We start from the raw sequence: 144179 nt of genomic DNA, 5'->3' as shown, positions 1-144179 counted from the left end.
CACACACACACACACACACACACACACACACACACACACACACGCACGCATACGCACACGCACGCATACGCACACGCACGCATGCACACACACACACAGACACGCACACGCACACGCACACACACACACAGACACGCACACGCACACGCACACACACACACACACACACACACACACACACACACACACACACGCACGCGCACTCACACTCACACACACACACACACACACACACACACACACACACACACACACACACACACACACACACACACAGAGAGATGGTGGGGAGCGAGGACAGTGAAAACACAGCTCAGTGTCCCTGCCCTCGTCCTTCCTCCACCCGTCCACCAACAGCCGTTCCCACGGGGCCGTTAACATCCTATTGACCCTGCTCACTCATTATCAGATCAGCATGGAGCACACTGGGGCACTTTAACCCTGTGTGTGTACACACACACTCACCCTGACACTCAGTGCTCCAACGTATTGTAGTACATTTACTCAAGTATCTGCTTGAGTACTATTTTGACACACTTGTTTTTGTATTATTATTATTATTTTAATTTTTTTAACTGCAATTATTTTTCACACTTGTAGAATGTAAAGTGTATGCTATGTTTCCATTTTGTTGGTAGGTTGGTCTACTAACTTATTCTGTGTATTTATATTGTGTATTCAATAGAGATACTCTACCGTTACAGATATTTCACTGTTGATATGCATATATTTACTGTTTATGTTTACTTTATTTTTTAATATTGTGCAATGCTTATGTATAAGATATGTTGGAGTACTGTACAACTAATCTTTCCAGTATTTTAAAATGTAACTAAAAGTGTTCAACATTGACGAAGTAAAACATTAAAATAACAGAAGATGTATTTGTTAGCAGTGAAAACAGAACAATAAGATTTAATAATACTACTACTTTTACAGTTAATACTTGAAGTGCATTTTGCCGATAATGCTCTTTACTTGTACTTGAGTTACATTTTCAATTCAGGACTTCAAGACCATAATATCTTTACTTTTACTTAAGTAAAGGATCTGAGTACTTCCTCCAACCCTGCTGACACTCACCCACATGCTTTAACCCTTAGATGCATAAGTGGGTATTTTCTGACCCGGTGAGGTGGTTTTCTTAGAGTATCTTTGTAATTACATTTTTTTATCATTTCATATTCCAGCTATTCCTCAAAAAACATGTTTTGGATATCATGCCATTCACATTTTAAATTTACATTTTAAGAAATTGTAGTTTTTGTATTACTACCCCAAGCTTCCATAAGTGGGTCAAAAATGACCCGCATGCATTTTCTATGGAATTTTTTTTTTTTTCAATATGTAAAAAAAATGTCTAAAATTATAAATAGTGGAAAATTAAATATAGAATATTTCTAGTGTGAACCAAAATATAATACTAAATATTATACAAGTGATTTTTCTTCACCAAAATGACAACAATGGCATAAAAACACATATTATTTTAATACGGGTCCTTTTTGACCCACTTATGGAAGAGTGTAGGGTCCAGTCACTCGGGCATCTAAGGGTTAATCAACAACATGTATTAAACAGTTATACTTATTAGCTACTTTGTACATAAAAAACATACTAAGACTTACTGTACTGTACAAATACTATTTCCAGTATTTTTACATTTTAACATCGATAAACTACAACATTCAAATGATATAACATGTATTTGTTAGTGACAAAAACAGAATATCATTTTATATAATCCTGTAAAAATCTTGCTTTAACAAAACCTTTATATTATACATCACTAAAGATGAAACCTGTATAATAACTGTTACAAAAAGGTAAACAATATCCAAACTATTACAAACAGTTAAGAAAGAAAGTCCTGCAGCATACATGAATAGTTTTATCTACTTCTACTATCTTGTAACAGAACAAGGTTTACAACAGTTAAATCTACCTGATGCATTAATATTAACAATATCATATCATATATTATAATATTTCACAAATGGAGGTAATTTTATAGCAGTTTGAGTACCTTTACTTTGAAGTACATTTAGTTAATAACACTTCTTAATTACATACATTTTCAATTCAGGACTTTACCTTGTTATGGAGTATTTTAAGACCCTAATATTTCAACTTTTACTTAAAGGTAGGGTAGGTAAGTTTGAGAAACCGGCTCGAGATCGCTAGAATTTGAAAATACACAACTGGAGAAAATCTGCCACTTCCTTACAAAGCCCCTCCTCCAACACACACGAATGCGCACATGACCAATGAGGGCACGAGATAAGTTTGTGCACAGATGGAAGGCTGACAGGCAGGTAGGCCATCCAGTTATTTTAGCCGGGCCGGCTAAAATGATTGGTCGTACTTTTTACAGTATTACGGCTTCCACAGATGACATTTTTTAATGGATTTTTTGTCAAAGCACTTAAGATATTCATTGCTATCGGGATGTTAAGAGCATTCCATGGAATATAACAAAAAGTGTATCTCGAGCCGGTTTCTCAAACTTACCTACCCCACCTTTAAGTTAAAAAGTGCTTTTTCCACCACTGCTGAGTGCTGACACCCAACATCGCACAGTAGGGCGCTAAGCTACCTCCCTCATCAGTGTTGTTGTGCCCACTGCTATGTCTCCTCCACAGATGCTGGGGGGTCCCGTGGGACAGCCTCGGCTTCCCAGCATCCCCCGCTGATAGTCAGTAAACGTGTTGACATAAATGTATGGTGGCCACTAATGAGCTGCCAGCCAACAACCAGCGTCAGACCTGTCAATACGACAAGGAGGACGGTTTTAGCTCATTACAGATGTCTAACAATAGACATTAAAGAATAAAGATCACAGTATTTTATTCATATGAAGGCCGAATCATCTGGGGGGGGGGGGGGGGGGAACGTCACAGACATTAGAATGCAGCGTGGACATGTGTAGCGTGTGACAGCCCCTTCCAGCAATTGAAATTCATGACAGGTTCCGAGGTAGTGTGATCCTCATGTAGGCATAAAGCCTGTACATCTAATGTTTATTGATAGCAAAGCCTACATAGGATGTTATTATTTCAATGCAGTGTGAGAAGGCTTAGTTTCAGTGTCTGCAGATGTCTGTGTGCGTGTGCTGCCAGGGTGTGTGTGTATACACGGCCTCAGTGTTTGTTTGTGTCAGTCACACAAAAAGCAGATTAGTGAAAACACTGAGGTAAAATAAGCAGCCTGACCTTGCTCTGAAACTGAAAGGCAATCCTCTGAATGATCCGCGGGTCAGTAGCTTTGTCCTTCAGACAGTTCAAGTCTATCCTTCAACCCTCCCCCCCCCCTTCCTCTCCCCAGCCTGTCTCACTGTTTCCTCCTCTTTCTCTCTGCTTTTCATCAGTTGCATTCACATTAAAGAGCTCTTTTCATGCACTTTATTGAATAATTATTCTCCTCTTTTCTTCCCTTCTGTCTTAATGTGACACACACACACATTCTGACAACTCTTGATGTGCATGTCATCTTTTTATGTCTGCTCTTTGAACACGGCTGTTTGTGTTATTTTCGAGGCGTGATTGTTCCTCTTGTCACGCCGTGATGGCACTGATGTGTAAGATCTGCCGCTGCACCTCAAAGGGAGACGAGCAAGACGAAAAAAGGCGGCAGCAGATACTAGCAGCCATATTAAAGACTTCCCCCGCAAACTCTTTGGAGTGTTTGACGCTTTGAGAACATAGTCAAAGCGGGTTGCCAGGCGGGCACTGGCTACCCCCCCCATCCCGTCATGTAAAGGACGCCTCAAGAGTTGCCACATTCACTGGAAATTGCAATTGTGTCAGCAAGTTCCAGATGTCAGTTATGCAATGCCTAATTACAGCAGGAAGCGTGGCATGTTGTGTTACTAACAAAGGTGTGTGTCTTTATGCATGTTTAGATGACATCTCATTAGAGTTTATGTTGGAATGGACAGGCTTGTAATATAAAATGTATTTGAACAATGGTGACACATTTTTTACAGTTAGGTTGGAATTTGTTTGAATCAGTCTGACACTCATTTTATTTGTCACATGAAATCGTAATGTGTTCTGTTTAGTTCATTCAATGTGTGTATTGAGAAAGAGTTATAATAAGTATATAAAAGTAGTAATAGATATACATATATGTGTATAATTTGGGAAGGCATAAAGAGGTAAAGACATTCTTTAGGGCCTTAGTGGTCTGAGGGTAGGAGTTCTTCCTGATGTATCCGGTACTTTGTTCCCAACATCAACAGGGAGAGAATGCTGTTATCGAGCTGGTGGTCAGAATCCTTAATGATTCTCATAGCCGTTTCTTGCAGCAACAATTATAAATATTATTTAGGCAGGTTAGAGAACAGCGTGTCGTACGTCATTGCTGACTTTAAAGCAAAGTGCCAATGTTTTACAGATTACATCCTAAAAACAGCACGAGTTGTTTTTTTCACAAGCTGGAACAAAAACCCAGCGTATACAGTCCAGGAAGGGTTACGCAGCATTTGGTGTCAACACAGATGAACAGATCATGGAGAGGTAGATCTCCGGACCATGAAGGACCAATAGCATGGATTCCTTTAGCTTATCTGTGACCTGCTAGAGATGGACAGATAGATGGATAAACATCAGCATCATGTTCTTTTTCAAAGTAAGATCATCTTTAGATACGCCATTTATTTGATGTACTATGCTGTACAGGTCGTCTTGGGCCATCCAAACCCTAGGACCTTAGACCTGACCTGGGAACTGTTAGTGGTGGATCTAAGTTGTAAACAGTATGTTACCTTGGGTTCCAGCTCTGTAAAATGAAGCGTGATACCCGAGTGGATCTGAGGAGACCATGAAAAGCAAACACTGATCATGACTGAAGTGCTGTGTTGATCAGAGGTTTGACTGAAATTAGCAATGCTAGCAGCTGTGTCAACGAGCAATTGTTATTATACTGTAGTCAGTTGAAGATATCTTTATCATGCTAAATGTAACAAAACATAAAAACTGATTCTAAATGACTTGTGTTTGTCGTCCATCATCTTGGCAGCAAGTGGATGTTTTAGCCGAGATGACGAGTTAAAAGGCTGTGGCAGGAATAGAGAGGAATAACAGCTTTTGTCTTTTAAAACATCATACCGATTCGTTTTTCTCTTTGTGGTGTGGCAGCAATAAGCTGCTGCTGCATGGCTCTGGAAAAAGTGTACACGCTGCTGAAATCCTCCGCTGGATCCTGTCTGCAATATAAATCAATCTGATTGGCTGTTCAGCTTAATTGAATCAGTTAACGAGAAAAGAAAAGGATTCGAGGAAAACCAAAGTAAATGACTCAAATCAAGAGGGTACATACGAGTCTGTTTTCATCTCCTCTGATCATTCTAAGACTTGCATATTTTACATTAACTAGGTGAATGAGAGTGGTGTGAAATTCATTTTATATTTGCATAATAACAACGGCTTGTATTTCTACATTCATACGTTTTCTGGTTTTCCTTCTCTGAATGACGCACAACAATTTGCTCCTTCTTTCCACCGAAACGAGTTCTTTGATGTTGGTTTGGTGCCTCTATAGTGACCTTTAGATGTGTCGGTCTGCCTCCTGTCCACACGGACAGCCGTGCATTGACTATCACAAACAGAATCCATCCATCACTTGAAATGGAAAAAAACACCTTGCAGAGCAGGCATGTGTTACTTCATGAGGCACTATAGGAGGAATTTATATTCTATGTAGACACAGAGCCTTTTCCCTGTAGGCTTCCACAGATACAGTAAAGTGATGGGTTGATCTACTAGGTTGTCAGTGTGGTTATAAATACAGCTGCGTGTGCTGATTGTTAAAAAAGGCCATCGTGTTATTAGAGCACACTGACCCCCCCTCCCCTGGCTAACCCCCACCACCTCTACCACTGCCTCAGAATGACGGATCGATGGAAGAGTGACAGCAGTGAGGAAATAGAGAGATTCAGGATTTACATCGTCCTCTGACACGCTCATATAAACGCCCCCCAATGATAAAGAGACTACACTCTGACAAGGACACCAGTGCTCGTTTAGATGCTCACAAGTTAAAAGATTTGCCATCTCCCCTCCCTCTTTCACTCTCCCTCTCTCTGTCTCGCTGTCTTTTAGCAGATTTCAGTGCAAAGCATATAACCTTTGTGAATTATTTAGTTTATTGACCTCTGCAGGGATTTAATATGAAGGTCGTTTCCGGCTGGCAGAGCGAGCGCCGGCGGGGTCCTCAGGTGACACGGCCAAGGTCGCCCGTCTCCCTCCAGTTAATAATATATTTGTCACACGCAGTGTGTTAGCCCCCGCCACAGCGCTACTGCCTTCCACTTGATTAGTGCAACCAATAAGGGCTGCCAAAGATAATAAACTAGACATTGGCTTAAGGAGATGTGTCAAATGTCCACAGCATCTCTCTCTATCTCCCCCCCACACACACCGAAATTCACACCCTCTCTTCTCCGCCTCCTCCTCCTCCTCCTCCTCCTCCTGCTCTCTGTTCTTGTTTTATTGTTTCCTAGATGAAGGTTAAAGGGAGATGCTGAACAGACAGAACCGCCTGAGGGCCTGGCTGCGGCAGGCGGTGTGTGGGCACCAGCAGCAGCCAACCTCTGCACCCCCGCCCCTCCCTCCACACAGCCATGCAGCGCTCTGGTGTGTCAGAGGGGCAAGAGGGTGGGTCGGCCGGAGCCACAGGGTCAAATGGGTTACAGCATCTGATGTACAGGGGGGGCAGTAGAGAGCCGCTGGCCGCTGACCGGGCCTGTCACTGATAATAATCACAGAGAGCTATGGAGCCTTATTAGCACTGCCGTTTGGCTGAGACAAAATGGCGCCCCCGAGGTGAAACCCAGGTGAATTATGGCAAGGGGAAGGAAAGCATTATAGTGAGGGTGGAAAATATATTCTGGCTCAGTACTGTAATGAAGTTGGTGTCCGTGAGGATATGGAGAGGGTGTTTAAATCTTTAGGGGTGCAGCATTATTGATCTGAATGAATGAGTGCAGGTGATGGGCTCAGCAATGACTGGCATATGAAGGTGGTGCAAAAGGTGCTGCAGGCTGTCTCCTGATTTCCCTTTTCCTGGAAGAGTTTGCAGCTGGAGGTCAGTGGAAGGTGAGTCTGGCATGTAGGGCGACAGACAGCTGGAGATAACAGCAGACAATGTTATCAGCAGGTATTACAGACATGCAGGTATGCATACAGACACATGCAGTCTGTCCTTTGGAAAGCTTAAAGATTTTGTAAGACCCATTGTGCAATAAAGTATATATTTCTAAGAAAGTGGAAGCTAGTTAGCTTAGCATGCTAGCTGTAGCACTAGTTACTTTTTGTTATGTTATTTCATCCACACATCCTGTTTAAAATAAAGGAAGGGCTCTAACTAGCATTAACTAGTCATTAAAACACCATCATTGCAATATACTGTCCAAATACAAACTTTTAAGTTTTGATGGTCTTGTTCTGCTTTCAAGAGTTCGATTGGTATTCAGGATCATTTACAATGCTACAACACCACCATTGAGGAGCTTTTTTTCAGCTTCGCCGTGAGCAGAGTTGCAGAAACTCAAGATCTGCACTAAATGCAGATATAACCGTCCCTCTGAGCCTTTGCACAATCTGCATTTTCATTTACGGCCATCAAACACTGGAATATTCTTCCAGTTGAAGTTAAAACCTGTACTGACTTTAACTCATTCTCTTATGGTGCAAAAAAATTGATATTAAGCAACCAGTCATGCCAACATTAATTCACTGTAATCTGAATTTTCCAATTTTAACTGTATTGTAATATTATATTTTAACTGTAGGCCTACTATGTATTATTTTATTGACCTGTACTTAAATCATGTTTTATAATTGTTTGTGTGATAGAGATGAGAGGTCCTTAAGCATACAGTCATAAACGTGCACACAAAAATAAGGCAATTGGGTGCTGCAGAATTGGAGATTAGCCGTGGACAAGAGATGAGATGTGATCACACACATGCATGATCCCAGGGACCAAATAACAAGGCAGGACCAATTGAGTCAAGACAAATACATGCTGATTCCTATTTATTCAAATTTCTCTTCAGTTTAATACATTTGTTAGTTACTGATATAAATAATAATGTTTCGAAACTGTAGTGATGCCAACAGAAAGAACCCTCCCCCAGTTGTTATGCTTAACTGCAGGTGGTGAAATTCAACAACAAAGCCTCTTTGAAACCATCATATGTAAGTGCGTCCGTGGGAGTTGATTAAACGTGTGTCATCCCAAATTAAGGAGTGGAGAGCAAGTCAAGATCGGAGGTGAAATCTGCCATAGCACTAGTATGATCTATGATACGACTGGTGAAAGGACACAGTACATTTCCACAGAATGAAGAGATTTGTCTAGTCTATTAATGACCTTCTATTCTCGACCTTTTACTCTATTATACACTGCACAGAGCAATCCATAACTCGGCCGATTCCTATCTTATAAATCATTGTTCCTGTCCCCATCTTTGCTTTATCAGGTCAATTAGGCTCAATGCTAGGATTCGTGTTTGCTAAATCCAGATGAACTCCTGTATCTACAGAACATATGAGAAGGACTAATGGATACAATGCGTTCCATTATATTTGAGACTGTCTTGTGTCAGAAGGACTAACCATTTAAGAGACCTTTAACATGAATTATGAAAAATTAGCTTCCCTTTGTACACAAAAAAACTGAAACATTGACTTAGATTAAATGTATTATGTCAACACATTTCTCATAACTGTATTAGGTTAGTTGAAAGCAATAATGTTAAGTTTCAATAGGTTCAACATATTATTGCTTTCAATCTAAGTATGACCCTAGGCAGTATAATATAGGTGTGCATGTAAAGATAATAGCAACCTGCTGTGAGCATCTCCTGCACCCCCCAGGCATCCAAATGGAGAGGTCACCAGTGCAGACACGTATTGGCCTATTCATTAAGGCAGGTGGGGGCAGAAGGCTAGGCTAAGGTCTCCACTTCCAAAGTAACTGTGCGGCTCAGACCTCATTTGCAACCAGACAAGCCTATTGTAACAGCAAATAAAACAATATTGATTTTGCAAGTGGCAACAGGGCTGTGCATCTTATTGATCAGGATCAAGCACTTATCACTCTCCAGACCCAGAGTGTGCCAATGTTAAGCGCAGGTCTCAGGTCTTAATTAGGACTGTGGCCTTTACATGTTTCCTCACCTAATGATGCTCCAATAACACTGCTGCGTTTGACCTTCCTATCAGCCAGCCACACAAAGGTGCTGTTCCTCTTTCACAGGATAAAAGGTAACTGTTCAATCATTTTATAAACAGAACGGACCTGTGTTTGACCTTAGTGTTGCATGCTCTTGTTATTTCATCTTTTATGTCTCTCCTTGGTGTCGTATCTACTTACAGTGTTTAGCTCTCTCTCTCCCCGTCAGTGGAGATCCACAGATAGCTGAGAGCCGGAGAGGTGTCAGGGCGACCTCGTGGACAAAGTGACTCCTGTGTCAGAGGAAGGTTGCAGTCACATGTTTGACCCCTGAGCGGAAGAGGCATATTCTGCTGAAGTGCTCAAGAGCAAGGCATTTAACCCTTGTGATTTAAATAACTGAGTATTTACTCAAGTAGTGTTTCTATTTGTTCTCTACTTATATGACTCAAGTACATTTGGCTCCACCGTGGCTAGCTACAATGATAACATGCTACTTTTGTGTTAATGCATCAGTTAGGATATTTAAATGATAAGATATATGAAAATATAACATACACTACATACTTTGACTTTAAAACTTTGAGTTACTTTTAGATGATACAGTTTTACTTTAGCATAAGTGAAATCTTGAATGTAGGATGTTCTGCACAAATCCACGATGAAATCAAATGAATACCTGTTGTAACATCCATCACAGTTTACAGACAGACTTCCTGGTTTAGCTTAGACGTGCTGTACTTACTGTAGCTGTGTGAGGTTGAGTAGCTGAGGGGTGAACACAGAAGTTAGCGTCACAAGGGCTCCTTCAGCAGAAACAATAGGATTTTCCCACTGGATTTGGGAAAACTGCTGAAAATAAGATCCGTGGTATACACATGTTTATGATACTTACATGTATATGGTTTAGCTTGTTTAACACCACTTTTATGATTGATGCGTTAAAGTTATCGTCAGAAGTAAATATCTAACTTTAGGCTGTAAATTAACTACATCACAATCGTATTATTTGAAAATCGCCATCGCTAAGCTACAGGTGGCACATTTTTGGCGTGATGACGTTTAGTAGTCTCATTTAGCCACTTCTTAGCAACCGCTAATTGTTAAGACATAGAAGCTTCAGAAATTCCCCAGTGGACTATTTACTGACTGATTTGATCTCATAGAGCAAAACATAAAAACTCTTGAGCTTGTGTTAATCACAGATATTTGCTTATTCCTCTAACCAAAATATGCTCAAAAAAAATTAAGAAAATCAAATGCAGACTCATTTCCAGGTGTACTAATTTCAGGGGTTTAAACGTTGTTCTGTTTTCCAACTGACTCATTCTGTCTATTGACAAAAAGGTTGTATTTTGGTTGTATCTGAAATATCCCATGTTACTCAGAACCCAAACATTAGATAAATGCTTCAAAATCCAAGATTTTTCTTACTGCCAAAACATCCTACAAAAATTTAATTTTGGAATCGGTTAGAAGTGTGTACTTTCATTTCATAAGAGGTCTAGTCATCTCTTGGAATGGCAGACTACTGTAACTTTAGCTTATGTACTCAAAATGCAATAATTGTGTATTTGATGGGAACTTTTTTCAGCTGTTGATGAACACACATTTGGTGCTTTAGTAAGTATTAACAGCAGCAGGATAGTGTATGTGTAAAATAGTGTGCGTGTTCACATTAATATGGAGCACCCAGTGTAACAGTACTGACCATGGAGCTTTATGATAAGAGGAATAAGATATATCAGGCTTTGAGCAGACAATACTTTGTGGGAACATTAGGTCGTTTTTGTATTTCCATAGGATTGGGGTTGCTTGAAAATACTCAGGTATATTACCAGACATAAGCTTCAAAGTAACGTAAATGTCAGGGGGATTATGTGTCAGGCTGAACAGACTGCAGACACTCTTTCCCTGAGAGTGTTCTGCCTCTATAAAGGGCTGGAACTCGCTGCAGTGCCAACCCAACAGCGACTATTCATGATAAAGATTAAAAACGTTTTTTACATGCTGTGGTATGTGTTAGAGATGCTCTAAAAGAGGGCTCTGTAAGTCATCTCACTTAAGTTCATCTCTCAGTCTGACAGGCTGAAGCCTTGGCAGATGACCCCCCCCCCCCCCCCACACACACACACACATAATGATAAAATGCATTTTTCCTTGGGTAGACACATGCAAACTCACTCTAATTCATGGTAATAAAATTGTTTTTTTACATAGACATTTATGTTATCTGCATTCAAGCTAAAGAAGTTGTGTCACGATGCACTGCATTGTGGAATGAAATAAACCATTAAAAAACTCATGAATATATTTACTCAGCCATGGCAGGTCAACAAACGTTGATAAGACCATGAAAGAAACAAACATACTGCATGCACTGCCAACCATAATGTGCAGTAAGTAGAATATATTCAAAATAAGTCGATGTATTAGACCTGCTTAAGATATTCTTATCAGTGTATTCAATGTGACAGCGATGGGTTTTCTCAAGACTACAGCTTCGGAAAGGAAATGATTTGGCCTCTATCTGTAAGGATTTATTAAACAGAACTCCCTGCATGTACTGGGGATCTCAGTCATAGATTAGCAGGCTGAGAGGGAGTACCGCCACTCAGGGTTCTGCTGTCAATCGTTGAATCTCGGTACTAGGTCAATCAATGGTTCCTCTGCTCTTTTCTCCCTCTCTTTTTTTCCTCTCTCTTTCCAGTGATCTTCTCAGATCAGTGGAGGAAGGAGAAAAATCAATGGAGTAAAGTAATCACTTGGCGGAAGATACAGCGAAGGCCCGAGGCCCGCCCAGCTACCTGAGTTCCATTTCACGCATCAGCAGCTGCAACACAAACACACAGCGCAGGCCTGTACTCCCATCTTAAACAACAGCAGCAGCCCGACGCCCGCACCCCTGGTGACCTATTCCTCCCCAGAGGAAACTCCCAGATTGCACTGCAGCACACCGACACTGTCTATCCAATAGCCGGCTATTGATCCGCAGTCCTACACACTCTGCTCTGACAGCACTGGCAGTACCACGTTTCCAAAATGCCAAGTGGTAAAAATATATGCCTCCCTGCCTCTGACATCATCCGCTAATGTGTACGGAGACAATGTCATACGGCACCTGTCGATATTGCAATCATTTTACAGCTCGACGTCTACAAAATGGTGCAACGGGCAATTTCATAATTAAAAAATGGCTCCATTTAAATAAAGTAAATCACCATTAGGTTGAGGATTCCTGCATGGTGATGATGTGCAAAGCTAGTGAAACTTTTATCCCTTATATGGAGTTTTTTTATTCAAATTCTGACCCCACCCTCTCTGGCTAACATTTGGAGCAGCCCTCAGCGTATGACTGCTATTACCTCTGGCTTGCCTGAGAAGAGAGGGTGTGGAGGGTCACAGTGGGTGGCAGGGAGAAAGAGCCACAGGTGGGTATTTGTTAAACAATTCTAAAATGCAAATGATTGTATACGCTGAAGAGCTGCTGTACTAACAAAGGACCAAAGGGAGAGGGCGGCGGTGTTTCAGAAGGGTCAGGCAAAAGAGGGATGGCTTCTGCGTGAAATCCTCAGCAGACAGGTTTCAGCACGTCCCCAGGTCTCTGCAGCCATGCTGTTTATGTACGGGCCAATCTTTCCTGGTGGGGTTATCCATTACATTCACTTTGTTAGTTTGCATAGAAGCAGTGGTAAGGGTACTGCCTTCATCAACTTAGAAATATATGAGGTGATGTTTTTGGAAAAGGGTGTATATGAGACATGATAAAGTTGTGCTATGAGTGAAATAATAAATATTCAGTAGTTGGTCGAAGAGGTGCTGAAAAACTGAAACATTGACTTTAATGAAATGCTTTAAGTCAACACATTACACCTAACTATATTAGGTTAGTTAAAGCAATAGTATTACGTTTAACTACAAAATATATAGTTCAACTATATATGATTACCGAATACAACAATGTGTAGTTTGTTGACATTTTATTATAGTCAACGTTTCAGTTTTTTCAGTTTGTGAGGAAAAGAGCATTTAAGATAGTTCAGAAAAGGAATTTAAATGACATGTACACAAAAAAAAATCTAATCAAAGAGGAACTTAAGAATATTGGTTCTTGTTTGAGAATAATTAGTAACTTTATAGATTAAAATAGCATGCCAGGGTTCCACTTTCATTATTGGATTCATTTATTTCGGATAAGTCTGGTGAAATATGACCTTTGTATCCTGTAACCACCTGTTTTGTTTTCTGGCCCAGTTCAGTTATGGCATTAACATGTGTCTTGTGTCAGACTGTAGATAAAGTTGGAGAAGACGTGCGATTCAATCTGGCTTCCGAAGTTTGATAACAACATAAGAACAGTCCTAACGTAGTCCTCTATTGTTGTAACTGTCAGGGATGTTCACGATGGTGCTGCATGACGTGGCTCCTCTCAGGCTCTGGTTGGTGGAAAAGAAAAACTGGTTCTTAAGCGGTTCACAAGTTGAACAAAGTATGAACTCAAGCACTCAACTAAAACAACTGAGTTTAGTGGAAAATGGGAAATGATGGCATGGATCAATGTGCAACCTGTTTAACACACAAACATGCTATCTTGTAAAAGAAAACATGAAGAGATGTTCAATAGTGGCTAAAAGTGTACTAGCGCGCTGTTGTGGGGATTTTCATGTGAATCTATTTGCACTTTTATGGGTTAGCGCAGTCGCTAACCAAAGTCTTGCTAGGCAGACCTGGTTTTTTGCAGTTTATTACAGAACCTCTTAACCCTCTGGTATGCAACAGAACACATTGAGCGTAAAGTATATTGGTCCATGAGCTGGTGAGATGTCATTATGTTGCACCATCTCTTCTGTGGGTGCTCCAGTCACTGCTTGCAGGTTTTTTTCTTTTGGTTTGATGTATGATCATCTATTCAGGACATGCTGACATGCTGCCTTGCCATTTTTTTGCTTAGTGGTAATTCAGACGCTTGGTGTTACCCTTGTGTTTTGTTTAGCTAAAAATTGTTAATATTGTCTGACAGCTAAGTTATGACACATGAATAGGTTGTTAAATGTTAAGAAGCCCTGAGACACAGTTTCGTGCAATATTGTTGTGTTTGCCCCCGCCCGCGTTTTAAGGAGTTTGTTTTGCTTTGATGGTAGATGAAGGTAACTTAGACATATATCAAAGCAAGACACTTTCTGCTGTGATGTTTTTGTGACTGTGCTTCCTCAAATCCCACCGCTTACCTGCATGGAAAATATTTCCCTATTGTAAAATAAGATCTGAGGATTCTTCATCCTGTAGTCTCCAATCAAATCTTTCTGTATTCAATCTTACAGAGATGTATATTGTTCCCTGCTGTCTGCTCACAGAGACTTGGCTAAGCTCTTTGCTAAACCATGCTTTCCCATGTCAGGCAGTTAGAGAGCGCCGCGGCCCCTCAGCTGCAGCATGGTCTCTGCCAAGGCCGAGTCCCCAGGATGTTGACAGCAGAGAGATTACTCAGCGGCAAACTTTGGGCTTCTCCTTTAGCTTATAGGCAGAACATGTTCCTGAGTGGCGCAGGGTCACCCTGATCTTTGATGCCTCTCCTCCTCCTCTCTCTCCCTCCCCCTCCTCCCCCCTCCTTGTCTGTGTTTTTTTTTGTGATGTTATCTTTTCACTCTCCTCCCACTCACTGCTGTTCCCTGAAGCTGTCTCGGGGATGAACGCCTCATTGTTTTTGTCCTTGCACTGTTTTTCAAAAGTGTGTTTCTGGATGTTGAGCAGCTTCACGCTCAGTTTGACCTTTTGCATTTTTAAAGGGGGAGGGGGAGGTCATGTCTAGGCCAATAACACTTTGAATATGTCCAAATAAAGTATCCTTTAAGAGGTTTATTAGGTTTGTTTCATTTCTCTCTTTGTAAAATGAAGATATAACTATGTTTATTAAAGCAGTTCAGCTTCTTTTTTAAGTTTTATCAGCAACCGTACACATTAAAGTATGTCAATGCACTGTATGCTTACAGAGCACCATATTGTTTTTGACAACTGCCAAGTTTGCTAATCAGTTGCCTTCCAGTTGTTGCATGTTCTCTGAAGCTGTCTGGCGCCACATGTTGAGGTGCTATCCATCTGTTTACCCAGGTTGTGTCTGTTTTTCCTTTTTAATCTGATCATGCAGGGAACCGGGTTTCACACACATCAAATGCACCTTCACATGTCGTTTCTCCGCAGGGGGCTGAGTGATGGAGGAGGAGACGCGGCGCCGCCTCATGAGGGCTCTAAAATTGATGTGCCCTTTTGGTTCTAGTGGGGGTGACCTTAAAAAATCAGAAACACTCAGCAAGTGGCACTGCCGCCGCCTCACCACAGATCAATCTCAGTCCTCCACTCAGCTCTCCTCTATACTATTCAGACTCTGAAGCAGTCAAATACCAAGTGCTCACGGCTTAAAGTCTTGTTACGTGCAGGCAGGTTGACAGAATGCCACACAGCCGTGCAGGCAGATATTGTAGTATGCGCATGGATGAATATTCTGTGAATGTGTTCTGCAGAACTACATTATGTCAAATAGTAAGAAAGTCTGATGGAAGCTAAAAGACAGGGTGTATGAAGTAGCAGATGTTCAGAGTATTCAGATGTGGCAGGCACTGTCTGCGACTGACAATCTCCCAGCATCCTCCAACTTGGTGAAAACTTTGACTGGATTTGAATGTTAATTGAAAATAACTGTTGTCTCTGCTGAAGGTTTCTCATTATGGTGTTGACCTTGGGGAGGGGCACGCACCATCGTCATCTTAACTACAGACCGGAGCGCTTGCATAATGCACATGCAGGGACACTCTGATCGCATTGTCCACTGAGAGCCAACTGGAGCGGAAAGGCAGTGGAGGTTCAGGAAGCGTGGATACAAAACTGAATGTGATGAAGTGCTGCAAGGGCAAGACGTCTTCAACGACCCCCCCCCTCGCCTCCACAGACACACACACACGCACGCACGCACGCGCACACACACACACACACACACACACACACACACACACACACACACACACACACACACACACACACACACACACACACACACACACCAGGATTACCGGACACATGCATGCTCCCTATAGCCTTATACCTCAACCTGGCTCCGCGCCCCCCCCTGACCCTGTCATCCTCCTCGCTCCGACACATTCCTCCCTCACCTCCTATCTGCAGCCTCTCTCCAGCCCCCCACCTGTTCTCCCCCTGTCTCATTCTCCCTCGCTCCCGCAGGTCCGCTCTCTGCTGATGTCAGGAAGCATGGTGAGTAATTCTCCCAGTGATACCGGCCCCTGACCTCTCAATGCACCTTAAGGAAAGAGGGTTTTCTCTCCCTCCTCGCCGGCGTCACTCCTCATCGGCTGTGACGGGTCTCGGTGCATTCTGGGGCACGGCCCTGGATTGGGACAAGGTTTGTGGGGGTGGGGGGGATGTGCTTGTACTGTCAGGACACAAAGTGTCAGGCATAACCCCCCAGGTGGCCTACAGGCTGACAGCTGACATACCTGCTATTTGTTTCCTAAAACACCTCTGAGGAAGATATCAGGTGGCGTCACAGCTGCACATCAGTGACCCCCGAGGCCCCTCTATGAACTCCACCTTCACTTTATGAGCAACCTCAATGCAAACAATAAAAGTGACAAACATCACATCTACAGAGTGGTGCAGCCGTGCAGGAATGAGTTGTGAAACGAAAATAAGTTAGCATTTTACTACTTCTGGTTCTATTGTCTCAAAGTCTTTTTTGAAAGAAATATTTGGTTAGATGCCTGGAATAAGGTTTGTGGTTAACTCGAGCGGAAGAGTTTTCTTTTTTATCTACAAAATAAAGCAAGTCAGTAAATACCGGTGAATGGCTGAAGCTTCTACTATGTGTCTTGCAAATAGCGTCTAAATAAGACATCAACACGCCGAACATTAGCCGCCTTTAGCTTAGCGGTTGTAAAGTGCAGCCATGCAAAAGTGCTTATCGTTAGCTTTTTATTTTTGCCGATTGCATTTATGCTACAAAAATGTGGTGTTAATATGTGGAGATTATCCTGCTGAACAAACAAGTGAGTATCATAAACAATTAATCTTCTTTTTTTAATATTACGATAGCCAGGGAGCCCTTGCGATGCTAACTTCCATGTTGACTTTCAAAACAACAACATCACTGTACCACTCGTTGTGTCCGAGTGTCTGAGTAAGGCCTTTATTTGCTGCGTGATTAAATACATTTCCAACCCTTAACTGGAGCATCCTTGCCCTAAAGATGATGTCGATATGAAACTCCTTCTCAAATGGTACAATTATGGTTCACGCCACTTAACAGAACTCCCAATCATGTGAGTTTAATTGCCTCCCTGCCAGCAGCATGACCGCTTTAGAAAACACAATAACAACCAAGATGGCGCCTCAGATGGCGATTGCCTTGTTTTGTGCGTTAATTCAGTTTGAACCTTTTGGGTTGTTTTACTTACTTGTTATCTTCTTTAACTGTGGTTATGTATGCACCACCAAGGATAATTCATTTGATGTGTAAACCTACTTGGCAATAAACCTGTTTCAGATTCTGACAAAGCCAGCAAACACATTTGAAAACACAACATAACATGGGATGATGAGATGTGAGGAGAGAAGTTGAGTCAAAACATGGAGGTGTAGGGGGAGCATCAGTGACTGCAGTACAGTTCACACAGGGGTTAGGGCTGAAGGTTAAATAGAGAATGAACCATGAACCCCCCCCCCCCCCCCCCCCCCTCCTCCTTCAAAGCCTCTTTTCTGCAGCTTCTCCTAATTTACCCTGAAACAGAGGAATGGGTAATAGTGAGCAGAAAACAGGTTTATTTTGCTATCCTATTAAAAACACACATGGTGACAATGTCCTTCCTGTGCGATCACAGAGGCAGCACTAATGCTCTCGGCTTCACACACATGAATGCACAAGGTATGGGTGGGAATCTCAAAATTAGAAGTGGGATCACACCGGTGGTAAAACAGTTACTCTCTTCTCTTTTGGAGGAGGGCGTCTGGTTGTTGCACAAACCTCTTGTTGAGGAGTCCTAATGTCCTCATGGTCCCACAGTGACAGAGACTTCGTGGGGAAAGATTTTTTCATTTTTGTTATCATTCCCAACAATGGAGCTCACACAGGGACATAAATGGGTCGCAAATGGATTATGTAGTTTGTGTTTGTTTGTTCTTTGACACTTCTTTCATTGAGTTCTATATTTAGATGGTGTTGGGAAGTGTTTCATTATTGTCCCTTTGATAAAGTGGCTGAGTCGTGCAGACCGTGTGTCTGTCTGTCTCTGTGTCTGTCTCTGTGTGTGTCTTTGTGTGTGTGTGTGTGTGTGTGTGTGTGTGTGTGTGTCTTTGTGTGTGTGTGTGTGTGTGTGTGTGTGTGTGTGTGTGTGTGTGTGTGTGTGTGTGTGTGTGTGTGTGTGTGTGTGTGTGTGTGTGTGTGTGTGTGATCATAACATCTCTAGTTTCTTTACATAATCTGCTCATAAATAATTGTATTATGTTTAAGATGTTCATTCATATGATCTGTTTATTTAGTTGGATAAAAAACAACAACAATAATATTAATATTAAATCAGAATTAAAAAAAGATATGTATTTATATAAACAAAAGAAGATAGTAAGAGTGTAATGGATGAGTGTAAAAGAAAAATTGAATAAATATTAAAATGTAAAATAAAAATAAAATGGAATAAAAAATGTTTTGGCATTTACTTGGCTTATTATTATACACTTAAAGGTAGGGTAAGTAAGTTTGAGAAACCGGCTACACTTTTTGTTATATTCCATGGAATGCTCTTAACATCCCGATAGCAATGAATATCTTAAGTGCTTTGCCAAAAATCCATAAAAAATGTCATCTGTGGAAGCCGTAGTACTGTAAAAAGCACGACCAATCATTTTAGCTGGCTCGGCTAAAATAACTGGATGGCCTACCTGCCTGTCAGCCTTCCATCTGTGCACACACTTATCTCGTGCCCTCATTGGTCATGTGCGCGTTCGTGTGTGTTGGAGGAGGGGCTCTGTAAGGAAGTGGCAGATTTTCTCCGGTTGTGTATTTTCAAATTCTAGCGATCTCGATCCGGTTTCTCAAACTTACCTACCCCACCTTTAATACAAGCTATCAAATAATAATAGTAATATTATTATTATAAAAATAATGAATCAAATGAAATAATAATTATAAAATAGAAATGGACTTAGTGCTTTTAAAAAATGTAATCCCATGTGCATTCACTGTGGGCTCCTGGTCCCCTCCACCACCACCCACAGCCTTTCCATCAGCAGTATGCTCCACTGCAGCATTAGAGTGGTTTGTCATCCTGCTGCCATTACTCCTTTTATGGCTCACCGTGTGGTAATTAGCCCGGCTGTCACCACACCAGTGGGAATGTAAGGGCAGCTCGTGACCTCTGGGTCAGGCCAGATCAAAGGTCACTTCAGGGCCATCCTGAGAGGTGAGCACAAATCACATGTACGCTCACACAGGGAATCTCACACAGATCTGCCTCCCCTCATTATATTTCTGAGTGCATCTTTGAATTTAACGACATAGTGTTACTCGAATCAGTAAAGGACAAGTAAACAGCGGCTTCTGAGCAGCTCTCCTCTTTGCTACATTACTGTAAGGTTGAAGGGTGAATGTGGCCCCGGGGACACGAGCCAGTAGATGGTGATGGGCTTACTGAGAGTGACATTTAAGATAGAAATGACATCAAGTGTGGCTCCGCTGTGCCCTGTGGCAGGCCACCACATGGAGACAATGTCAGCATGATCTGACTTAGCCCCAAAATGCAGCAAATCCCCCCCCCTCACAGACACACAGACACACAGACACACACACACACACACACACACACACACACACACACACACACACACACACACACACACACACACACACACACACACAGACACACACACACACACACACACACACACACACACACACACACACACACATACACACAGAGAGAGATATCTCTTACACACGTCAACTGCATCTCATGTCAGTGACAGTAAACAAGATCTGCCACCTTCCAGATGTGGATGTACTGTGCCTCGGGGGGGATTTAGCTGCATGAGGTTTATTTGAAATACACTAAAACATTTATTTTTTCCTTTTTTTGTAGCATTGCCAGCATTAAAGATAAATCCACGTTGCTACATTTCAAATATAATCTATCTGTTCAGCCATATGCAACAGAAACAAAATGATTTTACAGTCGTTCGGATGAGTGACAGCTTCATGTAGCTTTCAGTATCAGCAAGCCTCAACATTCTTCATCTTATTCCCATATAATACAATAATGTGGCACCTTTAAGATAACATTTAGTTCATTTGTGTAGAACTCACTGCAAGAACTGTAATCTAAGAACAATACATAACATCTGATTTGAGTATATAGATTTGAAACAAGTGTATTCATCTGCCAGTACAGTGAGATACTTAAACCTAATAAGTATTCTTAAAATGAGAATATAAATAATTCTTGTAACAAGAAACATATCTGGATAAGTGACAAATGTCCTGTTATAAGCAGAATATTCTCACAACTATCTGTCAATTCTTCCTTATGATCTGAACACCAGATTTTTTTAAATTTTTTAATTACTAAAATATCTGGATGCCATAAAAATGACAAATGTCTTGAAATAACCTGATTCCAACCACAGTTATAAGCCAAATATACCCAACACATACTGCCTTTTACCGTTTGTTTATATCTTGATTGAAATAAAGTGATCTTATCCTCCTGGGACCCAGCCCATTGACAAATGGGCTGGGTCCATTTGTCCCCATTTTGTTAACATGCATCTCCTTTTACTCTTTTGAGCTACTCTATCAATCTCTGATGTACTGTACAGAGGACATCCTGGGCTTTGCAGTGATATGTCATTGGTTAAAATTGCATGCTGGGAAGTTCCTCTTTCTTTTCATCCAAAATGGCTGGCATACCAAAAACAAAATGTTATAGAAGCAAGAGGAGAAGTCAAATATTTTGATATTAATTTATATTAATAATTGTTATTTTTAACATGAAAATCATATATGTTCTTGTTTATTAACATGTGAGGAACTATATAATTAGTTCTGAAAGCAATTCAATAATTCAAGTTTTGAAATAACAGCTCTTTTCTAAATGTCCATTCTAGTGGACGTCAGGACTATCTTCATGGACTTAATGACTCAATATTGTTGCAGGAGACGGAACTGAAGCAGACATTTTCTGTACCAGATAGTTAAGGGAGATTCAGATGTTGAGCTCTCAGATGATGAGAGAGATGAGGATTTCACACCTGGGATAGAAGAGGGTCAAGAAGAAGGGGGGGAAAGATGCAGGAGGCTCCATGAGCGCACAGACACAGACAGAGAGACAGATAGGGACGAGCTGGAAAGACATGGCCCCCTGTGGGCCAAGAGTAGCACGTATGTCTTATTGTTGTTTTTATTTTAAGTGGAGCCATGAAAAATGAGAATTGCCTCAGGAATGCAAGCTTTGGTCAATGAGCATGGTCAAATGGAGACCACATCCATAAAACTAGTCAAGATGACCCTACAGCCCGTGCCGACTGGAGTCAATGAGGTACTTTTCCCACTACAATAGCCGTGTTCACACCGGAGTACTTTTCACCGTACTTTTCGCGTTTAGTTCCGGTAGTACCCCTTATGTCGCGTTCACACCAAAAAGAGCACTTAATCTCGGGAACTTTTACTCCCATTTTTAGTGCCTGCTGAGAGATGGTACTTTCCTGGGGGAAAAAAGTGCCCCAGTTCTGATTGGCTGGGCGAATTGCAAACCACGCCCCGTACAACTCTGAAATGTTTTGTAGAGCCGCCATTTTATTATCCTCGCATTAGCATTATTAGCATTAGCATTCGCCCAGCGCACAAACGCAGAGAGACTAACTTATGGCAACACAAAATAAAACATGAGAGCGGTGGAGATGAGGAGGTGTCGGCGTTCTGGCGATTTACTCGCAGCTTCTACTGAAGCCAGTCCCCAACTCCAACGCCGTGAAGTTGTTTGCGGCCTGCCAGTAAACCCAAAGCAGAAGAAGACGAAGTGACGTCAGCGGCTCATTTGCGTAATCTTCCCTCAGGGAATTTATTCCCTTGTGAACGCGATCTGTACTAAGTGCCCTGGGGTAATAAGTGCTGGGGCACTGAGTGCCGGCACTGAGTACGGCAAAGCACTTGGTGTGAACGCGGCTATTGACTACAAAGTCTTTGAAGATCTGGAAAGATTCACCAAAAACCAAAGTAGTTTTTTATTGACCAAATAAACAGCAATGTTCAGATCAATTACCTATTTATGTTTTAAATAAAGGTGAATGTATTATTGTATTAATATCACTCTATAACCATAATATGTTACAGTCTATCTGTTCATTAAGGCTGTCTTTTCAAACTAAAATGGTCCCGACGTCCTCTACAGTGGACATACTGTCATATTTTAAAATCAAATTAAATTAAAAAAGTCTAAATGTTTTTTTAACCCTAAATAGGTAGGAAATAAAAAATAAAGAAGATTGGAAAACTTTTTTTTTCCTCGGTTCCCAGGAGGTTATACATTGAAATTGATGAACATGTTGAATGAGCCTAGGAAGGTTATACTAGGGTATGTATAAATGTGATACAAACATTAAATGTGGACTTGAGTCAATATTTGTCATTATTTATTTTTTAAAATTACTTATAAGTGAAACGCGTTGACTTATACATCTCATAATCAAAGACTGAAAAGCAAAGAAATGTGCTCTCTATTTCCACGCCCTCCCTCACAGGAGCATGGGAAATAGTTTTCCCTTTAACTGAGAGCTTATCTTGTAGTGCACTTTAAAAGAGATCTGTTTTGTGTCCTACATAAGTCATCCGAACTACAACTCCCAAGGATAATAGCGATCAGATAGGGGGTCCGGCATCAAGGACAGGGAAGCCATTTAAAGGTGACATTTCAGTCAACGTAGCAGATGCTGCCAATCTGTCTTTCCTCGGCTCTATCTCCGGCTCCTTCCACATCCCTATCTCTTCCTCTCTTTTGACTTTCCTTTGCTTCCCTCCTCTCCCTCCTCCCGCCCCCCCTGCATGCAATCGCTAATGAAAGGTTGCGCGGGGTCAACACACTCACATACCTTTGCCGGACAAGGGGAAGAGAGGTCATTTAGTCCAAGGGGACAAACTGTTTCACTTTTTGACCGGGGGTGTCAAGGGTTCAACAGGTCGCAATGAAGGACACCAGGTCGTAGCCTCTGGGCTGCGATTCTGCACGTCCTGGGGTCAGGGGTCAGCGCAGGAATGCTGGGTGAATGATAGGTTAGGAGCAGGGTCAAAGGTGAGTTCTCCGCCCCCCCCCCCCCCATATGGACACATCAGAGTGAAAGAGAAATCAACCTGTGTTATTCATATAGAGGTCAAACTCTACCTGCAGCAGTACCCTTTGGTTTCATTCCATTTTTAATTTACATGTCAAAAGAAGAATTATGGCGTTTAATTAAATGCGACCAGGAATTACTGCATTGTATGAAATGTATGTACCTAATATAAAATCCTATTATACTCATTTTTCACAGACTAGAAATGTAGCGCTTTGAATGCAGAGCCTAACTTATAAAGAAACTGATGGATGTTCAATTACTTATAATACCATTACATATTTATCTATAGAAGTTTTTTAATTATATAAACAAGATCAAAAGCTAAACATCTTAGTTTGCAAACATTTCTCAGTGACATCACTGATTGGAAAATATTAACAGTTAGTTAGTAGAACTGAGCTGTGTGAGTCTCTAATAATTCAGGAGGTGTGACACTGCCACCTGCAGGAGACATGGAGACAGACAGCGCTGCTTTAGAAGATGTGTGTTAAGTCCCATGTCATGCTTTTATGGTTATTACCCGTCCCCTTGTGTGTTATGTAGCTTTGTCTGCATGTAAACGGTCTGCAGAGTCACAAACCCTCAAAGTACGCCCTGTAGCGAGTAAAACTCTAACACAGAAAAGACCTGTCTATGCTGCCCCAGAACGCCTCGTTGGAGATTTTCTTTTTTTTGCTGGGTACAGTGACGTGACCATACCCAAATGGACCAATCCGTGGAGCTCCTCACACACACACACTCTCTCAGCGGCGAAACTGTGACGCGCTGGGGGGGTGCTAGTGGAGCCTCGCAGCGGCGAAACTGTGGCGCGCTTACACTGTAGGTGCGCCGCGTTTGGGGGGTGCGCCTCGCAGATGGGGGTGCTGCAGCCCCCTCAGCACCCCCCCCTTCCCGCGTCCATGGTGCTCAGGCTGAGTTCAGGCTGAGTTTCGCGATGTCTCGCTGTCTCGCAGACCCCACGCAGCAACCAGGAAACCGCAGCATTCTCATCTGTTTGTCATTATTGGTGTAATGGCTAACGCCATTGTAACACATAATCACTGGTGTTCCGCTGTAACGGTGGTGGACTCATCAGAACAGAGTGGGCAAGCTGACCAATCAGAGCACAGTGGGCTCATAGGGAGGGGGGGGGGGCAGGAGCTCCAACAAGCCGTTTAGGACAGAGAGTGAATACACATACTATACAGAGATGCTGTATGAGAAACCAATGTGAGTTTGGAACATTGAACAATGTAAATCAATTCTAGTAGACCTCAACAATGGAACTATGATCAGTAGAAATGGCCATGACATGGGACCTTTAATGCAGTGATGAGAGTGGGATTGTGGGAAACAAAAGGGATGAATGGTCATATTTTGTAGATCTTGTCAATACATATATGGCAGAATACTGGATGAACTGAAGTCTGAAAAAGTGCATAGTATTTTATTACCACACTAGAGCATTGCATTCCCAGAATACATTGCACCTTACCTTGGAACAGCCCTTAATTTGAAGGTTTGGGGAGATACAAAATACATGTAACAGGATGACGTTATCAGGATACAAGAAATAAGTAACTGTGTTCCCTCACTATGACATCATCAAAGACTAATCCGATTACTGGAACACTGACTGGTTCTAGCAGGATTACAACGTTACAATACATTTTAATTAAAAAACCCAAAACAAATGCTTTCAGTGAAAACACAGCATGCTTTCAGTTCATTATTAAAATAATATTTTTAGTCAAAGTGTATACAGTACTTGATGATTTTTCTTTTCTCTTGTTTTTATTTGCATTGCATTTCATATTGAGGTAATCCAAAATGATTGGAAAGTAATGAGGTTACATTACTTTTATATTGTGATACTTACATTTTATACATTTTTTTTTACAGGTAATTAGTCATTGTAATGAAATACATTTAAAAAATGCTCCTCCCAACCCTGGTTATGCTGTGATGAACTCAGACTACACTGAGCCTCTTCCTCTCTATTGCTCTCTGTATACAGTTCTGTTTAATAAATGCAGGCTAATAACTCAGCATCCTGGGATGATTCCTACTAATCTATCTGGCAGCTTGCCATTTTGAATGGCTTAGTCTTACCTGAACACAAAATCCAACAACAGAGACTTTTTTTATTTCCTTTTCGCTGATTTAACGTTTGGAACATATGGATTAAAGTGAGGCCTGCTGAGTTTGTATAATGATGTATTTCTGTCCAACCGGTAGAGGGCAGTACAGGCGGCCACTGTTACAAGATGAAAATGGCTAAAATATTTCTATAGAGAGGCGAAGTCCCGCCCATCTACTTCCGACCCATGGGACCTTATTTCGGAAAAATGATGTATTGAAGTCAATGGAGAGAGAAAGATTATCTTTCGATCCCGTTTGATTGTGCCACGAATTACACATATGATGTTTGTCAATCTTAACAAATAATTTCCATGTCAAAAAAGTCACAGTTTGTCGTAAAACTGTTGAAATATAAGACTATGAAAAATACGCAACTAGAAAGACTACAAATCCCAGAATCCCAGTCCCGCATGCTGGCTCTTACGAACCGACTAACTCCCCTTGTGTGTATGTACAGCTCTCAACATGCCCAGACTTGGAGTGATTTTCACCTCTTTTAATACTTTTCGCCTCATTCTGAAAGAAAGAAGTGAAATGTGCCAACGTGACGGCCGTCTTGATGTGTGGTGCGAGATGGGAGATGTAGTTCATTGAGCGGTTTCACACAAAAAAAACAAACATCATATGTGTAATTCGTGGCACAATTCAAACGGGATCGAAAGATACGTTTTCTCTCCCCATTGACTTCAATACATCATTTTTCCGAAATAAGGTCCCATGGGACGGAAGTAGATGGGCGTGACTTCGCCTCTCTATATGATAAAACTTAACAATACTTGTTGCCATTTCAGATATAATGTAATACTCCCAGCCATAACAACAAATGAAAACTCTACCTTTTTTCGATGTCTTGGATTCTTTTGGCTATATCAACAACAAAAAACCTACATTTTTCAGAATCAGAATACCTTTATTCGTCCCACAAAGGGGACATTTAAATTGTTACAGAAAAGGTGAAGATAGAGACAAAAAAACAAAACCAAACATTATTAGATAAAATAAAAGGGCATGCACAACAAATATTATATATAGTTACATTCAAAATAGATTCTACTAATTTACAAATTGCACATAATTGTTACTGCACAACAGTGGTTTTGTAGTCTTGTTTGTTATTTTGTTTGTTAATTTTTCAACGTATCACAGAGTTTAAGGAAACAGTCAACTTCTGACAGTCAGTAGAAGTTGTTGGCTAAATGTCAAGGGAATTGTAGTTCTGGGTGTTACAAGTTAAAAACATATCTACAGAGACAGTCAAGAAACATAAAGCACATCAAATTAAAAAAAGGCTGAACACAATCAAATAACTGTTTCATTTGAGGTCTTTCTAACAAAAATGATTCTTATTATGAATGAATACATGTTACATTATATATGCAATATGCAATACAGATCATATTTTTTCTACAATAGGAATAATGGTCATGCCAATCTAATTTCAAGGAAAAGATTAACATTCACCCTCACATCTGTAATAATCATAATGATGTTAGTTTAAGTTAGGGAAAGAGTATTTGTGATGTATCAGTGAGAGACAGGTACATGTTTCTGTGGAAACACACATTGGTTCAAAAGAATCAGAAACAGATACTTAGGTTTAGTCTATTTTGTATTCATGTATTTATTGAATTAGGGACAGTGCACGTTAATCAACATTTCTGTAAATGTGCGAGAGTTAACCAAAAAGTAATTTTTCATCTGTAGTCCCTGGACAGATTTTGTAAGTCACCCTAAAGACAAATATCATTTTAAACAAGTAAATACAATCAATAAAAACATGCAACATACAGTACTGGAAATGTGATAGTTGCTCATTTTAGAATGTAATAAATAAAACATAAATAAAAAATACAAATATAATAAAATTGACATAAAAAGTGTAAGAAGGGAATACAAAAATAAAATAACAAAAAATAAAATAGAACAAATATTTATATACAGTACACATGAAGAGTAAAATCTCGAAACAGATACAAATGATATACTCATCATATAAATGATGTAATGCAATGCAATTTGCTCTAACTGTCAAATCCATATGTTTAGAGAACAATGGACAACCCAGGATTAAAATGATTCCCGGACAGATAACAAACTGTATTATGTAAACCTTGGCTTTAACACACAAAACACATTTGACAACACGTGACCGACCTGTTCCTCATGATTGATCAGTCAACAGAAGTCTAAAGCTCAGTGATGACTTAATCTCAGTCAGGTCATTATCATAATCATTTCAGACACACGGCAAACAAAGGCGGCCTGTTATTGTTGTTTGGGCTCTCTCTGAGGCTGGAGAGAGGGCTCTCTGCTTCTATTGGATTATGGGAGGGATTTGAAAAAAGGATTAGGCCATTGGACTGTGGACAGCATCAGGGCTGCATCACAGGGGTGTGTTAGGGAGTGTGTGTTAGGGAGTGTGTGTGACAGAGCCGGGGTGTGAAAGTGTGTTTCCAGAGGCCACAGACCATTGTCTTTGGCGCAGACCTTCAAACATGAACCTGTTCTGCTTCTCTCTGGTAAGATTCAGCTTCTTCACAACTAGTGTCAACTCTGGGTGTGTGTCCGGAGTGTTAGTTTAGTCCCTGCTGCCTTAAGGGAGCAGCAGGGAGGTCAGCGTCCCGCTGTGTGTGTTTTCTTGTTGACGGGGATCTGGAATGGTCTCTCTTTGTAGGATTTATTAAGCTCTTCCTCTGCTTTCATACTCTTTGTTGTATGGAGCTACTTACAACATTGTAATATATATGTATTAGTGTCTTATATAATGCTATAATACTCCTCAACTCCTCAACTCCTCAACATTACATGCAGTGTTTTGTTGGCAGTTTCTAACTCTGCCTAATCCAATCAAAGTCATGCATAAGTAATTATTTAGTTCCTTACGAGTAAAGGTATTAAAGAAAGGAAGAAAATACATCTGCTTTGTTGTAACGTACCAAACTCATTAACATTGTGAAAAGAACATAAGAAAAATATATGAAACGTGAATTCATGTTCATGGTGGAATGAAGATTTCTTTATTGGATCATTACAGAAGTAATGAGTGTTATTGGAAATGTTTTCCCATTTCCAGCTGTAACATGGCTGCACCTGTTCATTTGATAATACATGACATCCATTGGTCACTGTGACTCTGAGGTGTGGTCGTAAGGTTGTGGGTTTGATCCCAGCCTCTACAGTGCATGTTGATGTATCCTTGGTCAAAATACTTAACTCCAAATTGATGGAGTGTGTGTGTGTGTGTGTGTGTGTGTGTGTGTGTGTGTGTGTGTGTGTGTGTGTGTGTGTGTGTGTGTGTGTGTGTGTGTGTGTGTGTGTGTGTGTGTGTGTGTGTGTGTGTGTGTGTGTGTGTGTGTGTGTGTGTGTGTGTGTGTGTGTGTGTGTTTGTCTCCCTGAGCAGGTGGAAGCTTGCATGGTAACCTGAATGGGTGAAGGTTGACTCGTATATGTAAAGAGTTTTTAGTGGTCGTTCATTTTTGTGATCTTGATAGATCAGGTAAGATGAGGCCCCACGCAGTCTGCGTGATCTGAGTGTAAGGAGGGGCGGGCCTGCGCTGACTCCTCTTCCACTCAAAGCACGACTCAGGGCTTTACTGTCAGGTAAAATCCTGAATTTGGCAACACACACAGCACAGAATATAATCAGCCTCTTGGACTGAAATCTCTGATAACACAACAGCTTTACATAAACACACCATGACAGATTGGGTTTATAGATCACATTGGTGACAACTAAAAAACTCTATAAGTTAATGTTAATCTAAATGGTATGAGTAGTATATATCATGTTGATATTTTATGTTAAAAATAAGAAGACATTTAAAAAGGAGGGTATATTAAAAATATTTAAATTCCTTTTTTTATTATTAAGAATTAAGATGAATAAAATGCTTATGTGAAAATACATTAGCAAAAAATGGAAAATGGACTGCATTTATATGGCACTTTTCCAGTCTTTATGACCTCTCAAATTACGTTACATTTAAAAGTTAGAATTCAGATTCACATATGCACACAGAAGCAGGGGCTGCCATATAATGTGCCAGCATCTCAAGGAGACTGACATCTAGACACCGTTGGCCCAACCCTAACCCTAACCCTAACCCTAACCCTAACCCTAATCCCCCCATGCCATCGGGAGCAATGTGGTCTTCTTTAGACCCAATACATTAACATGTTGACTGCAGAGTCTGGGATCAAACCCACAGCTGATTGGAAGACAACTGCATACAGCCACAGTCACTCATTTTAAGAATTGAATTAAAAGTATTTACAGATTGTGATGTCTTCAGCTCTGCTGGTGGTCCATTCCAAAGGCGAGGAGCAAAGACACTCAATATGTTTTTGTCCTCACACTGGAAATCAAAGGCCAATGTCAGCATTCAGGTGCTAGTCCATGGAGTGATTTGAACACTAAAAAGGATCTTAAAATATTTTCTAAAACTGAAAGGCAGTATGTACACGTGTTGCTCCATTTTACACAATCTCCAGTTTATTTAAAGCTATTTCTTAAGAAGATCACAAAGTCAAGCATTGCAGTAAAGGAGCCTTCGAGTGATGAAGATGATTAGATGATTGGCTAACTGAGCTTCTTACCCATAAATCCCAGCCTGCTTTGTAAATAATATAGTGGCTGTTGAGACGTCACTGATCCCATAGATATGAGTCAAATGACAACAACAACCTTTACATCAGGATGTCCTCTATCAATGTAAACGATAAGTATGCATCTATCACAAAGGGTCATGAAATTATGACTTTCTAAAAGAAAATCGTCTTGTGGCTAACTTGCCCCATCTCAAGGGGTAAATTGATCCATCTTGGGGGGTTCAATTTACCCCACAGCACGTGGCTCACTTTTCCCCTGAGCCACTTTTTTGGGAAAAAACGGCCTAGCTTAGCCATTCATGCTAATCTTTAGCTGAATGATTCACATTGTTTTACAGCTTGTTAAATAACCAACATGTATGATACATATTTTTATACCTTGATCAATTTGCTTCAAATTATACCTGACATATTGAAAATGTACTTTGACAAGCACAACATGGGTTATTGTGAAAGAAAACACATTTACCACTTTACCATGTGCTTCTCTCCTTCACAGCCAAGTAGAAATGATGGGTGCTTCCTTTATTTAGGGTCACCTGACAACAAATATGTACAGTTCAATAGATAAAGGGCGTTGGTCAACGTACCCACCGGCTCATCTTACCCCACTCTCCCCTACACGTGAAAACATTTAACACTCCACGCCAAATGGTGCCTCGTTCTTTGTTTGATTCTATTACGTTTTAAAAAACATAATTTTATCTGAGCATATTTTGGTTTTAAACCTGCACTACCATAAGGCTGAGGAATACAAAAACAAAAAGTAAACGTGTGTGTGATGAGTTTTGATTGTAGGCTTATGTGTTTTAGTGAGAAGCTAACAAGCTGAATGATTACTGCAGTGTAAATGCCAGACCATTATTTGACAGGACACATCTCTCCCTGGTGTAAAGCTTTTCATTGATTTTGTATTATTCAGTCAGACTGATGATTGATTCCTGACAATTCCTCTTTGATGAGCCTCAACATCTGGATTATCCTTAGTCTCTCTTCAAACGTAACCATTCAGTGTGCTTTAGTAATTCAACCTGGCTGCTGTCACCATGCCGACTGTTTTTATTTCCCAGGAGGGCTCGTCAGATAGCATATATGAAGCACCCTACAGGCAGACACGTAAGGAAGTGCTCCCAAAGCACCAGTGCAGCCCCTCTCTCCAGAGGCCTGAGTGGGGGGGCTCAGATCCATCCGTCAGTTCTGTGAGTTATCATCTTTATGTTTTATTCACACCATGACCTGATCAAACACAAATGGGTCACAGAGTGGACATTTTCTGAACATTCAAACCAATTAAAAACCAGTAAAGAGACTTAAGTTCACTGACTGCTACACAAACAAAGAGCGACAGTGATACAGTACAGCCATGGTAATCTTCTGGAACCCCAAAGAGCCGCTGGTGATCGGGCATGCTCACTGTTGCACAGCTGATGCAGGGTATTGTAAACGGAAGAATATTAAGAGTCTTAAGGCACTTCCTTATTAGCACTAAATACACAAATCAGTTGACAGCGATGAAAATATCATGAGTATTGTACTATTTGGTCATAATCAAAGTATCAGACTTATCTAATAAATCTAGGTTTTACCCTGATGATGTTACTGGATGAAAAGGGTTTAACCCTAACCCTAACCCTAACCCTAAATCATCTTAACTGAGACGTTGCGATGTAATGGTTATCGATCCAACAAAGTCCCAAATGTGAACCTTGGGGTGTCCCTTAAGGACAGAGAATTACTAAAGTCTTTAGGATTCATTGTCTTGTATTAGTTGAGATATTTCGCAGCATAATTGAAAGTGTTTACCTGCTGGTGATGTCTTGTAAAAATTCAGGTGATCACCAAATGCTTCCTGTCAATTTCTGTACTAAATGTCATGCCAATGCATCCAATAGTTTATGAGACATTTCAGTGTGGACCAAAGTGTTGCAGTTGGCTGAATACCAGTACATCCTATATGTTATTTCTACATATTTTTTGTCTTTCTGATTTACCTAATGTTTTGTCTGTCTGTATTCCACCCCAAGGACCGACCACAGAGTACAGTCAAAGTAAAGAGGAATAATAGAAGGTACGTGAGTTTTGTAAGCTCTTTTTGCATTTGTATTGTCATTATTTTTAAAGGGCATTGCTTGAAAACTAATCCATGATTCCATTGCATTTTCTATAGTTTCATTTTCTATTTAACTCATTTAAATAACCTAGGAAAATAAAATCATTATCATTTGTCATTTCAGGTCACATGTGCCAACATCACACTTGGACCATGAAACATTAGGTTGGTACAAATTAACCACTGATGTGCTTGGTTGTCTTTTTCTTTAGAATGAATATAAAATGAAGTTACATTTTATATTTACAATGTCCTCTTTTCCCTGCACCTTGTCTACAGACATTGACCGTGCCTGCCGGATGTCATCAGGCCACAGACAGGACTTATGTCATCAAAGCAAAGGTAAAGACATGCTTTACCTGGGCAACTTAAAAGTACTCATACTATTAGATGAAAGACAAATGTGTAGAACATCAGAGAACTTATCAGTGCATGTCAGCTCAAGGACACCAGATGCAACAAATATAATGTTTACAGTAAGACTAGCTGGCGTTATCTACCTCATATCATAGATTCATGCTAATGACATTGCATATTTGACAGTACAGTGTGTGAATAAGTAAGATCTTAATCATTGTGTGCCCTGTGTGCATTGATCCTGCAGAGATGTGTAAAGCTCCGTGTCAGAGCAGCAGGCTGACGAGAGATGACAGGACACGGACAGATCTACCAGCTCAGGTGAAACCACATGACTTTCTCCTAAGAGCGGCTTTAACCCTCCAGTAGAGCCCATTATGGGGAACACATAGGCCACAGACTCCATGTTATAGGTAGACCTCCAAGAGCTTCACTTTGTGTTGGAAAGTGTTGGGGGTGTAGGGGGTTCAGACATGTTTTTATGGTTTTCAACATATACACTTTTAGACAATTGAAAGGGGGGGCAGAGATGATAATTACAGAGATTGGGGGAAAAAATAAACTATTTAAAGAAATGCTAAATGTTACTGTTCAGTAAATGCATGATGTTTTGGTCATTAAGTAATGAGTAACCTCAGGGGGATTTTTCTTTGATGACAATGCACAGTCGTATATTCTATATTTACATTGCATTTGATGTTTTTTCACTTTGCAAATAAACCTAATTAACATTTCTTGGTGCAAGCTTTTATTTAGGCAAATTATTATTAATTGTATTGTAAAAAAGTTAAAAAAAAATCTGCATCTTCCATAAAGTGGTATAGAGAGGCGAGGTCCCGCCCATCTACTTCCGACCCATGGGACCTTATTTCGGAAAAATTATGTATTGAAGTCAATGGGGAGAGAAAACTTATCTTTCGATCCCGTTTGAATTGTGCCACGAATTACACATATGATGTTTGTCAATCTTAAAAAAGTATTTCCATGTCAAAAAAGTCACAGTTTGTCGTAAAACTGTTGAAATATAAGACTATGAAAAATACGCAACTAGAAAGACTACAAATCCCGGTCCCGCATGCTGGCTCTTACGGAACCGACTAACTCCCCTTGTGTGTATGTACAGCTCTCAACATGCCCAGACTTGTAGTGATTTTCACCTCTTTTAACCTGTTACGCACGGCCCCCCCGGTACCGGGCGGATAAACGCGTCATTTGCAGGAAACAACGTCTAAGGAATCTTAATATTTAATAAACTATGAATGTTTTATATCCATGTAACGGGAAGAAACTCAGCTAACTGATCTTTTTAATTTTTTTTCTCCAAAAAAAACCCCACAATGCTAACACTCAGCCTCTGAATTAGCCACGAGCGAAAAAATGTAAACTTAAACTCACAATAACTCCCTTATTACTTATCCTAGATGCACAGCCAACCAGTGGCGTTTTCTCCCGGAGGCCAAGGGAAGCCAGGCTTCCCCTGTTTTTTCGGATTGTAGTTACAATTTAAATAAATAAATAAAAACACTTTGGGGGGGGGTGTCTGCATAAATTAATAAGAAAATGCTTAAATTAATAAGACGAGATAGTTTCGGCTGGAGAGTGCGTGCGGACCTGTCGGTTAGATAACAGGCGTGTGCAAATCCTGCATCTGTGTGATACAAATGTGTGTAAAATGATACCGGGCGCTGTAATCACTCATCTGGTTACGTTATTGACCACCCCCCCCCCCCCCCCCCCCCCCCCCCCGCCCCAACCCAAAAAAATGGGCTTCCCCTACATTTTTCCCCACGCCACGCTACTGCAGCCAACCACTCGTTTTTGGTCTCCTGGAGACACAGAATCTGTGTAAAAAACCTCAACACTCAGTGAACATTTGCGACGCTATAAACGAAAGCGTACATCATAACATGTGGAGCTAGGTAGCTAGAAACGCTAACGTGGCTTACCTTGGTCAAAACTGGTCTTCAATGGCATTAAAACGATAAAAAAATGATGCTGCAGTTAATCCATAGGTTCATCCAATGTATCTGTGCCCTCTTTGAAATTATTTCTGATAATCCATAAGCAATAAAACTGCTTTTTCGTTTCCAAATGCCAGAGCTAGAGATCGCTTCACTCTGCTGCACATTTACATGCGCGCAGCCCCCACCTTTTCTCTTCACAATGTGTGTGTGTGTGAGCCTCCCCCTTCGATTCTATTGGCTCTAACGGTCAGAAAGAGGTGTCAACCATCCAAATCGACCAAGGGGGGCCAGAGATATGGAAAAAAAAACATTTTCACCCAAATCACCTCAGAGGTGGAGTGGTTTTGGCTAAACCTCTCTAAAAAGGTCAAATGTCACTTGTTTTGCATCAATCTTGATACAGGGTACTTATTATATGTTGTACTTTGGATTCTTAAAGCTTTTAGTCTACTAACCCATCATCCAAGGGTAGTTTTCACTATCTGTAAAATATTATTTTTGGACGGACACTATAATTTACAGTTTTTTACTATGTAAAATCTGAATTCTCTTTAAAATAAAAAACATTTATATTGATTCTGACACTTCTACATCCAACTCACAGATGTAACCTTGCTTTGATAAAAGAAATTATTCATATAACCCTTTTAGAAGTTAAGTTGTAGTCATTTGTTTTGGGCATGTCATTTTCGAGCCTGAAACATGAAAAACAGGCTTTGCTTAACAGGTTAATACTTTCCGCCTCATTCTGAAAGAAAGAAGTGAAATGTGCCAACGTGACGGCCGTCTTGGTGTGTGGTGCGAGATGGGAGATGTAGTTCATAGTTCACACAAACAAAGTGTTACTTCACAGTTTTACGACACATTTTTATTTTCTTGACTTGCAAAATTATCTTTTAAATTGACAAACATCATATGTGTAATTCGTGGCACAATTCAAACAGGATCGAAAGATAATCTTTCTCTCCCCATTGACTTCAATAAATAATTTTTCCGAAATAAGGTCCCATGGAGGTCCCCCGGAAAGGGAGGGACTTCACCTCTCTATTGACATGTCCGCAGCGTAATGTAACCCTCTATATATTTCTTTAAATAATAATCACTTTAAGATTGGTGTCACTGCATAAAGAATATATTATATATATAAGTACAAAATGATCACCAGCCAAACAAACTTCAAGTGTCTTAAAAGTGCTCACTCAGCATTAAAATATCCTTTGTGGATTATGTAATAGTATATAATACAATTAGATTGTTATACAGGCTGTTGTTAAGGTGGAGCTAGTTTGAACTCATATAGGCCCTGAGGATCTTTATAACATTCCTCTAATATATTCCTGCACTTTATTACAGGGCGCTGAAACTGCTGACACAGCAGAATCAATACGCTCCACAGGGAGCCTAAAGAGGCTGAAGAACCTCCACCTGCTGCACACAAAAAAGGGACATCAGAAGGGAGCTGCAGCAGAGAAGAGGACCTCTGAGAACAATGGTGAGTGTTTGTGGATGACAACCTGTTCAAGAAGCTGTTATCATTAACAATCATTTCTGTTCATCTGCAGAGGTGGGAAGTAACTAAGTGTGAGCATTGAGAAAGTATTTACTCAAGTACTGTACTTGTAACCCGACTTTTTACTTCTACTCCACTACATTTAAAAGGGAAATAATGTAATTTTACTCCATTACATTTATTAAACAGCTATAGCTCCTTCTAACCAAATGCATCTCTAAAGATGTAACTATTGTCCTGACTCAAGTCACAAAAGAGTCCCATTATTTGCATATTTTACAAAAAGTTGGTCAGAACTTTTTTTGTCTACATCAGTAAAATGCTACTTGATGCAACAATATTATCTAGGAATGTCACACATAAATATAATTATACACTGAAAGAACTAAAATGTTGACTTTAATTAAATGCATTATGTCAACACATTTCACATAACTGTATTAGTTAGTTGAAAGCCATAATATTAAGTTGCACCTAATGTTTTTTATTTAAACTTAATATTATTGCTTTCAACTAACCTAATACAGTTATGTGAAATTTGTTGACATAATACATTTAATTAAAGCCAACGTTTCAGCTTTTTATGCACATAAAGGCAAATGTTCTGCACTGTGATTACTTTTACTTTTTATACTTTAAGTACATTTTGCTGATGATACTTTTGTACTCTGACTTAAAGGGGACCTATCATGCAAAATGCACTTTGTGATGTCTTTTATACATACATATGTGTCCCCGGTGTGTCGGGGAACTCACGCAGCGTCAGAAAATAAAACCCTCTCTCTTTTCCTCCGTACCCAAATCTTTTAAAAACAAGGGTACAACGAGCGGATACAGATTTGCTGCCGATTTGACGTCAAATCGGCAGCGGACCCACAGAAAGTTGCTATCAGAAACAATGCCTGACGTGTTTTGGACGTAATCTCGTCTTTGTTTACATTAGCAAGCCTCGCTAACACTCAGAGCTAACCTGTACTGGAGAGCACATGTGTTTAAAAAGCAGGAAAAAAAGAACTCACCTTGTGATAAACCTGCAAGAGAAAAAGCATTTGAGCTCAATACTATTTCATAAATAATCCTTGACGTGGTTTAAACAGGATGGCGTTTTATCACAGCAGAATTTAACTTTATCTCCGGTAGAATTCTGATCAGGCATTAGCTCCGCCTCCTCTTCTTCTTTTTTTTCAATCTAAGGACCCAAGATCCGCGTTTCTCTAACAGGGCTTCAAAAGAGGGGTTTGAGCAGTATGAGGGATGGCTACAATGGGTGAACTGTTTGGTATTTTGAAAAAAAAACTTCACAGACATGTTTTGTTAGGTATGGCCCTACAATATATTTTTCAAATATAGCATGATAGGTCCACTTTAAGTAAGATTTTGAATGCAGGACTTGTACTTTTAATGAAGTATTTTTGACATAATGTATTGGTACTTTTACTCAAGTAAAGCATCTGAATACTTGTTCCACCACTGTCAGTTCATTTAGCAGCTGAGTTTGGTAACAACAATCCAGTGCTGAGCTGCATCGGCCTGGGGAAGAGAACAGAGAAGAAGCCTCCTCCTGCTCCATCACCACAGCACAACCACCAGGCCAAAGACTACCATGTAGATTCAGAGGAGGAAGGAGGTTGGAGCCCACAAACTGGGAATGATCTGTGGAACCCCTTTGAGTGTTCTCAGCCCTGGACCCCCCTCCACCACACATGCCACCAACCAGGACATGAGCAGCCGGTCTGCGGGGGCACCCTGACGCCACACGGCTCCACAGAATGGGATCGTTTTGAAAGTTTGATACAGGAACTGGACAGCAAACAGTCTGATCTGTGTCCTCCAGAAATGACCCTCTCCATCACAGACCTGCAGCTCTCACAGGACACAGTAAGAGAAACCATGGTGTTATCATCGTCAGAGAATAAGATGGGCTTAATGTAACTTTATGTCTAGTGGCAGAGAGTAAGATGAAAACATTGACTCTCATATATGTCTCTCAAAAATGTAGGTTAAGGATACACTAAAGTACATATAGATATATAAGTGACGTAGTGCAATGAGTAACGACCAGAGCAAGTGACTTAGTATATTGAAGGAACGTTAGTGAGAGAGATGTGGGAGTCAAAAAACCCAAACATTAGTTAGCAATTTAGCACTTCCTGTTCCCTTGTCTTAAAGTCGTGCTTTATTTGTGTGTTTTGGGTATATGCCTGAAATAAGGTCTGTGGTTAACACAAGTTTATGGCAAGTTATAGAGAACAGCAGACTGGACCTAAACATTGAGAAAAAAGAAACACTAGGAATAAGGGCTGAAATGTTAGAAACCAGGAACGAAAGAGCGTCCGCTTTGGTTTCTGACCTGACGTTAACCATTTTCTGCCTTCTTGTCTACTCGCTATTCTGGCTTGTGACAAGGATAGCGAGTGCTCAATCTAGTTATTTGTCCAAAATTCTAAAATGCCTTTCAAGGAGCGTAGAGTGAAGAGGTTTGCTACTGAAGCTAAAAGGAAGCAAACACCACTGTTTCAAAGTGTTTTTTGGCACCCAATATTTGAAAGACGTGTAAAAAAAGAGCTGGATTAATCTTAAACCACAAGTTATGGACCCTTTTAAAATGATAAAGCCCTCTGCTTTAGTTTCATTATGAAAAAGAGCTGATTCCAAGCTTTCTTAACCAGGGTGGAGATGTATGATGACCCTGTCATCACATGAGTATCTCGGCTTGCAAGAGTGCACCATTTTGTTTCTATTTCTCTAGTACTTGTAGTGAAAATATCAAAAATACAAAAGTGAATTGCTGAAGCACAATATTGAATGTTTCACAGAGATACCCACAATTTGTATAAATATGAGTTTTTCACAATTGTCAATAGGAGAAAATACACTTCATAACATGTTTCTAAATTGTATCAAAGGGCAAAGGTAATTTATTTATGCTTATCCAACCTATTAGTGCGTGACAGTGAGGCGTCACTTCACTAACGGTCAGTGTTGGGAATGTGCCAAGAGTCAGTGTAACAGCTGTTCTGAGGACAGCGCTGAATGACCGCTAAACTGTTATAAAAACTAAGGTTGATACACAATAACAAAAACAACAGTGAACTTCTGCCCACATGATACTGAAATATTTTTTAACATTACAGATTAAACAGTACACGATCCACTCAATGTGATCAGTCAAATACAAGACCTCGGAAATAAAAAATACATATCTAGGAACTGTATGGCTGCCAGGGTTTAACCTAATTCAGAAAACAAATCAGAAACAGGGGATAAAAACAAACAGTTTTTTGTTGTGGGGTTACAGGGATAATACACACATGAACACACACTCAGATAATGTGCCCATCTGTCCCCAGAGAACACTCATTTTAATCTCTTTCACCCAAACAGTTGAGCAGGTTCGGGAGATTTAACGCCTTCAGACAGCCCTCTCCTGTAATGAAACCCCAGGATAATGAAAGTGCTTTGGTAAGAGAACCATCTTACGCAAAATCTGCCAGTTTGGTTATAAGTAAGATGTGAAGGATCTCTATTTACAGTGTTTTGTTTTAAAAGCAGGGGGAGACCTCATCAGACTGGAAGCACGTGAAGACCTCACCTGAGAAGAAGCTGGCAGCCGTCTCTGTATGTCATGCCATCTACAAAGCTTATGTTAATATAACCACTTTAGAGGCACCCTGCATTCACTGCAGTTCACACCCAATAGAAAAACATCTGCAGGCAGACACAGCTGTCAGCACAACACCTGCTCTGCCAGACAGCAAATGATCACTCAAGCTATCGTTAGCCATTTTACAGACAGGGTGCTAAAATTAGCAAAGAAAAGTCCAGCAGCTAGTGACACATTCAATGTTGTGCCATCTTATGTGGTTGATAAACAGCTGCTGGAGTGATCGTCCACCAATCGCAGGGTTGGTGGTTCGATCCCCTTCAGACAACATGTCGAAGGATCCCTGAAACCCAAATGACTCCTTAAATCGGTGTGGATGTTTCCTTCTAATATAGTACCCTCTGCACCTGTATAATGTGTGTGAATGATGACTTGTGTAAAAGTCAAAGCACTTTGAGTGGGAGCAAAGACTGACAAGCTTTAAATATGTTAAAAACACAAGCACACAGCCTACAGGGCAACAAAAGAAGAGCCCAGGGACAGTTCAGTGATTCATTTAAAAAAGATACAAAAGCTCATGGTGATGGGTAGCTAGTCCAAACATGAATTGGTAGAATAGTAGAATAGCACGAAAAGAGCAGGGGAAAGTACAGACAGGCAGACAGACAGGTAGCATATGGTAACTTTGATTGTCTGGATCAGGGAATGAAGGAAATTGGGCCGTTATATGTGGGGTCGGGGATGAGATTGAGGAGGTGGGGTGTGCATGGGCAGCCAGGAAGAGCATATGAGGGTGGGGAAACAGTTGAGATTGGTGGCGCTGCAGGTGATGGGGAAAGGAGTGTGAGTTCGAGGGGCATCTTCTGGATGGATAACAATGGCAATTATGGGCCTAAAGAAAAGGGAACGATGCTGCAGAAGAGGGACAGAGACACGCACTGAGACAGTACAAACAAAGTTATATAACACCAAGGTATATTTTATTTGGATAACCTAATGCATATTCAACACTTTTAATGCAAATGTGAGATATTTTGCTTTTAAGATATGTCAATTTGATCCTGTCATCCATGCAATTTATGTATGCTGAAACACATGCTTAAGCGATCATAGCTTATACATGATGATGTAAGGATGTTATAGGAATTCTTGTCCCTCAACACAAAGTCCATACAGCACATGCATGCATACATGACATGGCAAGTTAACTGACCACAAGTACAGGTTGTGATGTTTGTAGGTTTGAAATACTTTTTTATGGTGGACATGCTGGCTAGAGATGGAATTTCCATAAATATGTTGCATGTTGTGGAAGTCCCTGTACAGGAAGAGGAAGTTAAAAGCTGAGTCCAGGTCGTTGGGGATTATGCTCGCTACACACCTCCTCAGCTATAAAAAGAAAGGAAACTCTTGCAGGATTAACTATTGTTGCTTGTCAGAGGAGCTGCTTGTCCCAGTGTAAACTGAATATAGAACTGTTCCGTCCCATGAGGAATCAAACCGCACATTAGGGTCTTAACTCTGGTTGGTTGCAGTTTCTTCTTTGATTATGGTGAAGTAAAACAAATGGCAAGGATCCAAAATGATATCAAGCAGAATAACAATGTGCTTTGGTGTTTTTACTGCACAGACTGGAAACAAACAGAGAGATGAAGTGGAGAAGAGGAAAGTTGGAGTTGGGCAATCCTCTCGTAAAGCACACAGGCGTTCCAGAAACTCTCTGGAGAGCCTGTACAGCCTCCACAGTGGACAAAGCTCCTCAAGTAAGAGCCTCAGGCACAGAGCGTAATGCACTTCACACTACAACCTGATGAATTATGCAACCCTTGCTTGCACTACCGGGTATCCTGTTACTTCTTTTGGACACACTAATTTGAGCTACACCTACCTAACAAATATAAAAACACAATCCTCGACTTGCCTGTTTTATCAATCAAATCTTTAAGAACTGGAGTATAAAACTGTTAAAGCGAATGCAGTGACTTTTGTTTTCCCTCTTGGTTTCCAGGTGGAGTCACCAGTGGGTCAGACTGCTCCAGTAACAGAGACAGTCTGAGGCTGGAGGACGATCTGTTGTGCACAAGACAGTTCTGTGGCCGAGCTAAAGTCCATACAGACTTTGTTCCAAGCCCATATGACACGGAATCTCTCAAACTCAAGGTAAAGAAGTCTAAAAAACAAATGAATGAATGAATATTAATTAAGTTAACCAACTATAGAACTGTATCACTACACTGTAACATTTTTGGCTGTACATTTACAGTAAATTACTGTAGATATTTTACAGTAAATTAGAATAAAAGTACAACTACATACTGTGACTTTACAGTTGCCATGCCCATGGAAGTACTGTGATATAGCAGTACAGAGCTGTGGTATTATGGTACCTTGCTGTACATAAATTACAGTAATTACCTGTATTTCCACACTTTTACTGTAGAAGTAATGCAACACACAGTAGCCAGTAATTTACTGTAAATATAAAAATGTAAATAATACTATAATATATTGTAAATTTGACTAGTTAACTGGGATTTTACCATACACAATTGAATCTGCTCAATCAACAAAGAAAAACAAAGAAAATACCCATTTTAACTTTGTATTCCTCCATTCAAGTGCAAAGTACATTTCACATGAAGCTTTCTACAGACTGTGAGTGTCTTACATTAGTCCTGGACATGTCTACAAAGACATCCACTCGAAGTCAAGGAGTTTTCTAAAGAATGTGCTGACATGGGGGTTTATAACGCCACGCTTCTTCTTGGCTTTCGAGCCCGTCTCAGGGTTAATGCCCAGGAAGCACCTGAAAACAATAAGCCAAGACAACAACTTTCAATTTACATAGATTTATATGTTGCATCGTTTATTTTAAGGCACATGCAGCCGTGCCCCTTTCAATTTAAGTAAAACCTGCACCTTTGTTCTAACAACGTTTACCTCTCTTCTTTGGACGGGGGCAGCCTTTGGTTTTGCATGCGTCTCAAATTGGTCGCAACACATTAACATATACACATTTCAAATGTTAGAAGAAAAAATATCAGGGACAATAATGTCGCAGTCAGTGCAACAGACAACACCAGCAGAGTTTCCGTTATAATTTTTTTTGCCTGTCAACATGTCCGTTAAAGTTTAAATCTTCCGGACAAAATGAGAAAAGTGCCTGTCAAAGGTCTTCTTAGTTATTTATTGAGCTTTAAAACAAATTGATAACGACTCTATATTAAACAAACTAATTAGCCTATAGTAGATTAACTAAATCTAATCGATAGATTTATCATTCGAAAATTATAAAAGTAGGGTAGACATGTGGAGATTATCCGACTGAACAAAACGTGATCCGTCTCTTAAATGTGTGTCAACCACAGACCTTATTTAGAGCTATTTTCCAAAATCCTATGGAGAAATTGCATTGCTTTTTTGTCGAGGGAACCGGAAGAAGCTTACTTCCGGGTTTTAGGACGCGTCACTGTGGCACTCTTACTAGTTCCAGAGGTAGATAAAATAGCTAAGTGTGTTAGTTCTAACTTAAAGTGTGTGTTTTGCTCCGCTCACCAGTCCGTCACAGCGGACAGAGCTGCATCACGTAGAGCTGCATCACGTAGAGCAGGGGTTCCCAAACTTTTCAGCCCGCGACCCCCAAAATAACAGTGCCAGAGACTGGCGACCCCTTTCAAATTAATTAATTTAAGTTTTCCGCACTCTCGCGGGAATATCTCCATAATGGAGCGAGTTTAAATTTCACTTTCGATTGCATGATATAGCCCAGCGCAACACCTTCGTCAAACATGTTGCCACTTGTTTGTACCATTTTCTGGCGATTTGTAATCTGTTCTAGAAAAACTATGTGTTTTTTAGGATTTCAAGAAGCATATTGAACAAACAATGGATGTATTTTATGAACATTTATCCATGCTGAAAGTAGATTTAGATGTTTTAGGAGTGAGATAGAGATTATTATCTAATATGCATCCAATGAAGCATTGCATGAAGTCTGTTGATGATCAGAGACTGTTGATGGGGCTGCATAAACGTTTTTTTATTTTTGTTTTGTAGGCAGACCATGCAGGCCAGCCCGATGGTCACCAAGGTTCATGTTTTAATAGCATTTTTACAAAAAAAGCCCAGGCGAGCCTAACATGTGAAAAAATGGCTTAGACCTCAGAGAGTTAAACTTGGGCCTGCGACCATAGTTTTACTGTAATGAAAATCCACAGCGGAGGTTTGTGTCGTACTACATACGGTGTATTTTGCATTTCTCTCAGTAGCCAACGATCAGTGTTGATCGTTGGCTCGGACATAAACTCCGTAATAAATGTAGTCTACATTTCATAAGAGGTGTAAAACTTATAAAATGCTTATATAATCTGTAGTTGCATTTGTATTGTTGATTTATTGTGTGAACGAGGCGATATAGAGAAGGTTAAGCTGTCATTATTAGGCTGTTATGTACTGTTGGAGTGGTAAGCAGGCCTTTTGTTTTTGGATATTTGTGGAGTTAGGTGGTCCGTGAGTGTTTTTTTATTGGTTAAGTGGTCCGTGGTATGAAACAGTTTGAGAAACACTGCGCTAGTGGATTATCAACGGGGGGAGCCTTGCTGTGGGGAAATTATACAGATGGCCAGTCCGCCCCTGAAAAATGTCTATGCACACGTTATTATTAATAATAATAATAATAAAAAAATGACTTTGGGAACCCCTGATGTAGAGCTACAGGTGATCATAGACCTGCATAATGTAGAGCTGCATCATGTAGAGCTGCAGGTGATCATGCAGAGCTGCGTGTCTCCGTCAGCAGCAGCTGATCTGATCTCTGATCTCTCTCTCCCGTCCGATTAGACTTCACTCACGTTTATGTCCATATCGATCAGATCTAGCTAGTTCTAGCTAATGATATGACTACCAAACAACACCAAACAACTAGAGAATGCAATTCCTGAAGAAATTGCTAGTGGTAATGCTTTATGCTGAAAAGCTGACGCTAAACTGCTATGCTGAAATGTAATGTGTAAGAAGAAAGTGAATAATTTAGATTGAAATGATACATGAACACTGGGGGCTTGAATGTGTGATGAGAGAAGAAAAGAAAGTAAAAAGGCTTGGAAAAGCAGCAGAATATTCTGTTGCCATGCCAATGGCATTTGATGACATTACATTACATTTATCCAAAGCGACTTACAATTACAGGGACATTCTCCCTGGAGTAACTAAGGGCTAAGTGCCTTACTCAAGGGCACACTAGTGGTGGTGTTCTAGGCGGGATTTGAACTCACAACCTTCCAATCTTCAGCCCACCTCACTATCCATTAGACCACCACTATCCCATAATATGCTTAGATGCGTTGATGGCTGCATCGTTAAGCCGCCTACACACGGCGGCGTGCGTTGCCGCTTCAACGCTTCTGCCCATTCACTTTGAATGGGGTGACGTCACGCTTCGCCGAACTGCATTGTGGGAGCAAAGCGACAGTGCTCGCTGCAAAAGTAGAGCAATGTTCTACTTTTGAAGCTTCGACGGAGGCGTCAGCCAATCAAATCCCGCTTATGCAAATCTGCCAGTACAAGCGCTAGCCAATCAAACCGCGTGTATGCTGGGAGAGCCAGACCGCCGTTCATTTCCTCATATGCCAAATTAAAAAAAGAAAAGAAAATAATCGTAGCTGTAGGGAATCACCCGGTGCTTTATGATCAGTTTCTGTTCACCTACCGGGATACAAACCGGAGGAGCCAGGCATGGAGGGAGGTGGCAGAGACAGTGGGTGAAACTGGTAGGTTTTCGCCTGTTTGGGGAGTTTATATCCAGTGTACTTCGTTTGAATGGACAGCTAGCAGGCATAGACAGTATTTAGCCAGCATGGAATGTTGTGTAAAATAGCACCATAGACATTAATGTCATAAATGTTCATCATATAAAGTGTGACATGTAAAACCTTTCATGCAATTGACAGGAGAGATTCATGTGATTGGTTGTTGGTCGCGTTGCTCGCGTAAACTCCCCAAGCTCAAGACACGCCCACTGCCAAGCGTCAACGCACGCCGCCGTGTATAGGGGCCGTTACCAAACCTGTGAAGTTTTGGGCCGTTTGGAGCATTTTCACTGAAGTTATGAGAAAACCGTGTTTCATGGTGAGCATTGTGTTGCCATGGCAACGGCAATTGAAGAAATCTCAAAATTGTCCCGTAGATGTCTTCACAGCTGGACTGTTAGCACACATGTGAAGTTTGAGCACTTTTTGAAAATTTTCATAGGAGTTATAGCGACATCGTCTTTTATGGCGAGGGATGCGTTTCCATGGAAAAGGCATATGATAACACCCCATAATTGACGTAGAGCTGTTGAGGGCTGGACCGTTAACCATTATCTGAAGTCTGGTGTTGCGACAACATCGTGTTTTATGGTGAGGGATGCGTTTCCATGGAAACGGCATATGGTGAGATCTCAGATTTGGCGTAATGCTGTTGAGGCATGGACCGGTGATATACAAGCGAAGTTTGGGGGACGATCGGACCGTGTCCATTGGAGTTACAGCGACATCGTGTTTTATGGCGAGGGATACGCCATGGAAACGGCATATGAAGACACCCCATAATTGACGTAGAGCTGTTGAGGGCAGGACCATTAACCATTATCTGAAGTCTGCTGCTGTTTTATGGCGAGGGATGCGTGCCATAGTAACACCACATTACGTAACATCAGATTTGATGTAGAGCTGTGTTAACCATTATCTGAAGTCTGCTGCTCTGAGCATGTCAGTTGGAGTTATGACATCATCGTGTTCCATGACACAGGTGTTTATATTTGAGCTAACGACGTGTCCAGAGATCAAAGGTTTCCATGGTGATGTGCAGTCATCAGTGAGAGGAGAGCATTTTCATTGTTCTGAATGAGAGATAAACCTCTTACATGTGAACGTTTTGTTGAAGAACCGTAACAGATATCGGTGAAATTTTAAAGCGTGAAGCATGTCAAGGAGCATCTGAAGTGTACTTTCGGGCTAATAATGTGGCCTTTTTGGCAGATTAACTAAAGGTGTGTGGCTGCTGTGGTGGGGAAAGATGAGGCTGAACTTACAATTGGGTTTAATGGAGACATGTTGAAAGTTTTTGTCACTTCATGCCCTCAAGAGGCATTTTGTTTAATTATTTTGCTTAATTTTTTTTTATTTGTCAAGCTACGAGATGTTTTCCTACGTTTCTCATGAAAAAGTATGTCTCAGGAATGTAGGGTTTGGGAATTATGGCAGGTTTAAAAGAAAATATGAAGGCAAAATTAAATATGTCCTCCACTCTAGCTGTGACATCACGCACTCTAAAATCTGAAGAAGGCCTCTTTACCAAGGTCTGAACAATGTTTAATATCTCTAAAAGTAAGAATCAGATTTAAAAGTTGTGTTACACGGATAATGTCAGAAAGATGTGTAACATTTTAAAGTCGGAATGAGGTTTCTGAGTGAAAGTATGAAGGAACAGTTAGCAGTTGAAGTCGCATGAAGATTTTTCAAGTCTGAAGAGTTTCTCCATTGACTTCCATGTTAAAAATGTGATGAATTATGGGATGTATCTCTGGAATTATGAAAGTTATGAATGAGAAAAGTAATAGCCATCGATTCCCGACCGAGCTGAACGTTTTGATGTTTGAACGGAGTTTCTGTGATGTGGAATGTGGGAGCAGAAGAGGCGCAAAATAACCCAACGGAATAATAAAGAATTTCGTGCGTCGAAGAACAGATAGTTGGAATGCTGTATCAGCATTCCCACTAAATAAGCGTTGCTTGGCAACCGGGTGTCGCGGCAAAGTATAGCGCAGCATTATGCATTTGTTTACATGAGGGGTCAAAATGTCCCCTTCAGGAGGATAAATCTCTTTCTCCACATTAAATGTTAGACATTAGAATTTACTGTTCTTGTCTGTCACATAAGTGGCGCAACTGATGCGATATTGCGGGGAAGGGGAAATTATTTTAACCGGAGAGATTTAGATTTGCCGGTCTTCAGCATATTTTACCGGACTATGACCGTTACCGGCTAACAGGAACTCTGAACACCAGGTATTTCAGACTGTCTGCAATCACATTAAACAAAACTGGAGCAAGTCTAAATAAAAGCACACATTTTCATTTAAGTAAAGGGGAACAAAATGCGTTGAATTACCTATCAGAGTAGTGACAGGTGCTTCTTCTCGTCTTTGCTTCGCGCAGAGTGACTCGTAGCAGTTACTTGCCGTTCGAAATCTTTTGCGATCCCACAATGCAGCGCGGTTCACGTAATTTGTTGTGTTATCACCTTTATATATACACTCTATGGTTATCACCTTATCACGGAGGATGGTCTGAATACAGTATTTTACTATGAAATAATACAATCATATAATCTGTAATAATTTATCCTGTACATTCACAGTAATTAACTGTGCCTGCATTGATTTAACTGTGAAATTCAAAATTACAGTATTATATTGTGAACATTACAGGTAAAGACTGTAAAGTGGTAAAACAATAATTTATTGTAAAATATTACAGCTAAATATTGTGAAATCATGGTAATATTTTACAGTGTATATACAATTTTGTATCCGGGCTATAGCTGCTGTTGTTAGAATTACAGTTAGGCTAAAACAAACACTGTATAATAGAACCACTGATTTTTAGATCGTCTAATGTAGCGAGCACCTTGGGCAACTAAATCATGCTCTATCTTGGTTTGCATGGTGCAGCTGTAATTCACCTTAAAGGTCCCATGACATGACCTTTTCTACTGATCATAATTCCATTGTTGAGGTCTACTAGAATAGATTAGAATAGAATTGTTCAATGTTCCAAAATCACATTGGTTTCTCATACAGCCTCTGTATAGTATGTGTATTCACTCTCTGTCCTAAATGGCTTGTTGGAGCTCCTGTGTCCACCACCGTTACAGCGGAACATCAGTCATTATGTGTTACAATGGCGTTAGCAACCAGAAAATGACACCAGTAATGACAAACAGATGAGAATGCTGCGTGAGGTCTGGGTGCCGTGTTGGCGGGACGTTGCGGGGCTCGCTGCTGTGGACAGTGTGAGCTGGATTACTGGGGTCGTTTCCTGGTTGCTGCGTGGGGTCTGCGAGACAGAGAGACACGCGAGACTCACCTGAACTCAGCCTGAGCACATACACACACTCGTAGCCTGGCTGTGAGTTTGTGTGTGTGCTCAGGCTGAGTTCAGGCTGAGTTTCACAGTGTCTCGCTGTCTCAGGCTGAGTTCAGGCTGAGAAATCCGCGGAGCTGCGGCTGAGAAAAGATAAGGCTGAGTGAGTGTGTGTGAGGAGCTCCACGCGGAGCCGTTACGTCACTACTTTTCTGTGTTAAGAGTTTTACTCGCTACAGGGTGTACTTTGAGGGTTTGTGACTTTGCAGACCGTTTACATGCAGAAAAAGCTACATAACACACAAGGGGACGGGTAATAACCAGAAAAGCATGACATGGGACCTTTAACTGTGATCTAAATTTGGATTCTAATTTTGAATAGCGATACCAGCCAACTTCCTTAAGTGTCTTTTAGTACAAGCAAATGCTGAATAACGCTGAGATAGCAATAGGCGCTTTCACACCGGAGTACTTTTCCCGTACTTTTCCAAGAAATAGTTCCGATAGTTCCTGGGATGTTGCGTTCAGACCAAAAATATGTTTTCTTTCACTTTGGGTTAAGTGCTTACAAGTAAATTGTAAGATGCTAATACACTGAACTACATGTAAGATGAACTTAGCTCATAGCACCACTGTGCCTCTGTGAGTCTGAATCTTAATAATTAATGGACATCTTCTTCATCATATCAGTTTTACTTAACTTTTTCCAAGTTGCTGCTATCTGCTCAGCAACTTAGCTGCTCATTGAACACATTTGGACAGTAGCTAATCTGGTACAAAGCATCTCTTCTCTGTCTATGTGATGTATGTATTTTGTACATGCTCCAAATCAAATAAATGTCATGAAACTAAATTACAATTTCATCTTTAGGAGGGAGATGTGATTGACATAATCGCCAAGCCCCCCATGGGAATATGGACAGGCATGCTGAATGGCAGAATCGGAAATTTCAAGTTCATTTATGTGGAAGTGCTAACAGAGGACAGTCCTGATGCATACAAGGAAACCCAAACCCACGAATTGAGACAGAACTCAACTGTCCAGGAAGTGTTAAAGTGCCTCAACATGGAGGTATTTGTCTTTTATCAACTTCCATTTAATAGGCAGATACTTCAGCTTCTGAGTGGTGTCTTCTCCTTTGCTTCCCCAGGTGTATTCCTCGTCTTTTCAGCAGCACGGTTACAAAACAGTGGATGACTTGTTGAGGTTGAGGGAGCATCACCTGACGGAGCTGAATGTGACGGATCCAGAGCTCAGGCATCGTCTGCTGGCTGCTGTCCGCTCCCTGCAGCAGCCATGCTGTGAGTAATGTGACACACAGAAAAGGTCATCCAAAAATGGTGTCATAACACACATTTTGTGACGTGATAATTCCAGAAAAATCTCACAGAGGTTTAAGATTCACAAAGTAAAAGGGACAGGTGACACTGCTCCTCGAGAGAACACTGGGAGTTATGCAGGCCACAGGTAAAGAGGTTAAAGATAACAGGATAACCCTAAAGAGTGTTACTGAGAATAGAGCAGGACACACAAGGATATTAGCTGCTGACAGATGAGCTGTTGAGCCTCAATGCAATGGAGTACTATAGTTGTGCAGGAATGAGTCCCAGACCTGGCAATGAGTTAGCATTTTAGCATTTCTGGGTTCCCTAATCAAGTCGATTGATTTTTGAGCATGTTTTTGGCTAGATCCATGTAGTAAGGTCTGTGGTTAACACAAGCTTACGAGATGTTCACATTTTCTTCTACCACGTGAAATATGTCAGTAAATACCCCACTAGTGAATTTCAAAGGCTTCTGCGTGTCTTAAAAAGATGGTCACTAACAAATGACTAGAAAGGAACATGACATTATGCCAAACATTAGCTACCTTTTAGACCAGAAGTCATGCGAACATGATATAGATCCTTTGGCATAATGTTTGCTATTTACTTCCAGCAATTGCATTTACTCTTTAACTATTATAAAAGTGGTAATTAGACAAAAGGTCTAAGTTTCATAAACATGTGTATGCCACAGACCTTGTTTTTTGCAATATTCCAAAATCCAATGCCAAATTCCATTGGTTTTTGTCAAGGTAGCCATTGCCATGCTAGCTTCCGGGTCAGACAAAAATATGTCAGCACAGCATCACTCTATAACTGCTCATCTATTAAACTATGGGACAGTTCATCCAACAAACCTGTCTTCTCTGCTTCACAGCTGATCATTTGGCGGATGAGTCCAATCATGAGGCTGGAACCTCCGGCGAGAACACGAAGGAAGATTTGAACAACTGCCCAAGAGATTCGGGCTGCCACATGCCCTCTGACAGCACCAACAACATCACCGAGGAGCCAGACCTGGAGTTTGTCTCTGACTCCGAGGACCCTCTACCAGCTGAGCAGACGGCTTCATAAAAATAATCTATAATGTCCCTGTTCTGTCTGTCTCACTTATAATGCTGCTTTTAAGATCACTTGAGAATAAAACACAGTTTTTTATTCACGCAATTGTGTCATTTCTCATTATGTAAAATAAATTGCCTAACCTTTACCACTGCTAATCCCAATAGAAATGTACATTTATATTTCATGTATTAGCCTGCTTAGCATACTGGGAGAATGCATGGAAACCAAAAGTTAGGGTATGAAGGTGTATGGAGCTCAGTTTTCTGACCTATTGTAGGAGAATGACATTGTAAGTATATTACAATATATGTAATTAAATAATCCTCCCATTTTTATAAATGTCACAAACCACATCACATTTTTTTAAGAAAAAAAGACAACTTTTATTGTACCGTCAACATGTCTGCCACTAAAGCTGTAGTTGTAACTTGAAATTTGTACCATTATTACTATTAAACCAAAACACGAAAAATATTCTACACTCTTCTACCAGTCCATTAATTCAACGAAAAGGCAGCCATGTGAAAGTTGTAATAGCTAATAGACTACACAGTAAACAATCATGGCATGACAGAGAAGAGGCAGAAGAAAAGATTAGAAAATGTTCCACAATATTCACATTCATATTTACATCAGTGTATAATACAGAGCACTACAGGGTCAAGTTCCTCAAATACAAAACAAAAGAGAGGAACATAATGTGGATCAATACAACATTACAGCCTTATGAGCTCAAATGTTACTTTTGAGAAGCTCATTCAAGCAAACAGACTGAATGTACTGTATGTCTGTATTACTTTCAATCAACACACCAATATTGGTTGGTACTGTTGTTGAATGAGTGGATGTCATGATTCTACATTACAATGTGACATGATGTTATTTCGAATGGTTAACCGCATCAGCAGGAACATTATTGGTCAGCTGACCACTCTTAACCGATGAACAGAATGTGTTCCCAGTAAAGCCTTTTTAAAACTTTTGTGCTCCCATTTATAACAAAAACAGCAAGAAACAAAAATTCTTACAGCAACTTCAAAGGAAAAAGGAGATTTCTTTTGAGAAATGTTGCAACAACTTGTCTGTATATTAAGGTAAAAATTCACAATCAAATTATATTCACACATATATTACACATAACTTGCACTCAAGTGTGTATACGTTAATTGTCCATATTTTAGAAACAATTTGATTTCCATGATGTGTTCTGGGGTTAGTTCACTGATATCAGTTCTGTAATCCAGGGCTGTAGCTGCAGTGTGGTTCAGTCCCCGAGGCCTCCATGAGAGTATATGGCATAACCGTTCTCAGGAAACAGAGAGATGTCCTCTGTGCTGCTCAGCCCGTTGTTGAGTTCTGAAAAAGATGAATGATGCCACTTTTACTTTAATAAAGACATTAAACGCAACACAACTGTTTTCTCTCCTGCACTGAATACGGAAATGTGGACCTTAATTACATTTATTATGTCAAAAGATTTCACATAACTGTATTAGGTTAGTTGAAAGCAATAATATTGAGTCAAACTTAATATTTCTTATTTAATCTTAATATTCTTGCTTTCAGCTAACTTAAAGGTCCCATGTCATGCTTCTCCGGTTATTACCCGTCCCCTTGTGTGTTATGAAGCTTTTTCTGCATGTAAATGGTCTGCAGAGTCACAAACCCTCAAAGTACACCCTGTAGGGAGTAAAACTCTAACACAGAAAAGACCTGTCTATGCTGCCCCAGAACGCCTCGTTGGAGATTTCTCATTTTCCATTGTTTTCTTCCTGGGTTCTGTGACGTGTGAACACCCAAATCAACAACAAATGACCGGATTGGTCCATTTGGCGGAGCACCTCACACACCAGGATCCCTTGGCTAACTAACAGGGAGTCCCATTGACTTGCATAGAGCTCCCTGAACGCTGGTAATAGACGAGTTGGGATGGCGGAGAAATGCTCTCCGCAGACCCATTCTCACAGCGTTATAAATCTTTTTCTTACTCAATATCAAGCCGCACTTATTGTTTTTACTTCGGCTGTGAGTGTTTGTGTGTGCTCAGGATGAGTTTCGCTTGTTCTCGCTGTATCACCGAACCGGAAACCTGTCCGCTCCTCGCAGCAGCTCGCAGCAGCTCGCAGCAGCGGCGAACAGCAGCGAGCCTCGCAACGTCCCGACCAATCAGAGCACACTGGGCTCACAGGGAGGGGGGGGCAGGAGCTCCAACAAGCCGTTTAGGACAGAGAGTGAATACACATACTATACAGAGATGCTGTATGAGAAACCAATGTGAGTTTGGAAAATTGCACAATATAAATCTATTCTAGTAGACCTCAACAATGGAATTATGATCAGTAGAAATGGCCATGACATGGGACCTTTAAAACAGTTATGTGAAATCTGTTGACATAATACATTTAATTAAAGTCCACATTTCCGTTTTTTCAGTGTGGCTTCAAACAGTGGAACAGGCTCCCCATGACATCAGGAGAGACTGCAAACCTGTTTCTATTGCACCTTGGTTTGGCTTATTAAAAGCTCTTGTTGTTGCAGGATACTTGCTGTTTGATTGCCCTTAGTGAAATGTAATGTTATGTTGAAACAGCTGTTCTCCAAAGTCCAAAGTTTATATGTGAAGAACATGTATCTCTGTCTGTTCTTTCCAAAGATGTATACAACTCTTAGTTTATTAAACATATACTTCTTTGTCACAAAAAATGATATTGACGCATCTTGATTTTTTTATAAACTTATTAAAGATCTTTTGGAAATATGATAATTTAGCTTTTGGGCATGGCCTTTTAATCAGAATCCAAATCAATAACTTTTAGAACTTTTAGAATAAAATAAAAGATTCATAAATAAAAAACGACTATATTAACGATTATACAAACATGACAAGTTTAAAGTGGACCTATCATGCTATATTTGAATAATATAGTGTAGGACCATACCTATATAAGGCATATTTATACTTTTTTTTTTTCAAAATACCAAACAGATCATGCATTTTAGCCATGCCTCATTTTGCTCAATTTGACATTTTTTAGATCTGTTTTAGCAAGGGCAGATTCTGTGAGCAACAGCACCATCTACTGGCCTGGCATATAGCGTCTCCGTGGCTGTCTCCTCCTGATTGGTGGAGTTGGCCCAATAGCCGTAGCGCTCACGTCCTGACGTCAGGACAGTGTTCAAATCTGGATCAGTTTTTATCAGATCCGTTGCAGCCCCTTTTTTAGAGATTTGGGTATGGAGGAAAATAGAGAGGGTTGTGTTTTCGGACACTTGGTGAGTTCCCTGGAACACCGGGGACACATATTCATTTATAAAAGACGTACAAAAGTGCATTTTGCATGATAGGTCCCCTTTAAGTAAGAATGTGCTGATAAAATAAAATAAGAAATCATAAGGAAAAAAAGGTAAATGTTGAATAAAAGATAAACTAAGTTAGAATAAAATGTAAATAATAATGTGAATATTGTACTAAAATAAATAACATCTATACTACAATGTATATAGTGATGTATAAGTATTAATGTATATTAATGCTGAATTGCAAGTCTAGTGACTCAGAGTGCCCGGTGATTCTCTGAGGACATTTAAAGCCTCATTCAATCACTCATCAGACTGTTTCAGGGTGTGAATGTAATCAAATCTGCACCTGAGAATATGAGCTTCTCCTTCATGACTTTGAGGTCCCGATCAGTCCGATTGGCCACAGCGCTGAGCACGATCTGTTCCGGGTTATAGTGCTGCATCCCGCTCATCTTCCACCTGGCACAACACACACCACACACACACACACACACACACACACACACACACACCACACACACACACACACACACATCACACACACACACACACACACACACACACACACACACACACACCACCCACACACACACACACACACACACACACACACACACACACACACACACACACACACACACACACACACACACACACACACACAACACACACACACACACACACACACACACACACACCCCCACACACCACACACACACACAACACACACACACACACACCACACACACACACACACACACACACACCCACACACACACACACCACACACACACACACACACCACACACACACACAACGAGTGTGCCATTAAAACTATAACATGTATTACTTCTGGGATACATATAACATTATCTAAAAAATAAATTGAATGTCCTTTGATAAACAAGAGGTAGACAAGTAGAGAGACAGAAAGGAACAAGTCTGCCTTGAGGTGTCTGGCAGGAAACACACAGAGGGACCGAGGAGGCAGAGAGAAAGGCAGAGGGTACCTGATCATATGATAGCTGACAGACGCCGGGGGGCAGGAGCAAGGTTGCATGCAGATCAGGCAGAGCACAGGACAAATGTTAAAGGACAAGAGAAAGAGAGGACAAAGAGAGGTTATAGCATGGAGGACACATATGGACACATATGGAAACATTGAGACTAGGAAAAAAAGGGGAAATCAAATGAAGAGTCAGTGTAGAGGCTGAGCTCAGGTCCAATCAGATCAGAGGATGGTGTTCACACAGTACAGTCCCTCTTCATGTATCTGTGCTGCTCCTGATAACATGTGTGTGTGTGTTGTCAGTGTACATCTGTTACACTCAACATGATCACAGAACAACTACTTACTTCTGAAAACAGAAAATCCCTATGACTAAGGCGATGGACACCAGATCTGACGTGAGCCAGATGAAGCGGTAAGCGCTCCGACTCTGCAAGAGAAGAAAAAAGAAGAGCAGTTTTCAGTCAGCGCCACTGGAGGTCAGCATCATCATGCATTTCTCCTGAAGCTTACACAACACAAAGTATATTCAGCACAGAGCGACTGTGCAGCTGTACTCTGTCTCTGATTGTCTCAGACTCTTTCCCAGGGTCCTGTTGTTCTCCAACGCCACGCTGAGCCCTCATATCTCTGCGTCCTCGCCTCGGGTCGTGGGGTGTGTGTGTGTGTGTGTGTGTGTGTGTGTGTGTGTGTGTGTGTGTGTGTGTGTGTGTGTGTGTGTGTGTGTGTGTGTGTGTGTGTGTGTGTGTGTGTGTGTGTGTGTGTGTGTGTGTGTGTGTGTGTGTGTGTGTGTGTGTGTGTGTGTGTGTGTGTGTGTGTGTGTGTGTGTGTGTGTGTGTGTGTGTGTGTGTGTGTGTGTGTGTGTGTGTGTGTGTGTGTGTGTGTGTGTGTGTGTGTGTGTGTGTGTGTGTGTGTGTGTGTGTGGTGTCAGATGAGAGACAGAGAGCAGAGCTGTTTACCATGAGCCAGATGGGGTAAGGCACCTTTCGGAGGACTTGTGGGGCATCAGAGGACACAGAAGACACCCCGCTGCACCACAGGACGGAGTAGAGCCAGGGCGCGTTGACTGCGGACATAGTCACACTCACATTGTGGGCCAGATACTCCCTGCGGAAAGGAAAATAAATGTTAAAAATGAGGAAAAGAATCCTCTCGTTTTCACTCTCGTTTAACTTCAGGCTAAAGAATATTGTCACTTTAGATGTTGTCACTCAACAATGGCCCATTGACAGATTCTTATATCCTCCAACAGACACCATGTGAGCCCTTCCTCTTTCAAATCACTGTGAACCCTAAACTCCTCTGCATATGTTGTACAATGCTATGAATTAAAAAATGTACCCCTTTAAACTTAGATATACTACTTATATTTAAATTTTCAGAGTAACTACTATTATTGTTGTACTTACTTTTTATTATATTTGTTGTATATTTATATTTCTTGTAAACATTTATTTTTGTAATTTTATAATTTGCTAAATGACCTGTAATAGTTTCATATTTGCTTCTCTTTCACACATTTTGTTTTTCACAAATGATTTGACATGTGTAAATGTACTTGAACCTGATTCTGCTTTGGTTTATCAGACATCTATGTGACACTGTGACACATACAGTACAACCTACAGTATTTCACCTAAATATGCTATAATGTTTTTTGTTCCTGAAATCATGAAAGTGGATTACACTGTTGACATTTAGTATGATATATATATATATATATATATATATATATAAAAGGCACTAAAAAAGTTAATGGTGTTCAATAAACTTAGATGATGTTGCATATTTCCATACAACAATCACCAACATCATATAAATGAAAATCTGGTGATAAGTTGTGGGGTTGTTTTCTGCATCAGAAACAACCCCAGAGTCTTGTTTAAGTGGGAAGTTACAAACATTTAATGCTGACTCAAGTGAATCACTTGAGGACATTTATCACGTTCCTCTGGAGACACTAAAGGCTTCACTTCTGCAGTACTCTTCAACACGAGAAAACAGATTCATGTCTAAAAGCATTCTCTTTAATATTACATTTCCAATGCTTAGTGGGAGACTTCTCTTTAGTTCCCATTTTTAGTATGCAGTTGCAAGGGAACATGGAAGACAAAAATAAAATATAATCGATACAATGGTTGTCTCTAGCAGTGGATGCTCACTGTATGTCTGTGTGGCTGGCCTTGCTGTAGTGCAGGGTGAGGCTTGTTATCCCCCTCTGCCGTATCTCTTCCAGTGACAGCTTCTCATTGGCGCTCTGCGGCAGCCCTCGCACCCTCCCCCTGTCCGTGTCGGGGGTCCACGTCACCTGGCACACACACATATGACATGGACAGACCCTGGTCAGGAAGATTGCCCTGCTACATATCTAGAAATGTTACACTTTTATAGAAAAAGGCGCTGCTTGTATATAATTTGATATACAGGAATAACTTTATTACATCTTACCACCCATTTCTTTTTGATGGTCACTAAGTTGGAAAATATATTTATTTTGGGTATCCAACCTAACCCTAGCCCTAACCCCACTTCATTGGAAAATATATGTATTTCTTTCAGTCCTGAAAGGACTCTGCATTTCAACTGATTTCAACTAAAGGAAGAGTAAATATGATTTGCTTTGTGGAAAAAAGCAATCCTTTATATGTCCCACAGTATTCTGACAATTACCAAACTACATGGACAATACCAGCAGCCAATCTCAGTGCACTGAAAAAACTGAAACGTTGACCTTAATTAGTTGAAAGCAATAATATTAAGTTTAAATAAAACATTTAGGTTCAACTTAATATTATTGCTTTCAACTAGCCTAATACAGTAATGTGAAATCTGTTGACATGAAACATTTAATTAAAGTCAACATTTCAGTTTTTCAGTGTGACAGCTGTTTACTTCAGCATGGTTTACTGGGGTTCCGACAAGCAGCACATTTTAGTAATGAAAGGATATTATGGAGGGACCTACAGTCCTCACCCTCTTGGGGGAAATCCCAGCTTTCTGCACGGCCCACAGCGTGTCCATGAACCAGCTGCGGTGGCGCGGATGCTCCGGTGGAGGCCGGCGGATGTCGAGCAGAGCGGAGCCGTTGGCCCTGGCTGCCAGACGCAGCATGTCCACCAGACTGCAGACCGTCTGGTTGCCTATCCTGAGGCGGTCCCTGGCAGTCAGGGTCTCTACGGTCCAGTAGGGGTCGCTCTGGGAGCAGAGGTCAGAAGAGAGTCAGACACAGAGATAGAACGTACACTATTTTCTTCGGTAGACAATTAGCATATACAATATTTGAAACATGCTTGGTTTATTTTAAGATTTTAGACTAGATTTAGACTTGTTGTCTTTGTATCTTCCTGTCTGTCTTCTAAACCAGAAAGTTCTAATGCCATTTGTTGGATAACCTCAAATCAAAGAAAGTGACAAAAAAGTATTTATTTATATAACACCTCAAACATGTTGTAAGTTTTACTACATGGTCAATTCCTTTGACCACCAACTATAATTTCACAATACAAAAAGGGAGTTATTTGTAGCAACAGAATATGGGAGTAATGTTGGGTCATTGATGGGAATTTGCCCAAACAAATCAAACAAAATAATATGAGTTGAGGCGAAGTGGATTCCAGTACCTTCAGAAACCACTGGCCTGCGTTTAGAGAGTGAATCTCTGTCCAGTTGAAGAGAGAAGCATCCTCAAACTGCCGGGCTGGGAAGACCTTCCCAACGTCTGTGGTTCGTCTCAACGTGCGGTCCCGCATCAGGAAAGGAACACCGTCTACACTGGAATGGACAAAATGGTCAGAAATGATGTATTTTAGAAAACAAATGATGTTTAAGTATTTATCTTAGTAAAATGAAACCTTTTCCTAACAATAAAAACAGCAGCTCATTGAAACATTCAAGACGAAAGGCAAAATGTGACTATATATAGCATCTCTCTCATTAAATCTAAATGCTTCTATTTCTCAACTGTGGAACTTCAGAGCACTCTAAATTCATGAAATTAAATAATCCATGATTAAAATGTTAAAGTGTGATTAATAACCTGATAGTGACGTCTGCCTCCAGGGAGCTGGCTCCATTCTGCAGAGCTCGGTTAAAGGACACGATGGTGTTTTCTGGGGCCAGCTAGAGCAAAGGGGGGGGACTATTGTTAGTCACTGGGGGTTGAAAACACATCAAGAGGACGGGATATAAAGGCACATTTAAAAACCCAAGCATGATTTTTTTAAGAAACAAAACTTTGCGGCATATCATTAAAGTAAAGCCTAAAAGGTACAGTAACTAGTTGCATCATGCATATTTACACACCACAAATCAAGTACTATATGTTGATTGAAATTCTCTATAAACATCAAGAAGAGAATACAGAGAGAGAAACAGCCAAGAAGCCAACTAGAGTAATGAAAGCTAGCTGGTAAGATGGCCATGGCTAGCCTTGCTAAAACTAAAACTATATTTACCGGTACTTCCCTATTGTTTTTTTGACGAGCCAACATTTTTGTTAGTTTGTTCCTTATTTAACTTGACTAATCCTATGATAATGAAAAAATAACTAATATGTTGCCTTTGCAGAGTAACAGTGACTGATCAAAGTATCCAACAGAATGGTGCATTGATGATGTATTTTTGTAGGCCAACCCAGAAATGAGCATTGCAAGGGCCACAAGATCCGTGACAAACACATGTTTATGGTAATTGCACATTCTCAAAATATAAACCCCACTTTTAGAATTGTTGAAGTGTAGCCCAAATGCAATGAGCAGAAGTGAAAGTTAACGTAATGCTTTAAACCAACTACATGGCGGGCGCATGACTTCACGCTACCACCGCTAAGCTAAAAGTGGCTAATTTTCTGCTTGATGGTGTTTACCTGTCTAACATAGACGTGTAAAATCTTCAAACATTCACAAGCGGGGCGTTTAGTTTAAATGTTATGTCGTAAAACAGAATGTATTAATCTTGTAAGCTTGTGTTCAACACATACCTTATTTTGGAAATCTAACCAAAAACACACTTTCCAAAAACCAGTGACTTTGAGGCGAGGCAGCCTAAAAGTGCCAAAATACTAACTCCTTTTCCAGGTTTAGGACTCATTCTTGCAAGACTCTATGGAAATTACCAAATGATATTGTTTCAAAATGAAAGAAAATAGAACAATATTCAGTAGAATACATATAAAGCAACTGATCCATCAGAAGATCAAGTAAACAACATCTGACGGTGACACGTTCACACAGAACAATGAACTCACCATAGGAGCTCCCCGTCGACCAATGATGTCTGGCCGGGGTCGGAGTGTGTGCCGGTCCATAATGCAGGGGCAGCTGAATGTGAGTGGTGCCAAATAGACAGCCAGAAGGATGATGAAGTAGATCACCAACACCGTCACCTGGAAATCTAGGAGAGAGGTGTAAGAGACTTTTAGGTTCACTTCCTTTATCTTCTGCATGTCTCATCTACTCATTATGTTAAGAAATGTTTTTGTTGAAAGGATTTAAGTGCGGGAGCGGCCTGCTAAAAGCATGCCACCGCAGCCTATCGCATTGCTTGGCTGTCTTATCACCGGACCGTCTTCCTTAACAGTACGCACGTGAGCAGATGCCTAAAAGTCTTCCTGTTCGCCAGCACTGCTAACAAAAGCAAGCATTTATTGATGTATTGTCTCTCAACAGTCGACTTAAAGGTCACCTATCATGCAAATTGCACTTTTTGATGTATTTTATACATAAATATGTGTCCCCCGTGTGTAAGGAGACTCACAAAGTGTCAGAAAATACAACCCTCTCTCTTTTCCTCCTTACCCACATCTCTAAAACCGGGGTTACAACGGTCATTACTGAAATGTGGGATGGCTTTACATTGAACTCATGGCAACGTCCAGGAGTTCAATGTTCAATGTAGGGACGATAGGTTGGGCCGTGGCAGTCTGCTAGCTGAATCCCCTCCCGCAGCTTTGTGTCTGTGTATTCAACAGGATGTCTACGAGAGATTTGATCACGTTTAGCTGAGTTTCTGCTGGTAGACAGCGTTCTCTTCACAGAGCTCACCGCTTGCATAGGTGATCTTTAACTTCACAATTGCAGCAACAAGTTAGATCAGAACCAGTGGCATACTGCAAGGTAAAAAACAAAGTGACAACTATCCTCAGCCTAGCCACAGCTTACTGACCTGTAACAACTACAATTTGACGGGCAGCAACCCCATTAACACAGACAGCTAAGAAGCTATCAGCTAAGTAGCATTTGCATTCACGGATTGAACATCTCCTGGGCATAGCACATTTTTAAGTACATTATCTTTTCACAGCTAAGTAAGCATAGCACCGCCTATCTTATGTTATGTTTCTAATGTTTGTACATGTGTTGTTTGTTTTTATTCACTGAGCTTTAATGTATGATCTGTGTGTTGAGCTAATGGTTAACATGGTTGGTTATCCAGTTGATTTTACTATTGTATTCACAGACAATACTGCATGCAAACTAACAATCATCTTAACCCGGCGCCATTATAATACCTATAGAACATTAATAATCATAACATTAAAGAATAAATAATTACCTTTGATAATTTGTTATTATTCTGATAGGCAAGTATTTGTGAGCTAATGCAACTACCTGGCAACTAAACAAAATCATGATTTCATTATTAAAAAGAGCTTCTTCAGTCCTGATTACCATTTATATTCCAAAGAACTCTGAATCTGTAATGTGCCTAAAGACAGGGAGTGAACACTTACTGGATCTGTCTCTGCGGACCACATATCCAGCCACCAACCAGCTGATAGCTGTGACTGTTGCAAGAGCTCCAATGTGCAGGAAAGGTGCTGTTGACTGGGAGGAACACAAATATAGAACACTGGTGTTAATTGGTGGGAACTTATTATTAGAGAGAACAACAGAGTAGAAGATCTCATATGTTCACCTGAACCCTAGGACCCAAGACCCAACCAGGGAACTCAATACGTTTGAGTCAATGGTTTATAAAGTCGGTGGGCCAGTCTCTGTTTTGCATTCAATGTTGTACCCTAAAGGATCTGAGCAGACCCAGGCGTCGGCGGAGCTGATCATGATGGGTGAGCTGTGTGGGTCAGAGGTCAGACTCACAGATGATAACAAATTACCAATGGTAAAGATAGAAGTCATCTACATGCTAGATACCAAAAACAGCAAAGACTTTTCTTCACAGGTGTCCTTTGTCATCCGTTATTGTGACAATTATTGTGACATTTTAGCTGAAATAAAAAGTTAAATAGCAGGGCTGTTTCAGGTTCTTGTCAAGGCTAGATTAAATGCATCATGCCCAAGAAGAAAATTAGAGGACGTTACATTAAGAAAGACTCAAATTCATGTTTTGACAACTATACTCTAACTGTGAAAGCTGTTAAAACTGTGCCGACTGGGTCTGCCTCTACTTGGGAAGTTTGTCGGTCTTCATGGATAACAGCTTTCAAATAATAAGACAGGTTCGGTTTGGGTCTGGAAACTCATTTTTGGACCCGTGACTTTTACAACAGAATAGAACTTTGAGGACATGTAGATAATGAATACATGTGCCGAATATAAGTACAACTTTGATAATGAGACAGGATCATTAGAGTAATAAAGATGTTGTCTGTTTCTTCAAACAAAGAAATAGAGACCATCTTGCGATGGCATCACACACAGCAATGTCAAATTAAGCTCTTGGCTTCTTGATTCCTCAATGCTATTAAACCTCTTTTTCACTATTATATACTCAATGTAGTTCTAGTCAAAAAGTGAAGAATAAAACACGTAAAATACATCGGCAAAAGAAAATCTGAAGGATTATTATTAGTGTTCTAGACCAACCTGCAGTGATACAAGCAGGATGTCCCACTCATCTCCCCATATGTCATCAACAGAGACAACACCAGAAATAGTGGTGAACAACGTCGCCAACACTCCAATCTGTGGAGAAAGACATTATTATAATAGTGTGATTGGAGCCAATCAAGAGCAAAAATGTGCGATGTAAATCACAGCACCTTGTGAACCCAGTAGAGGTTGAGCTGCTGGCCCAAGGATATATGGAAAAGTGCTAAGATCTGAAAAAAATTGACATATTTAGTCAGTTATGTTGTAACCTTGCAATTAGCATGTTTGCTAACATCTAGGGCAGGGGTCTGCAACCTGCGGTTCCGGAGCCGCATGCGGCTCTAAAAGCCCTCTGCTCTGGCTCCCTTGAGCTTAGACAAAAATAAGAAGGAAATAAAATACAAATATTTGTAGGACTATTTATATTTTGTTGCACGGTTGAAAATGTTTCGTATCTTGTATTTTGAGGTGATACTGTGACACATCAAAAAACGGTTTTAATTAGGTCAACTAAAACATGCGTCACATCCTGCTACGGTCCCGCGCCAGCGCCTTTTTCTAACCTGACCCCCGGCTCGATGAGCAAACTATGGATAAATCAAAGAAAAGAAAAGTATGGGAGGAACACAGAGGGTTTCATTCTGCGTGGACAGAGTTATCTGCTTTCACAGCAAACGATGCTGGCTTACCAATATGTTTGATATGTTGAGAGAAGTTGTTAAAGCTGCTGCAGCTTTACGTATCGAGGAAAAACACACAAGAGGAAGACAGCTGACGATCTTCACTCATAATTCAATCACCTAACTATTTTTAGGGTGCAGCTATAGGTTTTATTTATTTCAAAGTGGGCCCATTTTAATTACATTTATTTTCTTCAAATGTGCAGAGGACTCCCCAAGTGCTGTGTTTAATGTATTTTAAAGTTCTTTGTTTATTATTGGAGGTAAACAGTTTTCTTTAATGTAATAAATAATGTATGCAAAAAAAACTGTAGTTTTTGTCTATGATATAACAATATATACAACGTTATAGGCTATCAAGCTATCAAATATGTTTTGCGGCTCCAGACAAAAGAAATTGGTGGAAAAGGGGGCAAAATGGCTCTTTTGGTCAAAAAGGTTGCAGACCCCTGATCTAGGGGGTTAAACAAGAGTGTTACCATTAAGAATGTGATGTAGCTGAATCCCACAGTGGTGGGTGCGAGGATGGGGATGGTCTCGTCGCTCCATGCTCCAGAGCGGTTGTATACTGACCTGCCGTGTGAACAGGGAAGGTCAGTCTGGTTGATGCTGATGGTTAAACTAAAAGGAGAACTTGGACCAGATGCAGCCATCAAATATTCTTATCACATAGGGAAGACTGACTCACCAGTTGAACTCGTTGAAATCATTTTGAGCCACCAACCAGAAGTACGCCCAGAAGAGAACCAGTAGGAAAGAACTGCACAAGATGATGAACCATGTACACTCCCACTGTAAAGCAAAGCACAAGCAACAGATGACCTTTTCCAGTTCCATACTGACACTGTTTCACACATACTCTATACGTAGGAATATGAAGAGTGTGTTTAAGGCTACTCGCCCAGCAACAAACAGCCAACAGAGAAAGTTAGCTGGTGTACATAATAGAGCATTTGGCTGATTAAGAGGCAGATATGTTCTCTTGGTGGAGAGTATAATCTGAGCTCAAGGGGGCAGCAGATTGGATTGACATTCCAAATGAATGCTAAAGATGCTTATAAGTACTGCGGACTGTGCCAACAAGCCGAAGCACTGTGGAAACTCTACCTAACAAAAGAAAAAGAGCTCTGTAGATAGAATGATAACAACTAGGGAAAACAAGAGTAAACCTTGGACAGATATTCCCTTGATAAAAAAGCGCCAAACCATCATTGAGCGGGCATACTTTCTACAACATCAGTTAGACATAATCATAAAGAAGGAAAACACAGAAAGACATCTGGCTGACATTGTGACAGCAACACTAAGAATAATGTGTGTGAGAGAAACTCCCTCTGGAAGGAACACAAGGATTTTAGCCTTTGCAGACCATTTACATGTACAAAAACCTATAGAACACACTAGAGGAGAGGGAAAGCCCTAAATGCATAATAGGGCGTCTTGAATATTATCCTGTTACGCACCATCCGCCCGGTACCGGGCAGATAAACGCGTCATTTGCAGGAAACAACGTCTAAGGAATCTTAATATTTAATAAACTATGAATGTTTTCAGTGGCGTTTTTATATGTACAAAAGTGGTGGGGCACAAAAAACTTAGATGTCTATATATAAGCTTCTGCAGTGACGTGCAGTGAGGTTCATGGCTGCTGAGGCACTGGCACTGACTCTTCAGGTTTACAAATATTATATTTTGACCTAAACCAAAATATAATATTATTTTCAAAAGCTTTTTTTGTCTGATGCTTCGATTAATTTTAAACAGACAGTTCAACAAAAGGATACCCAAAAAATGTAATTTGATCATTTAAATATTGAATTGTTCTCTCTAAGTAAGATCCCATTTTCAAAAAATTGCGGTCTTACCTTGACTTGAAGATGAAGTCCATTTGCCTATCCTTCTGGACAAAAAATTCTATAACTTTTTTGTAAAAGTCCTCCTTATCATCTTGTAGTTTCAAAAGTCTATCATAAATCTAATCGATAGATTTATGATTCGAAAATGATAAAAGTAGGGTAGACATGTGGATATTATCCGGCTGAACAAAACGTGCATTTATCTAACAGGTACGTTTCCCACAGATCTTATTTCAAGCTATTTTCTAAAATCCTATAGAGAAACCTCATTGCTTTTTTGCAGCTTACTTCCTGGTTTTAGGACGCGTCACTGCAGCTCTCGTCTCCTCTTATTATACATCCATGCTCTTCACACACCACACTTTTCGCGGCACACGTACTTACAGCCAATCAGCTCTGAATGATGTGAGATGACGTATGGTGGGGATGGCAGCTCTGTGCCCCTATGGTGTTTTTTTTTTTGCCACACACATTACATTGAAAAATACTCTGAGCATGCGCAGTGTAGTTTTTACAGTCACCGTTCACTTTGACAGTGAAAGGGTGGGGCATGATCAGGTTTTGTCCCACATGGCTCAAAACGGCACTGTAGACACTAATTAGAAGAACACAGACTAAAACAGCAATGCACAGACGAATCAGATGATTAAACATGACCTTAAAATATATTTTATATATTTTTTTTATTTCTTTTTTTGCATCTCTTTCCATTTTTTGTAATCATTATGTGTAATACTTTCTGCTGACACTAGGTGGGGCTGTGCCCTGCCCCTAATGACCAGTCGCCACTGAATGTTTTATATCCATGTAACGGGAAGAAACTCAGCTAACTGATCTTTTTAATTTTTTTTTAAAAAAAAAAAAAACACAATGCTAACACTCAGCCTCTGAATTAGCCACGAGCGAAAAAATGTAACCTAAAACGGCACTTAAACTCACAATAACTCCCTTATTACTTATCCTAGATGCACAGCCAACGACTCGTTTTTGTTCTCCTGGAGACACTGAATCTAGGGGTGCCCACCTCAACACTCAGTGATAAACATTTGCGACGCTATAAACGAAAGCGTACATCATAACATGTGGAGCTAGGTAGCTAGAAACGCTAACATGGCTTACCTTGGTCAAAACTGGTCTTCAATGGCATTAAAACGATAAAAAAACGATGCTGCAGTTAATCCATAGGTTCATCCAATGTATCTGTGCCCTCTTTGAAATTATTTCTGATAATCCATAAGCAATAAAACTGCTTTTTCGTTTCCAAATGCCAGAGCTAGAGATCGCTTCACTCTGCTGCACATTTACATGCGCGCAGCCCCCACCTTTTCTCTTCACAACGTGTGTGTTTGGGGGCCTCCCCCTTCGATTCTATTGGCTCTAACGGTCAGAAAGAGGTGTCAACCATCAAAATCGACCAAGGGGGTCCAGAGATATGGAAAAAAAAACATTTTCACCCAAATCACCTCAGAGGTGGGGTGGTTTTGGCTAAACCTCTCTAAAAAGGTCAAATGTCACTTGTTTTGCATCAATATTGATACAGGGTACTTATTATATGTTGTACTTTGGATTCCTAAAGCTTTTAGTCTACTAACCCATCATCCAAGGGTAGTTTTCACTATCTGTAAAAAAGAATTTTTGGATGGACACTATAATTTACAGTTTTTTACTATGTAAAATCTGAATTTTCTTTAAAATAAAAAACATTTATATTGATTCTGACACTTCTACATCCAACTCACAGATGTAACCTTGCTTTGATAAAATAAATTATTCATATAACCCTTTCAGAAGTTAAGTTGTAGTCATTTGTTTTGGGCATGTCCTTTTCGAGCCTGAAACATGAAAAACAGGCTTGGTGCTTAACAGGTTAAGTTGGTTGAGCCATCTGTTCATAAATGACTGCAGTTATCCCTGAAGTTAACATACCCACATCTACTATTTTCTCAAAGCGATCAGCTCATGATAAATTCCTGTTTCCAAAAAATTGCCATAATCACATTTCTATAATTACTCATGTACAAAAATGACATATACATGTTTTCTCCTTTCCAGGTTTCTCCCCCTCAGTCCTCTGGCGTGGCCTGTGTGACAAAGGTACAGAGGAGAGCCCGTGCTGCACTCAAGGACTTTTCCCTCCAGTAACTAACATGCTTAGGAGCTAAAACGATAGTTACGTATGTAACTACGGTTCTATGAATACTGGATGACCGCCAGAGGCAGTGCTTTAGCACTGGATATCTTCTGTCTCGCGCATGCGTAGGTCGAATATTTATATCAACAAAGTCACGTGTGACCTCGTATGACCCCGGAAGGTATAAGTTCCGGTGTTGTCAACGAGTTCAGTTCTATGGAATCTTCTCGCGGAAACACGAGATTCCGAGTGACCAAGAACTCTGGCGGTCATCCAGTATTCATAGAACTGTAGTTACATACGTAACTATCGTTCTATTTCATACTTACTGACCGCCAGAGGCGGTGCTTTAGCACTGGATGACCTATACCAACAGAGTCACGAGGAAGTCTGAATACTTCCCCTATAGGGATGGCCTAGGCGGACTCTGCAGGAGGACCACACCCAGCGGGTGAGGGGCGGCAACATTCACCCTGTAGTATCTGGCGAATGTGCTCAGAGATGCCCATGTGGCCGCAGCCCATATGTCCTCCAGGGGCACACCTCTCAAGGTCGCCCATGACGTGGAGACACTCCTGGTAGAGTGGCACTTTACTCTGGGTGGCAAGGGACGGTCATTCGCCTTGTATGCCTGGGCAATGACGTCCATGATCCAGTGGGACAAGCGCTGTTCTGAGAGCGCACAGCCCCTTCTAGGACCACCGTAACACAGAAAGAGCTGTTCAGACTGACGCATGCCTGAAACACGAGATTCCGAGTGACCAAGAACTCTGGCGGTCATCCAGTATTCATAGAACTGTAGTTACATACGTAACTATCGTTCTATTTCATACTTACTGACCGCCAGAGGCGGTGCTTTAGCACTGGATGACCTATACCAACAGAGTCACGAGGAAGTCTGAATACTTCCCCTATAGGGATGGCCTAGGCGGACTCTGCAGGAGGACCACACCCAGCGGGTGAGGGGCGGCAACATTCACCCTGTAGTATCTGGCGAATGTGCTCAGAGATGCCCATGTGGCCGCAGCCCATATGTCCTCCAGGGGCACACCTCTCAAGGTCGCCCATGACGTGGAGACACTCCTGGTAGAGTGGCACTTTACTCTGGGTGGCAAGGGACGGTCATTCGCCTTGTATGCCTGGGCAATGACGTCCATGATCCAGTGGGACAAGCGCTGTTCTGAGAGCGCACAGCCCCTTCTAGGACCACCGTAACACAGAAAGAGCTGTTCAGACTGACGCATGCCTGCGGTATTCTGGACATAAGCTCTAAGGGCCCGCACCGGGCATAGGAGTCTTGACCTTTCTTCCCCCTCTCCTGATGGGGGGTCAAACCGTGCCAGCTGGATAGGCCGATTAAAATGAGAGCGTGCCAGCACCTTAGGGAGGAACGCTGTGTTCGGCCAAAGGTGACACCTGAGCCATCTGAGTTCCACCTCAGACACGAGCTGTTCACGGACAAGGCCTGAAGCTCACTTACACGCTTTGCTGAGGTGATGGCAAGAGGGAAAGCAGTCTTAGCTGAGAGCCACTTCAGTTCTGCCTGTAACAAAGGTTCAACAGGAGGCAAGCATAGGGCATCCAGCACCAAGGGCAGGTCCCATGTAGGGGCCCTTGGGATATTCGGGGGGCGAAGCCTCAGAGCTCCCCTTTAAAAAGAGGGATACCAGCCTATGGCTCCCCACTGTGCTGTTGTCAGCCCTTGCGTGTTGAGCTGATATAGCAGCCACATACACCCTGACGGTAGCGGGACACCGGCCGTCGTCCAGGAGGGACTGAAGGAACTCAAGGGTCGTAGGTACCGAGCAATATGCTGGGTCCTCATTTCGCCCTTGGCACCAGTCAAAAAAACAGTTTCCACCTGTTTTCGTACTGCCTACGAGTAGATGGTGCCCTAGCATTTGAGAATAGTCTTCCTGACAGACTCTATGCAGTCGCTCAGCAGTGGGTCGGGCCCTCCAGTGGCCAGACCCACAGCTGGAGGTGGCAGGGGTCGGGGTGCCACATCCGACCCTCCAACTGAGACAAGAGGTCCTTCCTGTTGGGGTGACGCCAAGGCGTCCCACAGCAGAGTCTGTGCAGCAGATGGACAGGCCCGCGCCTAGTTGGGTTAAACAAGGAAGTTTAACAGGACAGCCTAGCCAGGCGGCTCCTGCTAGAATCAAGCAACACGCCTACCAGGAGCGGGGGCGAGAACACTGCCTTCACTGGTTGAGTTGATAACGAATTCCAGATGCAGCGTAACCGGGAGCGGGTGCAAGAACACAGCCTCCACTAGCTACCTGCTGAACGTAAAGAGTAGAGCAATGCTCCTACTCGCCGAACACAGAGAGGGATGTAAATGTCCTACACCCACGTTACCAGCAGAGAGAGCGGGAGCGAGAGCACTGCCTTCACCTAGGTGGATTAGATAAGGACATTTAACAGGGCAGTTTAGCCAGGCAGCTGCTGCTAGAATGAAGCAGCGCGTCTATCAGGAGCGGGGGCGAGAACACCGCCCTCACTGGTTGAGTTAATAACGAATGCCAGATGCAGCGTAGGCGGGAGCGGGGTGCGACAACACAGCCTTCACCAGCTACCTGCTGAACGGAAAGAGTAGAGCAACGCTCCTACTCGCCGAACACAAAAGGGATGTAACTACACCCATGTTACCAGCAGAGGGAGCGGGAGCGAGAGCACTGCCTTCACCTAGCTGGAAAAAACAAGAAGTTTTAGCAGGACGGCTTATCCAGTCGGCTGCTGCTAGAATAAAGCATCACGTCTACCAGGAGTGGGGGCGAGAACACTGCTTTCGCTGGTTGAGTGACTGTGTCCAGAGCCACCCCAATGAAGGTTAGGCTCTGAGAGGGGTTCAGACAACTCCTCTCCATGTTCACCCTGAGGCCTAGCCGGGCGACATGAGAGAGAAGGAGAGCCGTGTCCTGGATCGTCTGTAACCGGGATGGTGCACAGATTAACCAGTCGTCTAAGGAGAGGGAGAGTCCAAATGGGAGCACCCTGAACTGGAAATGACGACCTCTGAAGGCAAAGCGAAGAAACTGCCTGTGATGAGGCACAATAGGCACATGAAAATAAGCGTCCTTCAAGTCGACGGACGTGAACCATTCCCCCCTGGCCACGGTACGAAGAACGTCCGCTGTGCTCAGCACATGGAAAGGTAAAATCCTTAGGAACTTGTTGAGTCCCCTCAGATCGAGGATTGGGCGAAGTCCATCGCCTTTCTTCCTTACCAGGAAGTAGGTCGAGTAGAAGCCCGGGCTGTGAGATGGGGTCCACAGGCTCGATTGCACCCTTGGCAAGGAGGACTGACAGCTCCTGGTTTAGGGCGATTTATTTTGCCGGGTCGCTTATGGTGGTCATTTTGACCCGGCTGAAGACTGGGGGCCAGCGTCGGAACTGAAGCTTGTACCCTTGGTTTAAGGAAGCGCTAAGAGCATCCTGCTGCAGGGAAGCTGAGAGGGCGAGCATGAGGTGCCTACACGGCCCATGCGCGCCGCTGCATCGTAAGCCTTAGTGAGCAGGTCATCAGTGACCCGACATTGGAGTCGAGGGCACCTGGCCTCCGACCTCAGGGCTTCGTCAGGGGAAACTATGAGGGAAGCAATGGTAGGCTCAACAGCCGGCGTGTGGTCAAGGCCAACTCTTGCCGCATCCTGCATGGCTACCAAGGCTCGGCCATCGGACGTAAGACTGTAAAGAGCCTTAGTGTCCCTCCAGCATGCATGTAACTCCCTCAGATACTCACAAGAGGGAGGAACAGTGCGGGTGGCGGGTGCCGGAGTGCGCCTAAAGAACGCACTGGCAGGCGCTGTTTCGGGCTGCTGCGCATCCAGCTACTGGTGAGCCAGTGCCATGCGAATGACGGTACCCATGGAGCCGTCATCTGCCTCCTCCGAGGGACCATGAGCTGAGGTACAGGAGCCAGGCCCAGAAGCATGGGATGGGCTCTACCCGTCATACTCATTAAATTGAGTGGCTGAAGCTGCCATCGAGAACACATCGTCCTCTAGAACCAGCTCAGCCACGGGTGGATCGGGTGCAGCGGCGTGCTCTGTACGGCCACCAGAATGGAGAGCCAAGAGGAGTGACCTCATCTGGGCTAGCTCAGTAGTGAGTAGGTCCACCCTGGAGGACAGCCTATCAGGCTTAGTCCTCTTCTTGGGCGGTGCACCCGCAGCCTCTGCGGCCCAACGCCTAGGATGGGTAGGTTGGGCTGGAGTCGACTGTGCGGGGGGAAGGCCACCCTCAGTCAGTAGTTCAACCTCGGCAGCTCTTACCGCACGAGGCATGATGGTGCAATTCATGCACGGGTCCTCCGAAAGGCCCTCCCTCAGATGCTCGAGGCCAAGACAAGAGGGGCAAAGGTCATGGCCATCCTCTGGTTAAAGAGGAGCCATACAGGTGTTAGAGCCGTTAGACCTAGCGATAGCTAGAGCACTCAGCTGCCTGTAAATAACTGGCCAGGAAACAAATATGCAGTGGAGGGGAGTGAGCACAATAGTAGTTAGCTTGAGCGTGAGCACTCTGCTAACTAGGGTGAGAAAAAATGAAGTCAGTTAATGGGTTTATGCCGTGAGAGGAGAGCGGAATACTCTCTCCACTAGCGCCGTAGCGAGTTAGCCTAAGCGAGAGCACTCTGCTAACTGAAGGCTGGAACGGGCATCCAACTGTGTGCAGGGAGAGGGGAGCGGATTCACTCTCTTCACTAGCGCTGTAGCAGGTTAACTTTGAGCGAGAGTACTCAGTTAACTGGAGGATGGAACAGGAACCAACTGTGTGCAGGGAGAGGGGAGCGGAAACACTCTCTTCACTAGCGCTGTAGCAAGTTAACTTTGAGCGAGAGCACTCAGTTAACTGGAGGATGGAACAGGAACCAACTGTGTGCAGTGAAAAGGGGAGCGAAGACACTCTCTTCACTAGTACTATAGCAAGTTAGCTTTGAGCGGGAGCACTCAGCTAACTGGAGGATAGAACAGGAACTAATTGTGAGCTGTGAGAGGGGAGCGAAGACCCTCACTTCACTAGCGCTGTAGCAAGTTAGCTTTGAGCGAGAGCACTCAGCTAACTGGAGGACAGAACAGGTACTAATTGTGAGCTGTGAGAGGGGAGCGAAGACACTCTCTTCACTAGCGCCGTAACAGTTAGCTTGAACGAAAACACTCAGCCTAACTGGACGATAGAACAGGTAAGGAAACAAATGTATGTAGTGAGAGGGGGGCGGAGACGCTCCCTTCACTAGCGCCGTAACAGTTAGCTTGAATGAAACCACTCAGCTTAACTGGACGATATAACAGGTAAGGAAACAATGTATGCGGTGAGAGGGGGGCGGAGACGCTCCCTTCACTCGCGCCGTAACAGTTAGCTTGAACGAAAACACTCAGCTTAACTGGACGATAGAACAGGTAAAGAAACAAATGTATGTAGTGAGAGGGGGGGGCGGAGACGCTCCCTTCACTAGCGCCGTAACAGTTAGCTTGAACTAAAACACTCAGCTAACTGGACGATAGAACAGGCAAGGAACCAAATGTATGCAGTGAAAGTGGGGGCGGAGACGCTCCCTTCACTAGTGCAGTAGAAAGTTAGCTTTCAGCGGGAGCACTCAGCTAACTGGATGATAGTACAGGTAAAGAACCAAAAGTATGTAGTGAGGAGGGCGGAGACGCTCTCTTCACTAGCGCAGTAGAAAGTTAGCTTTCAGCGGGAGCACTCAGCTAACTGGATGATAGTACAGGTAAAGAACCAAAAGTATGTAGTGAGGAGGGCGGAGACGCTCTCTTCACTAGCGCAGTAGAAAGTTAGCTTTCAGCGGGAGCACTCAGCTAACTGGATGATAGTACAGGTAACAGTAACAAATTAGCGAGAGCCCTCGGTTAATTTGTACACAATTATCTCCTTAGTTTGAGAGTATATAGGATATAGCACACTCAGCAATAAATGGTAGCGATCTCACCGGCTGTGTGCAGGAGCGTCCGCTCTTTACCGGTCCGGAGCTCCTGGGGTCCGAGCGGTGAACACCGCGGTCCCCTCCCTTGGGAGGGCGGACAGCTCGTCGCAGCCTTTGGAGGGCGAGCGTTTCTAGCCCGCAGCTCCGATCGAGACGATCGCAAGGCTACAGGCGATGAGCTAGAATTTTCAATAAGCTAGCTTGGCTTCTACTCATAAAGTAGTAACCTGCGCAGCGAGAAGATGAAAAAGAACTGAACTCGTTGACAACACCGGAACTTATACCTTCCGGGGTCATACGAGGTCACACGTGACTTTGTTGATATAAATATTCGACCTACGCATGCGCGAGACAGAAGATATCCAGTGCTAAAGCACCGCCTCTGGCGGTCAGTAAGTATGAAATAGAACCATGTGAGGGGAGGTGTAGAGTATGATAGGCCAGTCAACAGATCCTGTTGAGCATTGATCAGCTTTTCAACACATCTTGCCTGGACTTAAGGTTTCCAGCGGCTTATGTAAGAGGCTGGGAGCTAATTAAGATAATTAGTGTTTACAGGTAAAGAGCAAATAGCAGCCGTAATCAAGCAGTTTTGAAAGTGTTACTAGCCCGTAAATGAAGAGGACATGAAAATGAATTAAGCAATTTATTCTGACATGTTGCAGCCTGTAACAAGAAGGCAGTAGAGGTGGAGACATGTCATTTTATTGGTATAACAGCTACCTGAATACAAGGGATTTACCAAATGTAGTGGATTTTTAAGCCAAGTCATTCATTTTTTATTATTCTACGTTATCTATATGCAACAAGCTGTTTGGAAGAATATAAGATTCAAGTTTGAGGCATGGTCACAGGTGGGGTCAGAGAGAGGTTGAGACTAACAGGTAAAGTGATCCCTTTCTGAGGAAATCTCCTTCGTGAAGAAAGTAATGATGAGTTGAATGATCTAAGGAACTACTGTCAAAATCTCTTAATGAAAACATCTAACACTGCTCCAGTGGGAGTAAAGATGTTTGTGGGTTAATCTTAGTGTGTTGGCATTTACTGCATTTCAGCCATTCATCCAAATTGTGGTAGTAATCTTGATATCATACTTTTTGAACTTTACCAGGACATTCAAGGGAGCTGTGAGATATTTACTGTCGAGTGCATGGCCTTCAAAGGTCTCTCCATTTATCTTCCCTTCTGACAGTGCTCATAAATCCTGATCTCTGTGCTGACTTCACTATCCCTCCTTCTTTCCTCTCTAAACATAGATCCTAATAAGGCACATGGGTCCATGCAGTATGCAGATTGCAGGTATGCAAATATAAAGTGTGAATATGTTATATTTTAATGGACATGTGCCATGGAAAAACAAAGTAGAACCTGACTAATTCTATCCTTGATTATACTGATTGCATTTTAGTCTAATGTGTGCCAGAACAGAAAGAAACGGAGACAATGAGGTTTTAATAGTTGGAAAGATCTAATAAAAAGTTGGCCCCTTGGGTGCTGGACAACAAACGACTGTATAAATACAACCTATATATTCTGACTAAACAATTTGGACATTCAGTGGTCTGCTCTTTCTTTATATCAGACCTTGGCTACACTCTTATCAAGGGACCATGTGTATCATATCAATCTGCAGAAAGATTTTGAATGTTGATTTTTATATTTGTGGAGAGCAAGCAACTTTGGATTCATGACGGCCAAAATGTCCCAAGTAAAGAAAGAAAAAGATAAATCAAACAAGAAATAAGCACAAGAGAAGGAAAGAAGTTAAAAGACAGAACTGGACTAAAAAACAGCAGGACAGCAGACAGGAAGTATACACTAAAGAGAACAACAGAAGAAGACAGACAGGAAATAAACACTAAAGGGAACAAGAGAAGAATACAGGCAGGAAGTAAACACTAAAGGGAACAGCAGAAGAAGACAGACAGGAAATAAACACTAAAGGGAGCAGCAGAAGAAGTCAGACAGGAAATAAACACTAAAGGGAACAGCAGAAGAAGACAGGCAGGAAATAAACACTAAAGGGAACAGCAGAAGAATACAGGCAGGAAATAAACACTAAAGGGAACAGCAGAAGAAGACAGGAAGTAAACACTAAAGGGAACAGCAGAAGAAGACAGACAGGAAATAAACACTAAAGGGAACAGCAAAAGACAGACAGACAGGAAGTAAACACTAAAGGCAACAGCAGAAGAAGACAGACAGGAAGTAAACACTAAAGGGAACAGCAGAAGAATACAGACAGGAAATAAACACTAAAGGGAACAGCAGAATAAGACAGACAGGAAGTAAACACTAAAGGGAACAGCAGAAGAATACAGGCAGGAAATAAACACTAAAGGGAACAGCAGAAGAATACAGGCAGGAAATAAACACTAAAGGGAACAGCAGAAGAAGACAGGAAGTAAACACTAAAGGGAACAGCAGAAGAAGACAGACAGACAGGAAATAAACACTAAAGGGAACAAGAGAAGAATACAGGCAGGAAGTAAACACTAAAGGGAACAGCAGAAGAAGACAGACAGGAAATAAACACTAAAGGGAGCAGCAGAAGAAGTCAGACAGGAAATAAACACTAAAGGGAACAGCAGAAGAAGACAGACGGGAAGTAAACACTAAAGGGAACAGCAGAAGAAGACAGACAGACAGGAAGTAAACACTAAAGGGAACAGCAGAAGAATACAGACAGGAAATAAACACTAAAGGGAACAGCAGAAGAAGACAGACAGGAAGTAAACACTAAAGAGAACAACAGAAGAATACAGACAGGAAGTACACACTAAAGGGAACAGCAGAAGAATACAGACAGGAAATAAACACTAAAGGGAACAGCAGAAGAAGACAGACAGACAGGAAGTAAACACTAAAGGGAACAGCAGAAGAATACAGACAGGAAATAAACACTAAAGGGAACAGCAGAAGAAGACAGACAGGAAGTAAACACTAAAGAGAACAACAGAAGAATACAGACAGGAAGTACACACTAAAGGGAACAGCAGAATACAGACAGGAAATAAACACTAAAGGGAACAGCAGAAGAAGACAGACAGGAAGTAAACACTAAAGGGAACAGCAGAAGAAGACAGACAGACAGGAAGTAAACACTAAAGGGAACAGCAGAAGAAGACAGACAGGAAGTAAACACTAAAGGGAACAGCAGAAGAATACAGACAGGAAATAAACACTAAAGGGAACAGCAGAAGAAGACAGACAGGAAGTAAACACTAAAGGGAACAGCAGAAGAAGACAGACAGACAGGAAGTAAACACTAAAGGGAACAGCAGAAGAAGACAGACAGGAAGTAAACACTAAAGGGAACAGCAGAAGAATACAGACAGGAAATAAACACTAAAGGGAACAGCAGAATAAGACAGACAGGAAGTAAACACTAAAGGGAACAGCAGAAGAATACAGGCAGGAAATAAACACTAAAGGGAACAGCAGAAGAATACAGGCAGGAAATAAACACTAAAGGGAACAGCAGAAGAAGACAGGAAGTAAACACTAAAGGGAACAGCAGAAGAAGACAGACAGGAAATAAACACTAAAGGGAACAGCAAAAGACAGACAGACAGGAAGTAAACACTAAAGGCAACAGCAGAAGAAGAAAGGCAGGAAGTAAACACTAAAGAGAACACTGTATGGGCTCTGTCAACATTTATAGACTGATTCATGGAAAATGTCAATAAACTTGGATAGTAACAAGGCAGAAGACCTCAATCAGTGCTGCCGTCATTTTAAATGATGTTGCTATGGCCGCAGTTCAGCCTTTGCTTTACAGTAGAACTGAACGTTAATTTAGAAGCGGAAGATATACTGTGTTTAAATCAATATGTTGTGTCAAATTATTTATAAATTTAGTAAGTAACTAATGTAAAAGGATGATATGCAGTGAGTTGGTCATCAGCGAAAGAAACCTCGACAGGGTGAGCAGGACACATAGACTGTATATATAAAGACAAGACGCCAATGAGAAGTAGGAACCTTACATACTGTAAAGCTAATGTGGTTAACGTGTTGGAAAACAGTAGCACTTCCATCAAACACAGAGCATTATTTGCGTTCATCCTGGAGTCCTGTTTCTGGCCTCCAGGTATATGTTCACCAGTTAGTTACTTACTTTGTTTGTAAGTTACGTGTTGCTGGACAAGCAGTGGTTTAAAATAATGTTCTCATGTTGTACTATGACTTATGTCAGGAAATACCCCACTCCTAAATGTGTGAAGCTTTTATGTGTCATAAAAACAGGCGGAAGCTAACAAATGTCCAAACGAGACTACTAAATGTCAAAACACTGAACACCAGTCTACCTTTAGCTTAGCGGTGTTGATGCGCAGCCATGCGACCGTGATGTTTGTTTATACGTTAGATTTTTACTTCTATCTATTGCATTTATGCTTCAAAATAAAGTGAATATGGGGAGATTATCCTGCTGAACAAAATGTGTTGTTACCATATATGAGTTTGCAAAAGATTCTGCAATACTCCAAAATTCTATGGACAATCTGCGAGGGAGTCCGTGCGATGCTAACCTCTGAGCTGGCCTACAATGCACCACCCTATTCTGTACACAACCTCTATTTTCTTGTAGTAACTGTGTGATGCTTTTTTGGGCCACGATGTCTTAGTGCAATGTTTCCATTACCCCTCACTGACTGAGTGAAAGAAGCAGACATTCAGAGTCCCGATGATGTATAAGAGAAGTAGTAATTTACTAAAAAAGGACTGCGCTTAATAATAAAGTTACACATCACTGCACATGTTGCTAAGCTCTCTGCTTATGTGCTAGCACTTTGACCACAGAAAGCTTTGTAAATAGAGACAGGGGGGGAAAAGAGGCAGCTGTGTCCCTGCATTTTTCCTCTTGGTCAGCACATCATCAGTGCCAGCCTCACACATTCAGTTAATGGACAGATTTACTGCAGAGCCCTGGCTCTTGTGATAAAGAAGACATCCAGCAGCAGTGTCTGTAGCTGCCCAGCACACAGCTGGGTGTGTGGCCTGGTTTACACACACTGTTTCTGTTACTTACTTTATTGTGAGGGATCTTTCCCCCAGTTACTATGGCCTGCTCTAAGAGTCACTTAGGAATTCAAAACTTCTGTCGCATCAATAAATACTCTAATTTCTAAAATATTCAAGGCTTGTTGAGATCCCTATGTTTTTACAGTATGTTATGTCTATAGAGTGGTGTACAATACAAGGCATGCTACTTGAGGAAAAGACTATGGTAACAATTTATTGAGCAAATGCAATGCCATATTAAAGTGAACGTGCACTGCACTTTGAGTTACTGTTGTGTCATTTTTTTGTTTCATACGAACCCTGACCTACTTCTGGCCTGCAGAACAACAAAAAGGAAAACAGTTCATTTATTCCTGAGGTGCGATCAGGTTTCAGTGCAGTGTCAGCAGGATTGTGTTAGCTGAAGGCCATACACACTTACCCAATATATCTGTTAAGATTGGTATTAGGATTTTATCATACAATCAATTAAATGTATTCACACTCTTTTCAATCTTTTTTTGTTTGTTCTTGTCAATTTGACCTACAAGACCCAATTTTACATTTTATGCTGTGACTCAATTTGGATACTTCCCTTCGTACACTGTATGTTGTGCACCGGTAAAACATGCACAGTGTGTGACTTCAACCATGTACTGTTGTCTCATATTGCTGACTGCTGCTGTCCCCACATCGGAAGTGACATTGCTGCTGTTAGCTAGCTATCTACAGTAGTAAGCAATGTTATCGTTCGCATGAATGAACGGTGGCTTCTTTTTCAACCCTAGGTTGAAAGCCCTCGATCCTGGGAAATCTAAAAACAGGTTTAAAATCCAGATTCAGGGAATCAAAAAACAGGTTTAAATATCCTAGGTTAAGGGTATCTAAAAACAATAGGTTTCAAATCCAGATTTAGGTGATCTAAAAAAGAAAGGGAAGTTGCTTGGAAACTTAAGATCTTGGGGAGGAATTAATAGAAAGCTCTATTTCTTAATAATAATAATAATAATAATAGATTTATTTTGTTAGCGCTTTTACAGGTGCTCAAAGTCGCTTTACAAAGATAGTGAAAAGAAAAGAACAAAAAATAAATATAGTTAAAGTCAAATTAAAATCAAGCAATACAAAAACAATCACACATTAAAAGCCAGATTGAAGAGGTGAGTTTTTGTAAGTTTTTTGAAGGTGGTGAGGTCAGAGCAGTCTCTGATGGGTTGTGGGAGTGAGTTCCAGAGGGAGGGGGCAGCGACGGAGAAGGCTCTGTCCCCCCATGTCCGGTGACTGATGCGGGTGGGGATGGATAGGAGGTTGGCTTCTGATGAGCGGAAGCAGCGGGAAGGGGTGTGGTGGTGCAGCAGGTCTGTGAGGTAGGGGGGGGGGGGCTGATTGTTGAGGGCTTTGTGAGTAATGAGGAGGACTTTGAAGTCGATTCTTTGACGGACGGGGAGCCAGTGGAAGTTCTGGAGGACGGGAGTGATGTGGTCTCGGGAGCGGGTGTGGGTGAGGAGGCGGGCAGCAGAGTTCTGGATATGTTGAGGAGGTTGGATGGTATGCCGTAGAAGAGCAGTGGTTCTCAACCTTTTTACACCAAGTACCACCTGAGAAAATAGTTGGCTCTCCAAGTACCACCATATGACCAATGTTAAAATACAGTCTATGCACAGTTCATGCAGGACTCGGAGGCAAATGTATTCATAATAACATTATTTATTGTCAGCCACAGCTACATGTACAAAGGGCGGGCGGGCAGACTCTCTCTCTCTCTCTCTCACTCACTCTCTCTCTCTCACTCTCACTCACTCTCTCTCTCTCTCACTCTCTCTCACTCTCTCTCACTCTCTCTCTCTCACTCTCTCTCACTCTCTCTCTCTCACTCTCTCACTCACCACAAGTGAGAACATACTGTAAAGAACAAAATAATAACTTATTCTCACACAACAAATGACAACTGTACATACATGTCATTTCCTATACCAAAGTTTGAATGTAGGCCTCCTGCAACAACCTACATTGTAACAGAAAATGTCCTATTGGGAATTGAGTTCCACAATAATAATGAAAGCCTCCAGGAGCAGATGAGCCTAAGGGCTAATAGCTCATCTTCAGTCTGCTGATATTTGCTATTGCCATTTCTGTGGTGGCAAAAAATAAAATAAAAAAGATAACAATTAAGGACAAGTGTGTGCTTTTTCAGCTTTTGACCTCGGTCACAGCCTTCTCTCTATTCTTTGCGCAAATGCCTTCTTCCTGAGTCACTTCTCTCCTCCATCACAGCGTTGTGACTGTGCATATCACTTTTGCGTTGCTGGCGGAGCCTGCGCTTGTGCTCGGTTGATGACTGTCCTCCTCCTCATTCACTTGTTCACTTTCGCTGGTAATATTCTCCTCTGTACCTCTCTTCTGAATACCTCCCGTTATGAGACACTTTTTTAACATCATTCAGCTTTCTTCTTTCTTTAGCTTGCTTGCAACGTTCGATAATCGTTCGCGGGTAGTATGGTCGTCATTAGCAATGCCAGAAATAATAAAAAAAAAGATGTGTTGTATTTTGATAGTATGATTTATTTTTTAATTAATGTTATTCAATCAAGCCTCAAACTGATGGCACTTGTCCCTATAGCCTGTTTTAAATTGAAGTTGTCTGAGGTCCTTACCACCAGCTGCTCTTGCAGTAATAAGTAGTGTACCTTTCTTACTGTCCTAATGTGCACAATGTAGTGACTGCTTTTCGTATTTTTGTTTACTTGGTTGTGTTTTCTGTATTTTTACGTCTGTGTTATGTGTAAGAACCGTTGCTGCCTTCTTGGCCAGGTCAGCATTGTAAATGAGATGTTGTCTCAATGTTTTCATCTGGTTAAATAAAATGTAAAAATAAAGAATTTTTTTTTTTTTAATTAATATTTTTTATATTTCAGATTCCTCCGCGTACCACTAGCGGGAGCTGGCGTACCATCAGTGGTACGCGTACCACAGGTTGAGAACCACTGCCGTAGAGGATGCTATTGTAGTAGTCGAGTTGTGATGTGATGAATGCATGAATCAGGGTTTCAGCAGCAGAGGAGGAGAGTGATGGGCGGAGACGGGCAATGTTTTTGAGGTGGAAAAAGGCAGTCCTGGTGATGTGATTGATGTGGTGAGTGAATTTGAGCTGACTGTCGAAGATGACTCCGAGGTTGCGGATGTGAGGGGGGGGGGATAGAGTGTTGCCGTCAAGGGTGAAGTTGAAATTCTGGATGGTTTTGGTACGGGATGGGGGGCCGATGATGATGATGTCTGATTTGGCACTGTTCAGTTGGAGATAGTTTGTTTGCATCCATGCTTTTATTTCTGAGAGACAGTTGGTGAGAGTGGAGTGTGTTGTGCGGGTGATGGTTTTTGTTGAGATATAAAGTTGGATGTCATCGGCGTAGCAGTGAAATTGAAGGTTGTGGCGACGAATGATTTTGCCAAGGGGGAGCATCTAGAGGATGAAGAGGAGGGGGCCAAGCACCTCTTACTGTCTTTTATTTTTGTAAAGCACTTTGAATTGCCTTGTGTTGAAAGGTACTATATACATAAACTTGCCTTGCCAGTATAGTTGTATGTGTTTTTTTTAAATAGTTAAAGTATAACTTTTATTGGTGTAATGTTGTGTTTTTTGGCGCAACCGTATTATGGTGGTCAAGTATTTTCAAGATGGCGGTCATTAAGAGAAAGAAGTGGCCAGCATTCCACACAACTTTTTGACTGTTATCAGTGCACCTTCGGGGTTATCATAGTGCACTGTCCTACATTGCATCAGAACTCAAATATGCACTCGAATCCGTACATGCAAGTACAGAGGAACACGGATTGAAACACAGCATTACTCACACAGACAAACATTTCTGCTGCAACTCTCCAGAGATCCGTTGACTGAGATGTAAGCTAAGACAGCCCTAGCATTCAGCACAGGCACTGTAAATACTATGGCTTAAGCACCTGTGATTACCATAATAACCATTGTTCTTCACAACAATTACTACAGTTGAAGTGTAATAAGCAGTTTGGATGTTTGTCTATTTCATGACTTAAGTAAGGCTTGAACTGACTTGGTGGAGCCCGGGTTAGAGTTTGGGGGTTGGGGCTAGCTGCTACCAATGTGATGTTTAAGGTTTAAGACCTTAAGCTTCTTTTGTTCAATGAAAAGACTTTCACAGAAAATCATGCTCAGCATTCTAAAAAGTAAGTTGTCAAAAAATGATTGCATTGGTACCAAAATATTAGTAAATTAAATATGACAATCCATCTACAACTGCATACAATAATAGTAATACAATAAGGTTGTGGCAGTAACAGAACAGTGTTGCTATGTTTTTTATACACAACTAGTCATATATTTAACTACATATTAGCATATTAACCTGATATCCATACATATTGGTCAGAAATAATTCTTACCCTTGAGCTGTCTTCTTGGGAACGCTGGTAGCGTTTCCAGCGGCAACCATAGATCCCAGTGACGAAGGACACAAAGAGCTGCTTCTCATAGACCTGTAATGGTTGGTGTTTCACCATGCTCCTGCAGCCAGTCTCTTAACATCCCACACAGGACTGGGAACCCTGAAGAAAACACAACATACTTTCAGAAAATTAACTCGCTTTTCATACATACAATTATATATTCCATCAACATACCATGTCACGTCATGTTGCTCAGGTGTTTTTCACTAAACAAAATGAATATGTTGACAGTCATGTGCCTTGTTTGGAGTTACAACACACTATTCAATAGTGACTCACATCAGGGACAGACATAATAATATGGTATATGCTTTACAGTCAACCTTAAGGTAGGCAGCTTTTATCTATGGGAGCGTCTTGATCCTTTAACAAGAAGATCATCGGAGAGAGGGGAAAGAGTGAGATGAAGTCAGTGTGTTGCTCCCATACTCCCCGCTGCCTCAGAGAAAAGCTTGTTGCCTTGGTGGCAGGTAAAAATGTCTTTCAGTATTCAAACGACTTAATTCATCCCAAGTAGGGCAAGTTTATTCCAGCTTTACCCAGTCCATACACAACATCCAAACTCACAGGCAAGGAATTTTTCATAGTCAACAGTAAATACAAAAACGTTTTAATAAACTTCAAATAACCAAGTTTTCTGGAAAGGTTGGTTTTGTGCCATGTCTTCTTTTGTAGTGATCCTTGTTGCTCCTTTTTCCTTTTAAAAAAAAAGCATTTTCAACCCATTTCTTTATTTAGAAGCTTGTATGAAATGCATGATTGTAGCAAATGTAACATACAGTACACTGTGTGGTAGCTACATGATGTCTTTCAAAAGCTGGTTACAGAGAACAAAGCATGTGGCCTTGAGGGCCTTTCTGTTCTGGGTGAGTGACAGTTAAAGATAATGTTGATTTCCAAATAATTATATATTTTTTCTTTTAGCAGCATGGTGACATACCACAATTTAAATCTTAAAAACTCATTGAGTATTGTGTGGATTTAAACATTTGTTTACAGACATTCATGGTCCCTAGAGGATGAATCCTTGTCATGGTTTTTATATTCATTTTATTTTTAATAGTTTGCTTGTTTGTGTGATTCTTCTTCACTCCCATTTGCCTGCTCTCTCGTCAGTACATCCTCCTCACCTACCAGTCATCTGCTCTCACCTGCTCTATTCCTCAGCTAGTACGTATACACACACCGATCAGACACTGACCAGATTGTCTTGGTGCCACTTGCCAAAGCTTTCCAATGTTTTTTGTGTCTTAGTCTACCAGTATCTGTGCTCACCTTTGCATGTTTTTTCCCGGACTCAGATTTGACCTGGTCCTAAACTTGTGTTTGCCTGATTGGATTTATGTATCTTTGCTCTACTTTTTATAAGTAAAGACTTTGTGGTTTGCACCTGCCTTTGCTTGAATCATGCTTTGGGGTTTTGGTCCTTGAGTTGTGAAAATTCTCATGACTTCTCTCTGGTACCATAATAAAATACATTTTTAGTTCCAATTTAAAAAACTTGGTTTGAAACCAAATACATACAAATACCCATCCGTATGAGGGTAGGTGTCCTCAGTCATTTGAATGAGGCCACTGCTTTGTGATGAGGGCCTGGCATTGTCACTAACAGAACCATTTGTTCCTGTGGGCTCCACTGTTCCGGACAGATAGAGGGAGATCAATGTGAGTTTACGGGTCAACAGACCTCACCAACAACAAACTGCTCCTTTGTACTTATCACTTGTCTTTAAGCACTTGACAAATCGCACCATGACAGTGTGACCGAGCTAATTGTGTTTCTGGCTAGCACTGTTCCATTTACAAGCAGATCCATAGAGAAACAAGACCTGTTTCTACAGCCCTGAAGCAGCTCAGTGAGGCTGCACTGAGACCTAGCAGAGCTTTGAGCTAAATGCTAAAATGCAAACACAGTAAATAGCATTTGTAACACTATTCTAGTTTTCAAACACACTAAATATTCCTGGATCCAGCACTTTCATCAACACTTGACAGAAAATACAAATGTGTGCACTGTGTCTTTGAGGGAAAGTCTTTAACAGTAAAACCACTGTGACACGACAACACTAGACTTCATTTGTGTTTCGATCAACATGCATTTACCTAATTAAAATATGCATTAATGGTATAATATAAATGTTTAAGTATTTTTAGCTAATTCCTACCTATTAGTAAATTCATATTGTATATGTAAATAGTCAAACTTTAGACTTTATAGATATTTTAGAATCATTAAGATTTAGGCAGATAGGAACAGCTGTGACATCCATCTTAATTTTTAGGTGGCACCTTTGTTTTGTAGAGTCTTTAATTGGAGGCAAATGTGTTTGTGACCAGTCTAAAATCAGTTAAATATGCAGATATTCTGTTGTCATTGGCCAAGTCTTTCAATAAGCCTTAAGTAATGTAAGACATTGGTTACAGCTTCCAGCAATTTCCATCTCACAAATAACTTTCTTTGTTAAAAGTAATTATGACATTTACTACAGATGTTTTGCAAGGAGTCAGCAGTGTTAGCTGATTTACTTACAGTAGCAGGACCTGTGCTGTTGATTGGATGTAATCTGCTGGTCATTTTCTTAACGTATTTGTTATGGTTTCTTTTTTAAATGACTGCATGTAGCACTTTTACAGTCTTTACCACTAGTAAGGGTCTTATTCACCTGCTGAGGGAGACCAATATTCACACACAGTCCCGCAACATTGGCCATGCCATCAGGAGCAATTTAGAGTTACACCTTACCAACAGACACATCAACACGTTGACTGCAGGAGCTGGAACAACTGACGTTCCAATTGGAGGATGACCATCTACTTCCTCAGCCTAAGCCGACCATAACATAGTCCTGTTAGTACAGTATCATCTCTGTATCAGGACAAGCGTCGAAAATGTACTTTGTTGAATTTTATAGATGTCCAATAATTCCTCCGCCAGGTTAGCTGAATTTACAACAAAGCTCTTCCAGGCGGCCTTAGACCACTTCCCTCTCATGAACCTGAGAGGATTTTACTACTCTCCTTTCCTCCCTGCCAGCTTCCAGAAGTTCCCTGGTGAGTGTCAGCACGCCTCCAAGGCTGAGGAACCTTACTGTGTCATAGCTGTCATTAAGTAAAATGTATGTTCTCATTGAATGATAATACAATAATCCACCGAGTCTCAGCCAACCAATTGCCAGTGAGCCTCTGACAAACGAGTCTATTATTAGGCTTTTATCTCGGTCACTGTCGCCTCATTAGAGGCTCCCATCTTTCACTCCTTCATGAAATGTATATATCCATGCATTAAAAGTATCCTTAATCTTTCTGTGGATTAAGCCAAAAATAGAGTTTCCATTAGTGCCACTAGCTGATTAATCATGTGGCGTATGAGGGCCAGAACCCTGTGCTAACCTGCGTCCATCTACTCGTCACAAGCTGCTGCTGGTTAGAGTGAGAGTCTGTCGTCCTGCCCTGCACATCAACAGCCAGTTCTGTGGAAACCTCAGACTTATTCAAGATGGTTCATTCTAACGGATGCAGCAGGTGGCCCAGCAGGGAGCCAACCACTGAGCGAGATGCCTATATATTGATGCAGGAATCAGTCCTAAAACCCAGGAATTAGCTATCTTTTTACCACTTCCGGTTCCCTCGTCTCAAAGTCAAGGTTTTAAGCTAGATGCCTGGAATAAAAAGTATGGTCAATCAACATCAGTAAATATCCCTCTGCTGAATGTACAACGTCTCTATGTGTCTTAAAAACAGCAGATGGTAACAAGTGACTAAATGAGAATACTAAATGTCATCAACAATATAAACAGTGGTGACGCGCAGTCATGGGACTACTTTGTTTATATGCTAATGTGAGCTATTTACTTCTGACAATTTTATTTACGCTTCAAAAACCAACAGATGGTGTTAATATGTTGAGATTGTCTTGCTTAGCAAAATGTGCAAGTATCATTAACATGTGTTTGGCAAAGATCCTATTTTCTGTTATCAAAATCCAAGGTAGAAATCCCATTGCTTTTTGTCGCGTTGTCACGTCTGCGTTTACCTACAAATATACAGTACGTCATCACTGTACCCCTCTATTGGAAGTCAAATATGTCTTCTGCTAACCACATGTAAAAGCACATGAAGACACACACATTAAAGCTTGGTTCATTGGCTTATCAAATACTTGACAACTGGATATTTGCAGAGCAAATGGATTACATCATATGTTCAGTAATTGACCAAAAGCCTCAGTGTTTACCATGCCATAAGATGCATACATGATGGGACATGGAGTCGGATGCAAACCAGTAATGGAAAGCAACTAAGTACATTTACTCAGGTACTGTACTTAAGTACAATTATTGACGTACTGGTACTTAAGTATGATCACTTTATGATACTTATACACTTACATACTACTTCTACACCCCTACATTTCAAAGAGTAATAATGCATTTTTACTGGACTTCAGTTATCAGACAGCTTAAGTTACTTTTCAGAATAAGATTTTGCTTAGTTAAATAAAAAACACAGGACAGACTTTTAACATTATGCATCTTTAAAGACTTAAACCGGTAGAATAACTGTTACAAAACGGTAACAAATATCAGATATATTACAAAAAAGTTAGAAAGAAAGTCCTACAGTAGATATGAAACCGTTGAGTATCATATAAAATGTTACAAAAGCAAACCTTTACTTGATACTACAATGTCAACAATCAATGTCATTCCATAATATTTTCTCAAATGGAGGACGTCTACAGCAGGAGGAGTACTTGTACTTGTGCTACTTCAAGTAAATTATTCTGACAGTACATTTTGAATGCTGTAATTTGACATTGATATATCGGTACTTTTACTTAAATAGAGGAAATGACTACTTCTTCAACCACTGATGAAAACAATCCAGCCCAAAGTGAATTCATGTAACCATTTCTTACTGTTGTGTACTTCCAAACATTGACATTGCTTATTTTCCCAGGGTAACCTACACTGTATTAAGTAAACTGTTAATACTACAGGAGAACACATGGGGACTGATGATGATCAGTTTGGTCCCTGTAATATCTATCAGAATGAATAATAATAAAATGACCCTAATGCTGCTGAAATTGCCAATAAGAGCACAGAGGGCTTCACATCTGATCAAGGGCATCACTTTGTGTTAAAAAGTAGTGGGACATAGGTGACGATTTAGAAATAGTCTTCAATAAAATGTTAGGCAATGCAATGTTAGGGATCAATTTTACTAAGATTGGGAGAAAAAAACAAGGAACTTTGTCAAGACATTTTCAAAGTGACCAAGCATGCATGATTTTGGTCATTTTATGGTGAGTAAAATAGGGTAGGATATTCTGTTTAGTTGATGACGTTGAACATTAATTCATTCTATATTAACATTGCATTTTGTGTTTTCATACTGTGTAAACAAACCTTTCTAAAAGCTTTTGTCATTTGTTACTTATCATTTCTTGGTGCAAGTTTTTTTTTTTTAACATGCTTACAATATTATACTTTTAAAAAGTAATAGGGACGAAATCACAAAAGGGTTTGGGACCCGTCCCAATAGTCCTCACTGTAAATGACACATGCAACAGATTGAACAAATAATAAAAGCTTTAACACCAGTGAGCACAGAGCACTGGTCACAGTGACAGCCGCTCAGATTACAATTTAAATGGAGATAATCCGATAAAGTGCGCACAACACGCAGCCTGCTTTACCTCCACGACAGCCTTTTATCCCGGACAGAGTTGGAGCTCTGGGTTACTCAGTTATCTCCATGGTGGACAACATGTCTCCCTCACAGTTGGACTTTAAGGACGCATGCAGGTCTTCAGAGAGACTTCCTGCGGCCGCATGAGGCAGGTCGGCGGCGCACATCGAGAAGCTGCAGGACTTCAAAACTCTCCCAGAGTTTGTCCTTGGACAGAGACACACACAAAAAACACACACACAAACACGCGCACACACACACACACGCACACACCTCAGTTTCACACTGCAACAGAGCTGTAATCCTCTGACACTCTGTGGGTGGAGCTGTGCGGCACACTGCAAATAATACTGCATCTATTCAGATTTAACACGGAGCACAGGGCTCAGAGGAGGACACTTTTTACAGTGTGCATCATATCAGTGACCAGGGGAACGCACCTGAGCAGAGGGACTGCTACTGGAGGAGGGAGGTTCACTTCTGATGCCACGAAATGCTTTTTACTGTATCTTCAAGACAAATGATTTAATATGTTAAGTTACTATAGGGCAACATACAATATAAGAAACAAATATAGAGTTTTGAACAAATGTGATTTGTTTTTAGTTCTGAGATTAAAGTTATAATTCTGACTTTAATCTCAAAACTGACAAGAGATTCTCAATAGTACGGTGGCCCTGAAGTGCAAGTCAAAACAGCATTTCAGGAAACACCACAGCATTTGAGAAAACGCCACAGCATTTGAGAAAACGCCACAGCATTTGAGAAAACGCCACAGCATTTCACAAAACACCACAGCATTTGAGAAAACGCCACAGCATTTGAGAAAACGCCACAGCATTTCACAAAACACCACAGCATTTGAGAAAACGCCACAGCATTTCAGAAAACACCACAGCATTTCAGAAAACACCACAGCATTTCAATTTATAAGTAAAGGATATTCCTTTAGGAGAACACTTCTTGTTTGTGATTGGACAGAGCCAGCCAGAGAACCACTGCTGTGATTGGTTGTTTTTGCTGCCAGTCAAGAAATGACGCTTCGTGATTGGTCTGCACCCGACAGCGCAACATGTCCCGAAACATCAGCCGTTAGCTGTTAGCACACAGAGCTCACAGCTCCTCATATCTGTTCAGAAACTGGACAAAAGTTAAACAAGAACAACCACAGACTCTCTATGTCATGGTGAATACAGTCGCTGCTTTATTTATGTCTGTATGACGTTGTTGTGAGTTTGGATGGAGCAGCTACAGGTTGGTTTATCCTGATCGATCCGATCTCCATTCAGAAAACACGCATTTTAAAAGCTTTTCGCCTGCGTCTTGTCTGCACCAAATGCTGTGGTGTTTTTTGTTTTTTTTACGCTGGATGTGAACTTGATTTCTATTTTATTAAGATTCTAGGTTTAATAAAGGATTTATCATTCTGATTATGAGGAAGTCCTACTCAGATCCTGTACTTCAGTAAAAGTACAAATACCACAGTGTAGACATACTCTGTTAACTTACAACTATAAAGTAAAATGGTTTCTTAGATAAAAGTACCAAAGTCTAGGCATCAAAATATACTTTAGGATCTGGACTTAAAAATATTAGCATGCATACACATCTCCATTGCTTCACCGATCTGCCATTTGTTCCCATTAATGCCTTTTAAAAGATTGATAAAGAATAAATAAATGTGTTACTAATTATTACTGACACCATCACTTTTAATGCATAGAATACATCCTTTCTAAAGTGTACTTTATTATTTATTTTTGTATAATTTTATTCAGCTGTAAAAGTTAATCAATTCAATATTGATTTATTTCAAATGCAAAACATATCAATAGTACTCTAAAAAGTGAATTGTTCACAGCACATTTCTTTTCAACGCTGCTTCATTTGCTGTCAAAGCTTTAAGAACCAAATAAGACCTACTAGTTTGAGACAACGTGACAAAATGTGCACCTCTTTCTGTTGGCGGTCTCTGACCTTGTTTATTACATTTTTGACCTGATATTTCTCACATGCTGCAGGTGAGAGGTGTTTTGAGAGAGTTAAACCAAGTATGTTACCAGTTCAAAGTGTCAGGACATGCCGGGGAGAAATCAAAGGGGGATAACAGAGGAACAATGTACTCAACCTCACCAGGCATCTCGAGGAAATGTTAGCGTTTCCTGGAATCTACCAAGCAGAATTGCATTAGTGAAAGAGTGGGAGGATTGGACGGGCTTCATGGAGTCAAAACATTCCATGAGCCTAGGTGATCAGAAAATACTCTCAACATCAAGTCTCAGTGTTCTAAGTCCTAATTGGATAAGAACATGCAGTGATCTACACGGCTCTCCTTTTGGTGCCACTAGACTATTGAGATGTTGTTTTGTTGTGTTTGTAGCTCACTTAACATGACACAGGAGGCATATTACCAACACCTGTAGGGAGAAGATGTAGAGCAACGAGTAACGTCTTCTAACAGATCTATTCCAGGCCCAGCAAGCAGAGATTAACCCTTGGCCTGGGATAATTACGTCACATCCCTTTAATCCCAAACAATTTAGCAGCAGCAGTCAAAAGACAAACTTCAGCAGTGGACATGTGGAAACATGTCAGGAGAGGAATTCTAGCACTACCAAATACATGCCAGAAGTGCTTCCGATGTATAAATGTGTGATTTAATTCAAATGACCACTGAAGTGAAATAATGTCTTGTTGTTTTGTAAAAGTATGAGTAAAGTATGATGATAAGGGTGGCAGTTACAGTACCAGGAACCTCTCAGTTGCACAATAGCAACAATAGTGTTTTAATGTTAGCTCTATGTGGACCTCTAGTGGTCATAAAGGGAACTCACACTCTAAACTGAATGTCAGTATTTATCAGTTATATCCAGCAGAGGGCGCCACTTGTGATCACGGAAATAATGTGAAATTAATTAGTTAAAACAGCAATCTGGGTATTTTAGTTTTTTTGTAATTGTCAAATACACATGACTCAAGGAAATAATAAGTACTAAACTTAACTATCTTTAATATTGCAAAAGGGTTACTTTAATGTTCCTGTTTACACATATTACACAATCATTATTTAGGTCATTTTATCAAATGTACCCTTTTTTTTATTAAAACATAATTGCTTTTCAGTAAAAGTGCCAAAATCAAAGGTTAGAGTATAGCTCAAAGCAATGTATGATCAGAATATATAATCTAGTGTTTTGTTTAGTTACCACTTCCGAATTGGTCAGAATATTCTTCTATTTTTCAGACAGCTGGGTCCTGGCTTTTTCTTTCTTTCTTTGCTTTCAGTGTGTTTTTGTTTTATGATGTTTTGTCACATTCGTACATATGATTCAATGCAATTCAATTCAATATGCTTTTTTGGGAACAGCAGGTGTCATATTCTGTACAGATTGCTAAACCCCCTTGGAGCAAATTTGTAATCTGTGATGTTGGACTATAAAAATAAAATAGACTTGATTTAACAGGTGTTAGAGGGGACATGCATCCGCTTCTTCTGGAACTTCCTGCTGCCTGATCCTCTTTCAAACACACACACACCACCACACACACACACACACACACACACACACTACACACACACACACACACACACACACACACACACACACACACACACACACATCACCACACAACACACACACACAACACACACACACACACACACACACACACACACACACATCACAACACACACACACACACACACACACACACACACACCACACACACACACACACACACACACATCATATCCCCAAGCAGGGGGAGGATAAGCATAACATCTAATAACACCAGGAAGAAGAGCAGGAAGATTCATGGGAAAAAATGCAACCGTTCCGTTGCCAAATCCCTTCCCACATCTATACATAGCTATCAGGCTGTACTGATGTATAATGGATGAAATCAAAACATTTGTATTCAAAACTGGATATATGTATTGAATACACAGATAGAGGCACGTGCACACTGACCATCTTCTTATGAGCTCTATTATCATACACGTGACCTCACAATAATTTTGAAAGCCAAAACGGTACTGATATTATTGCCAACTTATATTATCTGAAATAATTGACCAGCTACTGATATAATAATTGTGTTTATAGTTATCAATTTCTTTATTAATAAAAGTTCCTAGTTTATGGTCAAGTAAAGTATTTTTCTGGACTAGATTAACTGGAAATAGTTGTTCTAAGACATAATAATTGATTGGCAGGCGTTGAAACATTACAGTAAGATATTAAGTGACTCACCTTTCTAAATATGAAGGTTTAGTTGATTCACTTCAACTTTAGACAAGGTCTCTGACCCATTCACTCATGCATCAACACCACAGTCGAACACATTACTTTAGCAGTGCGTACTCAAGTGTGGCCTTGGTCAAATGTATAGACCTGGTGGCAGAGTCGGAGAGGGACAATTACGAGTGGCGGGAGGGCAGGAAACGGCTGTAAAAGCACTTTGACAACAACAAAGATCCTTAAAGGTGGGGTAGGTAAGTTTGAGAAACCGGCTCGAGATACACTTTTTGTTATATTTCATGGAATGCTCTTAACATCCCGATAGCAATGAATATCTGAAGTGCTTTGACAAAAAAATCCATTAAAAAATGTCATCTGTGGAAGCCGTAATACTGTAAAAAGCACGACCAATTATTTTAGCCGGCCCGGCTAAAATGACTGGATGGCCTACCTGCCTGTCAGCCTTCCATCTGTGCACAAACTTATCTCGTGCCCTCATTGGTCATGTGCGCGTTCGTGTGTGTTGGAGGAGGGGCTCTGTAAGGAAGTGGCAGTTTTTTTCCGGCTGTGTATTTTCAAATTCTAGCGATCTCGAGCTGATTTCTCCAAAATTACCTACCCCACCTTTAACTCTCATTGTAAGTGTCAACATTTTCTTCATGACCCAACAAGTTTGTATTTTGGCAATTACATGAGTTCAGAAATGAAGCCGTCACTAAAACAATAAGATAGAAGTATGCATTGTAATTTTCACACCAATATACTATTATTATTAAGCTATATTTTATGTCAATACAAATACAAAAAAGATAGTTCTACCATATTTACTTTGTGTATAACAAACACAACTTTATTAATTGGATGAGTAAACAGTAATGAAAGTGTTTAAGATCCTAACAAGAACACTAATATTTGGGTGCAACCATAATCAGTGAGTAATACAGGGTAACTTTATTATAGGTCAGAGGGGTGGGTGGCTTCAACAACTTCAGGCTTTAGGACCTGGGGGTTGCAGATTCTTCTCCCACTGCCCCTCACTATGGGCGGAGGAAGATTCCTGAGCAGAGATTTTAATGCTCTGTGAACCGGGCAGAGCAATTCCTGCAATTGTCTCATACAATTCTATGTTTGACTGCCATTTACATTATCCTCACATACAGCAGATCAGGGGATCTTTTTGCAGAAGCTTCAGGACAACCTGCTGAACTGTTGAAAGAGCCCAATAAGGTAAGATAAAAGTTCTGGAAGTAAGGGGGGGAGGGAAAGTATGCAGTGTAGTGTTCAACTTGTGGGAAATGCCCAGGCATGTGAGAAGAGGCCACAAACTCAGATCTGGGATAAGGAGTCAAATATTCCATTGTAGTCCTAAACTGTGTGATTCTTGCAAGTTGTTTTAAAAAATGTACAAAACGTAAAAGTATGTTGCTTGCAAGTATACATGCACATGAGTTCAGAGAATTAGGGAGGTGGCTGTAGAACATGCAGAAAATAACATAAAAACCAAATGGATTTTCATTAAAAGAAACATAGTATGATTATCACATGCAGTGTTACCTTAACATGCTATTCAGATCATATCATCAGCAGTTGATGAATCTATTCATCCTTGGTCTTTCTGTTTTCAAGTTGCAGCACAATAAAAAAATGTATCTTCCAACACTAATCATTTCAAATAACTGGAAAAGTTGCTGTTAATTGAGTTATACAGACAATAAACTCTAAAACGTAGCCGTTTGCCATTGATCTCTTTAATGCACATTGAAGTAAGCCCATCTCTAACCCTAACCCTGGCATTGGTTGAGTGTGTGTCAGCATGTGATCACTTTTTCCACGTCATGGGAAACTGATCAGCATCAACCAGACTCGTTCCTCTAGAGATTTTTTTTGAAAACTTAAATCGTGTGTGTTGCCAAGACATGAAGAACTCGTAGCTGGCCGCATTTGTTTCTTCTTGACATCCTGTAGCTGCCTACGTGTCTGTGGTGTAGGTCTAGCCTCGAGGTTTATTCGGGAGAGACATTTTTGAATGTCAAGGCTTAACCCAACTTGCCCTGCTATTATCCTTAAAAAATGCCTATGAGGTGCTAAAAAAAAAGGCTTCCAATTTGGAAAAATAAGTTAAGATATGTGAAACTAAAACAGAACAAATTAGCCAAGATAAGAGTTTGGCTCGCTTAAATCAGTACATTAATAAGATTTGCTTTATATCTTTCTTTATCTTTGATTAGCATTCCAACATGTGGGTGCAAAGCCTGATGGCCCTGGTCCTCCTGGCTACTTCTGCTTCAGCTGCTACCTCGGCTTCACCAAAGAAAGTCCTGAGCAAACACGCCACCATCCTGGCTGACAACAGTGCAAAGTTTGCCTTCAGTCTCTACCAAAAAATGGCTAAGGAAAAGGACGTAGAAAACATCCTGATCTCCCCTGTAGTGGTGGCCTCCTCTCTGGGTCTGGTTGCTCTTGGGGGCAAAGCCTCCACTGCCTCTCAGGCGAAAAACATTCTGAATGCGGCTAAAGTCAAAGATGATCAACTGCACTCTGGTCTGGCTGAGCTCCTGTCTGAGGTGAGTGACCCAAAAACCCGCAATGTCACCTGGAAGATCAGCAACCGTCTCTATGGACCCAGCTCCGTCACCTTTGTGGATGAGTTTGTCAAGAGCAGCCAGAAGCACTATAACTGTGATCACTCCAAGATAAACTTCAGAGATAAGAAGAGCGCCGTGAACTCCATCAACGAGTGGGCGTCCAAGTCTACTGACGGCAAACTGTCCGAAGTTACCAAGGATGTGGAGAAGGCTGATGGGGCGATGATCATCAATGCTATGTTTTTCAAACGTGAGTATTAAACCTGCAGATGTGCAATATAATTCCTTTAAATGCTCTTAAAACTAACTGATTTGTATTCCTCACAGCTCATTGGGACGAGCAATTCCATCATAAAATGGTGGACAACCGTGGATTTGTGGTATCCCGTGGCTACACTGTTTCATTACAGATGATGCACCGCACCGGTAGGTTGGGACAGTCCAAGTATATATTCAGAAACAAAATTCATTAAAATCTTTTAGGGAAATATTCTCAAAGGTTCTCAATACAACATACAGAGCAGCTAAAAACTATTTAATATGTAAAGATATAGCGGGGTAATGTCTACCTGACTAGTAACTAATGAAGTCATTCTCCCTAAGTGTGTGTCGTAATCCCAGATTCTCAGTGCTTTAGTTAAGTAGCCAGTGAGTGCTGTTCTTTTTGATGGTGGGCCGAAAAAGGCATTGCGCTGGTTTCCTTCACAAAAGCTGATGGGTTTTTTACTGACATATTTTATGTTGTAGAACAAAACGTTAAAATCTCCTAAATTACTTAACCACAGACCTTATGTTGTGCATTTAATGTTGACTCATTTCAGGGCTCAAGGACTCATTCCTCCATCACTTGATGGCCACCACTGCTCTGTGGTGATGGCGGGGTTACTGCTGATAGCACCTTCTTAGCCCACTGAACTGAAGAAACTGAAACATTGACTATAATTAAATGTATTATGTCAACAGATTTAGGTTAAACTTAATATTATAGCTTTAAAATAACCTAATACAGTGAAATGTGAAATTGTGTGTGGCCACCCTCCAGCTTATGTTATAACACTGTTGGTCCCTTAGCTGCTAGCCACTTTCGTTTCGCAAATAGCCATTATAAGAGACGTGTGCAGGCAAGTGTTAAAAGAACAATTGCCCTTTATATAGTGGGATTAAATGTTCAACTGTGTCTGAGCAGCAATTTTTGGGTTGGTGTTGGAAATCACTAACTTTTTTTTTACAAATGGTAATTTCTTTATTTAGGTTTTGTATGGATCAAACAAACAATATATAGAGTGTTGATTAATCAGCAAAAGAGCTGTTGGTGGATACAAATTGTAATTTGGACAGAGCCAGGCTAGCTGCCCTCGCTTACAATCTTTAAGTCAATTTCTTTTTTGAAGTTAGGAGAAACACAATAAAAACAAAAACAACTTAAAGGCATTTTAAAATAAGTCAGCAGTGATGTGGCAGTGCAGTGTGTGTAGTTTATTGTCTGTGAACAAATGCTACAACTCTTCCACCTGCTGATTAAAGTGAGGGTGCTCTGTTAGCCCCCGAGCTAGCAGCGACAACGGCTCAAGTTTAAGGTGGAATTACTTTTAATGTGGGCAAGCTATTCCCATGTGACAAGCCACTTTACTTTCAGTCTGTACACAGAACAAATAAAAGTAACTCAAAGAAACAGAAACATCTTATGACCAGAAAAAGAACAATTTAGCAATATAAAAGAGTCTACAACAGAAAGTGTAAGGTGTTTTCAAAACGTTATTGTTAGCAGATAATGCTAATTATGTGTAATACATGTCATTTATTTCCACAGGTCTCTATGGCTTCCTTGATGACAAAACGAATAAGTTATCCATCCTGAGCATACCTCTGGCTCATAAGAAGTCCACTGTGGTGTTCTTTATGCCCCACCATGTGGAATCTCTGGAAAGGCTGGAGAAGCTGCTGACCCAGAAGCAGCTGGATAAGTGGATGGGCGCGCTGAAGCAGACAGCAGTAGCTGTGTCTCTGCCCAAAGTCAGCATGGAAGTCAGTCACAACCTGCAGGTAAGACACTAAAGATGACCACATCTCTTAACTTCTGATTTAATTGCTGTTTTATACAATTTGAATTACACACTAACTTCCTGCTCCCTTCATAGAAACACCTCGGGGAGTTGGGCCTGACAGACGCTGTAAACAAATCCAAAGCTGACTTTTCCAAAATGTCTGGGAAGAAGGACCTCTACTTGTCCAGTGTGTTCCACGCCTCAGCCCTGGAATGGGACACTGATGGAAACGAAATGGACACGAGCATCTTCGGCACAGACAAGCTGAAAGACCCCAAACTGTTCTACGCAGACCACCCTTTCATCTTCCTCGTGAAGGACGAGAGCACCAAGTCAATCCTCTTCCTCGGCAGGATGGTCCGGCCAAAGGGTGACAAGATAAGAGATGAATTGTAACCATATAAAGTAAAGCTTAACGGTGTTTGTATTTTTTGTCTATGTTTTATTTCGCACTAGAGCATTCCTTCACATTACAGGCCGCCAGCATTCCACAACACACGGCTAAAGAGATGTGTTTAAACATTTCATCCTGTATTTAGTTAGCAAAGCTTTTTGCACACCTATCCTTTTTATCGTGATGAGTATTTCATATCACTATGTCCCATTTTAGTTTGCATTGGCAGCACACAATACGCACTGAAAACTTCATTCAATAGGATCATCATGATTATTGCATAAAATGTAAATGCATTGGTATTGTGCCAGCACAAAAATTGTCTCAGTCTTAATATTTTTTTGTACAAGCTGTACAATAATCTTACTTTTGTAGAGCTGTGCGGTGTGATCCAAAAAGTTTGTAAAGCACACTGCTTTTTTATGTGTCAACTCCAAGGATGTTCACAATTTCTCGCACATCCTTTGCAATGCTTTCAACCAAAAGTTCTACAATATTTATATTTGACCAAGAGGCTGAAATGCTATTATAAGGTTATTGATCCTCTCTGGATGCACTCATCTACACTGGTAAACAAACCAAATTGTGACCAATTTAAGACTTATCTATAAAACAATGTTTCTGCAAATGATCTGACAATTTCAAACTTGAATGGTTTTACACTGTTACAAATGTCCAGTTTTTGCAATAAAAGTATATATATATATATAAAGAAAAAGGTGTCATCCCTGTTTCAGATATTTTCTGTTGAAATTGTTCCTTTGTGTGAGAGAAGACTTTCTGTTTGCAATAGCAGTTTAGCCTCCGGCAGGTCTGTTGCCTGCAGTGGGATTATCCATCTGAATAACATGAGAACATTCCAGAGAGGGGGGTTGTGTGACCCCCTGGGCAGCCTTACTTCAGCAGGAAATGTGATAGGTGCAATCGTGCCATAGTAAACATTGCCTCTTTATCAATGAACTGTAAATATTTAGACAAAACAAAAATATTTAGGACCATCCAGCTGGGTTCTGCAGCTGCGCCAATGAGCAAAGCATTAAAAAATATAAGTGCCACACCACCTACATCCAACATTAGGTTCCCAATGAAAACTACAAGAATAACAGTCAACATTGAGCAAATCCTTCATTATTTATTGGAAAGGGTTTAAATAAAAGATCTGAATATTATAATCTAGTTGGAGAAGACTAATTTTGAGATTAATCAAATCAGTAAACATGAGAGTTGTATTGTCACAACCAGGGGCGTCGCCTGGACCTGAAAACATTCGGGTCTTAGCCCACAGTGGCGGCGGCACTACAGTGGCATTTTTTACTGCAACACTCCCCACACGCACACACACAGTACACCCGCGACTGTTACAATGAAGGCTCGATAATCAGCTCACGGCATATAGGCAGGGGTAAAGTGGTATTTTTTATGAGTGGGTGGCTCACCTCCTCTAGGGGGTCCGGGGGGATGCTCCCCCGGGAAGATTTTTTTTTTTAAATATTGAAGTTAAATGCATCAATCTGGTGCACTTTGAGAGCAAAATGAAGAGATCTATGGATACCTCTCTCAACACCCATATGAAGCAGAACTGTAAACAGATGTACTTTTTCTTTATGGATATTTTACTAATCACTCCCCTTTTAAACTCTATTCTTGTTTTACTGCCATATAGTATTTCATAACTGTTTTTCCTTTATTCTCTTTTTTTTAATAACTATAATGATCATATGAAGGTGTGCCGCGGAAATAATCTTTTGAATAATTTGTGACCAAACCGTTTGAGACCCACTGAGATAACTTAGACTAAAGTTAACTATCTAAACACTCAGAAAGTCCTTTAGCTCACCTGAGTCTCTCAGTCTGAGAGGAGAGGACTCTCCTCCAGCTTATGTCCGTTAGCGCAGCTAGCTAACCAGATGCTAACAACACGGTCCATGCTGACACCGGTCTCTCCCTCCCCCTCTCTCCCTCTCCCCCTCTCTCCCTCTCTCCCCCTCTCTCTCTCTCTCACATGCGCTATTGCCACACACACACACACAGAGCCGAGCTTGAATGACACACGTTTATTTCCATGCAACTCTCTGATTGGTCTGGTGTCATGCCTCTGTTGCATTCACTGAACACGGGAAATTACAGTGCTGCCGTCCTCTCTTGTGTCATGATGAGGTTCACGTAAAGCACGGTTAATGTATTATATTATTGAGGGAGAATTGTCCGGGGCTACAGAAAAAACATTCGGGGCTAAAGCCCCGGATGCCCAGGCCAGGCGACTGTATCACACCATCTAGAGGACAACTGCGGTTCATGACAGAACAATGATTGTTTGTCATCTAGTGGAAAACTTGAGTACTTAAGCAAAAATATATCATAAGACATTTATTTAAGCTTCAAATAAAAATGTGCACTCTCAATTAATATATCGAAGTATTGTCTATATGGTTGACATAAAGTTAGCAAATGTCAGCCTGTATCTTATTTCAAAATTATTCAAAGGAAAACTGATATGTAACTGTTAATTATAGATCCATAAATCAATCCAATCCAAAAATGATGTGACAATAAAGGCCCTGACACACCAAGCAGTCACCAGAGAACTCGCCGACGCCGACTGTTGCGTCGCCATGTTCTCCTGCGTCTTGGCCATGTGTCGCACTGGAACACACCGCAAAGACTTCAGCCGAGCACGTACGAACTGCACATGCGTGAGTGGGAATAACTCTCCTTACCAGCAGGCGGCGGTAGTGTGTATTCGTCATTCAAAAGAGGCAACAACCGGAAGACAGAGAAGAAGAACAGACTGCGTGATCTAAACAAACAACAAATAGAGTGGCGAAGTCACGCCCATCTACTTCCGCCCCATGGGACCTTATTTTCGGAAAAATAATGTATTGAAGTCAATGGAGAGAGAAAACTTATCTTTCGATCCCGTTTGAATTGTGCCATGAATTACACATATGATGTTTGTCAATCTTAAAAAATAATTTCCATGTCAAAAAAGTCACAGTTTGTCGTAAAACTGTTGAAATATAAGACTATGAAAAATACGTAACTAGAAAGACTACAAATCCCAGAGTCGCGTAAGTGATGTCACAATTGTTTTCCTCCACTAAGAGATAGCTAAGATCATAGATATAATCTATCTATATGGCGCTGGCTAAGATAAGATAACTTTAACAAGATGCCTGTGTGCTTAGTACCAGGTTGTTATTATACCAGCAATGGGTCTTGCTCGTTCTTTCGCTTCCCGTCTGATGAAAGGACCAGGAGTACTCTGGATCATGTTAGCTAGTAGCTAGCACGTTAGTTAGCATTACAGCCTTGTCATTTTTATTAGCCTTAACATGAAGTAACATTAAGTAACCCAAAATGTTAAATAGTAAGAGTAGTAGTCATATTTCGTGAACCCTTTGAAGAGTACTGTCACCGGTGTGATCATTCTATCATACACAATTTAAGCCCGGGGGAGAAATGCTAACGCTAACGCTAGCGATCTTCTCTACTTCATGCTATCTGCACAAATGGTTGACATTAAACATTAAAACGACCAGGCAGTTCAGAGAGAATCAAAGGAAGGCAGGCAGGCAGCTTTGCATGACATTCTTCAGGACGTGTTTCATTGTGGTGATAATGAGGGTAGTCAATCGTTTTGTTGACAAGACAGTAGTGACGGCCATCTTGGTGACGTGTGTTGTTGACCGGAGATGTAGTTCATTGAGCGTTTCACACAAACAAATGTGTTACTACACAGTTTTACGACACATTTTTTTTTTTTTACTTGCAAAATTATCTTTTAAATTGACAAACATCATATGTGTAATTTGTGGCACAATTCAAACGGGATCGAAAGATAATCTTTCTCTCTCCATTGACTTCAATACATAATTTTTCCGAAATAAGGTCCCATGGAGGTCCACCGGAAGGGGAGGGACTTCGCCACTCTATAGCGAGTTCAGTAAAGTTGGAACGATATTGGCAGATTCGGATTTCACGGATCAATAATTCATGAACAAAACGTTGTTCAGACACAAATTACGTCTCCTAAGTACCGTGGTAAGGTTGACAACGAACTACAATCACATTTTGATCAAAAAAAGCCAATACATGCTGTCCTCCAAACTGGACACATTACATTGGTCTCTATCTGCGGCCAGAGAAGAAACGAGTGCTCAGGGACCGTCTGCAAAGTGCAACTCCGAAAAAAGAGAATACAATAATATTCAATAACGTTACTATTGTAGGCTACGGTATATTTCTACCAAACTCACTACACACATCAATAGTCTCCTGGTGGTCATACTACAGCAGAGAGTTTGGAAGAATATGGTTTTGAATAATTTTGGTGAATATTTATAATGTAAAATCTTCAATAAATATGGCATCATCTTCAATAACGTTACTAGTGTACAGTATATTTATACCAAACTCACTACACACATCAATAGTGTCCTGTTGGTCATACTACAGCAAGAAGTTTGGAAGAATGTGCTTTTGATTAATTTTGGTGAATATTTATAATGTAAATTCTTCAATAAATATGGCATCATCTTCAATAACGTTACTATTGTACAGTATATTTCTACCAAACTCACTACACACATCAATAGTCTCCTGGTGGTCATACTACAGCAGAGAGTTTGGAAGAATATGGTTTTGAATAATTTTGGTGAATATTTATAATGTAAAATCTTCAATAAATATGGCATCATCTTCAATAACGTTACTAGTGTACAGTATATTTATACCAAACTCACTACACACATCAATAGTGTCCTGTTGGTCATACTACAGCAAGAAGTTTGGAAGAATGTGCTTTTGATTAATTTTGGTGAATATTTATAATGTAAATTCTTCAATAAATATGGCATCATCTTCAATAACGTTACTATTGTACAGTATATTTCTACCAAACTCACTACACACATCAATAGTCTCCTGGTGGTCATACTACAGCAGAGAGTTTGGAATAATATGGTTTTGAATAATTTTGGTGAATATTTATAATGTAAAATCTTCAATAAATATGGCATCATCTTCAATAACGTTACTAGTGTACAGTATATTTCTACCAAACTCACTACACACATCAATAGTCTCCTGGTGGTCATACTACAGCAGAGAGTTGATGAAATGCTGGAGAGAGAGAGCATTCTGTGTCAGACCCCCCTCGAACCTTAGCCGTGTTCACACCGGAGTACTTTTCACCGTACTTTTCGCGTTTAGTTCCGTTAGTACCCCTTATGTCGCGTTCACACCAAAAAGAGCACTTAATCTCGGGAACTTTTACCCCCATTTTTAGTGCCTGCTGAGAGATGGTACTTTCATGGGGGAAAAAAGTGCCCCAGTTCTGATTGGCTGGGCGAATTGCAAACCACGCCCCGTACAACCAAGCCCCCAGGAAGTGCGCCGGACTCAGATGAAAATATTCGTGGTGGCCAAACGGCGGTACTACACTTCCGTTTGGTTGCCAGGCCCGGAAACACTTTTTCCCATTGACTTACATGGGGAAAGAGTGGTCTGTAAATCGTTGGATAATTTTTTTTAAACTAAATAAACTACCCAGTATGAACACTTGTATAGCCATTATTAAAAACATTCGTTCCTCAAGTTGTAAAAATGTGCTAATAACGTTATTCTGAGAGTTATTTCCCTCTGCATTATGAATGCGCATCTAACCCACGGGACCGCGCCTCCCGGCACGTTCATGTTACGTGTTCAGCACTACATGCGTTTATCTTTACCCATGGATGCACAATAAGAACGGACCCATATCGCCTTACTGCCAGCCCACGGAGCTGTAATAATGGATATATTGCACATGTTTGCTGTAATTCATCATTTGTAAAATATTATACTACATGGGCTGTATGATTAAATCTTGTACCGTAAATGTTGTATTAAATAAAGTTAATATTACCGACGTAGATTAACGTCCCTGTAGCTTCTTATTGCACTAAGAAGCTTATTGCACTATATATATATATATATATATATATATATATATATATATATATATATATATATATATATGTATATATATACATATATATACACATAAATATATATACATATATATATATATATATATATACATATATATATATATATGTATATATATGTATGTATATATATACATACATATATGTATATATATATATACATACATATATATATATATACAGTGCAATAATTCTTTCATGCTAAATGAAGCTCTGTTGCTTAGATATCACTAGATCCTGTTACAGCGTAATATAAAAGTACATAACGATTGATGTGTAAATTAGCATAATTACTAGCTAGCCGCTAGCTGCTAACTGCCGCCTTGTTAATATCAAATCCATCATAATAACAACCCATTACCATGCTGTCATGAACGTGCGGTGCTGTTACGTGTACGCAAATGGACGTGCTTGATGTGAACGAGCATTTTGGGGGGCATGGTTAAAGTTGCGCATGCGCTATGAGCGCACATACGGGTACTTCTCAGGCATGCCGGGTAATCTGTGACGTTTCGCTCTCTCAAAAGTTGGGCCATTTTATCATCATGCGCGAATGAGCAACTCTCATAGGAATGAATGAGGCCCCGCCTCCCACGCTGTATCCAGTTCTTATTATACATCCATGCGGCTCACAAATGTTTTGTAGAGCCGCCATTTTATTATCCTGGCATTAGCATTATTAGCATTAGCATTCCCCAGTGCACAAACGCAGAGAGACTAACTTATGGCAACACAAAATAAAACATGGGAGCGGTGGAGATGAGGAGGTGTCGGCGTTCTGGCGATTTACTCGGAAGGCTTCAGTAGAAGCTGCTGGGAGTCCCAGCAGCTTCTACTGAAGCCAGTCCCCAACTCCGGGGACTTCCGGCCGGGGACTCCGGGTGGCAGTATACGCCGTGAAGTTGTTTGCGGCCTGCCAGTAAACCCAAAGCAGAAGAAGACGAAGTGACGTTGGCGGCTCATTTGCGTAATCTTCCCTCAGGGAAAAGTACTCCGGTGTGAACGCGATCTGTACTAAATGCCCTGGGGTAATAAGTGCCGGGGCACTGAGTGCCGGCACTAAATACGGCAAAGTACTTGGTGTGAACGCGCCTCGTGTCTTCTTCAGATGAGTCCTGAAGCTCGCTGGCAGAAGAAGGCTACAAGATTATTTCTGAAGTCTCTTCTGCACTGACATGCTTCTTCATTTTAGTTCCTTCTCTTTGCTCCAGGTCTTTCTCCTTCTCTGCTCACTAATGAAATAAACCCATGGTCAAACTGCATGTTTATCTTTGGCAGCCAGGTGCATAAACACACTAACAGTTGACTATATAAAATGTAGTCCAAAATAAGTACTCATTCAACCATTTCTCATTGGTGGTCGCTACTGCTCCACTAAAGATTTGAGTCTTCTGACCCCAAATTGTGCAACTTTCTTTCATCTGATCTGACATCTTTAATTATTTCAATACTTTTAAGTCTTTAAATATACCCATTTAAAATGGGTAGTTATTATTTTAGTATTACTTTTTTTTTACACTTATGCTTTTATTGAGTTTTCACAACAATAATAACAGAACAAGAAAACATAATACACACAAATCAGTTGTAAAATAAAGCACAATAAATACTAGTTGTCTGAAGACCTTCAATATTCACACATACCGTACAGGATTGAATTAGTCATTCACTTACTCATTGGTGTCAACCATGTAAATATTCCACTTTTCCCATTTCCTATTGAATGCATTCTCTTGGATTCTCAAAACATATGTCAGCTTTTCCATGACGAAAATATCTTGAACAATTTCCAGCCACTGCTCCTGAGTCGGAGCGTTCACATTAAGCCAATTCCTAGTTATAGCTTTCTTACTCGCTGCAAGTAAAACCTTAATCAAATATAGATCGCCTCCCATCACAACATCCTTAATGTTCCCAAGATACATCACCGGGCAGGTATTTGGGATTCCATAACCCAAAATAATTTTGACAACTGCATTAACCTTCTCCCAATATGACCTTATCTTTGTACAGTTCCAGAAAATGTGTGAGTGGTTAGCCTCCATGTTGCCACACAACCTCCAACACTGTTGCTGTACACCAAGTTGCCTGCTCTTTATTTTGGGTGTTATGAAAAAGCGAGTCAGGTTCTTCCAGCAGAATTCCCTCCATACTAATGAGTTTGTGGATGTAAATTGCGTCTCGAACATTTGAAACCATTCTTCCTCTGAAATTTTAATTTGTAACTCTACTTCCCATTTTGCTTTTATGTAGATAGTCGATTCCCCCCTGTTTCCCCCCAAAGCCTGGTAGAAAGCAGAAATTATCCGGGACCCCTTCTGCTGATACGCATCCACAATCACCCCAGTTACAGTATCTACAGATTCATCTGCATTCAGCTTTATCTCTTTTACAAAATAGTGTCTTAGCTGCATGTATCTAAAATAATCCCTGTCTGTAATACCATATTTTGCCTGTAATTCCTGAAAACCCATCAATTCACCCTTTTCTGAAACCGTACACATTGCTGTTATGCCCTTTTGCACCCATTCTTTGAATGCTGGATCGTACACACCTGGTTTAAAATTGGAATCGTATGCAAACCACCTCAGCGTGCGTATCCCTCTCTTTAATTTGTATTTTGCTACTACAACATTCCAGACCTCTAGTGTAAACGCAACTATCGTATTAATTTCACCTCTCAGAGCCTTCACCAAATTCCTATCTCCTACCAAGGCCTGAATGTGGTGACCCTGTACCTCCCTTTCCATGGCTTTCCATCCAGACTCATAATCTGGTCTACACCAGTAGGCCAAAGGTCTGAGTTGGGCTGCATAGAAGTATTCCCTAAGATTTGGTAAAGCCATTCCCCCCTTACTTTTAGGCAACTGAAGTGTCGTAAATCGTATTCTTGGTTTTTTACTATTCCAAACAAATCTAGAAATCATCCTGTCCCAGGTTATGAATTTTTTTTGGGGAACATCAATTGGAAGAGACTGAAAAAAAATACAGCAGCCTAGGTAGGATATTCATTTTAACCGTTTGTATTCTGGCACTGAAGTCTAAAGGGAGGGTGGACCACCTTTCTACATCCTTTCGGATATTGTCATCAATTTTGTTATAATTGGCTTCAAACAGGTTGGAAAATGTTTTGGTTATAGTTACACCAAGATAAGTCATTGTTTTGGAATTCCATTGTAGGTTATATGCATGTCTAATTTGTTGGGATGGGGAATAATTGAATGAGAGAATTTGAGTTTTTGTTACGTTCACTTTATACCCTGAATAGTAACCATATGTGTCGAGTAGGTTCATCAGGTTTGGGAAACATACATCTGGTTGCTCAAGGAAAACTATAACATCATCCGCAAAAAGCCCAATGATATGATCTTCCCCCCCTATATTGACACCCTGCAGGTCTTCACTCTGCCTTATTGCTTGCGCCAATGGTTCAACAAATAAAGCAAAGAGAGTAGGAGAGAGACAGCAACCCTGTCTAGAGCCTCTCTCCAGCTGAATCCTATTGGACAAACTCCCATTTACTTTGATCCTAGCCGTAGGTTCGTGATAAATAGTCTTAATACACCGAATTGCATTTTCATTTAAACCAAACCTCCTTAGTACTTCATATAAAAAAGACCAACTGACACTGTCAAACGCTTTTTCTGCGTCCAGACTAACCAGAACCATACTCGTGCCCTTTTTATGCGCATTGTCTACGATATGGAGAGTCCTTCTGATATTGTCTTGTGTTTGGCGTCCTCTAATGAAACCAGTTTGATCTTCATGAATAAGATCTTGCATAAAAGTCTCAAATCTTTTACAGATAATTGAGGTAAACAGCTTGTAGTCCACATTTAAAAGAGAAATTGGCCTATAATTTTTACAGTGGTCTTTGTCTTTGCCTTCCTTAGGCAAAATGGAAATAATTGCTTCCCTCCAAGATGGGGGAGCCCTGCCTTCTTTAAGAGTCCAATTAAAACAAGACAGAAGCAGAGGTGTTAGCTCCTTCGTGAAAGTTTTATAGAACTCTGGTGGGAACCCATCGCTGCCCGGTGATTTACTGGTCTTTAGCCTACTGATTGCAGCTTCCAACTCTTCAACTGTAAATTGCGACGTAATGGTGTCATTCTGTATCTCACCTATAGATGGCAGATCAAGAGAGTTAAGAAAGTTTCTTATTGTGCTTTCATCAGCTAATGGTGGATTAGAGTAGAGTGTCTTATAGTATTCTTCAAATATTCTTTCTATCTCATCTGGCTCATATAGTAGTTGGTTAGTTTGGGGGTCCCTTGTTCTATGAATTGTATTAGAGGCTTGCTGTTTGCGCAGGCGTCTAGCCAGGAGTCTAGCTGCTTTTGAGCCTGATTCATAATAAGACTGCTTTAAAAACCTTGCCTTTTTTTCTATTTCTCCTCTAAGGATCTCATTTATCTCCCCCCTTGTTTCCTTAATTTGTTGTAATGCCGATTGATCCCCTGTACTCTTATGTTTTGTCTCCATTTCTCTCAATTTTTCTATTTTGTATTTGTATGTGGCTAGCCGGGCCTTTTTTTGTGATGCTGTTAGGGCGATCAGCTTTCCACGGAGAACAGCCTTCAAAGCATCCCACAGTATCCCAGGGTCCACATCCCCATTATCATTCTCCTCTATATATATTTGTATCTCTTCCCTTAACTGTTCCACGGTCGCCTTATCATTCAAAACACCCACATTGAGCCTCCACACTGTATTCTTTTGTCTACTGTTCAGATTTATTGACAAGCTAATCATATTATGATCCGAAACATCTGCCACCCCGATTTTACTCTCTGTGATCCTGTGACTTTCACCCGTATTTATTAAAAAGTAGTCAATTCTGGAGTACACAGAATGGGGCACTGAATAGTGTGTATAATCCCGTTCTAGGGGGTGAAGTTCCCTCCAAATATCAATTAGTCCCATTTCCTGCACTGACGCATTAACAAACTTGGTCAGGTGCTTCTTGCTATTTTTGTGACTTGTAGTGTCTATGGTATGATTCAGGACCACATTAAAATCCCCTCCACATATCAAAATACCCTCAGTCTCTAATGCAATGACGTCAAACAGATTTTTAAAAATAGATTTGTTACTCTCTGGGGGGGCATATACATTGACCAATGTCACCACTGCATTTTCAAGCTTTCCTTTCACTAATATATATCGTCCCTCTTTGTCCCTAACTTCTTTATGGAGTTCAAATTGAACTGCATTTGAAATAAGGATAGCCACTCCCCTCTTCTGGCTAGGTTTGTAAGAACTATAGAACGTATTTTTAAAACCAAAGCGTTTTAATTTTTCATGCTCCTGTTGAGGCAGATGAGTTTCTTGTAAAAATAGTACTTGGGCCTTTTCTTTTTTCAATTTAGCCAGGACCTTGCTCCTTTAACTGGATTATTCATCCCATTTACATTAAGTGACACCACTTTTATATTATTGTACGGCATTTAAATTACCCAATCCTTTGCATTCACAAAACTCCAGACAACTGAAAACTACACAGACCTGAACATCTGGCCCACATGTAGTGAACGTAGAACGTAAAAAGAAAAACGTAGACTTCCAAGGTAGGGTGATTCCTCGCCACCCTAAGTCCCCGTTGGCAGGTAGAGGGGAGAGCCTCCTCCTGAAGGGCCCCTCACTAGAGGTGAAACACGCAGTCTCACGCATCCTAGTAGTCCAACAGCATCTGATAGCATTTATATAATCCAAATGAAGTCGTGACAAATATATACAGTGAATATATAATATGAATCAGTTAGTCCCGGGAGGGATCCGCTCATACTCTTGTAGCCTCTTCCTTACTCTGCTCGCGGTCTCGTCCCCACCTGCACTACTCTCTCCGACGCGCTGCCATGTCTTGGTCTGGTGGAGACGCTCCATCTCCGGGTACAGCTCCGAAGCGTTGCGGTCTGGTATCTCCACGGAGAAACCTCTCCTCCTCAGCTCCTGCGCTGCATCTTGCGCACTGTCGTATGTGCGTGTTCCCGAGTCCCAGTGAATACGCATCCTGTCAATAGGTGTCTGAAAACGTATATTTTTCTCTTTAAGGACCCTCTTTATTCCCACGTACGCCTTGCGCTTCAGGACGACCTCCGTTGCATAGTCGTGATCGAACGATAGACGTCGCCCTTCCATCAGTATCTTTTTTTCCCAGGCCTTTTTCAGTACCCTTTCTTTGGTGTTAAACTCCAGAAAGTTCACCACTATGGACCTTGGCGGTGCATTCCTTTCCGGTTTGCGAGCCACAGCTCTATGGGCGCGTTGTATCTGTAGGTTGGTGTCCGGTAAAGCGAGTTCAGTTTTCAAAAGTTGATCCACAAAGTCAGACATGGAGTTACCTTCCTTCTCTTCGGGTACTCCATAAATGCGCATATTATTTCTCCTGGATCGACCTTCCAAATCCACCAGTTTCCCCTGCATGGCTCTCTGTTCTTTCATTGATTTAATCAACGCATCTGACAGAGCCATGTTTACTGTCTCCGCCTCATCGATTCGTTCCTCCGCTTCTTTCAGCCTAGTTTCGTGGGCCTGGGTTAGCGCGGAGTTAGCAGAAAGTTTTTGGTAAATTTCCTGCTTCATATCTTCGAGTTCAGATTTCATGTCCCCCTTGATTTCTTCTTTAAGTTTGTTTAAGTCCACTTTATGCTCAGCCCTGAAATCGCGTATTTCCTGGAGCACTGAGCGCATGGTGTCTGCCGAGTCCTGTTGTGAGCTAACGGAGCTAACGGAGCTTTGAGCATCTTCCATCTCCGGTGAATTCTGTCTTTCTAGTTTGTCACCTTTCTTTTGACTTCTAGTTCTCTTTCCCCCTCTCATTCCAATAAAATTACATCGATTTGTATATTATTTGGCGAGTTAAGGGGGTTGATTTCCAATCGCTATCGAGAGCTAAAAATTAAGCAGCCATCTCACTCGCCTTGCTCACCGGAAGTCCTTTTAGTATTACTTTTAATAGCTTTTCTAACAGTTGAAGGGATTTTTATAATGTGAATCTATTAGTTAACTGTGGTTTTCATTTTTGAAGAAAAGCTGATACATTATTGTTACTGCTGACATATTCAAAAAGGTTTGGTTTAATTATACGGTATGCTACTTTTTAAAACAGTACCTCCATGCCCTTTCAAACCACATTTATGTGGTTGATCCTCTGCAAGGGTCAAATGAAGTTGAGGACTCCAGAAAGGCTGGTTACAAATTTGGGTAATATAAAATATATTACAGGAAATACATTGGTTAAACGCACATTTGGTAAAGGCAAAGAGCAAGCGCAAATGTAAAAAATGTTCCTATTGTTCTATAGAGAGTATTTCAAGATGCGCCGGAACAGACTGGGAAAAGAGGACTGGGTTAACATTAAATGGCAGCCTGGAAAGATAACCCACACCTTCCAGAAAGATGCCACCAGTTGTGGAGCCTTTGTCATGCAGGTGATTCAATGCAACATGTTGTGTTCATTAATAATAAAGCATTTTATTTTAAAGGGAAATTCAAACACACGTCATAACGTCATGTTATTTTTACCATCTGTCCAGATGGCCAAGATGACAGTGAAGGAATTTCCGAAAATACCACAGACATTTCACATCAACTCATCAAAACAATCTCTTCAAAATCTACGAAGAGACATGGCAGAAGAAATTCTCAAAGGATCAGGTATTAGCCAAAAATATTAAATGAATATATGGATCCCTTCCTGTAAATTGAACAGTAATACACCTGTTATTTTTTCAGTTTCAAAGGATGACTTCTGTTCCTTCTGTGGAATTGAGGACCTGCCCACAACTGCTGTTGATGCTGTTTGGGTGAGAATAAATGATGAATTGTTTTGAAACTCCAGAAGATAATCTGAATAATACATACTATATAGATCATCTGGAGTTAGATTTCAGGAATAACATAAAAGTAATGACATTTTGTATATTTTTATGCATTACAGGTTTCCTTTTGTTTTTCTTAAAATGTGTTAAAGTTTTAGCACAGTACAGATAAACCTGAATAACAACAAGTATTTATATTAAAAAAAAAAAGTATAATCTCTATAAAATATAAATGAATATGCCTGCTTTACAAGTGTCCTACACTTGACATTTTCTTAATATCTTTGTTGTATTTATCCCCATGTAGATTCAGTGTGAAACTTGTGGAAGATGGTTTCACACGCAGTGCCTCGGAATAACTGCTGCACTAATACCAAAAAAAGATAACCCGTGGTATTGTGTGTTGTGTATCATCCCTAACTAAAGAGGCTATGTAAGAGTTTGTGTAACTTTTACCAGAGGTACCAGGATTTGGGGAGGTAAGGCTTGTAGTTAGAACTACTACCACAATAGAACTAGTGCGCTTATAAACGGCATGTGGGGGGAAATCCAGCCTAGCCAGTGATTTCAAATCGGCAAAATGAAAGCTGAATTTTGTACAAAACAAACAAAAATCCAGAAAAAAGCTTTGCTAAAGATTTTGGGCAACTGAAGTAATGATTAATAATCACCTGTCCATAGTTTTAAATTGTTATATTCTTAATTAAGATATTAAATATATTTTCCCTTACAGATTAAATTAGTCACAGATGTTCATGATGTTTTCCATGTCAGACATTACATTGTAGATTTGTTCATTAATATTGTACAGTAAGATAGGTGAAAAGCCTGAAATGTTTTATTTTTCAATTTTAACTTTATTTTACTGTTTCATAGCTAATGAAAAAGTTGTTTCATGTCTTAATTTATATATAACATAGTGTATATACAATGTGTAACATATATATATATGTATATATCAATGTGTGTGATGTCTAGTTTATTGATGATTAAAAGACTGTTCTACTTTTGATGGATCTTGCTTTGATGTACAGTAGGTGATACCATGTATATATTCAGTCTGTAAGTTAATTAATGAAAGAACAATAAAACAGTGTTATGGTTTATGAATAAATAGGAGATCTTCTTTTGAGTTACATTTTAATAGCTTCTGGTTCAAATTAAGGGGTCTCCTGTTTGACAGTAACTTATACTTACCAATACACTTTATTTTAAAATAACATAACGATCATTAAAATAAGTTTTCAAATACACTTTTGTAGTGTAGCAAGTTAGAGACCATTAATGTCTGAGGTGAGTTTGGTAGCACTCCACTGTATAAAATATTCACCAAACTTATTCAAAAGCATATTCTTCCAAACTCTCTGCTGTAGTATGACCACCAGGAGACTATTGATGTGTGTAGTGAGTTTGGTAGAAATATACTGTACAATAGTAAAGTTATTGGAGATGATGCAATATTTATTGAATATTTTACATTATAAATATTCACCAAAATTAATCAAAAGCACATTCTTCCAAACTTCTTGCTGTAGTAGGACCACCAGGACACTATTGATGTGTGTAGTGAGTTTGGTAGAAATATACTCTACACTAGTAACGTTATTGAAGATGATGCCATATTTATTGAAGATTTTACATTATAAATATTCACCAAAATTATTTAAAACCATATTCTTCCAAGCTCTCTGCCGTAGTAGGACCACCAGAAGACTATTGATGTGTGTAGTGAGTTTGGTAGAAATATACTGTACAATAGTAACGTTATTGAAGATGATGCCATATTTATTGAAGATTTTACATTATAAATATTCACCAAAATTATTTAAAACCATATTCTTCCAAACCCTCTACTGTAGTAGGACCACCAGAAGGTATTGATGTGTTTAGTGATTTTGGTAGAAATATACTGTATAATAGTGAAGTGATTGAAAATGAGTTGCACTTTGCAGACGGTCCCTGAGCACTCGTTTCTTCTCCGGCTGCGGAAAGAGACCAATTTATGTGTCCAGCTCGGAGGACGGCGCATATTGGCTTTTTTTGATCAACATGTGATTGTAGTTCGTTGTCAACCTTACCACGGTACTTAGGAGACGTAATTTGTGTCTGAATAACGTTTTGTTCATCAGTTATTGATCCATGAAATCCGAATCTGACAATATCGTTCTAACTTTACTGAACTCAAATAGTTTGTGCGTTCCATTTTCACTCTCGTCCATCGAAAACATGTTTCGTGCAGTACTGGAGCTATCAGCCATTGGAGTGTTGCTTGTGGAAGACATTAGGCTTGTTTGAGACGAGCGAGACCGACGCAGACCTGCACAATTGCGATCGCCGTCTTGCTAGTGCGTTGCATGATGGTTAGTCATTTTGTCCGACTTGCTCTGGAGGCTCGCCTACATGAGACGTTGAAATCTCGCGGGACAAAGAAGCCTGCAGACTTGAGAGCGAGGCGAGGCGGTGCAGTTTCTCTCCACGGGCTGCGGAAGCGAAATGCTTGATGGGAAACGACTCGCTGGTATCTCGAGCTGAGCGCTCATTGGTGGTTTTTACCCTGTGCTGGTGATGAAACTCTCCATTGGCTCGGCACAAGTTTGTTGTTGTTTAGTGTCAGTTTTACGTCGCCACTTCCATTCACATTTTTCATCATTGTTCCACAATGTTTATCATCATGAAATTAATATCTATATATTGTTATACTATACTTGCACTGCTTACCGTTTTCATACTTTATATATCTTAGCATATTCATACACACTGTTCATACTGCTCACAGGCTGCTGTGTATATCTGGTGTATTCATACCCCTCACTGTTTATTCATCATTCAATTCATTCTATATTTTATTCTGTAGATTGTGTACATTACTTTTCACTTTACTGCTTTTTGCAATCCTGGTTAGAAGCTAAACTGCATTTCGTTGTCTCAGTACCTGTAATATGTGCAATAACAATAAAGTTGAATCTAATCTTGAGCAGGAACAAATGTATTTACTTAGATATCTGACATTAACGATTAAACACATTTGTGCATTCTTTATAAATGCAAACCGAGTCAAGCCGATTCCGGAGGTGGCGGAATGCACCTTAAAGTTGTTTGCAATCCGCCAAAAAAACGAGAGAAGAAGAAGAAGAAGAAGCCGACTCCGAGCTGTCCGACTTCAGGCAAGCTTTTTGAGACCTCCCCTGGCTGCGATCGGCTATTCTCGTCTACTTTCGAGGTGAGCCGCAGCTCGTCTCAAACAAGCCTAGTCTCAAGCAACCGTTTCGCTTCTCATTGATAGATAGATAGATAGATCGTACTTTATTGATCCCAAATTGGGAAATTGTTTTTGTTACAGCAGCATAAAAGGCATTTTACAATAAAACAAAATATACAAGAATAGAAATAAAATAAAATAAAATATAAAATAAAATATAAAATATACATGTCAAAATACAAAATAGAAAATATACATACAGATATTATATATATATATATATATATACAAATATATATATATTCAAAATATATGGAATTATGGAGTATTAAATATGAAACAGATTATGTGTGAGTAAAATATACAAGGTGGTTTTATTTCTAGAGAAACTATGGAGCAGAGAGTTCTCTTCCAGCCAGAGGTGATTTGTTGTACAGTGTTATTGCAGTGGGCAGGAATGTTTTCCAGTATCGGTCCTTGTGACAGGGGAGCTGCAGCAGTCTGTTGGAGAAGGAGCTCCGTTGACTGTCCAGCTGCAGGTGGAGAGGATGGGTGGGGTTATCCATGATGGACAACAGCCTGTTCAGTGTCCTCCTCTCCACCACAGCTTCAAAGGGTTCCAGCTTGATGCCGATGACTGACCCAGCTTTCCTGATCAGTTTATTGATCCTGCTGGTGTCACCGGCTCTGATGCTGCCCCCCCAGCAGACTGCAGCAAAGAAGAGTGCACTAGCCACAACAGACTGATAGAAGATCTCCAGCATCTTACTGCATACGTTGAAGGATCTCAGCTTCCTCAGAAAATAGTCGGCTCATCCCCTTCTTGTACACAGCGTCAGTGTTGATCCTCCAGTTCAGCCCATTGTCTAAGTGCACTCCCAGGTACTTGTAGACCTCCACAACTGCCACATCCTCTCCCAGAATGCACAGGGGCAGAGGAGGAGATGTCCTCTTCCTCCTGAAATCAATGACCATCTCTCTGGTCTTGGCCACATTCAAAAGCAGATGATTTCTTCCAGTCCACTCAACAAAATCACCCACCAGCGCTCTGTACTCCTCCTCCCGTCCATCCCTTATACACCCTACCACTGCAGAGTCATCCAAAAACTTCTGCAGGTGGCATGACTCTGAGTTGTATAGAAAGTCAGAGGTGTATAAGGTGAACAGGAAAGGAGACAGCACAGTCCCCTGTGGGGCTCCAATACTACCAACCACCACATCAGACAGCACACTGCCCAGCCGGACGTACTGTGGTCTGTCCGTGAGGTAGTTGGTAATCCAGGAGATGGTGGACGAGTTTACCCTCATAGCCTGCAGCTTGTCACTCAGTAGCCGAGGCTGGATCGTGTTGAATGCACTGGAGAAATCAAAAAAGGTGATTCTCACAGTGCAACCCGATCCATTCAGGTATGAGTGAGCACGCTGCAGCAGGTAAATAATGGCATCGTCCACCCCCAGGTGAGGCTGGTAGGCAAATTGCAGAGGGTCAAGGAATGATCTCACCTGCGGTCTGAGATGGGCCAAGACCAGTCTCTCAAGCACCTTCATCACATGAGATGTGAGTGCTACAGGGCGATAGTCATTGAGCCCAGAAGGAGTTGTCTTTTTAGGGACCGGAACAACGCATGATGTCTTCCACAGCACCGGGATGGTCTCCAGGTGCAGGCTCAGGTTGAATATATACTGGAGAACAGGAGCCAGCTGGCGTGCACAGGTCCTCAGGACCCTGGGGCTGATACCATCAGGGCCAGCAGCCTTGCCTTGGTGGAGTTTTTCCATCTGACTCTGGACCTGTCCTGTGCTCACAGTAAAGCGGGGGGGGGGGCTTGATGGCAGGGGGGATAGAGGGGGGGGGTCTGAGGCAAGATGAGCAGAGGGGGGGGGGGGTCAGCGGCAATGTGAGCAGAGGGGGGGTGCAGAAGCCAGGCTGGGTGGTGGAGGAGAGGTGTGAAGTGTAGGTGGTGAGCAGAGGGGGGATGTTGACGCCAGGCTGAGAGGAGGAGGTGAGGTGAGAAGAGGAAGTGGAGGAGACAGCAGCGGGCGGAGAGCTAAACCTATTGAAGAAGGTGTTCAGCTCGTTGGCCCTTTCCAGGGTGCCCACAGTCAGTCTGTCTCTCCCTTTGAAGCCAGTGATAGCCTTCATCCCAGCCCAGACATCCCTGCTATTGTTCTGCTGGAGCTTAGTCTCTGGAGCTTCTTCCTTCTTCATGCACTGATTCGCTAGCTGAACAGCCAATCAGAGTGATTTCTTTGTCCGACTGCCTGTGGCCGACGCACGGCCATGAAAGGCCAAATAAGGCGTGTCACGGCCGACGGTGCGGGACACACCAAATTGAGTTTGGGCGACAGGGCACGCTTCGTCGTCCGACTAACGAAAACGGCCGATTTCGGCCTGGTGTGTCAGGGCCTTAACACTATAACTTTGCAAATCAAATCAAACTTTATTAATATAGCATTTTTCATACATGAAGGTAACTCAAAGTGCTTCACAAAACAAACACATGTATTGTTGTAGCAAACACCTTGGATGGTGGCATTTTACATGCAAAAACAACAGTATTCATATTCATATTTTGGGGCGGAGATGTGATGACTTCTTCCTTCCCATTTTACTCCGAAGCGAATCAGAGAGTCCGTGGGGAGGAGCTGTGTGAGCTGCTCACTCCCCCAGGTGTTTTTACTGGTTGGATTCACTTCTGGTCGGGTCCAATACAGCGAATCAGAGTTCTGAGAAAAAGTATGTTTTCTTCTGACCACAGCGTGAGATTCGGAAGTTTCACAAGGACAGAGTCAATCTTATCTCTGCACCGATATTCACTCCCTTACTTTCCCATACAACCAAACATTGTACACAGATATATTGATGCCCAGAAAGAACCTTGAAAAGAATATGTGTGTGTGCTGGTGGGAGGAGGTGTATGTGTGTGTAACAGGATCTCTGGGTCAGTTGTAAGTGAGAATACAATATGTATATATGTGATTACTTAAAACAGTTCAAACAATACATGTTTACTTCAATACAGTTTAGAACCATATCTGTTTACTTCAGTATACACGATTTACAATAAATAAACACAATACTAGCTCCCCTTTCCCAGTTAAAACCAGAGTAACACATAGCCTTGTGATTAAAAAGAACACTTAATACCAATGCAGGACTGAATAAAACAGGAATAAAATAAAATACAATTCAGTTTTGTGTTACAGCATTATGATCAGCAATCATTTTCTTATAAATAATGCCTGATTTATTTGTAAGAATTGTTTTTATTACTATGAACATTTATGGTGATTGCATTGTTAGAAGTTCATTGAATTCCAGTGAGTGCTTCAAAGCATGGGACTCCTCTTTAGTGGTTCGGTGTAATTAAGTCCTGTATGTAATTAAGTAGGAGTTTCTTCTTTTCTTTTTAAAGGTGCTAATTTCCCTAGAAAGGATGCTGTTAACATTACGACTTCACCCTTTTAAACCTTTTATTAATGTGCATTTACCCAAAGAGCTAATAAAACATAGCACTTTACCCCTGCTTACACCTATATGCCGTGAGCTGATTATCGAGCATTCATTGTAACAGTCGCAGGTGTACTGTGTATGTGCGTGTGGGGAGTGTTGCAGTAGAAAATTGGTGTTACTGCCGGGCCGCAAAATAGCTGTGAGTTTATCGTAATATTTGCAGAATTATAAATATATAAAAATATTTTATCATATTTTTTCAAAAAGTGTTTAATTTTCGCACCTATGCCACCAGTCATATTATTTCATCCAGTAGTATTGATGTGTGCTGATTCTCTCGCGTCCAGGAAGAAGTTTAAAGATTAAGAGACAAATGAGTCTCTGTAAGGGTTCAAATTGGTTACTTTAATTTAAGCAGCGTGGTAGTGAAACAAACAAAGGGTAGTTGGGGAGACAAAAGCAGATGTTGTCCCTCGGGAGGCTGCAGCAAAGACAAGAGGGCGTATTGTCCTTTCCGATCTCCTTTATACTTTTCTCGTTCTCTCCCGCTGTGCAGATAGGGGGACCGCCCTCCTCGTCTTCGAGGTTCGACATCGCGTGAAACAGAGGATTTCGACATTTTGTATTCCTTGCTTACTTCCTTAAGCCTTTTCTCCTCCTTATCTCTTTCATGACTTTTTATTTAATACTTTATAAACAGCTGTAATAGTTAGTTTAGAAACACTTTTACGGCACAGTTCTCATTTTCGGTAACTCCCTCTGATGTCATAGCTACTCACGTATGTGAAAACACTTTACGATCAACTGTACCTTCATTTAATATTCAGCAGTAATAATATCTCGACGTCTATAGATGTAGTGTTAAAGTCCGTAGGTTTTGGTGTGCAACACTCCATGTCATTTTCACTTTACATTCAGAAAACGTATTATTATTAGCCACATGCTAACTGCTAACCGGATATGAAGGATTTTCAGAATAAAAGCTTGGCATTGAGATTTCCTGAGAACTTCCGGGTTTTTTCACAATAAAACAGCTTTTAAACTGACGATATGTTTTAGACTAAATTATGCTATTAAACATTGATTTTAATTTCTAACAGTAGCTAGTTAATCTTTCACCAGAAAACCGTTGAAAATGGCTTTTATGATGTTCCGAGGGATTCGGCGGCTCAGCCTAAGGTCTCAGCCTCTTGTGCGCACGAGAATGTTACCGGTGCGCCAAGTAGGAAGAGGAGCGCACAGGAGACAACCGTTTGATTGCAGACTGTTATGTTTATGTGGGCAAATGGTGGTGCATACATTATTTGAGATATATTTCAAACTCGGACTTCATTTTAAGGACATGTCGGCCAGGGGTGTAGAGCTATTTGTTTAAGCACCAGATTCGCAAAACAGGAGAGTAAACCAGTCTGCCTTGATCTATGAATTAATGTCCGGGACTCTCACGGTATCTGCTGCCCGCAGCTGTTTTATAGAAGGAAACCCTCCTTCACTTCATGAAATGGCTGCAGCATCAGGAGGCAGCGGGACGTATACTCCGCCTCTGAGAAGTGCAGCACCAGCGGGTAAAGAGCTGTGCCTTTTTACGCACCGCCTTCGCTGTGTTTAACTTAATCAGAACAGCTTAAGAGTGACTGCAGGCTGCTACGTGTTAACCACACACACATCTACACACATCGAACTGCCCGATTACTCCCCCTTTTATTAGTTTTATGAAGGAGATGTCCAGTCAGTCACCAAGGCGCATGATGTGTGTGTGTTTGTGCTCTGCTCAGCTCAGCTCTGTGTGTTCGGTGTGTTTGTGTCTGTCCGACACCGGCATTTGTTTTCAAATGTTTATGAACAGTAATTTACACACATATGGCTGTTCCCAAAATAAATTAGTTTAATCTTAATCTCGATGTAGTGCTAAATGCTGTCGGAGTGCACCGGAACGAACGACACTATCATAATATCTTCTGAAAACAAATCACACACACACACACACACACACACACACACACACACACACACACACACACACACACACACACCACACACACACACACACACACACACACACACACACACACACACACACACACACACACACACACACACACACACACACACACACACACACACACACACACACACACACACACACACACACACACACACACACACACACACGGACAAAACTGTCGGTTTTTTGGTTTTCCGAAAAACCAAAAAACAACACCGGTTCTTTTTTTAAACTTTGTTAATATGTTTTGGATGCATATTGTTCTAGTATTTGTTCAGGCTGTTACATACAATTAGCCTCTGTTGCTACCTGCTGGTGGTGAGTAAATATTAAAATCAGTTAAAATTGACAACTGGTCCGCGATTTTTTTTTAATGTATCTACCGGTCCTTGGCACAATAAAGGTTGGGAATCCCTGCCTTAATGTACCTTAATGAACTGTGGGCTAAGCCCTGAATGTTTCCAGGTCCAGGAAACGCCCCTGGGCTTCAGTAGAAGCTGCTGGGGGTCCTGCAGTAGCTTCTACTGAAGCCAGTCCCCAACTCCGGGGACTTCCGGCCGGGGACTTCGGGTGGCAATATACGCCGTGAAGTTGTTTGCGGCCTGCCAGTAAACCCAAAGCAGAAGAAGAATAAGTGACGCCAGCGGCTTCATTTGCGTAATCTTCCCTCAGGGACTTATTCCGGTGTGAACGCGATCTGCTCTTTAGTTCCATGGGGGAACTAAGTGCTGGGAACTAAGTGCTGGGAACTAAGGCTGCAGCCACACGAGGACGATAACGGAAACAAACCGAAATCGTTATCAAAAAAGGTCTTCCGTCCACATGCAATAAGCACCAGAAAACGCTGGAGACGCTGTAGTACATATGCCGGGCCTGTAAGTGGTGCTGTACTTCTGCCACAAAATACACCAAAAGTAGCGAAGAAGACTTATCGCGCATGCATGGTTGCCATGGTTGCCCTTCTGTTTATTCTCCGCGCTGGATTTAGCAGCAGAGGTGGGGTTTCGCCGATCAACATGTCCGTTAAAGTTTAAATCTTCCGGACAAAATTTGAAAAGTGCCGGTCAAAGGTCTTCTTTGTTATTTATTGAGCTTTAAAACAAATGAATAACGACTCTGTGAAGCTGACCGTTGAGCGGCCCGACCAAGCAAGGAGGCAGAGGCAGAACGTCCAAAATACAACCCGGTGTGGGCATTTATTACATCATAAACGCATGACACCTGTCTGTGCGGTCCTGCCTGGCTCTCGTCATGCTGCTTCCCTGATGGCTCCCACAGGATTGTTGTTGACATCCTCGTGGATTCATCTTCTTATTATAGACACATGCATTTCCTAACATTCGGTCTACCTACCTACGCTGTAAAACGTATTATCTCTTCGATTTACACACAGCATCTATTGCACGTCTGTCCGTCCTGGGAGAGGGATCCCTCCTCTGTTGCTCTCCCCGAGGTTTCTCCCATTTTTTTCCCTTTAAACTGTGGGTTTTTCTCCGGAAGTTTTTCCTTGTACGATGTGAGGGTTGTTGGAGCAGAACACCTATGGGCGGTGGCTGATAGCCACCCCCTCTGCTACGCGCCGTTCGTTGGATGAGGCTGCTCTATTTAATAAAGAAAATAATTGAAAACACCGGAATCAAAAGTTATAACAATTATCTGAGTTTACTCTAGTAGGAAACAAAACACGTATACTAGTTTTACAGAGTACTCCGGGCTTCAGGATTGTGATGCGGTTTACAGGTAGACAGACCAGCTTTCAGAAAACGAGAAGTATGGACTCCAGGTTTGTGATGCGGTTTACCGTCTCTAGACCAGCTTTCAGCAAACCAGAAGTATTTTTACATACAAAAACAACAGTATTCATATCCATATTTTGGGGCGGAGATGTGTCGACTCTTCCTTCCCATTTTACTCCCAAGCGAATCAGAGAGTCCGTGGGGAGGAGCTGTGTGAGCTGCTCACTCCCCCAGGTGTCCTTACTGGTTGGATCCACCTCTGGCCGGATCCAATACAGCGAATCAGAGTTCTGACCAGAACGTGAGATTCTAAAGTTCCACAAGGTCAAAGTCAATCTTATCTCTGCCCCGGTATTCACTCCCTTATTTTCCCAACGAATATTTCACATAAACTGTTACTCTCAGACAATTAAACATTGTACATAGATATAATGAGCCCAGAAAGAACATACTGATACCCAGAAATAACCTTGAAAAGAACATGTGTATGTGCTCTGGTGAGAAGGAAGGTGCTTGTGTGTGTAACAGGATCTCTGGGTCAGTGAGTTGTAAGTGAGAAGACATTATATATGGGATTACTTAAAACAGTTCAAACAATACATGTTCACTTCAATACAGTTTAGAATCATATCTTTTTTACTTCAGGGTCTCAGGACAGATGGTGTCGTTTTTTTCTCATACTGATATTCTGAACTAACTGTGCTGTTGTATTAGCTGTAAAATGTCTTTACTGTAGGGTATTTTTACTATTTGTACAGCACTTTGGCTCGACCAAAAATCGTTTATAAATGTGCAATATAAATAAAACTTGATTTGATTTGATTTGATTTGACACAGCCTCATCTGCTGCCCACGTGAACACAGTCACCACCAACCACCAGGATCTCACACACACTTCCCCCAACCAGAAAAACCCCAGAGCCTAAATGCACAACCCAATCAACCCAACAGGACACAGGTGAGGGGGGAGGAGACAACACAGGGCACCAGGTGCACACAATCAACGGCAACAGACATTGGGAAAGGGAAACACTTCAAAATAAAATACAATAAACACTACATCAATAAATTGTATAAAAATGTGCACATATGCAAGGCCCGAAGCCATCAGTCCACAGTGACGAAGTTACCTTCGTCACAGACTCTATATAATAATATAAGAATAATACACGGAGGACGGAGCCTCTCTTTTCCTCCCCCTCTCCTGACAGCCCGTCAGTATCCGTGGTCTCATGCAGCTGGCTGATCCAGTAATGAGTGACCCAACAGTAAAAATAAACATATTTATAACTAGTTTAGGTAGTTTGAGAGGTAATTAAAATAGCTAAGGGTGATGATCTAACTTGAAGTGTGTGTTTTGTTTTGTTTTGAAAGTGTGAGGCGCGCCTCCCCTGGGAGGCCAGAGAGCTTCAGGAGAGGCGCAGCGTAATAGAATTTAAGACCTATTTCACGGCAAGAAAGTATGAAGGAAAATTGCTAGGAAAGAAGAAATACGTCCCATAATTACTTTCAAAGTAAATGTATTCATGTTCAACATAAGAACGATAACTGAACATAACAGCATAACAGTGTGTGTGTGTGTGTGTGTGTGTGTGTGTGTGTGTGTGTGTGTGTGTGTGTGTGTGTGTGTGTGTGTGTGTGTGTGTGTGTGTGAGTGAGTGAGTGAGTGAGTGACAAGAGCTATAGTTGCTGTTGTGTTTGAGGGACTGCGGATGGAAATGAGCTCAAAGCTAAATCTGGCACTGTTACGCATTTTAATGTTTTAAGTGTTCATTACTGTGCATTGTCCCTGCCCAACACAGTCTCAGGGCATTTCGTGTTAAAGTCACAACATTTATCTATTGATTCGTGTTCACCAACACGATTTTCGCATTTTTTTAAAGCAGTGTAAATAATAACAAATTTGAAGGAAAAAGAGATAAAAAAAAATACAGATTTCAGTATTCAGACACAGAACGCAGGGCTCGACAGTAACGGTTGCCAAGTTGCCATTGGCAACCATTCAGAAAAAATGTCAACCACTTCTTGGCCTTTGGTTGCCATCAGTGGCAACCAGTTTTTAACATAAAGAAATAAGGACAGCAAACAGCAAAATGTGCACCCCAAAATAGATAAATGTTAATTATTTGTTGTATTAAGAGTGATATTTAATTATTGTTGTGACCAGTCGGAACCTGATACTTAAGTTGCACGTGCATTGGTGTGATTACGGAGACAGAAAGCAATGCACGTTTACTCGCGTGTGCGGTGCGCCCAAACCCCAAGGTATGGTCCTACACTATATTATTAAAATATAGCATGATAGGTCCACTTTAAACAAAGACTTAGTTAATATTACCGACGTGGATTAACGTCCCTGTAGCTTCTTATTGCACTTGCAATATAGCCTACCATTAAAGGAGTTGAACGTAGCTGTTTGCTATTACTAAATAATACCACGCAGGGATAAGCCAGAGCGTACAACCTTTGCATGTGGGCACAACACGTTTTGACCATAGACTGTAGGGTTTTGACCCAGTTTGATTAATTCGCTATACCATATGATATCGCCCGGGGAAGTCGTCATACTTATATATATATCAATAAAGATATATGTGTCAAAGCTCTAATCAAATTAACAGTTGTATTAATTGTATTAATTATAATTGTATATGTATACATATATATATATATATCAGGGTTTCCGTTAGCCGGTAATTACCGGTTTTTAGCTGGTAACATTTATTAAAAACCGGTAAATTCAAAACCTGCCGGTCAAAATGTCCGGTAATAATAGGGATGCTCCGATCGATCGCCCACCAGTCATTATCGGCCGATATTCACTCTTAATAGTTTGATCGGTGCTCTCTATAAAGGCCGATCAGGAGAGCTGGAACTGATCGATATGGACATAAACGCGAGTGAAGTATAACCGGACGCGAGAGAGAGATCCGATCAGCTGCTGCATAATCACCTGAAGCCCCGCCCACTGTTTAGCGAGCTGCATGAGAAACTGACGGGCTGTCAGGAGAGAGAGGGAGGGAGATGACGGTTTCTCCTGTGTTATTATTCAAAGTGAATGTAAACTTTTGAATAATGTACTTCAGCTACTACAAGTAGTTTGTTTGAATGTAATAATTATGATAATTATTTATTGAAAAATGAATCTGAATTTTTCGATCTGTTACGATTCTAAACTGAAGTAATATAAAAATGAGCCCCATTAACTGAGTTTAAAACATCAGCATATCCGGTCATAGTCCGGTAATTACCTGCTAACGGAAACTCTGCTACACAATTCGTATTATTATTATTGAAACATGACCGGTAAGTTTCAAATTTGTCCGGTAAAATTAATTCTGTCCGGACATTTGACCGGCGAGAAAAAATCCTAGCGGAAACCCTGATATATATATATATATCAACACAGTCTCACGGCATTTCGTGTTATAGTCACGAAATTAATCTATTGATTCGTGTTCACCAACACGATTTCGCCATTTTTTTCGTGTCACACAGAACGATTTTAAAAGCAATGTAAATAATAACAAATTAGAAGGAAAAACAGATAAAAAAAATTACAGATTTCAGTATTCTGACACAGAACGATTTTAGAAGCAATGTATTTCTATTGGTAGTATGTTTCGTGCCTGCACCAAATAATAACAAATTAGAAGGAAAAAAAGATGACATAAAACATAGATTTCAGTATTCTGAGGCTCTTTGCCCCATTTCTTTTCCTCACGGACGGCAACAAAACTCAGACATTATACAATTTAAAATAAAAAGGGATAGGGTTAGGCTTAGGGTAAGATATTGAGTAAGAAAATGTTTTTATGAACCACACAGCTTCTGGTATTCCAAGACCCGACCGGGCAAAAAGACGTGGTGCAGGCACGAAACATACTACCAATAGAAATACATTGCTTTTAAAATCGTTCTGTGTGACATGAAAAAAATGCGAAAATCGTGTTGGTGAACACGAATCAATAGATTAAATTAATTTCGTGACTATAACACGAAATGCCGTGAGACTGGGTTGCAACTATATATGTATATAGCCTGTGTGTTGTATATTTATACACACAAATGAACAACCTTTGTTGTCAAAAAACAAATAATAAGTTGTATTGTAATGTTTATTTTAGTGTTGTTTTATGCTTATCCACATTTTGATTTCAGAGCACAGGACAGGAGAAGGCTGGGCACAACATAAAGCTCAACAGTGAAGCTGGCAATGCTGAACAAAACCATCTAGTTATAATATTTATTCAGCTGAAAAAGTCAAAGCTCTACGAAAATGTAATTAAAAATATATTGCACATGTTAGAAATTAAAATCAATATTCAATGACGTAATTTAGTTTAAACGCACAGTAAGCTTTGTCGTAGCAGCTTTAAAATCAGCTGGGGTCTAGAGAGAATAATCAGTTAGGTGACAAACGTACAGCAACACAATGTTCGTATTGAAAGCAATAAGGATCTTTATATTTGCAAGTATGACGTCCCCTCCAAAGGAGGGCGTACTGTTCTGAGTGAAACAGGCTCTCTTTATGGGAGGACATCAAAGCAGATTTGCATTACAACAACATTCTGGGAGGCCAGCTGATACCCCCTCTGGCACTGTATGCAAAACCATCTCACCCTACAAGACAGTGAGATATACACAGACACAGTATGCAAAACCTCACCCCCTAAACGCGTCTGTTGATCACACATACATTTAAGGTTCACTCTCAGAGAGATGACCTAATCAGAGAAACTAAGACAATGAGAAAGAGGAGGGAAGTTCCCTCCTTACGTCACCGCCCGCCATTGATGAGGAGGAGTCACCACTGAGATATAGGTGCTTGCCCCACGGGAACGCATACGGCAAAACGCATAGGATTAACGCAATCTCAATCGCAAAAAAGCTTCCGTCCACACGCAATATACACCGGCTAGTGTCTGTTCACACGAGACAGCTCCGTTTAGCTCCAACCGCTGGAAAAAGCTGCAGTACATATGCCGAGCCTGTACGTGGCGCTGTAACTTCCTCCACAAAAGCAGCGAAGAAGCATGGTTGCCCTTCTGTTTATTCACCGTGGTGGGGGCCGAGGGAACCGGGCAGAGTTTTTCGCCGGTCAACGTGTGTAAAAGTTTAAATCTTCTAGACAAAATTATAAAAGTGCCGGTCAAAGGTCTTCTTTGTTATTTATTAAGCTTTAAAACAAATGAATAACGACTATATATAATAATAAAATACACGGAGCCTGTCCTCTCTTTTTCATCTCTTCTGACAGTGTCAGTGTCTGTCTCATGCAGCAGCTGATCCAGTAATGAGTGACCCGGCCGACAGTAAAAAATAAACATATTTATAACTAGTTTAGGTTTGAGAGGTAGGCTAATTAAAATAGCTACAGTAAGGGTGATGATCTGACTTGAAGTGTGTGTTTTGCTCCTCCCGCTGCATCACAGCGGGAGCTGCGTGTCTCCGTCCTGTCAGATTAAGGCCCTGACACACCAGGCAGTCACCAGAGAACTCGCCGACACCGACAGTTCCATCGACGAGTTCTCCTGCGTCTTGGCCATGTGTCGCACTGGAACACACCGCAAAGACTTCAGCCGAGCACGTACGAACTGCGCATGCGTGAGTGGCAATAACTGTCCTTACCAGCAGGCGGTGGTAGTGTGTATTCGTCATTCAAAATAGGCAACAACCGGAAGAAAGAGAAGAAGAACAGACTGTGATATAAACAAACAGCAAATAGCGTGTGCGTTCCATTTTCACTCTCGTCCATCGAAAACATGTTTTAGAATATAAAAATACATGAATGATGAAATGAGCACATAAAGTGCAGACATACTATAAAATCACAGTTAATAGACCTGCATCTGATGATCGCAGTGTTCTGGCGGGTGTGTAGTTTATTGAGTCAGCAATGTAGTAATGTATGTAATGTAATAATGGCCACTTCTTGCTAAATTTACATTTCCATGTGATGCTTTTATCCGAGGCGACTCACAATAGGTAAATGAACAGCAGTAGACACTATCTCATTTACTTAGACACTGTACTTAAGGACAATGTTGAGGTACTTGAGACTAATCCTGCAACTTGACCAAAGAAATCACGGAGCTCTCAGCAGAGGACAGCCGGGGACGCTCCCGCCGATATCAGAGATGTCCCTGCTATGTGTGGGAGGTAAGAGAGGACATTTAAGGGCTATGTTTGATGTCTTTAAGTATCACCTGCTGGTGTTTAGCTGCTGTCCTGTGCCTTAAATCGTTTGTTTACGTCCCTCACTTCCGTTTCGCTTCTCATTTGCTAGCTGAACAGCTGAGTGGTTTCTTGGCCCGATAGCTTGTGTCCGTATTTTGGCCGATTCAACATGTTGAATCGGCCATGTGTCGACCGTGAAAGGCCAAATAAGGCGTGTCACGGCCGAGGGTTCGGGACACACCAAATTGACTTTGGGCGACAAGGAACGCGTTGTCGCCCGACAACCGAAGACGGCCGAATACGGCCTGGTGTGTCAGGGCCTTTCGACTTCACTCGCGTTTATGTCCATATCAAGATAAAGATAAATAATCTGAATTCAGTGTGCAGTTTACTTTTGCGGGGGTGAGCAGCAGAGGTGCTCCCTCCCCGAGGCAAGCGTTTGCTCCCGCTGCTTTAATTCAATGCAATCCCTCCCCGTCGAGACAAGCACTGTAATTCTCTCCGGTTAGTCCACCAGCAGATGACAAACACCCACCTCTCCGCCTCTTCCAAGGAACGAGGGGGCCGTGCGGCAGAGTTTCAGTTTCAGATTCTTTCGCCGGTCAAGATGTCCGTTAAAGTTTAAATCTTCCGGACAAAATTAGAAAAGTGCCGGTCAAAGGTCTTCTTTGTTATTTATTGAGCTTTAAAACAAATGAATAACGACTCTATATAATAAAACACGGAGGACGGAGATCTCTTTTTCTCCCCCTCTTCTGACAGCCCAGCAGCTGATCAGAGCACGGCTCACCTCTCCTGCAGGGGGGCGTGGTCAGCAGAATCAGACCTGTAGACAGCAAACAGCACATAGAGCGAAATGAGGCATGGCTAAAATGCATGATCTGTTTGGTATTTTGAAAACAGAAACGTATAAATATACCTTATATAGGTATGGCCCTACAATATATCATTTAAATATAGCATGATAGGTCCACTTTAAAGTAACCAAATTGAACCTTTTCAGAGACTCCATTAGTCTCTTTATTTCAAGCTTCTCTCCTGGGACGCGAGAGAACCAACACAAATCAACACACATGGTTGGTATTTAACAACAAGGGGTGTTATAGTCTGTGTTGTAGTGTGTGATATTGGTATTTATGGAAACATTTTACACCTTTCCTTCAAGTACTATACGTTTTAGTTACTTGTGGGGTATATTGATTTGTGTTGGTTCTCTCGCGTCCCAGGAGTGAAGCTTGAAATAAAGAGACTAATGGAGTCTCTGAAAAGGTTCAATTTGGTTACTTTAATTAAATAGCGTTGTAAATGAAACAGACAAAGGTGATGAAGAGGACGGCTGCAGCTCTGCCTCTCGCTGTGGTTCCGGCGCGAAGTGTCGTGAAGAAGAAGTGTTCCCAGAGCTCCGTCACCTCTCCCTATATCTCAGTGGTGACTCCTCCTCATCAATGGTGGGCGGTGACGTAAGGAGGGAACTTCCCTCCTCTTTCTCATTGTCTTAGTTTCTCTGATTAGGTCATCTCTCTGAGAGTGAACCTTAAATGTATGTGTGATCAACAGACGCGTTTAGGGGGTGAGGTTTTGCATACTGTGTCTGTGTATATCTCACTGTCTTGTAGGGTGAGATGGTTTTGCATACAGTGCCAGATACTCAAGTGTATGAAATTATGCAAATGTCATAAACTGTGTTAACTTCAATAAAATGGTGTTTGAATATTCTACAGTCTAGGTTGAACGACTATTATGTGTGGTTTGTTATTTTAAAATCAGGAACCACCTGTAATTCTATCTGTGTGTGATGAAGTATGTGTTCATCTATAACACTTGAAATTAAGCTTCAGCATATAATTGTAATTCTGTCTAAAAAATGTTTATGTGTGTTGTATTTATACATTTTTACTCCTGTCTTGTGCAACAATTCTGTACAACCAGCAGAGTGCGCTGTTTTCAGCTTCTTCCACCAGAGGTAGCTGTTGTAAAACTGACTTCTATGTAACAAGAAGAAGCTTATCTTTCTTAAAAATACCTTTGAAATGGGAAGGAAAATTACAATATGGTTAAACTATAAAGTATAAACACGCACAAATACGTCAACAATGCATTTGGAAAGCTCAAAAATTCAATATCTCTTTGTCAACACTGCACAGTAAAAAATACAATAATCCTTCTTTACAACCACCAAGTTCTACAATATATATAAACTGATTTAGCAAAATGAACTCTTTTATAATTCCAACTGTGACACAAGAAAAATGATTTGTTCTTCACCAGATGGAGGTCAGGAATAATGAATAGGCCTCAACAAGGGAAAACAAAAGAGTCTTTTGAATTTGCATTTCACTAAATGGCGAATGCCATGTGTTTGTTTGACATGAGGCCGGATCAAGATGGCTACTGAGTATTTCACACTCTGACCTGCAGAACAAAGAGTTTTAAAAGAAAATAATGGGCTCTCACAGATGAGTGGAAATCCTGAGGTCCTGATCTCAACAAAGAAACCAGATACCAGGCTAAACTTTAGCGTAGTATATCAGCAAAACATACTAAAAAATGCTGAACAATTAAAACAAGTTAAAGTGGACCTATCATGCTATATTTAAATGATATATAGGGCCATACCTATATAAGGTATATTTATAAGTTTCTGTTTTCAAAATACCAAACAGATCATGCATTTTAGCCATGCCTCATTTCGCTCTATTTGCTGTTCTCCAGCCCTGTTTTTGCAGGGGGCTGATTCTGTGAGCTGCAGCTGACCACGCCCCCCTGCAGGAGAGGGGAGCCGCTCTGATCAAGTCAGAAGAGGGGGAGAAAAATAGATCTCCGTCCTCCGTGTTTATTATAGCCTATTATTATATAGAGTCGTTATTCATTTGTTTTAAAGCTCAATAAATAACAAAGAAGACCTTTGACCGGCACTTTTCTAATTTTGTCCGGAAGATTTAAACTTTAACGGACATCTTGACCGGCGAAAGAAAACGGTCCCCTCGTTCCTTGGAAGAGGCGGAGAGGTGGGTGTTTGTCATCTGCTGGTGGACTAACCGGAGATAATTACAGTGCTTGCCTCGACGGGGAGGGATTCCATTGAATTAAAGCAGCGGGAGCAAACGCTTGCCTCGGGGAGGGAGAAAAAAAGCCACAGCGGAGAATAAACAGAAGGGTAACCATGGTAACTATGGGCGGGAAGTCTTCTTCGCTACTTTTGTGGCAGACTACAGCGCCACTTACAGGCCTGGCATATGTACTACAGCGTCTCCAGCGCTTTCGAGCGGCAATGGCCGGCCGTGGCCCAACCCCACATTCCCCTGATAGGTGGAGAGTTGGCCCAATAGCCGTAGCGCCACCGTCCTGACGTCAGGACAGTGTTCAAATCTGGATCAGTTTTTATCAGATCCGTTGCAGCCCCTTTTTTAGAGATTTGGGTATGGAGGAAAATAGAGAGGGTTGTATTTTCTGACACTTGTGGCGCATTTCCACCACACAGTCGGCCTCGGCCACGCTCGGTACGGCACGGTACGGCTTGGCTGCGTTGGGCCTTAACAGGGCCGACTCACTTCATGCTGCGCTTCCATTACAGTTTAGGAACTGGGGTAGTTACTATAGTAACGCAGTGTAGGCGGAGCCGTGACGTCATCTTCAACGAGAACCCCAGAAAAAACAACACAGCCGTTAGCTGTTAGCACTCAGAGCTCACAGCTCCTTATATATGTTCAGAAACTCGACAAAAGTTAAACAAGTACACACCACAGACTGCCTGTGTCATGGTGAATACAGTCGCTGCTTTATTTATGTCTGTATAGGCCGTTGTTGTGAGTGTGGACGGTCGGAGCATATACTGCGTTAGCTTAGCCAATCTCCATCTAGAAAACACGCATTTTAAAAGGTTTTTCGCCTGCCGTCTGTCTGCAAACTTGCCAAAGCATTAATTCATGGTTTTTACTAACCGGTATCAGTATGTTGTTACTTCGGCATCATTTTGAAACGTGTATTACAATTAAATCACGGTCAAATATGTCCATCTTGTTGTAGTTGTAGCCCCCTTGCCAGCGATCCTCTCTCTAGTTTAGCATACTCAGCCCGACTCAGCCCTGTTTGTTGGCCCCGATAGAACCACAATTTTGTCTGGCCAACAAAGAGGTGAAAAAGTGGCCCCGGGCCGGGCCGGGCCGTAACTAGGCCTAGTGGAAGCGCAACCAAAAACGGGCACGACACGGCACGCTTAAAGCGCGCTCCGCGCCATGGTGGAAATACGCCATTAGTGAGTTCCCTGGAACACCGGGGACACATATTCATGTATAAAAGACGTACAAAAGTGCATTTTGCATGATAGGTCCCCTTTAAATGTGAAAAGTGATGCTGCATTAACAAACTTTCATAAAAAAGGTTGCAGTGTCTAAGGGTGCATTCACACCTAATAGAGAACCGCAGTGACGCGTCCTAAAACCCGGAAGTAAACTCCTTCCGGTTCCAATGCAATTTCTCCATAGGATTTTGGAAAATAGCTCGAAATAAGGTCTGTGGTTGACACACATTTAAGAGACGGATCACGTTTTGTTCAGCCCTACTTTTATCATTTTCTAATCATAAATCTAGTCGCCAGAAGCAAAATGCTAACGTTATGCTATAAACGAACTACAGCAGGGTCGCTGCTTCAACGTCACGCCAACTTAAGATCCATATTCAAACATACAGATTATAAATGGTACAATACAGTTTGCAGGAGGCAGGTACTTGCTTTCAAGCAGAACAGGGCAAACAAACTTAGCGGGAGTGTTTTACGTGTTCGGTGTAATGACGTAAAACGGCCTGGACAACTTCTGTAGTCCTATTCAGCCACATGTTAACAACCATCGTTTTTCAGACACGTAAACTCTTCAAAAATCACCAGCGGGGTCACTGCTGATGTATTTAATGTCGTAGAACAAAACGTGATCTGTCTCTTCAATTTGTGTCAAACACAGACCTTATTTCGAGCTATTTTCCAAAATCCTATGGAGAAATTGCATTGCTTTTTGTCGAAGGAACCGGACGTGGTAAAAATGCTAACTTACTTCCGGGTTTTAGGACTGCGGTTCTCTCATAATGAGGCCCCGCCTCCCACGCTGTATCCAGTTCTTATTATACATCCATGGGTGCGCCGTGTGTTTGTTTTACAAAAAATGGCGAAGCAATTTAAGTTGTTTGACAGTGGGGTAAAAAGTTCGGCCAACCAGTCAACATCTCAAACGAATGTTCAAAGTGATTCAACTGATAGAGCGCAAGGTGAACCCGAACGAAAAGCAAAGAGGAAATGGGTAAAGTGTTGGGAGGCGAAACATTCTGCTCCGTTGTCCATCCACCTCCGGTAAAAGTTCCTTCAAAATAAGAGTCCCGATCTTATTACTACCAAAATAAAAGTGCAAAACGAAACTTTACCATAGAAAATATTGGCATAAAAATATAATCACTTTTATAAAAAGGTAACACATTTTAAATATAGTCAGACATATTAAAGGTAATTTACAGCATTAATAATTAATATCTAATTCTTAACTGTGAATGGTTTTCATTTATTTAACATTAGAAATGTATTAGTCTGGCCAATCCAAGACTTCAATGCTGAAGGGCCAATGGATCTATGGTGGGGATCAGCACAAAGGTCAAGAAAACTCACAGTGGCGGCTCCAGAGTATTTTTGTTGGGTAATCTATGGTAGGGCTAACCCATACAGTGGTGGGGCTCAAGTCAGTATTAGCAATGTAATTACATACACGCTATATCGCCCCCCTTGACAGTGAAACGCCACGCGTGAGGTTTAGATTATTTCCCTGTCTCAATCCAAATTGAACTGTATGAAATAAAAAGGCACATTTGTCTTGTAGTAAATAAAAAGGCACATTTGTCTTGTAGTAAATAAAAAGGGCGACCTGGAGCCAATCCTGCAATTTCCCCACAGGTGAAAGAGTTGACATGCTGAAAACCCAACCCCTGCAGGGGGGTCTGGGGGGGGATTCTCCCCCAGGAGATTTTTTAAAATACTAACATAAAATACACATTCTGGTACTCTCTTGAGAAGAAAAATAAATAAATCTATTACTACATATTTAAAAAAATGAATGCCATTTTTGTTTTTTGTTACTTTGTTCTGAAAGCTGAACCTGCTGCTCCTCACAGAGAGAAGAGGGAAGAGGCTGTGTGAATTACTTTACATTGTGGAAAAGGGTGGATAGCCCCCATTGTTCTGTGTGTCAAAATGAAAGACAGCCCACACACCTATCAATCATCAAACCGTGGGGTCTTATTTCATTACGTGTTGATTTCTATCAACACGTAATGTTGTATCGATGTAGCCTATATAGAGATGTACTACAGCAAAAGTATTCTCCGTCGGGACTTCCTGCAACAACACCACGCCGTTATCGTGATTCTGATTGGCCAGAAGACATTATCAAAGATGTTTCATTGAGAAGACGATCACTACGTGACAAAAGTTTTCAAAACCGTTTCTAGTCTTCGTTATTTCCAGACAAGTGGCTACTGAAATCAATCTTACTAACTGCTGTCTGTGCAATTTACTCCTCGCGAGTTGGCGGACTTTATTTAGCTTACTTTAACATCATTTTTCATGGTGGGGCTAAGCCATTTCTTGGTATGGCTGTAGCCTACCCCAGCCCCTGGCGCAGTCACTGCTCAATTCATTTGTGAGGGATCTGTGAAGAACATGACAACAGCTGCACTACTGGTATTTTGTATAGGCCTACCAGCAATTGAGGGTGGACAAGTTTACTACCACTTAAGTTTCAAATAATTGCACCAATTCGGTGGAATGGCCCATATACTGTAGGCCTATTGTATAATTCTCCAAGTAGGCCCTTAAGTCCAGTAGTTTGATTTTTAGAAATGCATTATGGTAAAAGTTTGACTAAAGCTGTTTAATAAATGTAGTAAAATGACATTAGGCCTATTCCCTTTTAAATGTAGTGGAGTAAAAGTATTAGCATTCAATGGAAATACTAAAGTACGTCGAAATGTGTTCTTGAGTAGTACAGTAGCCTACTTCAGTGAATGTACTTTGTTACTTAAGTTTCCCGTACTGCATTTAAACAGAGGTAATCAACATTTCCGGGGTCACAATAATAGGACTCTATGAGCTGGCAGATACTACACAGGCAGTAGGTGACGATGTAAAGGCTGCCTCTGCTGTTATCTGGAACACGCTGCTGGACTGTTATCTGCCATCCATCGCCGTGCCGGGGCAGGGTGGCTGTGCTCCGGCTGTGATGACACCACAGATCCGTTAGCAGCGCACTGCAGCCTCCTCCTCTTCCATCATGGCTCCCTCCGCAGACAGGCACGGATACTGGGGGCAGCCGACCTCAACGCTGGACTGGTGCGAAGAAAATTATGTCGCTACCTTTTACATTGCGGAATTCTGTAAGTAAAAAGAAATGCGTCATATTACTGAAATTGGTGATTGTTAGGGTTCGTTTAAAGAGTCTTTGGTGAAGGACGGCCATCATGTGTGGTGTACGTACAGTCTCCCCTCGATAACGTAAACAAGAAGCGGGAGCAGCGGCTGGTGTTATGGTGTAAGCTCGGCGGATATTAGTTTAAGCTAAATGTTAGCTAGCTCTTATGGCATTATAAAACTTAATGAGGAAAAATCAAAGCTTTCAGTCGCCGATATACAGTCCAACTGTTCTGAGTGGAGCTGTTTGGCACAGCTTTTACTGCATGTGAGTGTTCAAGCAAACGGTATGACACCAGACACCACAGTTTCACTATATTCCACGCTTGGAGTGATTTGTAGTATTTCAGTCCACTATTGAGCGTGCTCTTGAACGTTTCCCTTTACAGTGCATTCACAATGCAACAAATGAAACGTGATAACATATTCCCTCAATGCTATCAGGGCTTAAACTGGTTCTGCAGGATCCGTTATCTGAGATTTAAACGTTGTTAGTGTAATACTGTTAAAAAAAACACCATGTCAGCTGGACTTTTGACACATAGATTTTTCTAGCATGATTTCTTTCAAAAGCATTAACCAAACTACATTGGACAAATACTCCTACTGAAACATATACTCTCTATTGTGCAGACAATTTCTAGTCTTGGAAGTGAACTAGGCATTCCTATTATTCTCTTTTGTGATCCCTTTTTACTGTGTGTTAGGGACCTTCCAGTTATTATGATCTTATTATCAATGAGGTTAAAGGTACTAGCCTACTGATGCAGCAGATAGTCCAAGGTAAACTGAAGCAAAGTGGGTCAGAGTTGAGTCATATCATTGAATGCCTCATCTTCAGTGTAGTTGTCCACAGTCAGCAAGAGACCTTCGTTTGTAGACACTTCATTTATTACAAGTGCTACTTGGAGGCACTAGTCTGGTAGTAGAGTAGCCTTACAGCATTCAGTATACTTTATAAATTAATATCATTGAAAGATTTTTTAACATTGGCGCTGATGTAAATGTCACATGTTAAGGATACTGACAGTTGAAGATTTTGTTTGCACTAAAGACACGCTGCCTCGCTAGATAGTTGTTCCCGTCGCTAGGTATTGTTTGGCATTTAAACGTTGATTCAGGTTACAAAGAAAAAACATTGAAACAATAGGGCATGGTGACGGGAGAAAGAGACAGGGGGAGGCAGAAAAGAGTCTCTCAGCATTATCAGATGTTTGTAGTTTTCATTGGAATAAGAAAAAGAAAACATTCACATGCTGTAGTATTCTTGGCATGTTTTCATTAAAGGTGGGGTAGGTAAGTTTGAGAAACCGGCTCGAGATACACTTTTTGTTATATTCCATGGAATGCTCTTAACATCCCGATAGCAATGAATATCTTAAGTGCTTTGCCAAAAATCCATAAAAAATTTCATCTGTGGAAGCCGTAGTACTGTAAAAAGCACGACCAATCATTTTAGCCGGCTCGGCTAAAATAACTGGATGGCCTACCTGCCTGTCAGCCTTCCATCTGTGCACAAACTTATCTCGTGCCCTCATTGGTCATGTGCGCGTTCGTGTGTGTTGGAGGAGGGGCTCTGTAAGGAAGTGGCAGATTTTTTCCGGCTGTGTATTTTCAAATTCTAGCGCACTCTAGCTGGTTTCTCCAAAATTACCTACCCCACCTTTAACTATCAGTAAACAAAGTCCACACATTTTTTAACAGCCCCTCCAAGGTCTCAGCCTTTATCAGACACCTGCAGACTAAGCAAAAAGTGTCAAAATACCAGGACATTCAGTATTAGTTTTCAAATGACTTTATGTCCTGGTAGGCCTGATTGTTTTACACACCTTAGTTTATATATCGCCACACCCAATAGAGCAACGTCAGGATCAATGTTGACCATTTGTTTTATCAGGTTCTCTGTGGGCCTGATAAGTACTCATAGTTTAGTAAAAACACAGCAAGGGCCTGGCGTGATGAGATTTGCTCACACAATCACAGTACAGTTTCCAACAACATCCTTAAAGCCTTTTTCACTTCCCGCCCCAGGTTTATCAGCTGTATAATAAGCTGATAAACCTGTCACACTCGGACACAAATGGGCCTAATTAATACTCTGTTCAACAATGCAATACACAGAGTGCATACACATTGTAAAACAATAAGAGACACAACTAACAATTGTTGATTAATGATTTATATGCCAATTGTTTTCACCCTTATTTATTTATTGCTAAGTCTGTAAAACTTGAAGCAAATTCAACAAGGAAAAATCACAATGTCCGAGAGCCCAAGGTTACATCATCAAATGTTTTCCAACCCAATGTCCCAGTCCACCAATAATATTCATCCATCTATCCGGAGAGGCAGGGTAAACATTGAATCCCAGGGCTGAAACACACCGACAGTCATTCAATTCCAAATTAAAATCTACTGTAAGAGCACCAAGAGAAAACCCACACCCCTCTCATAGAAAGGCCAAAGCGCATTGGTGAGTTACCACCCAGAACCTTCTTTCTTTGAGGCTGTAAGACTCAAACTCACAATTTAAAAAAGAACATGTTAATTACGGTGGGAGTCAGTGTGGGTATAAATATAAAACAGTGAATGACGAATAATAGAAAACAAGGAAAAACCAGCCGAAGGAGTAGGGCTAAATATAGCACATACTGTATGGGCGATAACAGAACATGCCAACTCCCCAAAACTATTTAATGTACTTAGGCCATGAAAAATAGCAATTTAAGATTTGTGAAACGCTTTCTATGTCAACCAATAGCTAGGGTTTGAATGATGGGGGTTATATTAAATCATGAAGACCTGTGCTCACCTATACAAACCTCAAAAATCAACTATTGTAAGTAATGATACACCTGTTGTAAAATGGGCCGTTAAAAATAACAAAGAGGCTGTTAGTCGATACTGATGATTTGTTTTTCATTTATTTTGTTGTTATTGTTATTTCTATTTATGTTTTGACAGCGAACAATATATACAACCTTTATTATAACTTTCTTTTGTATGTAAAAGATTATATTTGTTTTAAATAACTCCAAATAACTTTTATTATTGATATGGTCTGTGATGTTTTTATTTAATAGTTACATTATTTAATATACTTTTACTTAATTGTTCTGCTATTAAGCACTTTGTAACATCTGTTTAAAAAAATTGCCTATCATTTTAATTGTTTACATGACTAATTACTTAAAGGGGACCTATCATGCAAAATGCACTTTTGTACGTCTTTTATACATGAATATGTGTCCCCGGTGTTCCAGGGAACTCACCAAGAGTCAGAAAACACAACCCTCTCTATTTTCCTCCATACCCAAATCTCTATAAAAGGGGCTGCAACGGATCTGATAAAAACTGATCCAGATTTGAACACTGTCCTGACGTCAGGACAGTGGCGCTACGGCTATTGGGCCAACTCCACCAATCAGGGGGAGACAGCCACGGCCATTGCCGTTCGAAAGCGCTGGAGACGCTGTAGTACATATGCCAGGCCTGTAGGTGGTGCTGTTCTCACAGAATCAGCCCTTGCAAAAACAGGGATAAAAAAGTGCAAATTGAGCGAAATGAGGCATGGCTAAAATGCATGATCTGTTTGGTATTTTGAAAAAAAAAAAGTATAAATATGCCTTATATAGGTATGGTCCTACACTATATTATTCAAATATAGCATGATAGGTCCACTTTAAACAATGCAAACCTAAATAATACAAAATGCAACAGCAATCGTAGTTGCAGTTTGCAAACTTGTTACACTACATGTAACCCAGCCTGTCTCCCTCTCAGGTCCCTCATGTCACCCAATCACCCATCAGAGGTCATTCAGAGGTATTCAAATGTCGTATACAGGGTTGTGTCGCCTGGATCTAACTTGTCTCTGGTGTCTTGTTGAACAGGGAACACTGTCAGCAACCTGATTATGATCCTTCCTCCCATTTACGGGGCCATCCAGACGTTTCGAGACGGCCTCGAATTTCGCTACGTCTGCTCTTTCCTCGGACTGGCAGGTAAGTCTGTTGAAACCACAAATTACCCGGCTCTGCATTAGCAAACACACCTCTTGTTTACATATCGTAGCTATTGAGAACAGACTGTCCGGGTGTTCTTCTGATCTCATTAATCACATTGTTTAAGAATGTCCTGACTTTCAGTTTTAATGTTTTATGGGGTTGTCTGTCCATTGTCCAGCTGTTGGCGTTGGTTCCTGGTGCTTCCACATGACGCTGCTATATGAGATGCAGGTGGGCTACAGTAAAACATTAAATTGTTAATATATCAGCAAAAGTACATACAATTATCTCAATTTGATGAACATGCATGAATCAGACTCACAATGAAATGGAAATATTTGCTGCCTATTGCAATGTCTTAATGAAAGACTGCAATCTTATAAATGTACTGATACAGTATGTGTTTTCTTTGTGTTCTGATTTGCAGTTACTGGATGAGTTGCCAATGATCTACAGTACATGCGTCTTTATCTACTGCCTGTAAGTGGCTCAACCTTTTAGATGAATTGCTGTTTAATTACTAACGACGTTGACTGAGAAAATATTTGTTGTGATTGTAAAGTGAACTAGTGAATCACTCATCCATCACTTGATCCACTACAAGAAAGTACAGGGTGTCTTTTTCAAGTGACTGTGAAGCATTCTATATGGTAAAGGACACATGATTCTTAACTGATTCTAGATCTATGTTGATTGATTAAACGGAAGGAGATAGTCAGACATCCAGAGGGGGAGTCCTACCTGGACAATGGAAGCTGCACCCAGAGAATGTAGAGGATTGCCTACCGCTGTAGCAAAGCTAAACATTTTCTCCAGGGCAACTCACCTTGCCCTCCTTTAACAGCAGATAGTCTACTCTATTTTCTGTCATAGACTGAAAATCCCCCTTTTTTAACTGTGTGCCTTCAAAATCTAAAAATAGTGCGAAGGATTTGGACACCGGCCTTGAATCCTTTCAGCCAATGTGTTGCTGTTAGATAACAGGCTGGATGGCGTTGGCGGCTGCGTCTCTTTTGGAGATATCAGGCACTGCGATTATTGTTGATTTCAATGGATGCTGCCGTTCAGCTTTCTTTTTCTGTGTGCTGATCTGCCAGAGCAGATGATTCATTTCACTGAAGTTGGGACTTCATGTGGCAAATCAATTGATCAATTCATTGATTGTAGGGTGTGGAGATATTCTCTCCACTTAGAAAAATGTGTTACACATGCATCCTTTCATTGTATCTTTTTTTTCCTTTATTGTTCCTAAAACTGAACATGTAAAATAAACACCTTTTTCTTTTTTTTAGATACGAGTGTTTCAAACAAGAAAACACCATCAGTTTATTCCCCATAGCATTGTTAATAATCTTCAGTGTCTCAGTCACATTGGTGAGTATCCACTTTCACTTTTACACTGATTAAGTTTGAACCATAACATACATAAAACACAATATCCATCATTTATTTTGAGTATTTCCTGTATTTCCTCCTGCAGGTGTACTTACAGTGGAAGGAGCCAGTCTTTCACCAGGTAAGGTTTTACTTTGTTTCTTGCTCAACTGTATCAGATCTCTCATTGTTTGCTGTTTGGGTGCAGCGAGCCTGAAGTCAAGTCAACCTTAAGTAAACATTGGGCTTGCCAACTCAGCACAAAAACACTTAGTGCATGTTGGACGTTAAACACAAAGTAGTATTTCATACCAAAGACATTATGCAAAACGATTCAAAATACAACATACAGGATTTTAAATGGAGTTTGCACCTAAAACTCAAATATATATTTTAAAGTTTTAACACTTTTTACACTTTTCTTTGTCTTCTTACACTTAAAAATAAAAAAACATCTAATACTCCATGGTTGGGAGCAGAGTTGGGTGTAACATATATATTATTATTACAGTAACGCGTTACAAAGTAACGCGTTACTGTAATAATATTACTTTTGTCGGTAACGGAGTAGTGTAACGCGTTACTTTTATAATTCAGTAATCACACTACAGTTACTAACATTGCCCCGACACGCGTTACTTCGTTACTTTTATAAAATCAGTCATAATCACACTGACAGACAAGAGGGGTTTCCGCTGCAGGTTTATATGTACGTAATCTGCGCGACTTGCGCGTCCACATCTCCACGTGCAGTGCTGCATAAACATGGCTGAGTCAGCGATAACTTTCGAGGGGTGGAGGTATGCCCATTATTTTGAGTTCGTCCGAAGAATAGACAGGAATGTGACGGTGAGGTGCAAACTGTGTCCAGGCCAGAAGCTGTTATCCACTGCTGTAAACACCACGTCAAACCTCAACAAACACCTGCAAAGAACACATGCTAAGGTGAAGCTAATAGCTAAGGACCCCCGAACCCAGAGTGAGGATGTTGTGAGTGCGCCGCCGCCGACTCCGAAGCAGCACAAATTAGAATTTGGAGGACCGGTAACCAAAGCAGAGATGGACAGGCTTGTAGCATCCTTCATAGTAGAGGAAATGTTGCCCATTTGCACAGTGGAATCACCATCGCATCGTTCAGAGATATACTGCGCAAAATACAGATAGCAGGAGACAGAGGACAGCCATGGTCAGAGCTATCTGGATCAGTCTTATGCGACAATGGAAACTGAACTAAAGAGAACATTTGAAACTTTAGCAGTCTGCGTGATCTGCCTGTAGGGAGGGGCGGGCCGGCCCTGCGAGTAAAGTAACGAGTAAAGTAACGAGTTACTTTATGTAGAGAGTAACGAAGTAGTGTAATATATTACTTTTTTTTTAAAGTAATATGTAATATATTTTTTTAGTAACGACCCCATCTCTGGTTGGGAGTGTACCTAGGCCCAGCAGAAACCCTGTATTTATCTTTTTACAGTTAAGGTGTAGCTATTAACCCAAATACAATGCCCTAAACTCAACACACAGCCATGTCTGTTAAAGGACAATGTGACAGAGCAGCCTTTGTTTACTAATCACACTGCTTTATGGTGGTTTAGAGCCCGACTGATAATGGGGACTTTAGCTTCCTACTTCCTTTAAATATAAATTGTGCTGACTGCATGTACTTATTTTGGAATGGTTTCCTCATGTATGTGGATATGTGTCAAAAAAATCAATAGCTCCAATAAGGGCTCTGACTGATGACTGGCTGTATATGCTCATTACACTCAAGGAAACAAAACTGTTTGGCTGAACCACATTTGAGAGACAACAATGCTTGTATAGAGAGGTGCAGCATTGAGTCCTCAAATTTGGAAAATGGGTTAGTACTTTTCCACATCCGGTTCCCTCGTCTCGAAGTTAACGGTTTTTGAGAGTGTTTTTGGTTAGACCTGTGGTTAACACAAGCTTAAGAGATTCTCATCTTTTATTCTACAACATACGATATGTCAGTAAAGACTCCACTGGTGAACATCTAAACTGTCCTGTGTTAAAAAACGGCGGTTGCTAACAAGTGGCTAAATGAGACTACTAAAGTCATCACAGCGAATATCAGCCGCTTTTAGCTTGGTGGTGGTGACGTAAAGTCATGTGACCGTAATGTAGTTAGTTTAAAGCCTAACGTTATCTTTTTACATCAATGGAAAACTATTTTTTAAGGGAGCCCTTGTGATGCTTACCACCGTGTCGGCCTACAGAAATACATCATTACTGCAGCACTCTATCAGAAAGGGTTATGCTAGAGGACTGTGTTAAAAGTTTATGTTATCAATAATATCAATGTACATTGGCTGCCTGGAATTCAGCAATGGGTTCCCACCAGAGCTCAGTCATATAAAATGTGTCACGATCTGTCTATGTTTTATTTTGTCCTGTCTAGATCTGTCT

At 41.0% G+C, this 144179-nt stretch overlaps 3 protein-coding genes and 1 long non-coding RNA gene across 7 annotated transcripts in view; 3 read left to right on the top strand and 1 right to left on the bottom strand.

Annotated features, from left to right (window-relative positions):
- Positions 1-51713: 51713 nt before the first annotated feature.
- Positions 51714-89551, bottom strand: gdpd5a (glycerophosphodiester phosphodiesterase domain containing 5a). 4 transcript variants are annotated; one of them, XM_034114352.1, is made up of 17 exons: positions 89292-89551; positions 83528-83689; positions 64862-64965; positions 64653-64746; positions 63664-63723; positions 63488-63586; positions 62395-62488; positions 60910-61055; positions 59701-59783; positions 59285-59435; positions 58629-58859; positions 57827-57972; positions 56624-56771; positions 56012-56094; positions 55666-55680; positions 55002-55114; positions 51714-52711 (listed from the first exon to the last, which is right to left on the bottom strand). In XM_034114352.1, exons 2-17 carry the CDS (start codon positions 83642-83644, stop codon positions 52620-52622), a joined length of 1776 nt encoding a protein of 591 aa, XP_033970243.1. In that variant the 5' UTR covers positions 83645-83689; positions 89292-89551; the 3' UTR covers positions 51714-52619. The 4 variants fall into 4 exon arrangements, with proteins under 4 accessions (XP_033970243.1, XP_033970248.1, XP_033970258.1 ...); XM_034114357.1 differs by having other exon boundaries at positions 58638-58859; XM_034114367.1 differs by lacking the exon at positions 55666-55680.
- Positions 89552-94581: 5030 nt separating this feature from the next.
- On the top strand, positions 94582-99251 carry serpinh1a (serpin peptidase inhibitor, clade H (heat shock protein 47), member 1a). Its single transcript, XM_034114558.1, has 5 exons — positions 94582-94752; positions 95754-96360; positions 96438-96536; positions 97921-98153; positions 98249-99251. The coding sequence occupies exons 2-5, from the start codon at positions 95763-95765 to the stop codon at positions 98549-98551; spliced, it is 1233 nt and encodes a 410-aa protein (XP_033970449.1). The 5' UTR covers positions 94582-94752; positions 95754-95762; the 3' UTR covers positions 98552-99251.
- Positions 99252-112124: 12873 nt separating this feature from the next.
- LOC117500524 lies at positions 112125-112710 on the top strand. The gene is made up of 3 exons (XR_004557797.1): positions 112125-112192; positions 112271-112341; positions 112664-112710. It is a non-coding gene; the product is annotated as an uncharacterized LOC117500524 (long non-coding RNA).
- Positions 112711-135612: 22902 nt separating this feature from the next.
- acer3 (alkaline ceramidase 3) overlaps positions 135613-144179 on the top strand; it is a 14080-nt gene continuing 5513 nt past the window's right edge. Inside the window, 6 exon segments of the mRNA XM_034114127.1 lie at positions 135613-136340; positions 140268-140378; positions 140560-140612; positions 140809-140861; positions 141674-141755; positions 141862-141897. Of these exon segments, the coding sequence (XP_033970018.1) occupies positions 136238-136340; positions 140268-140378; positions 140560-140612; positions 140809-140861; positions 141674-141755; positions 141862-141897 (438 nt within the window). The 5' untranslated portion in view covers positions 135613-136237.

The sequence above is a fragment of the Trematomus bernacchii genome, unplaced genomic scaffold (assembly GCF_902827165.1).
Source record: "Trematomus bernacchii unplaced genomic scaffold, fTreBer1.1, whole genome shotgun sequence".
NCBI lineage: Eukaryota > Metazoa > Chordata > Actinopteri > Perciformes > Nototheniidae > Trematomus > Trematomus bernacchii.
Note: the sequence above shows the minus strand (reverse complement) of the source record. Positions and strands in the feature narration are given on the sequence as shown.

Coding starts and splice junctions, on each gene's coding strand:
- serpinh1a (XM_034114558.1), top strand. CDS start 95,763: ATGTGGGTGCAAAGCCTGATGGCCCTGGTCCTCCTGGCTACTTCTGCT. Junction 96,361..96,437: donor CAATGCTATGTTTTTCAAAC/GTGAGTATTAAA, acceptor TATTCCTCACAG/CTCATTGGGACGAGCAATTC. Junction 96,537..97,920: donor ACAGATGATGCACCGCACCG/GTAGGTTGGGAC, acceptor TTATTTCCACAG/GTCTCTATGGCTTCCTTGAT.
- gdpd5a (XM_034114352.1), bottom strand. CDS start 83,644: ATGGTGAAACACCAACCATTACAGGTCTATGAGAAGCAGCTCTTTGTG. Junction 59,784..60,909: donor GTCGACGGGGAGCTCCTATG/GTGAGTTCATTG, acceptor CCTTTGCTCTAG/CTGGCCCCAGAAAACACCAT. Junction 59,436..59,700: donor GAGGCAGACGTCACTATCAG/GTTATTAATCAC, acceptor TGTCCATTCCAG/TGTAGACGGTGTTCCTTTCC.